This window comes from Indicator indicator, chromosome 13 (assembly GCF_027791375.1).
Source record: "Indicator indicator isolate 239-I01 chromosome 13, UM_Iind_1.1, whole genome shotgun sequence".
Taxonomy (NCBI): Eukaryota; Metazoa; Chordata; class Aves; order Piciformes; family Indicatoridae; genus Indicator; species Indicator indicator.
In genome coordinates this window covers 24,870,487-24,992,382 of record NC_072022.1, presented here as the reverse complement: position 1 = coordinate 24,992,382, position 121,896 = coordinate 24,870,487, and the positions used below count along the sequence as shown (strand labels likewise).

General features: G+C 47.0%; 1 protein-coding gene across 7 annotated transcripts; it reads right to left on the bottom strand.

Moving 5' to 3' along the window:
* Positions 1-21,210: 21,210 nt before the first annotated feature.
* On the bottom strand, positions 21,211-77,644 carry PLD1 (phospholipase D1). Of its 7 annotated transcripts, XM_054386360.1 has the most exons (27): positions 77,476-77,629; positions 77,298-77,300; positions 75,517-75,644; positions 73,320-73,465; positions 72,010-72,118; positions 70,249-70,314; positions 63,227-63,285; positions 62,481-62,573; positions 59,760-59,912; positions 58,477-58,626; positions 55,720-55,803; positions 53,925-54,006; positions 50,528-50,638; positions 47,829-48,039; positions 45,624-45,833; positions 44,593-44,706; positions 42,209-42,337; positions 40,167-40,285; positions 38,819-38,932; positions 33,426-33,536; positions 31,750-31,838; positions 28,202-28,315; positions 26,768-26,817; positions 25,467-25,601; positions 23,315-23,468; positions 22,532-22,646; positions 21,211-21,439 (listed from the first exon to the last, which is right to left on the bottom strand). In XM_054386360.1, the coding sequence occupies exons 1-27, from the start codon at positions 77,627-77,629 to the stop codon at positions 21,215-21,217; spliced, it is 3,228 nt and encodes a 1,075-aa protein (XP_054242335.1). In that variant the 3' UTR covers positions 21,211-21,214. The 7 variants fall into 7 exon arrangements, with proteins under 7 accessions (XP_054242335.1, XP_054242340.1, XP_054242338.1 ...); XM_054386365.1 differs by lacking the exon at positions 77,298-77,300 and having other exon boundaries at positions 45,624-45,840; positions 47,833-48,039; positions 77,476-77,644; XM_054386363.1 differs by lacking the exon at positions 44,593-44,706.
* Between the last annotated feature and the right edge of the window lie 44,252 nt (positions 77,645-121,896).

Below are 121,896 nucleotides of genomic sequence, written 5' to 3'. Positions count from 1 at the left end.
TTCCCTCTTTCGGATGTGGTTCCTGCCAAACCAGGTGCCATATATAAATATATATGTATAAAAAAATCTGTTGCCTTTGAGAGAACCGTATGGAAGCTGTACTTTACAACATCAACTTGTGTCAGGAGCTTACAATATGCAGATCTGGGAAGCGGAAACCCTACACATGAGTCAACTGGCAGGCGGATGGGATTTTCTTACACGTTCTGGTTGGAGATGTGCTTTAAAAAAAAATAATAAATTGTGCTACAAACAACCCTGCAGTTGTGGGGAGGCTGTGTGCTGCAGCTGGTGCTGGAGGTGCAGCCTCCCTGGGCTGGGCTGGCAGGGACAGACAAATGGACAAAAGGCCAGAAGGAGCTGCCGAACCTTCCCCAGGAGTGGTAAGATCCACCGAGGTGGTGGCAGAATCGGTGCCGCCAGTGCCTCCGCCCTCTGCTCGCCGGGTAGCCTGCAGCGAAGGGACTGCATCAGCGGCTTATTAGCCTTATTAGTCCTGATCCCAGCAGGGCTGAGGGTGGGAGCAGCAGCGTTTCGGCTTGCGGGGCTGCGAGGGTGCAGCAGAATGTGATTTTTTTTTTTTTTTTTCTGGTAATGAAGTGCTGAAGTGTAAGGTAGCGGAAGTCGCCTGCCGTGGGTGAGGCGTGCAGGGCTGCGCAGAGCCCGCAGCGACAGCAGCCTGCCTGGATTTATCCCCCTTTTTCCAAGCCACAAATCATCACTCCTCGATGCCGTCTTGCACAGTCATTTGTCCTCACTCACTCGCATTTAAAGAGGTAAATTTGATCAAAATGCTAAACTCGATAAAATAAACACCAGGGACTGTCTGAGCACTCTCCTGAATCTTTCATGGGCTGTTTTTTTAAACCAGATGTCACCCGTGTCTGTTCAAACCTGGGTATTGCAATGTTTTGCTCGCAGTTGTGAAGCTGGAAGCAAAACTGCCTGGAAACTGGTAACAAACCAATGCGAGACTTCCTCCTGCGTTCATTGTTCTCAGGGAGAGAAGGGAAGAACAAACAGGATGAGAGAGGATGCTGGCTTGTTCTAATGTGCTTTCCATATAAGAAAAGGTTGAATTATTTGTGAAATGCTTAAGGATTAGGGAAAAAAAAAAAAAAGAAAAAAGAAGGGGAAAAAATATATATGCCCAGCTCAGAAAATAAGACAGAATGACTTGATCCTCAACATGAATGCCCAGTCCCAGGCTAAACTGTGATTTAATTATAATCTATCTATTGTCTGTCAAAATGGTAAAAATGAAGAGGACCCTTCTGTTGTCACTGACATAAGGAGTCCACAACATGCTAGTGGGAAGTGGAAAGAAAATCCCAGTAAGGGCTGCTGTTTCCATGCTGCTTAGGCGACAGGATCAGCCTCAGCAGGGAAGTGTGTGCCCAGTCATCTCCTGAGATGCCAGGACTGCTGCATGGCATGTACTGATACCCAGTTAGGCTGCAGGAAGAGCTACAGCTGGGCAGTCATTTTCTGCAGGAAGCTTTTTCTACAGAAAATGAAGTTTCCAAGCTGTTCCTTTTGTGGAGTTTGTTTGGTTTGCTGTTGGTTTTTATTTTTTTCCCAAGGAGGTGTATATCTGTGTCTCTCTGTGTACTGTTTTTCTGCCAGAAGCATCTAAACAAAATCTCGCAGTTGCAGTCATTGTGACTCAAAATAGAGTACTCAGTTGAACTGGCCCCAAATATTTTGCTGTGAGTCAGTTCAGCATGAAATTGTGTTTCCACCTGGTGGGTGTCCCCTGGGAATGCAGCTGGACCCCATTGTGTCTCACCACAGTCCCTCTGGCCATGTGGTACCCTGTGCTCCAGCCAGCCTGGCTGTGTCACAGGGCTGACATGGCTATACATGAGCTGCAGCATGGGCAGGCAGCTGCTGAGCCAAATGATGGCATTCAGCTGCCACATCCCATCCTCCATGAGCCAAGAGCCGTGGAAGAAGAGTACAGCCCCTCCTAGCTCAGCTCCCTGCATCTCTCATCAGCTCCATACCTAACATTTCTACTTCCACAGAAGTTGGGACAGTTTTATGGTGTTGTTTTTGCTGTTTCATCCCCATTCATAGAATCATAGAATTGTCAGGGTTGGAAGGGACCTCAAGGATCAGCCAGTTCCAACCCCTCTGCCATGGGCAGGGATACCTCACACTACAGCAGGTTGCTCACAGCCACATCCAGCCTGGCTGCAAAAACCTCCAGGGATGAGGCTTCCACCACCTCCCTGGGCAACCTGTGCCAGTGTCTCACCACCCTCATGGGGAAGAACTTCTTCCTAACATCCAATCTGAATCTACCCATTTCTAGTTTTGTTCCATTCCCCCTAGTCCTATCATTACCTGACACCCTAAAAAGTCCCTCCCCAGCTTTCTTGTAGCCCCCTTCAGATACCCGAAGGCCACAATAAGGTCTCCTCGGAGCCTTCCAAGGGGGCCTACAAGAAAGCTGCAGAGGGTCAGAAAGTGGAGAGGTGTCAAAATGTCAGTTTTTCCTGCAGAGTGGCAGTCCCCCACCTTGGTCAGCCCTGGTGAGCAATGAGAACCTTAATGAACCAAAGCTCTGCTGTTGGCAGATGTCAGGGGCTAATGCTAGGGTCAGTATTTTTGATTTATTCCTTGAAGAGCATCACCTCACATATGAACTATCCAGGTCATTTGACCTCTACATAAAACTAAATTTAATTATCTAACAGTGCCACCACCATTAATTATCTCATAGGGGGTCTATGTAGAATGAGTAAATCTAAATGACATGTAATGCCTTGTCTGATTAGCAAGAGCTTCAGGTGTCTTGGAGTTTGGATCACTCTCCAAAAGATTAGCAAGGAAAGGAATGAAGCAAACAAGAAAGCAGGTATGGGCCCTGACACATCATTTATTCCACCAGCACACCTGAGTCACCTGTTTCTGACAGTTCTGTGACCATCAGACCCATAGCTGGTGTCAGCATGATTTTTAAGGTTCCTTAAGTCCAAGCTGGTTTACCCCAGAATTTGTCCAAGTGATGTAGTAGTTAAAGGGCTCTGTCCAAACGGAATGGAGGATGCTGAGCAATTAATACCCTGTTAAATGCATAATAATGGGGGTTTAGGCTAACATGACAACCTGCAGCTCTGTTAAAAGATAGACACTCCAAAATGAACGGCTACATGTGTCCTAACCTGCTTCTATTGATCTCCTCAAATGCACTTTAACTGATTCATTATCACTTACTGATTGCTCGTCCTTGTGCTGCTGTGGGCTCCTCTCCAGGGAGAGAAGTGTTTTTCCATTGCATCCTAGAAGCTGAGCAGGACTTCATGTGTGAACCCTGCTGCCAAGATTTTTCCTGAAGCTATACACACACACACACACACACACACACACACACACACACACACACACACACAAAGCCTCTGTAAATAGTTAATCGCTCCCTCACTTAAGTATTGTTCAACTACAAAACCCTGTGATCACTGCAATGGGGGAGTAAATGGAAAATCAGCAAGGGCTCTCTGAAAAAAAACCCTACCTCCACAGATTCATACCCAAGGAACAGCACAGTGCCTGTAACTAGCAAAGTTACTGGGGCACTGCAAAGAAGGAGAGGGTAGATGGTATGCTTCCAGGAGCTTAACTCGCCCACAGCACCCCTCCAAGCTGCTGTTCTTCTCCAGAATATTTGGCACTTAGCACCAGCACAGAGTTTCCTTCGTGCCCCTTCCATTGAAGCTGTATTTCCCTTTTCTGGAGGGTGGTCGCCATGGGCCAAAGTCACCAAGGAGACAACAGCCCAGAAGTCTTTCCACACAGCAAGGCCAGCAAGGTGCTGGAAGAAGCTTCCCATGTGCTTCCCCTGGTTCATGTAGATCAGACTCACCATCTGCCTTGCATGACTTCAAGGAGGTTTTTCCAGGGTAGCAAGCACTTCCACCCTTTGAAGTGCCACTGTATTATTTACCAGAACACTAAAATTTAAATGTAAAGTTGCAATTTTTAGGTACAACAGAACTGTACATAATAAGGTAGAGGCCTTCCTAGCAGATGCAAGCAGGTACTGATGCCTTTGTTGGTCTCCCATCAGGCTGGCTACAGCACCAGAGACCTAACACGTTGTTGATTTGGCATTTCCATGTCACTATTTGGGAACCTGCCACACTAGCATTGTTTTGTCAATTAACCTCTTTCCTTTGTGCCTTTTTCTGCAGAGAAGAAAAAAATCCATCAAAGGGCAACCCTGCTCTTCATGAGGGTGTCAGGTCTTTTACAGTCATTTAAAAATGTGCCAATTGTGACTGGTTAGAAACCAATCCAAATCCCATTTTTGCACTGCTTGCAGAAAACCTAAGGCAGCCTTGCCCCCAGCAAACCATCTTCCCACAGTCCCACAGAGGAATACTAATTTCTCCTTTCTTTGCTGAGATCTCGAGGATAACATCAATATGCATAAGGTCCAGAACGTGGGAGCTGCTGGATCAGGGATATTTTCCAGAACCCACCTGCCACAGCAGGAAGGTCTTCCTGGGGAGTCTCCCCATAAATACCTGCTTTAAAGCCCTGTCCATGGGGTGGAACAGCTGCTCCATTTTCCAAGTGTCTTTTATATTTTTTTTTTTTTAATGCTGATCGGTCTGGAGCTGAGCTACCCTAAGACAAGCAATGTTTATAGTCTCTCCTTCCCCTCTTCTTTCTTGGTTTGCCTTGCAGACCAAAGGCAGCCCCAGGCCTGAGAAACACCTGACCTGAAGCCACCCCCACCTGGCATTAAGCACAGATCAGTAGAACAAGAGAAACTGGCTCTATCTTTTGTCAGATGCAAATTGCTGGGAGTTAATTAAGACACATTTCAGGAACAGTGAGGCTGGTTTGGTGGTTGTTGGGTTGTTTTTTTTTTTAATGATAATCTGTCCTGAGGTGTGGGTAGGGTTCTCTCCTCAGCAAAGGGTTACCGTGCATTGCAGTTAGCAAAGGTGCTGACAACAAAGGTCCCATGGGGTTTGGTGCTGGCCAATATATAAAGTGTTCAGAGACCTGTGAGATTGGAGGCAATCCAGGTGCAAAACCTCCTTGGCATATAGATATCTTTCCAGATTTCATTTCATCTCAGTATTGTCACCATGGTCAGTGAGATGTGTTGCTCTTCAAAGAAGGTAGATCCACAAAGGCACTTCACCTCTGCCTTCTTGAAAGCATGTTGGATGCTCATCATCTCACCCTGAAAAAAGGCAAAAGTCTTTTACTTGCACAAAAGAAAAAAAAATGAGAAAAGGTTAAACCAGATAACAAACTTTCCAGCTCTAATATTTCAGGCTTTCCACTCACAGTCAATGTCCAGAGCAGAAGCAAGTCAGAAAACAACTGGAGGTACTTAAAGCAACTTAAAGTAATAGTCTGAGTGGTGCTTCAACTGTTGGTGTCTGAGTGGGAAGATAAGAGTTTGAGCCAACTATTGTTGCCTTTCTGTGGAGGCTTTCACTCAGAGGTGTTTACTTCCTCATGCCTTCATGGAGATGTGGCAGCCTATAAAAGCACTCCTCCTGGAATTAGATGAAAATGGTTTAAAAAAAAAAAAGAAAGAAAGAAAGGAAAGAAAAAAAAAAAAGAAAAAAGGGTTTCTGGGTTCTGTCATAACAGGGAAAAAAAAAAAAGCTAAAAAAGCTAAAAAAAAAAAAGCTAAAAATCTTTAAAAAGCTAACCCAAACGTTCCCTGAAAACAAGACATGCTGTGGCTCTTGTGTGTGGTGGGAGAATTTCAAAGGCATGGGACTTTCTGACTTGCTGAAAGACAAAACCATCATCAAAGCACCCAAAAATACCACTTCACCTTCTCAGAAAGGAGCTGCTTGGGTCTGGATTTTATGTATGGAAGGTCTTCTGCAGCATGCTGCTGCATGGCAGGGATGTGGATATAGGCTGGCTCCAGGCCCAGGAGTTCCTGTGGAGTTTGGATACTTTGATTTAGAGATCATATCAGAAAACTGCAAAAACAGCAGACTTCTGTCAACATCACATTTCTGACACTCAAAAGGCATTTTTCAGCCTGCAGTATGGAACAGCCTTCACTCCTACAAACCCCAGCTGAAGTCACTAATGTCACCTACAGATGGAAAAGTCTCCAAGAGGGTGCAGAGTGAGACAGTATGGCCATGTCCTGGCCACTGCCATTTGGCCTAAGGACTAATGCTGTTCATGCAAACACCAATGTAGCACAAAAGGATGGCTAACCCCTCAAGGGCCATGAAGATTACACGACACCACCAAGAACACCTCCATAAACCCACAAAGACAGACAAGCAGGACTCTGAATAATTGTAGCAGGGAAAAAGTCCTTGAAACATGAGTGTCAGGTGGTGCTAGGAGGCAAACCCACGAAGAGGGAAGAATCATAGAATTGTCAGGGCTGGAAGGGACCTCAAGAATCATCCAGTTCCAACCCCCCTGCCATGGGCAGGGACACCTCACACTAGATCAGGTTGCCCAGAGCAACATCCAGCCTGGCCTTAAAAACCTCCAGGGATGAGGCTTCCACCACCTCCCTGGGCAACCTGTGCCAGTGTCTCACCACCCTTATGGGGAAGGACTTCTTCCTAACATCCAATCTGAATCTCCCCACTTCTAGTTTTGCTCCATTCCCCCCAGTCCTATCACTACCTGACACCCTCAAAAGTGCCTCCCCAGCTATCTTGTGGGTCCCCTTAAGATACTGAAAAGCCACAATAAGGTCTCCTTGGAGCCTTATCCTCTCCAGACTGAACAGCCCCAGCTCTCAGTCTGTCTCCACAGGAGAGGTGCTTCAGCCCTCTGATCTGGCCTTTCTTTGGTTTCACCTAGCTGCACAACATCCCACTGCTCAGTAAAGTCCTGGAAATCAAATGGCATCCAGAATAGGAACAAAATTATATAGAACAAAAGAACGTGAGTATATCTAATATATATAGAACAAAATAATATATATAGAACAAAAGAACGTGAGTATATCTAAACCAATTGATAATTTGGGTGTCAACACCTGATTCTGAGAAACTACCACAACAGCAGGCAGGAAATTAGATGGCTTTGAAAATCTCTCTGAAGGGTGTGTTGCATGTTCAGTGGAATGACTCCATCTTCAGTTAAGAATGCAGAGAAGAAATCCTCAGAGCAGGTGGAAACCCTGCCCACATCTGAGCCCCCAGTCTGGGCTCTCACCAGTGGGTTACAAGGAAGAGATCAGCTGAGAACTATAGAGGACAGCCAGGAAAACCTCGCCAAGAAAAGCAGATCAATCCCAAATGACAAAGGCATGACCAAATCCTGTTTCCCCTATGCACCAGTGCAGAGTGGGAAGGATGAAGTGGAGAATTTCCTTTGAAATTGTGGCCCCTACAGGCTCAGAGCAGCCAGTGTGTTAAAGCAGAGGCTTTTGGCAGGGGTTTTCTAGTTCATTCTTCTCTAGCTTTCAGAATCTATGATTCTCAGTTTGTGCCTCCTGGCACCAGCACTGAGGAGTGCCCTGCACTGAGGTTACCAAGGGCTTTGACCCTGCTCAAAAGTTTCAAGGTCAAGCCCTTGAAAGCATGTGGTGATGAGTGGGAAGAGAGACACCACAGATGATGGGCACTGAAGAGAGACTTTTTTTGTCCATTGCCACTGTGTGACACTGTCAAAGCAGTGCTGCAGCCATGTCCAGGGCAAGGCTCTGGAGAGCTGAGACACCAACGCACTGGGAGCTTTTCTCATTGCTCTCTTCACAGGAAACATTGCAGAACATCACCTCAAGTTTGATGTGCATCAGTGAGATGTCTGGTTTATAGTTTAGTGTGGGGGCAGGACCACTCCTTTGACACTGCTGTGGTGACCTGACGTTTGTGCATGCGCTGCACTCTTTCTGGTGCTTTTCTGAAGCAGCCTCTGCTGAGAAGCCAGCTGAAAGACTTGGGTCAGTGGCAAAGGCAGGAGATCTTTTTGTGCCCCCATCTACTGGACTGAGCTCAAACCTGTTCTGACAGCAAGTGCCCTACTCCCTGGTGCTCATCATGGGGAGGTATAAAAATGAGCTGGTGGCTCAGTCTGCTTCCAAGTCCTGTTTGACTGAAGTGAATTGCACTGAGTTGTGTCCTGTTGTCCCCTTCCACTGTGGACATGTTCCTGGACAGCAGGGAGGTGCAGCTGGGCTTTGAGATGGGCTCTACAATGCCACCAGAGTGGGAAGCCTGTCCTGCTGCTGCATGGGGTGAGCTGGGACCTGCACTGGACACTTCACCTACTGGCATTGTCCCATGTGCTGCCCTGGCTGTCTTCTGCACATCTCAATGAGAGTCATCCCTGGTTATGTGGCATGAAAGAAAGGATGGTGAGAAGGCTGCAGCAGCAGCTTGAGGGAACCTGAGGGTACTGCCCAAACTGATTAGTTTTTTGTCATCCATGCTAGGCCACTTTACTTTTAAAAGCATGGACACCATGCACTGAGAATGGGGAAATAGCACCTGGATGAGAAAAGAGTCCTGAGTGCTGAGAATGTGCAATTTCCCTTACCTGGGACAACTGACAGCCCAGTAATGGCATGAAGCAAAGCCAGAAGGTGTTTCTGTAGAATAGCCAATACATCATTAAAACAAAGAGGAACCAATCTGCATGTGTGCCTTGACTGATGGAGGAGGGAATGGACTGAGTCTGCTCTGAACAAGTACAGGGTGACTGTCAAGGGCACAGACTCAGGCTGTCACAGCAGTGGGAGGGAAACAGGAAACACAGACATGGCTGAAGCACTCAGAGAAGCTGGATGGGGATGATAAACCAGTGATGTGCAGTGGAGATATATAGAAGATACTGAGATGGATTGTCTGGGGAGGAGCATCATCTGAAGGTCACTTGATGCAGCACCCTACCAGTGCTGCCCACCCTGGTCCCATTGCAGCCCCTCCTGCTCTGGCACATCCATCCCCTGCCCCTCATCTCACTCCTCCATCCTACAAGCCCTGCTCCCCCCTCCAGTGCTTCCAGATCCCCAATGGGAGAGAATAAAGAGATACTCATCTGGAGCTTTCCACTTAGAGAGACGTTGGTAGGAGCTGATTGTCCATCAGAAAGGAAGTCTCAGGATTAACCACTGAAGCTCATTGCCTGACTTCAAGGGGTCATCTGTGGCAGGACCTAACCAAAGACACTCATTGCTACAACTCCTTAGTGAAATCCTCAGGCCTTAAGAGAACAGCAAGCTGCAGACACATCTCCAGAGGGATAAAATCCCCTCCACACTGCAGCATGGCACCAAGCTGCACGGAGAGGAGGTGCCGACGGCCCCACGAGCGACATCTGCAGAATTTCTCTGGATTATTTAGTCGTTAAAGAAGATTTCAGTGCCTTACACAATATCCTAAGAAGCAAGTTAGACATATCTGAACAGAAAATCCACTGTTCTCTGTACAGGCAGGTGGTGGATTTAGCACTTCATGAGCAATCAGAAGCACCCAACGACACGTACAGCAAAGTACGCGTTTTGCAAGTGCCGTAGCTGACACAGGCTGTTTGCTGAAAGGGAATTAGCTTTTTCCTCTGCAAAACTGAGCATTAAGAGCTAGTCTGACTGCTAGTCAATGGCAATTAGGCTGCTAAAAGCCCAGGTTGCTGCTGGAAAATGGAACTGTAGCTTCTAAAACATGCAGGCCCTCTGTCAGCTTTGTTTTCCCTTTCTTTTGTGTCTCTACAATGAGCTAGGGTAAGAGCTGAGAAGTGCAGAACCTGAAATTACCCGTTAAAAGTCATGAAAAAAACCCTGTAAGACAACTGCACAACAGCAGTTTCTTCCAGGCATGCAAAACAGCTGTGTTTGCCCTTCCCAGTGTTGCCTGTGTTTTGTTTCAGGTTCTGACATTGCAGATTAAGCAATTTGGGAGCACAAGTGTGTCAGCCTAATGCTGAGGTCAGATTAAAGACAGTAAAGGCACCACTAGGAGAAGTTGTTGAATCAGAAAGAAAGAAGCATGTGGGGTCAAAACGACATTACCTGGTGGAGCATTGGAAAATGCCCACTTCCATGCACCTGCTGAAAACACACACAAACAGTGACACCAGAATGCCAGTAGATCCCATACTAACTTCTTTTTGTGGAAGTTAATATGAACACAAGGTAGCAGAAGCTATGATGAAGAGAAAGAGAATGCACAACCTTCTCCAGAAAGGACAGTTCTTCCAAGCAGCATATCTGGTTGTTACCATGGGAAGGAGATGAGGTCCAATAAGGCAAAGTGCAAGGCCTTGCACTTAGGTCTGGGCAACCCTATATATCAATACAGGCTGGGAGATGATGAAACTGAGAGCAGCCCTGCAGAAAAGGACTTTGGGGGTACTGGTGGATGAAAACCTGGATGGGAGCAGCAATATGCACTTGCAGCCCAGGAAGGCCAACTCCATCCTAGGCTGCAGCAAAAGAAGTGTGGCCAGCAGGTCAAGAGAGGTGATTCTGCCACTCTGCTCTGGTGAGACCTCACCTGTGTCCAGCTAGGGAGGCCACCAACAGAAGAAAGACATCCACCTGCTGGAGTGGGTCCAGTGAAGGTCCACTAAGATGATCAGAGGGCTGGAGCACCTCTTCTGTGAAGGCAGGCTGAAAGAATTGGGGCTGTTCAGCCTGGAGAAGAAAAGGCTCTGGGGAGACCTTATAGCTACATTTCATAATCTGAAGGGGACCTACAGGAAGGCTGGGGGGGGACTGTTTAGAAGGGCTTGAAGTGATAGAATGAGGGGGAAATGGTTTGAAACTGGAGCAGGGTGGATTGAGGTTAGAATAAAGGAGGAAGTTCTTTGCAATGGGAGTAGTAAAATACTGGAACAGTTTGCCCAGGGATGTGGCTGAGGGCTCATCCCTGGAGGCATTCAAGATCAGACTTGATGTGGCCCTGGGCAGCCTGATCTAGTTGGGTGTGTCCCTGCTCACTGCAGGGGGCTTGGACAAGATGACCTTTGAGGGTCCCTTCCAACCCAATGCAATCTGTGACTCTGTGAGATGGGGCCAGTTGATTTGGTTCTTGTTTCAGCTCTCACTATATTCAGCACTTTTGCAGATCCTAGAACCAGACGTCTATACTTGAAAAAGAAATACACAACTGAAAATCATGAGAAAGCTACAGAATATGATCCTTTAGAGGGCTGAGGAAGCTACAGGTGAGTTCAGATGACCTGAGAGTGGAAGTGGTGTGATCTGTGAGGTCCCAGGTCACAGCAACCTTTCCATCTTGTGTGAAGAGGGCTTCCCAGCACCTTGCCTCTGTTCCAGCCATGCTGTAGCCTTATCAGAAGTTAAATATTGGAAATGGGGGTGACAGCTTAGGTTACACAGCATTAGAGATGGCCAGGATAATGTGCCACCAGCTCCTTCAAAGGAGATGTTTAGCTAACAGCTGTGCTCCAGCTCTTTGAGCTGGCAGATAACAGTGGAACAGTGACTCAAGCACATCTGGGTTTCAGGGAAGCAGTTTATAACGTGGTGCCATGCAGGGGACTGCTTCCCCAGGCCAGAGCTAGCAGTGCAGCACAGGAAAGCTGCCTCTGGGGTGACTCGACCAAGAAGAGGAAGGTTTGGTTTTGTGGGGTGTTGTAACGCTCCAGACTGCAGCCCCAGCACCGCAGCCACACCATCACCCTGCCATTGCCCTGCTCTCAGGGACAGTCTGATGGACTTTGTGCTCCTCACCAGGGTGGGTTCATCATGTCCATGCATCATCTCCACGTCTTTCCCATGACACTACCACCCATGGTTTTGCTAGAGGGACTCAGCAGTGGGTAAAGAAGAATTGCCTGCTTATTGTTTATAGAAAAAAAACATGCATGTGACCATCTCTACCCATCATGAGGACAAGCAGTAGCTCCATGTTTCCTAACCCCTTTGTCCTATCTAAGGTTGTCAGATCACCAGGGTAAGGAAATGCTGTGGGTTTAGGTCTCTTAGCATCACAGGATGTTGGAAAGGTGCACCATGGTGCTGCAATGCACATGCACAATACTGCACATGCACATAGTGCTGCTGCTACCAGTAACACAAGACAAGTGATAATGGTCTGAGTTTGTTCTGAGGCCAGGAACCTTACAGACATGAACAAATGGACTTTTTTCCTGCTGAGGAAGACTCTGAAGCAGCCCAGCTCAGCTCAGGGAGACTTCTCCTGCTGAGACATTTTGAATGACTTCCACCTCTACCTTTCTGATATGGTAAAAGCCATAATAATGAACAGGCAGGACAAAGAAAGAGTAGCAGACATAGTGGAAACCTAATTTGGAATCATCTAAATGATTCAGGCTTTGGGTTGTTTGTTTTTTTTTTTTTTTTTTAGGGCAACAATCAGCTAGTGCAGCTCACCATACACTTGCACAGCCTGAGAGCTTGAAGTCAGCAAAGAGGTTTGAATGAATGATTCGTTATTCCACGCACGCCTCACCTTCTCTGCCACTCCTGACTGTACCCAGCTGGATCTCAGGAGAAATTCCTAGAGTGTGTAATTGTGTATAATGTGATCATCCTGCAGCAGGAAGCAGGTTTGTGAGCATTCTTACCCAGCAAAATTGATGTCATCCAGATATGGTCTGGAAGGAAACAAAGTGGAGGTACATCTTTGCAGCCAGTCATCTGAGAGCAAATGCAGCCTCCTGGGAGGAGGGTTTGAGGCAGGAGAGGTATTTAAGGCCAATCAAGCAAGGTACACAGAGTATTTCATCTGAAAATAGCTTGGCGTGACCATCTTCAGAGGAACGGGGAAGGACTGGGAAACCTGCGAGCCCGCAGAGCAGCCTGGCTTTGGTGCAGCCAGCAAAGCTGAATTCGGGGATGCACCCAGGAGCTTTGCACCTCTGTGAGAGAGCCTTCCCTGGGGATTCAAGGCACTGTGAAGGAAGGAGTCTGATAGGGTTACGTGCTGCATCCTCCTCACCACAGCTGTGGCCGCGTGGTCCTGCGGGCACAGCAGGACCCAGCACCGCGGGTGGGGGCTGGCAGGACCGGCACCCGTTCCCGCTGGGTGAGGTGCCTGAGCACGCAGCACCCTCTAGAGGCTCTCAGCCACCCAGCCCTCCTGTCTGAGAGGGCTCGGATGCGCTGAAAAGCATGTCTCTAAGCAATGATTTCTCAGGCAGCTTTAACCCATCGCTGTGCACCAGCTCGTCTTGGGGACTCATCTCTGCCAAGCGGCATCAGGCCTTCAGCTTGTCCCTCCTGGTGCTGGAGGGAATGGAGATGGGCAGTGCTGCAGGAAAGGGCTGGGATGGAGTGGGTGAGGAGAAGCAGAGCATCACCACCAAGCCAGGGAGCAGCACCCAGGGAAAAGTCCTCTGAGCTTCTGCCTTGCAAGGCTCCAGGTCCTCAGTGCATCCTCACCTGCAGTCAACATCATCTTGATGGCAGGTTTAAGTCAAACTGGAACAGAAACTGTTTTCTCTGAGTCCTGGCAGGTGCAGAGATCACAGAATCACAGAAAACAGTTGAGGCTGGAATAGACCTCTGAGATCATGAAGTCCAGCCTACAACCTAACACCACCACATTGACTAGACCGTGTCACTAAGTGCCACACACAGTCTTCCCTTAAACACCTCCAGGGAGCAGGACAGAGCTCCAAAGCTGTAGTCAGGAGGGAGCAGGGAAGGTTGGTGTCTCTGGGTGACAGCCCAGCCTGCCTGTCCTCTCTCTGCCAGCTGCTACCAGCAGTCCTGTCCTGGGAATGTCGTGGGGCAGTCCTCTGTCTGGAGACCCCAGAGTATCTGTGTGACACCCCTGCTTTAAGCTGTGCCTTTTACAGGAATGTAAGGGAGCATACAGGGACCTGGCAAGGACAAGAGGAGCTGAAGACCAAGGTGGTGGAATGGCATCTGCTTGTCCAGCATGGTGCACTCAGGGGTGTCAAAGGCCCACTACAGCCACCACACAGCTTGGCCCTGGTGGTTTCTCCAGCTAAAAAGGTGGAATGAGCTCTTACCTGAACTTCTCCTTGCACCCACACCAACTTCAGCATCCCTCAGCTTCCCTCTCTGATAGGTGACTTCCAGCACATCTGCTCCAGCAGGACTCCAGCACTCCTTTGCCTCATTAAATACCAACCCTTGGCCCAGGGCAGGTTTCCTGGTGGGGATATACCATGTGGACAGGCCACCAGCAGAGCACTATAAAGCTCCTGAGTAGCATGCAGACAGCTCCCCCACTTCTACTGGGCACCAGTAATCTCTAGATAATGGAAACCTGTGAAGCTGTGAAACCACTATCTCCCTGGCCTCCTCTCCTTTGTCCTCAAGTGGGAACTCACAGCATGTTTAATTATCAAGATCAGGCTGAATATAGAGATTACTGGGTATAAACATTTTTCTTTGCAGAATAATCTCTTTTTAAGAACTCCCCCACCCCCTTCCTCCCAACTAATTTCCATCCCGGCCATGAGCCTTGGTAGAAAACCTTGCCGTAATAATTTGGAGGTAAATATTCTGAGCAATCAATCAAAGGAGTGGAAAGCAATTTCGAAACTGTCACTTTTAATTTTTCCAATAAAAAAAGAGGAAAAAAAAAAAAGAATTGAGCATTTCACTCACAGTGCTGCTGTGATTCAAAAGCTCTTAAAACCTTCGCTCCACTGCATCGGAGATGTACTTGAAAACCTGAAGAGCTGACAGAATTGCAGAGTAACTAAAACAGGATTGATTTTTAGCAGTGAGAAGAAACCTGTGTTTGGGGGTTTTCTTAAATTTATTTTAGTTTATTGTGCCTTTAGACCTATCTCACAAACCCTTTTGTTTCTTTCTTCCCTACTTTCTTCCTCCTCCACAAAAATAACGATGGAGTATTGGTGATTTTGTACATGCCAAAGGCTGAGATGTTACTGAGAGCAGGAATGTGTCCAGAGAAGGGCCATGAGGATGAGCAGAGGGCTGGAGCACCTCTCCTATGAGGATAGACTGAGAGAGTTAGGGCTGTTCAGTCTGAAGAAGAGAAAGCTCCCAAGAGACCTTATTGTGGCCTTCCAGTATCTGAAGGGGACTACAAGAAAGCTGGGGAGGGACTTTTTAGGATGTCAGGTAGCGATAGGACTAGGGGGAATGGGAAAAAAATAGAAGAGGGTAGATTCAGATTGGATGTTAGGAAGAAATTCTTCCCCATGAGGGTGGTGACATACTGGCACAGGTTGCCCAGGGAGGTGGATGGGCTCTGAGCAACCTGATCTAGTGTGAGGTGTCCCTGCCCATGGCAGAGGGCTTGAAACTAGATGATCCTTGAGGTCGTTTCCAGTCCTAACAATTCTATGCTCACAGGTGGAGCAGTGATGGAGAAGCTTACCCATAAGAAGAGGCAGGAATGACCTGGGTGGCAAAGCAGCCAGAAGAATCCACACCAGGGAGAGGAGGTCTGTTAAAGACACTGCTGATTGCACCACGTTCAGGGCAGGCAGGGGCTGTGTTTCTGCTCAGCGGAGCCATCAACTTAGAGGCTTTGCAAATACCTGATCAGCTGAACACTCTGGCCGTAGGAACATCATAGGGAGTTTTGGCAGTGTGTTCCTGCCTCCCCTACACAGCTGGTGCCAGCTACAGACCATAAGCTGGTGTTCATTTGGGGCATTAATGGGCTGATGAATGTGGGCCAAGGTGTGCCCAGCAAAAGCATTGTGTGTCTGCATGGAAGAGAGGGAAAAGAGCAAAAGCAGCAGTGCCCCCGAGTTGAGATCCTACATTATGTAGGAGAGGAAAAGGATCCTTCTCACAAATTGAAACCTAAACTCTCTAGGTTCTGAGCCACTTCTAGTTTCAAATGAATTTCACATTAACATGAGCTTACACTGAGATCCTGTGGCTCTCCTGCACTGCTAGCATAGAGGAGCCAGCAGCAGCTGCCAACCTGAGCTGTAGCCACACTCCATGACCCCCACACCTCCCAGCCAGCACCTCTCTGCATCGCTCCTGCTTGTCATTATCTCTGCTTGCAAGACCCTGGAAAGTGGGATGCAGCAAGCATGTAATTAGCTGCAAGATGTTGGAGTGGCAGCAGAAGCTGATGGTGTCAGTCAGCAGCTGTCTGCCTTTTACCAACACATACACCCACACCCCAAAGCTCTTGGTTTATTGTGTTTATGAAGGGCACAGATTGGATCTGGAAGTTTTGAAGATGTGGGGAGCCCTCTGGCATTTGAGAAAGGAGATGAAACTTAAGAAAGAGAGAAGTTAATATGTTTTCAGTTTGCAAGAGTGCTTGGAAATGCCACTTACTTGATTCATCTCCTCTCCCCTGGAGGACAACAGTCATCTACTTTCTCCACTCTCTATGCTGAATTTCCTTTATTGAAAGTTAAAAGAGACAGTGGAAAGTTAATTCCATTTCAGAGACAGAGGTGGGTTTTTTTCCCTGTGCCTTTCATAATGCCTTTGGATTATTAAGTTTTAAATTTAAGAAGTCAAATTTTCTTTCTATGCTGTTTCACCTCAATTTCTCTCTCCCAGGAAAGACTAAATGACTCAAATCTACCCATTTTTGTTGTGATTCAGGGCCTCTTCCATCATGCCTCAGCTGCTGAAGGGAATGGGGAGGGCAGAACTCAGCCCACAAGAGGGATCAGCCACAGTCCCCCAAACCAAACAGAAACAAGACCCAAGCCAAACGTTTTGACATGATGATCAGTTGTATTTTCAGTCCATTAATACACATTCATTTACCAGGTACAAATGGAGTGCAAAGGAAAGCAGTCGTTAGCAGAAACAAGGATACAAAACTCAATTCCAGCAGCCTTCACAGAAGGGATAGTCAGTGTTCACAACTGCACCGTCAGAAGGTAGACACACAGAGACTGGCACTCACATCCCAAGTGGAAGCTCTCCTTTTGTTGGTTAGTTTGGCTAGAGACATGATACAGAAAAAAAAAAGAATTCCCAAAAGTGTGACTTTCAACACTTTTTCTTGTTTCCTGAGAGTCAGGAAAGAGGTAAGTTGGAATTAACTTACACAGAGGAGATTTTATGAGGACACTATGAGATTAAAAATAGAATAAGCACAAATATTGGCATACACAACAAGAAAGCAGGCAGGGAAATGGAGAAAAAGAGAGACCTCAAGAGGATCACTGCATTCAGTGGTCAGTGTAGTTTGTGGGGCTGCTCCACTTTGAGACACCTTAGCTTTGCACCCTGACCTTGATTCGTTGCCATGGAGTTCCGCTCCTGGTTTACAGCTCAGTTCTGCAGAGCTCCTGGTTCCAGCAGGATCTCAGCTGTGCAGAAGGGATTGCTTGTTTGAAACAATTTGCAGAACAAGTGTCACAAAATGTGAGAGTGGATTCACATCTTGTGGGCCACCCAAGAGGTGCCAGCCTCTACCTATATACCTGGCCCACAGGCTTTCTTCACCTTGGTCAGACCAAGTCCTTTCTGCCAGGTAAACCAGGGTAGTGCTGTCGGTTTAGACCAGCGAGGATTTGGGTCTCTACACTTGGCAGGAGGAGAAGGAAATGAGCCTGAAGGACCATTCATTTAAATGTCCCCACAAATGCAGCCTCTGTGTACAGATGACAAACCTCTGACCAGCCTAACTACAAAGTGCACAGGCAATTTGTTACACTGAAATAACAACAGCAAACCACATCTGAGCTTGATTGTACACGGATGCTTCCCTGGAAGGAATAAAGATATGGTAAATTATTCATGTCAGGGTCCCAGCTAGGCAAAACCTGCACTGAGGTCTCCCACAGGGACACAACCAGGATTGCAAAAATCATGTTGTGAAACCTGATCAAAAGAAAGGAAAAGAGAGTGTTTGGGGTTTCATCTAGCAAAAGGTCACATCAAGTCAGGCGACAAACTGAGACTGAGGGACCAGAAACTGAGCCAAGCACTTTGCATCTGCCATGGAACACTAAAATAGCTCTCCTATAAATTACCTGTCAGTAAGGTTCTTACACATGACAACATTTTTATCCCTCATTTTTTAACCCATGCATTCACTTCACAGTGAAACATTTATCCAGCCTGACAGCTACACAACAAAACACATATTTTAAAATTCCAGAGTATTAAAAAGATACAGCAATGAGTGAGAGTTCTCAAAGTGGAACATGTTAAGGAACAAATTAAAGGAAAAAAAAATAATAAAGTGTTCTGCTCACTACTGCCAAATAAAGTCTGAGGCTGGAAGTAGTTCTAATAAATAAATGCCACAAGAAACAGTTGATGTTTCTGGGTTTGCCAGTGCTGAATCCACGCTGCTTGTTCTGTACATCTGAGAGTGATTCTCTCCAGTTGGAAGGGATGAAAAGTAAACCCAGGCTGGTGTTACAGACTAAGTAGTGGTGATTGTTTAGGTGCAGAAATTAACTCTCTCAAGCTGTTCAACCTCACAGGCTTCTTAATGTAAGAAATAAACCTCTCACTGCTACGACCCCAAGAGGCAGCTCTGAACAGCACTGCCCATCCTGCAAGCAAGTTCTGCCTTCACTGGCCATGGCTCCAGCCCCATCACCTGTTCAGGTGAGCAACACTGCATCCATGGGGACAGTTTGGTGGGCCCACAACCCTTTTGGGATGCAGGAGACTCTGTACTATGCCAAAGCTGCATTGCCCTTTTCAAGATTACTAAATTCCTGGTATCAGGAATTTAGCATCAACACAGGGAAGGGAAGTTCAGTGTGGCTCCTCCATTCCCACCAAGAACCACCCCCCCCCCAACAGACTGCCAAGATTAAGCCCATCTACTACACTAATAATGATAGACCTTTTTAATTAGCACCTTTTCATACAGAATCAGTCAATTACATTTCTTCTCCATGGCTCTGCTGTGTCACTTGGCATCAGCAGCCATCACAAAGTGGGTTGAGTGGTGCAGAACCTGGGTGGTTTTTCCCCCCAAGCAGCCTGGCAGAGAGGGACTTAACATCACTGGAGTTATAAAGCTTCAACAATTAGCTTCCTACTATCTTAAAAGACAATATAAAGATAATTTAACAATTACAAGAATCTTTGCTAACATGAGGACAAGGACAATAAGAGCACTTAGAAGATGACGGTCTCCTGGAGAACTTCAAGGTTCATGCGTATGGGTGGCAGGGCTGAATGCTTCCTTTTCAACTATGAACACAGATCTGTGTGACTTGCAATGATTCTCTGACAGGCTGTAATTGTTCAAAGTTAGCAGCTTTGTTCAAACTAGAACAGCTAAAAACATACCAGGAGAGAAAAGCTTTCACCTACCACTGACATGAAATAACAAGACACCTTTGATCCTTCTTGATTGCAAACTGTCAGGGGCACACATTGCTCTGGCTCTGCAAGGGGTGACCCCAGGACACTTTTTTTAAAGGGGGGAAAAAAAAAAATAACCAACAAACAAATCAAGGGAACAAATTTATCTGCTTGCAGCATGCCAGCTAAAAGCATCAACCCTCTGGACCAAAGATCATTGCATAAAATGCTGCACATGCACTTCCAACAGGCAAACCAGAGCACAGAGGCACCAACCAGAGGAGTGTAATAAGTAATTGGATCTGCATCAAGCAGAGGAACCTGGAGGAAGGGGCTGAGCCTCAGGCTGCCCTGGAAGAATGTCTGGGGTTGTCACTTACACAGGTGATGCAGCAGGTACAGCTGGTGCCCATGGTCTGGAGACACAGAAGGCAATCAGCTGAAATGTGGTGCCAGCTACGTTCTGGGGATAGCTGTGTAATTCTTTTACAGTTAAAAACAAGGGAGGTTGTTGGAAGAGCCAGGAAAGGAAAAAAAACTTGCTTGTGAACTGAAGTAAATATCAGTTCATGTGGTCTTTTGAGTAGGGAGAGCTGGGCAGAGGGTTAAACCCAGCTAGGGAAGGAATCCCCCTGGACGCAAGAGGCAGCAGAGGAGCTCAGCCTCCAGATCCAGCTCTAGTTCTGCATTTCTAATGGTCAGGTCTCTTAGTGTTCAACTCAACACTGCAGACTGCTGATGAGAATGTCTCCTGGGTCTGCAGTTGGAGCCGGACATGAAAGCAGAAGACGTGGTTCACTGCAGGATCACAGATGGAGTGAAGAAGCAGGACGGCACCCATCGTGTGAGGTCCTGACCCAGGAGTGGTAGTGTTCTGCCCAGGGATGCTGAAAAGAACTGCTGCTTGGCTGCACAGTCAGACACCACAGAGCTTTGGAAAGTGACTTGCAGAAATGGAAAACAGGACTAGGCACACTGAGTTTCATCTGTGCTATGGAAGACATGCCCTGCATGACTCAGCTCAAGATTGTGGCTGGTCTAATACCAAAGTAGATCAAAGAAGGCTTTGAGAGCTGCTCCTGGCCCCCCTTGCATTCACCCAACCTACAAAGCAATACATCAGCTCAGTTGGAGCATGGCATCAGCTCCCTTCTTTTAAACAGGGAGGAAAGAGATGGAAAGCAAAGTGCCTAATAACTGCAGTGGAAATGCACGAACAGAGGACCTAGAACACAGAGCTTAGTTTGGCCTATGCTGGATTTTGGGTTTGTCCTATTAGATGCAGAGTGTCTCCAAAGGCCAACAAACTCTGGGGATTTCCAGCACCTCCAGCTCCATTGAGGCTGCCCTTTGCCAAGACCCTGGCATCACCATGCTGCATGAGGACTGCTGATTGCTCTAGCTGGGGTAGAAACAGGGGTTTGCCCCTCCCCAGAGGGCAGAAGTGACTGAAATGTTGATTCTGATACAAGATTGTTAGTCTTCCATTCAAGAAGTGAAACACCTGCACTTGGCAAGCTGTAGGACAACCCAAAGCAGCACCACGCAGCACTTCCCAACAGTGCCAGAGCTGCATGACATGCTCTGATGGTGTACAAGGAGCTGAGATGCAGGCGACTTGGGCAAACCAAGACATGCCTATCTGAAAGCCTTGTAAGTACATGCAGCCCACGACTCCTGAGCAGCCACAGCAGGATCACAGCACGTATGCAGCCACAATGTACAGCTGGCAGTAGTAACAACATCAACTGGCATTTCTTTCCTGTCCTGGGAAGTGGTCTGCATCCTTTAGGTGCTCAGAACGTGTCTCAAGAATTAACTCTTCTAGAGATTAAACTTCCCGTTTGTCATAATTTCCAAGTCTTTCTGCTCCTCTCCTTTGCTAGTGTCGTTTTGCTTCAGGTTCCTTCACCAAAATCCTTATGAAAGGCACAGTAGCTTGGTGGAGACCTTCTTCACCTCCCTCAGCAATAAGAAACTTTCTGCAATCCCATATGGTTCGTCAGCTTGTCTCTGGAGAAGTAGACTTTACAACATAAAGCAGTCTGCACCTTCTTAAGTCCAAACCTCCATGGGTACCATGGACTCCTTTGTTCCAACGGAGGGAAGCAAGTACTCCTCCTCCAGAAAACGAAAGGGGAATTGTACTAAAAAGCCTCGAATCTTTTTCAGTTCCTCTGCTGCTTTCGCAGGATCATCGTTTGCTAGCTTGGGCTTGTTGATGAAATCTCTCAGCTGGGTTAAATTATTCACCTGGTCACTGGGAAGGCAGCGAAAAACCTGATCGAAACAGGAAAGTGACACGTCAGCCTGGGGCAGAAACTGCAGCAGAGATCCAGAGAAAGACCAAAACATCTACTACAAACTCCCTGGGATGGGAGTGACTTAACTAACAGCCTGAAGAATGGGGAGGGGAGAGGTATGTGTGTAGATCTCAAGTAGATGCCTGTCCCTCTTGAACTGGGGAGCCCCAAACTGGACATAGGGTAGTTCAGGAGGGACAGAGATCTACTTGTGAGGGTCCAACAGAGGGCTACAAGGATGATGAAGGGACTGGAGCACTGCCTGATGAGGAGAGGTTGAGAGACCTGAGGCTATTTAGTCTGGAGAAGAGAAGACTGAGAGGGGATTTAATAAGTGTTTATAAATATCTGAGGGCTGGGTGTCAAGAGGGAGGGGACAGGTTCTGCTCAGCTGCACCCTGGGATAGGACAAGGGGTAATGGATATAAACTACAGCACAGGAGGTTCCACCTCAACATGAGGAGGAACTTCTTCACTGTGAGGGTCACAGAGCACTGGAACAGGCTCCCCAGAGAGGTTGTGGAGTCTCCTTCTCTGGAGACTGTCAAGACCCATCTGGGATGTGTTCCTGTGTGACCTGTGCTAGATTCTATGGTCCTGCTCTGGCAGAGGGGTTGGGCTTGATCTCCAGAGGTCCTTTCCAACCCCTAATATCCTGTGATCCTGTGTACCTGTGGTACAGCTGGAGTGGGCAGAGGGGAAGCCCCAAGGCCTTTTCTGATCACTGTAAAAGCACGTTAAAAACTAGAAGTGAAATTGGCTTCTATACTGTGGCCAACTAGAAGTAGTATATACACCACAGCCATTTGCTGGAGCTGCAGCTGACAACTAGAAGGAGAAATCACAACTGCTGCCTTCTTAGGCTGCTGTCACACCTTGAGGATGCACAGACTCTGAGGGTTTTTTCACAGCTCTTGCATCCAACACTACTTTTTCCATCAAAGCATCTCTGAAGGTCCACCCCTAGGACCTGGACCTGGTGCTCTCAACCTGCCTTGTGCTGCTTCTCTTGTTGGCACCTGCCAGCACCAGGCAGGAAGGAGGGAGGGAAGGGCACCACATTTCTCACCTTGTCAAAGATGGTGGCATTGCGAGCTGCTGTGGAAATCCACACCTCCTTGAAGAATTTGTCACAGACAGGATCCTGGTGTTCTGGATTGAGATCAGGCCCACCAAGGACAACCCTGAGAAGACAATGGGATTAATACTCAGGGAGACTGAAGCACCAGATGCTCCCTTCTCTTGAGAAATACCAGAAGAAGAAAGGTTTCCTTGGGACTTGCAAAATCCTGCATGCACCCCATATGCCCTCCTGCTCCCATCCCCTGCAGTAGTTTGTTAGCATCTTTAATGCTGCTGGATTTTCTCCTTTTATTCTGTGCAGTATCTGTCCAGATGGGAAACAGGGTGGGGAAAGAGGAAGGGGGGGAAAAAAAGAAAAGGGGGAAGATAAAAGGTCACAATGAAAAAAAGGGCCATGTTGTGGGCCAGATGGCTGCTCTGAGCGAAGAAACTCCCATTAGAAAGAGACATCACCACCCAAAATTGAGGGAGTGTGAAAACAGGATCTGGAGGCCAAGTATCACTGCCTTGTTTAAGAACTCTCCCAGAGAAATCCTGGGGCGAGATGATTTGTAAGCGAAGCTGCCAAGCTGAGGACAGGAGTGGTGTGAGAAAGGCCAACGCCAGAGGAACAGCAGCGCAGCTCTGGGCTAAATCCAGGCCAGGCGAGGTGAAACCCGAACGGGCAGCAGCAGCAGCCCCGTGGGTTTGAACGGCTGCAGGCAGACACAGACCTCACCAAGCCCTGCCCGCCTGGCTGCCCAGGCTCAGGCAGCCCTGCACAGCCCACCTGAAGCAGCGCAGCCGGAGGGAGAGGGCAAACTTCCCGGCGCTGTACTCCTCGCCGTCCATCAGGGAGCGCACGGTCTCGGTGTCCTGCATGATGACGGCGATCTCGCTGTCCCTCTTCCCCAGCATGCTGCGGTCGTTGATGTTGGCAGAGCCTGCCCAGGGGCAAAAAGCACCAGCAATGCACCACTGCTGTGAGAGAGGCTCCTGCATGCCCTCCATCACCACCCACCCACCAGCCCCTCCCTGGGGCTCTCCACGTTCTGCATCTCAATGGGGACCATCTATGGCTTCACTAGGTAAGACCTGCCCAGGGAGGTAGTGGAGTCACTGTCGTGTTCAAAAAGAGTGGATATGGCACTTGGAGCCATGGTTTAGTTGTCAGGTTCTGTTAGATATTAGGTAATAGGTTGGACTTGATGATCCAACTTGGCTGATTCTGTGATTCTGTGACCTCAACCAGAGAGCTTCCTTACGGAAACACAGACTCAGAGCCAGGAACCAGGGGATGAGAAAAAAAAAAAGAACCAAAATCCCAACTTTGTTTTTGCAGGCTTCAGAAGCTCCAGGCTTGAAAGAAGGATCAATCATAGCCAAAGCCAGGGCAGCTCTTTCAGAAGTTCTCACTCTAACTTCCCAGATGCTTTTGCTGAAGGATGCCACAGCTTTCCAAGGTCTTAACTGTGTTTGGCTGGGGTATCAGGTTATGGATGCAAGCTTGGCTTCATGGGTAAATCTGCTCTTCTCCTTAGTAAAGAGGGGCAGCTTTTCATTTGCATTGGGGAGGTTCTTCAGGAGGGATATCTAGGAAGGAGAACATTATCTCCAGATTGGATGGGGCTTTGAGTAATCCAGTCAAGTGAAAGGAGTCCTTGCCCATGGCAGAGGGGTTGGCACTAGATGATATTTAAGGTATCTTTCAACCCAAACCATTTTATATTCCTATATGAGTATCTCCAGACCCAGCCCTCAGCTCTGCAGGTGACCCCCAGGCACTAGTTGGCCATTTAGCCTATCCAGTGACTGAATTAACTCAAGGGGGTCCTAACACCTCCAGAGAAAGAACAAGCTTCTCCACTCTTTCACCTCCCTCTCATGCATGATGATCCCATTAACATTTTATTTCATGCACTGTCTCTCTGTTGGGAAGAAAAGTGATGATGCTGTCTCCCCATTACTTCATCAGCCAGCAGAGATGGACATGCTGCATAAAATCCCATCCTCAGATTTATACATACAGAAAACAGAAATGGAGTGGTCTTAGGTCCCTAGACCTGGTATCACAGCTGCAACAGCACTGATCCTGCTATAATGGTAAAGCCACCTCTGGGCTGTTCTGCATACTGGAGACAGGATCTGACCCCTGAGAGGGTGACAGAGAAGCAAACTTAACCACAGGTCATCCCAGGCTCCAGGCAGAACTGCTGCCTTGAAGGAAGGGAGTGTCTTGAGTTTTGCAAATCTGGCATGAAGCTATTCTTTGGCAGAGTTTTTGTTGCTGATACAACACATCAGAAAGGGCTTCTTTAAAGAAAGAGGCTAAAGCTCTGCTTCTCAGCTGTGCTGCAGAACTCTGAGCCTGAAGTGACTTCTCTTTGCTTTGCCATCTCATGACAAATACCACAAGAGAAATGGATGAAATGCTGCCTCTTCCTCCTTTTAACATATTTCCCCATTCTAAGGAAACAGAGCTGATAAATGACACATGTTGTCCAAGCCTTCCAAATTTTACAGCACATTCTGTTCTTTAAGGAACAGATGACAAGTCTCACAAGTCTTCCTGCTAGAGCGGGGTCTGATACAAGACAGATGGACACTATTCCCTGCGCTGGGATTCTCTTCACTGTTACACAAAAGATTTCAAACCATTTTAGGAAAACAAACCGAACAACAGCACTTCAAACCCCCTCCTCCTTCCTACCTACCCCTCCTGGTGAAATTGAGTTTAGGGGTTTGTGGATTTTTTTTTTGTTGTTGTTGTTAATTTTTTCCTTTTTATTTTTTTTAAACAGCAAAATATTTTGCAAGGAAGAAATCACAGAATAAAAAAGGCACCTGGCACCAAAAGCCATGCACCAAGTACAGGGCAGGGAAGCAAAGGGACTAATGCAGAGCTGAGCAGTCCAAACCCCTCCCGCAAGCCCCCTGCTCACCGATGATAACTGTGTTGTCATCAGCAATAAGCAGTTTGCTGTGCACATAGATGAGCTCTGTGACTAGTTTTCCTTCCAGCTCTGCATATGTTCGGAGTCCACAGAATGAGATGTAGTTTATCCACTTATCTCCAACTGAAAATTAACAGAGAACAAAACCGACGGCGTGAGGGAGATGGGAGAGAGAAGAGAGAGATAAGAGCCTCTTTATGTAAGCCCCCATATGAATAACAGTTCACTTTTGATCTTCCTTTTTTCTTTTAAATAAACAGATAATGGAATAATTTTCTTTAAAAATAGACTTTAAAAGCTGCCTGTGTGCTTTCTCTGCTGCTGTGATCTGTTGCCTGCTCAGATACTCCCACTCTGGTGAGAAATGACCCCAATCTCTCTTGCACAGAAGAAGAGTGCTCATAATGGATCCAAACATCTTAGCAAACAGCTGAACTGAAGAACTATTCTGCAGATGCTGCAGAAAGGGGGCTGGAAGCAGGTGTTTTGTCCATGCACAGCACAGAAAACATGTCCTAATGTACTTGTCTGCAGTTCAGATTTACACAGAGACCTAGAACGAATGAGGCATTATGCATGCCCCTAGGAGCTGTGGGTGTTCATGGTGCTCCCGCTGCCAGCAGAGCAAATTCAAGCAGGCACCTTCATGATGAGGAAGCAGCTCAGAAACAGTGTTCTGCTTAGGCAGGTTTTTCCTTTCCATGCTCAACAACTGCCAAAAACAAATCCAGGCTGGGATTCATGGGGGAGGCTGAGGGCTTGTTGGTCCCAGAAGCGTGACCCTGCTCAGGCCATTTTCCAAATAACACAATCCTGAGCAGCTGCAACCATGCTGTGCTCCTCCCTGGGGTCCTCCCCTCCTCCAGATCTGGGCTGCATTCAAGCGCAAAGTCTGACACTGCTTGTGTGACCTGACAGACCTTGCCATAGGATAATGGCAGGAGAAGGAGGAGGCCTCATACATCTGTAACACACATTGTTGTGAGATGCCCCAGTCCATACCTGAACTCCTCTGCTACAATCAATAAGAAGCTGGAGAATCTGATTCACAGTCTCACAGTATATCAGAGGTGGGAACGGACCTCAAGAGATCATCAGCTCCAACCCCCCTGCAAGAGCAGGATCACTTAGGGTAGTCCACACAGGAATGCATCCAGGTGGGCTTTGAAAGTCTCCAGAGGAGACTCCCTGTTTGAGTGCTCTGTCACCTGATTCGTGTTAGACATGTGTCCATCAAACTGCAGCATCTCCAGACTGAGCAACACAGATGAGAGGAACAAAGCTCTTACCCTCGTTCTTTAGCTGGCCCAAGATTGAGTTTTCTCCTCGGCACATGGTCCTGGAAAGAAGGTAGGCAGCCATCAGCACCACCACGACTCAAAGCAGTGGCATATGCTGAAGCAGAAGCAGGCGAGGCACATTGCAAACACAGATACCTTTAAAACCCCCCAAGCAAGCAGGAGAAGCAGGGTGCTCCCAGAGCACACATTCTGTCCAAATGAGTGTTGGTACACCAAGGACTGCTCATTTCCTAGAGGAGCTCCAACCAAGCGGCGTAGGAGCTGGGGAGCACTTTTGCCTCCTCGAGCATACAGCAGCGATGATAAACATGTTACAAACAGGGCTGCTACCGGCTGCGCCACAGCTCTGAATGTGAAATCACATCAAGAAAAGAAAATAAAAAATGTCAACATGTGCGAAACACCAGCTCAGGGAGTTTGTGTGATTATGGCTGGGCTGGAAAAGCCACAGTTGGCATCTCATGCAAAAGGCCCCAACCCACAGGCAATCGCTCAAGACCAATGGTTGCCCTTGCAGAAGAAAGCTCAAGCAGAAGGGCCTGGTTAGGGAGATATGCTTCTGTCTCCCGCCCCACTCATCCTTCTGGAAGTGCAGTGGGATGCCTGCAGACCAGCAGACAAGGGAGACTCTCACTCCCAAGACAGACTGTGCCTCAGCCATATAAAACAGCAGCTTTCCAGTGAAATCACTTTGTCTTGGGCCACTCTGTCTTCCTCCACAGCCTGTTCCAAACACAGGGCTACCTGGCACCACCACATTGCTGTCCTTCCTGTGACAACTGGTGGCTTGGAAAGGCCTTCAGAAACATCCTGGAGCAGGGGAACAACAATGTGGAAGGCAGTGCTGCTTTCAGGGGGCCACTGGGTAGAGTCATGTAAAGTATTGGCCAAAAAGGCAGATTTGGAGACAAAGTCCAGGAGCTGAGCAGTGACAAGAATGCTGCTGGGAGGAACTGCAGTGAAAGTCACAGTAAGTGCCTAAAGGAGAGCACAGCCATCAAGTGGGAGAGTAGAGACCTTAGGAGTAAGTCCTGATGCGATGAGCTAAGAGGAAAGCGAATGCGCTTGGCAGCATCACACAGCATGCAGGGAGCAGCTGAGGAACTGGGGGGCTTGTGTAAGAGACTGGGGGACCTGCTGTGCCAGGGCAGAGGCAGGGATTCCACCAGAGAGCACCAGGCTTTACCCCACCATGCTTCACCAGCATCACCTCCCCTCCTAAGGCTAGCAAAGAACTGAGCTGAAGCTCAAAGTGAAAGCTACAGACACAGCTTTCCTCTCCTTCTCCAAACCCTGCATCCTTGCTGTGGACAGCACCTAGCGAGACACCACGCTGGCAGCAGCTGGAGCCTTGGGGACCACCTGCAGCAGGTGGAGGAGGCTGGGGAGGTCTTCTGCTGCAGGTAGGGCTGCCCACAGTACCTGTAGTTGAAGTGCATGATGGCCTGCAGCGCGTTCCCACCGCCCGTCGAAATGTCTCCTTCAAAGCCAGGCAGCAGCGGGATCACCACGTACACCCGGAACCGCTTGTTTTCCCTGCAACCGCACATCAGAGCAAGGTTGGCCTGAAAATGGCACAGCTTCCTACAAGGTGAGTCCCCTAGAGTTCACTTGCCCTATGCTGATCAAGCTGATTCCCATCCAAGGTTGCTACATCAATTTTTAGGGAAGCGTATTTCAGGTCACAGAATTAACCAGGTTGGAAAAGACCTTCGAGATCATCGAGTCCAACCTATCACCCAACACCATCTAATAACTAAACCATGGCACTGAGTGCCTCATCCAGTCTCTTTTTAAACACTTCCAGGGATGATGACTCCACCATCTCCCCAGGCAGCCCATTCCAATAGCCAATCACTCTGTGAACAATTTCTTCCTAAGAAAGAAGATCATTGAGTCCAAACATTAACCCAGCATTGCCAAGTACTGCTGCAGAAGGGATGTTAGACTCAGTTTGAAGACACGTGCTGCTGCAAGGCTACACCAACTGCACAACAGACAGCCCTGCAAAGGATCTGATGGAGAGGACCATGCTGAAGTTCTGTTGGTGCCTAGCAAAGTGGAGACAGAGCTTAATTAAACCCCACCAGGGAGAACAGGACCACCCCAGAGACCTGCCAATGGACTTTAAGATAAAGTCCTGCGTGATAAAAGCCACCTCCAGCACTGCTCCACGCAGCACAGTTCTCCAGTGAGTGCTCAGACCTTCAGGAGAAGGAATAATTTAATCTCAGCAGACAACAAAAGAAGCTAAAGGAACACACTTTTGGTAATGTTCAAGGGGAAGTTAACTATCTTGCAGGTTGTGTCTGCCATTGTAAAAGTTGGTTGGAGCACCCTCCCAGCCTAGTCACACTGATACTGGTGCAGACTGGTGAGTATTGCCTGCCTGGCAGAGCACAGCAAAGATTACAGAGCTATCACAGCCACAAACCCAGAACCTAACCTGATGTTCCCACTACATCCTGGCTTTTAGAAGTCAGAAATGTCACAAAAGGTGGTAAAAGCTCAGAGCACAAGCAAAACAGTGATCATTCAAGGAAGGCAAGTATTTCACAGGCACATCACAACCCACCAAAACTCAGTTCCATTGTTCCCCTAAATAAACTCTGCCTGAACCCTGACCACATCCAGAAGAATAGCTACAAGTGTGGCACCACTCGAGGCTTTTCTTAAAGCCCACTTTTGGTTTTTCTTCGCTGACAAAAGCCAGATGCATCTCTTCTGCCAGCACCTTCCAGGCACCCCTGGGCGTTGGCAATCCCCTGCCCTGTGCCCAGGAGGAGGAGGAAGATGCTCCATTGAAGGCTGCTGCCACTAGATGGCAAACACAGTTTAATCAGAGCAAAACCATTTCAGGAGCAGTCTGAAGATGAGCTGAGCTAAGCACAGCTCCTGTTGTCTTCCCAGCACAGAGACCCCAATGCTGCACAATTCCTGTGTCTTTTAACTCACAGGAACAGTTTGAATCAAAACTGCAGTCTGTGCTTTAGTTTCAACCAGTGCTTCCTCGTGGCTGTTGCTATGCACTGTAAACTACCTTTAGTTTGTCACCAGGCCTTAGAAAGAGTTAATGAGATCTTACCCATATATGCCAAGAGACTTTTTATCATGAAAAAGATCTACCAACAAAAGCAGCTTGTTTGGCTAAGCCCAGTGTTTATTCAACTAGTTAGAGAGCCACCCATGGAAAAGAAAAAGAAAAAGAGAGGAAACCATGAAAAGAACATTGTTAGTGACATCAGTAGAAAATATTTAGTCTAGAAGAGTGAGAAGTGTACAAACTTAACTAAAGACCTTTATTTACAATTAAACATCAGCCTGTCATCTATGCTGTGTTCTCAGGACAGTTTGCAACATGAGCCTTTGATACAAACCATTTTGGTCTGAACTTTCTTTTAATCTCAGGCAATGCCAAGCACTCTGGAGTGTGGAGAAATTGAAACTTCTATTCAGTCAGGAATCACCCACAATAAGCTGGCACAACACTAGCATAAAATTGGAGTAATACACAAGTGAGCATCACATCTGAAAATGGGTCACTGAAGAATTTATGTCAACTCCCTGCCAGGTTAGACTTCTCGGTGTCTGGGCAGAAACAGTTACATAAACTTTATATAACAGGAAAATCTTAGCAAATTCTCCAGGTCATCTGCTAAGAGCACACAAGCAATGCAATCAACTCCCAAAAGCAGGAAAGACAATCCAGAGTGACTTTCCAGCACAGAAATGCCACCTCTGGCTGCCTGTGAGCCTCAAGGTTGCCTTACAAAGAGCAGCAAGACCATTTCCAGCAGCACTGGCACCAGTCCTCATTTACCCCATCTCTTTCATCCTTAGCTAATTTCAATTATTTGGGCTATGTGTTGCAGAACACAGGATACCAGCAGCTCCACCCTGTTACTCTGCCCTGTAGACATCTGCATAGCAGATAAGACCCACGTCCTCCCAGTTGGAATTGTGCTTCTCCTTCCACAGTGCTTCTGAACAAAACTTTTCTCATGGCAGCTCAAGTGGCCTGGCAGATACTGCCTGTACCCCAGTGTCTGCCTGCCTGTCTTGAGTTCACTGCCTTTACCCAGATGTGAATTTCCAAGCTCAGGTGCTAAGAGGAGAGAAATTTCTATGACCTCTAGGAAAGCAACCCCTGCATAGCTCTGTACAGCTACAGTGTGGAAAAAACAGGTCACTGCAAGGAGCTTCTCCATGGGTGGTGAAAAAACCACACAAGAGATGAAGGGACAAAGTTTAGAAAGTTTTCTATACATCAGCCCAGCAAGACCAGGATACAGTTTGAGTCTATGACATACACATGCCTCAAAGAGACTCTAGGGGAGCAACCTTAAGCAAGGCTGCTCAGGATCAAAGTGAAGGCAAGCCAGTACCTGTGGTATTAACCTTAATGTGGGGCATGCTGAAGTAAAAGGAGTGTCTAAACCATGGCTGGATGTGATCCATCCAGAAACAAACTATGGTCTCCTTGCAATGGCTGTAGGCTGTGAATACCCTTCCCTCCAGCACTTAACAGAAAGTTCAAACAGTAGCTGAACCCTGCAGTCAAATCCTCGAAATCTGTTTGCTTCCCCTACTTGAAGCCAATCCTCTCTGTAGATAATTTAAACCACAGATCCTGGTTCAACCTCCTCACCCATTAACTTGCCTGATCACACAGTTCAAGACTGCCTGAGGTGTCACTGAGCTACAATACCAAGGACTTGCTTTTAAGCAAGTTCCATAGTTAATAATACATTTGCATCAGGGTAAGCCCAGGAAAAAAAAAAAAAAATCACTTTCTGGCTGCTAAGAAACCCCTAAAGAGTCTCACTGCTGCAAACGCAAGCAGATGCCTGAATACCTGGTTCTGCATTGGAAAAAGCTATTGCACAGCTGTGGCCATTAAGATATTATTTTACACCACACCACATAAATGCACCTGGAAGACTTTCATTGCCTTGTTAAGAACAGGTTACCTGTGAGCTTTAAGAATCCTCTGAGCAATCGCATCGCCGATCTTGTTCCAGACAACTTTGTCATCAGCACAGCTAATGAAAAACTGGTTCTGCAGGAAAAGCAAAGCTGCTGTCAGGCACTGCCAGGCCAGCCAGAAAATATTTGCATGGTTTATTTCAGACCAAGAGCAACTCAAGATAGCTGGGGTTGTGTGCTGCTTTGAGTTGACACTTTGGGGTTTTTGTTATTAAGTGATGTGTGCCTGTGCTCACTTTAGGAACAAAGCAGTTCTTTGTTAAACACTCTTTAGGAAATTCACATAAAGAACATCCTGACAAGAGGATGAAGAAAAAGCCAACCAAAGAAAAAATAAACACAAACAAAACACAAAGAAAAGAGAAGAATAAGTGTCTCCACTCAGCCAGCACTGAGAATCACAGCACAGGACATTGCTGTAGCTCCAGGCTGTATGGATGTAAGACCAACCTTCCAAGCAGGAGGTTCAAGTATACACAGGGGACACTGCAAAGCCATGGAAGGGACAGGAAAATTATTGCACAGGCCACAAAAGCTGCTAACAGTTTTGCAACAAGGCTCATGAAGGAGAGGTCTGCTTCTATGGTCAGAAGGCTGTCAGCCTGGAGTCAATGAAAACAGCTCCAGGAATTCAGGGCAGATTTCATATTTATCGGGACTTTTAAAGGTTATCTAGTCCAACCTCCCTGCAGGGAGAGCAGGGACATCTTCAACCAGGTCAGGTTGCTCAGAGCCCCACACAACCTGACTGGGGTTGGGTTCCAGGGATGGGGCATCTATCACTTGTCTGGGCAACCTGGGCCACTGTTTCAACATCCTCAGCACAAAAAATGTCTTCCTTCTATCTAGCCTAAACCTCTTTTAGTTTAAAAACATCATCCCTTGCTCTGTCACAACAAACCCTGCTAAAAAGTCTGTCCCCATCTCTCTTACAGGTCCCATTAAGTACTGCAAGGCAGCTATAGAGTCGCCTTTCCTTAACAACTCCAACTCTCTCAGCCTTTCTTCATAGGCACCCCTCTGGACATCATATGATGATCCTTTTGAGTCCCTTCCAACTGAACACATTCTATGGTATGTATCTAAATGCCATGAAAAAATTCAGACCAAGCCACAAGAAGAGCTACCCTCTTGACAGCTGCAAGCCATGCTGTGGCAGTTGTGGGCTGTGCCTAGAAAATTTTCCACAGATCTTGAACAGAAAGTGGTGGAATGTAAATACATTACCATTAGACGTAAAAAGGAAAATAATGGTAAGTTCTAAGTAGTCCCATTGGACTTTCTCACTCTAGCAGATACTAACTTCTGGCTTCTGCTGGCTTTACTGACCTTGAATGCATTCTTCTTGTGGTTAAGTAACTAACAGCAACTCTCTCTTGTCCTTTGTCTACAGGGGAGTAGAGAAGGGAGCAGGAAATGGGAAGCTATTAGTAGCCCCCTGGTTTGTCCAGGGGTGTTGTTCAGCTGTTTATAAATTGTACACATATGTAAATATTGTATATTTTGTACACATTCATTGCATCTCATTTTAGGTTGTAGTTTGGTTTGTAAATACAGCTTCATTTGCCTTCTAATTGAGCAGGTCTGGCAATGATATGTTGGGGGGAATTTTCAACCCACCACACATGCCCAGAGCATCAGGACCCTCCTGGCCACTCACTTCTATGTAGATGTAGTGCTTGCTGTTCTCTATCACGCTGACGTAGGCGTTGTGGATGGACTCCTCGTGGTGTTTAATGCCAGCCGACCAGTCAGCAGCAGAACGGATCACCTGGAAAGCCAGACATGAGCACCTTCAGCACTCTCCCATCCAGGATGACAGTGCTGAAATTGAATTACAGTATCACAATATATCACAGTATATCAGAGGCTGGAAGGGACCTCAAGAGATCATCAGGTCCAACCCCCCTGCCACAGCAGGATCACTCAGGGTAGTCTGCACAGGAATGCATCCAGGTGGGTTTTGAAAGTCTCCAGAGAAGGAGACTCCACAACCCCCTGGGCAGCCTGTTCCAGTGCTCTGTCATCCTCACTGGAAAGAAGTTTCTCCTCATGTTGAGGTGAAATCTTCTGCGTTCAAGTTTGAACCCATTGTTCCTTGTCTCATCACTGTGAGCCACCCAAAAAGAGCCTGACCCCCTCCACTTGACACCCACCCCTCAGATATTTGTAGACATTGATCAGATCCCATCTCAGTCTTCTCCAGACTAAACAGCCTCAGGGCTCTCAGTCTCTCTTCACAGGGGAGATGCTCAAGTCCCCTAAGCATCCTCGTGGCTCTCTGTTGGATTCTCTCCAGCAGGTCTCTGTCTTTCTTGACCTGGGGAGCCCAAAACTGGATGCAGTATTCCAGGCATGGTCTCACCAGGGCAGAGCAGAATTATTTAAGAGGCAGTTCTCTTCCTCAGCACTGTTTACCTGTCAGGATTTCACCAAATATGGTAGCACGTGCAACATTCAGCAGTTACTCTGCACTGGCCATAAGGAGAAAAGATGCTCAAAAATAGTGTTGATGCTTAACAGTGTTTTGATTAAAACCAGAAGTGCCCTGTCCCCTTGCTTTGGTACTGCCCTCTCCCACCTCAGCAGTTCTGCATGGAAGCAGCACAGAAGCTGTGGTCTTGCTTCAGGTCCTATGCTTTGAAAATAACCTCAATTTCCAAAGCTTTCAGTGTGCACATCCAGTTGGTGATCTCCCCTCTAGCAGTCTCTAGAGCTGGTCTCCAGCTGGGGCCATGCCTTTTCCCCCACAAACAGGCAGTAGATAATTACAGTCAGTCTGATAATGCAGGCCAGGTCTTTGCCCTGAGCACTGAAGGTCATGGCTGTCTTCTGCCAGATCCTTGCACAAGCCACCCAGTTTGTGATGATACAACTTTCAAAATCCATAGGGGTTCAGCTGCCCACACTTAGTTATTAATCTTTACTGGAAATTCACATTTAGAGCAGACACTGTGAGATCCCTGGAGCACATTCTCTGCCTGCCTCCTGCAGCTCTTACGCAAGAGAGCCAAACCAAGATGAGAAACAACCTTTGCTCACGCTCTCAGCCAGGCTGAGCAAGACCCACAGCAGACAGCTTCCCATCTATGACCGCCAGAGCTGCTGCAGCATCTCCCCACTCCTGTGCCTTGAGTCAAGAAGCAGCCATGCTAGGCTCGAAGTGTCACTGTCCCAGATGGAAATGTAGTTTTCAACCACGTGTTGGTAGAGTGTGTGCTTAGGGGAAATGATTACTTGTGAGCAGTCTGCAAACATTGTCAAGGCAAAACCATGGGAAAAATAGCCTTAAAACATCCCAGTACAGCCATGGGGTCAGTCACACACAGGAGAAGATCCAAATGCTGAGCATCATAGAATCACAGAATGGTAGGGGTTGGAAGGGACTGCCAGAGATCACTGAGTCCCACCCCCCTGCCAAAGCAGGATCACCTAGCGCAGGTCACACAAGAATGCATCCAGATGGGTTTTGAAAGCCTCCAGAAAAGGAGACTCAACAACCTCTCTGGGCAGTGTATTCCAGTGCTCTGCCACCCTCACAGTAAGAAAATTCTCCCTGTGGAAGTGGAACTTCTTGTGTTGCAGTTTGTGTCTGCTGACCCTCATCCTCTCACAAGGCACCACTGAAAAGAAACTGGCCCCTTCTCATTGACACTCACCCTTCAGATATTTGTAAACATGAATAAGATCCCCTCTCAGTCTGCTCTTCTCCAGACTAAACAGCCCCAGGTCTCTCAGCCTTTCCTCCTAAGACAGATGTTCCAGTCCCTTAATCAGCCTTCCGTTGGACTCTCTCTAGTTTATCCCTATCCTTCTTGAACTGTGGAGCCCAGAATTGGACACAAAGCTCCAGATGGGGCATCAGAAGGGCAGAATACATAGAGAGAAGAACCTCCCTTGACCTGCTGGCCAGTGCAGCCCCTACCAACCAGAGCTGCTGTCTCCACTCTCTTTCAAGCTCCTCAACAGCAGCACTGAGGGCTGGGCCAGGCTTGTCACTCCTTTAAGTTGTTTAACCCATACAACAGTAATAAATGAGATGTTTGCTGTGGGCTGGTGCACAAATCCTACACAATGCAAGCCCTCATGGAGACTTCAAAGAGGTAAGGGCATTAACCACTGCTAGAACTGGATATTGCTTCACCACATCCCATTGTTTGCTGTGCTGGCATTGGCTGATAACTGAACTCCAGAATGGAAACAGAGATGGAAAAACCCTGGCACTGCCTTTGGCAGATGGCTATTTGACTCTTGCAAAAATCAATGTGCAATCACACTGCTACTGCAAGCAGGGCCCAGAAGTTCAAAATTAAAGGGGCTGAGAAACCATGTCTGACTAACCCTTGGAGCTAACAGGCTTCTTTCCCTCACCCCATAGAGCTGACAGGCTCCTTTCCCCCATCCCAGCCTGTACCTCCACATCATTTCCCATGCATGCTGTGTTCACCCTCCCTTCCCTAGGGGAAAGTCATGTCAGTGCTGCTCCTGCTACCTCCATCATCCTGAAAACACTTTGCTGCTCCTCTCCTCTCACAAAGGAGAGCAAAACCAGATGGTACAATGAGGTCAAAATCTGTTGCTGACAGGTCAGTGGCTGAGGCTCGAAGCAGCACTGCAATCCCACAGATCCTTTGTGCTCTCCCTTCCTCTGATCTGCCCACAACTGAAGATGGATTTGCAAACAAGCTCAGAAACAAGAAAAGCAGCAGACAGACTTTCTTCAGTAACTCCACAGCCAAGGACAGCCACTAGATGCTGGATTTTACCTCAGGGCAGTGACTTCTGCCTGTGAAGTTCCTACATAGCAACAAAATGTGGCTAACATGGGTTTGGCTGTTGGTCAGCCTAAGGATTCAACACGAAGCACAATGTCAGTCTAGTTGTTCCGAACAAAAATAGCTGGTGAAAGATTTTTAGGGTATCTGCTTATTTATGTGCTGGACTGGACCAGTAAAAGGAGACAGGAGCACCTGCAATCCTCTGGTCCCAAACCAATATATAGGACAGGCAAGAGGTTCATGTGACTGCAGGAAAGAAGCCATACAGTGGCTGATGCACACCCTGGGAGCTCCAGGAAAAGGCAACAAGGAGGAAAGGGGGTATCAGATCCAAGCTGCATGTCCTACCCCCACCTGACCTCCTGCAGCAGCCAAACGTGAAACCTTCATTAGGAGGAGACCCTGAGCCATTCACTGACCTGCCACAGAAACTTAAAGGATGCCCAAGGCAGTTGTGTCATGCAGGGATCAGAGGAATCCAGGCCAGTGTGAGCATGATGGAGCAGAGAGCCAAAGTTACATTATGTGCATGCAAAACCACACCTTGGAGCTTGAGGAGATCATCCAGAGATCATAATCCAGCTCCAGGGAGCCTGGGGCCAATGGACCTGCACTCTGTTAATGGTCCACCAGCCTGGGTAGAGAAGCCACCCTCACTGCTTCCACTGTGCTTAGTGCTGCAACCTCCCTCATCCTGGGAAGGTTGGTCCACCTCTGGGCAACGAGTTTTCAGCCTACCACCATGTCATTTGATTTATCTGGCCATCTGCAGGGCTGGGTTACTCTGACAGGTCTCTAAAAGCTGCAATCTGACATAAATTAGAAATGAGCAAAGTAGCTTCACATGAATAATTCAGAAGACAAACCTGCTCTTTGTGCTGCTTGTGGCATCGCTGAGAGCAGTGCCTTGTTCCCTGGAACAGTTATTTGCAACATCCCAACAACGTCGTGCTGAGGCTGTTTGCAAACAGCTCACCCATCACTCAGCACTGCTGTAGCTGAGCCTCAGCCTCCTCTCCCATGGGCCTTCACTCAGCAGCACCACAGCACAGACTGAAGGAAAGTCAGACTCAATTCAGTTTCTGCTTTGGGAACTGCTCCCAGCTCTGCAATCAGCAGAGCTTAACTTTTTGCTACAGCAAAGCCTATGGAGTTGAGGCTCATCCTGCAGTTAGAGCATGCTCTGGGGACACAAACCCAGGACAGTAAAGCCTTCCCAAAAAAGCTGGTGTCATGGACAAAGCTGGGGAGGCATTTGCAGCCCCAGGGATGCATGATGGTGCCTGCAGTGAGACTATTTCTCAACAAGCTGCAGGCATTGTTTGGAGGCTGATGTAAAATGCCTGACGCCCATGAGAAGTCCCTGTCCTCGCCATCCCTCACACCACATGAGGAGGAGCAGACAATGCCCTGGCAAGCCACAAACCCAGGAAAATGCAAGACTAAGCTTCCCCCAGCACTGCTGTCATCTGGGTGGACCACTCCTTACAAAGAGCACAGGCATGCAGTTTTCCTGACTTTGCTCTAATTACCCTTATTTCGTACATCTTTCACCCAGAGACACACACAATTGTTTTGCTGCTTCAGCAGAACTGCTTTGCCTTTGTTCTGCAACAAGTCCACATTTCTACTGGCTTGAGTAGTACTCAATACATGCACTCAAGATAGCTAACTGGGTTTTAAATATAGGTATCTTGGCAATTCTGACTGTGAGGATGATTGTCACAAGCGAGACTGTGGGCTGACTGTGCAGAACTGCAGAGGACCCACAGGGCTGAGTGGCTGCATAATAAAAAGCAGATGAAGTTTAGTACAGAAAACGACAGCCCTGAGACTCCACTTAACACTGGGCTCTACCTGACCATTGCAAATCTGAGCAAGGCATCAAAGGCCTGGGGTAGGCTGCTCTAAGATAAATATTCAGTGGGCAAACTCGACCCATCAAGCTTTCCCCAAACATAAACCCCAAGTGTTAGGCATTAGAGGAAGAGCAGCAGAAAACAAACCAGAAAATGACACAGTTACACAAAGTTGTGGTGTTCCTACAGCCTGGGGTACAGCTTGGTCCTCTTACCTCAAAGATGGAGACAAATTAATGCCACTCAGGAGAGATGCAGGATTTCATTGGAACTGAGGACCTGACCACCAGTGCTGAGAGCTAAATTAAGAGGTTTTTCATTTTACAGTTTCAAGTTCTGCCAGGCATCAACACTTCCTACTGAAAAGATCCAAACCAAGCTCTCTTGAGAGGTGATCAGGAGACATCAACACCCACCTGGACAGTGGCATGGACAGCCTCAGGCACCTGATACTTCAACTCGTTGGCAGTCTGTTGAGATTTTGGCAACAGGAACGGGTAGGACAGGGATCGGTATTTGGGCTTCATAATCTGCCCAGTGAAGAAAAGAAAGAAACAAAAAATTCTTGAGGAGATTGCAACACAGGCCTAGGGGGTTTGGGTGTACCCCAGGTGGGGAGAAGGGAAGCAGTAGGCTTTCGGGTGTGGTGTAAGGGAACTTTCACAGACTCACAGAATCGACCAGGTTGGAAAAGACCTCAGAGATCATCAAGTCCAACCTATTACCTAATACCTTACACCTCCTGACAACTAAACCATGGCTCCAAGTGCCACATCCAGTCATTATTTGAACCCCTCCAGGGATGGTGACTCCACCACCTCCCTGGGCAGCACATTCCATGGCCAATTACTCTTTCCGTGAAGAACTTTCTCCTCACCTCCAGCCTAAACTTCCCCTGGCACAGCTTGAAACTGTGTCCTCTTGTTCTGGCGCTGCTTGCCTGGGAGAAGAGACCAACCCCCACCTGGCTACAACCTCCCTTCAGGTAGTCATAGACAGCAATAAAGTCTCCCCTGAGCCTCCTCTTCTCCAGGCTAAACAACCCCAGCTTCCTCAACCTCTTCTCACAGGGCTGTGCTCCAGACCTCACCCCAACCTTGTTGACCTTCTCTGGACATGTTCAAGTATCTCAATGTCCTTCATTAAATTGAGGAGCCCAGAACTGGACACAGTACTCAAGGCGTGGCTTAACCAGTGCTGTGTACAGGGGTACAATGACCTCCCTGCTCCTGCTGGCCACACTATTCCTGATCCAGGCCAGGATGCCATTGGCCTTCTTGGCCACCTGGGCACACTGCTGGCTCATGTTCAGCTGTCAACCAGCACCCCCAGGTCCCTTTCCACCTGGCTGCTCTCCAGCCACTCTGTCCCCAGTCTGTAGCTCTGAATGGGGTTGTTGCGGCCAAAGTGCAGAACCCAGCACCTGGACTTGTTGAATGCCATCCTGTTGGACTCTGCTCATCTATCCAGCCTGTCAAGGTCCCTCCTACCCTCTAACAGATCAACTCCTGCCGCCAACTTGGTGTCATCTGCAAACTTGCTAATGGTGGACTCTATCTCCTGACACTTTGTATGCTTTGGGACATGCTTACCGCTATGCTTTGTACTTTTGTACATTAGTTGCTTTTCCATTTAAACTTTCCATCGCTACCCAGTCCATTTGTGGAAGCCTCATCCTTTTGCCCCCCTCGGGGCCACAGAGCATCTGTCCTGTTCTAAACCAGCGCAGATCTCCCTCCCCCAGCAGCAATGGCCACCCCTCACCTTGGTGAAGTTCCAGCGCTGGATGAAGTGCCGGGCGACGTCGCGCGCCGCTCTGCCATGCACGGCGGAGGAGATGTCGTGCCAGGGCATCCTGGGCATGGTGTACCTGTCAATGAAGTCTATGGGACAGGAAAGCACCTTCAGATCTCCTCAGGCAGAGGACACAATGTGGAGAAGCACAGCATCCCATTGAGTGCACCCTCAGCAAGTTTGCTGATGACACCAAGTTGTGTGGTGCAGCAGAGTCTCACAGTATATCAGAGGTTGGAAGGGAACTCAAGAGATCATCAGGTCCAACACCCCTGCCAGAGCAGGATCACTTAAGGTAGTCCACACAGGAATGCATCCAGGTGGGTTTGGAAAATCTCCAGAGAAGGAGACTCCACAACCCCCCTGGGCAACCTGTTCCAGTGCTCTGTTATCCTCACTGGAAAGAAGTTTCTCCTCATGTTGAGGTGAAATCTTCTATGTTCAAGTTTGAATCCATTGTTCCTTGTCCTATCACTGTGAACCACCAAAAAGAGCCTGGTCCCCTCCACTTGACACCCACCCCTCAGATATTTATAGACATTGATCAGATCCCCTCTCAGTCTTCTCTTCTCCAGACTAAACAGCCCCAGGGCTCTCAGTCTCTCTTCATAGGGGAGATGTTCAAGTCCCCTAATCATCCTCGTGGCTCTCCGTTGGATCCTCCAGACGTGCTGGAGGGAAGGGATCCATCCAGAGGGACCTTGACAGGCTGGAGAGCTGGGCCCAAGCCAACCTCATGAGGTTCCCCTGGCCAAGTGCAAGGTTCTACATCTGGGTCAGGGCAATCCCAAGCACTGATATAGGCTGGGCAGTGACAGGCTTGAGAGCAGCCCTGAAGAAAAGGACTTGGGGGTGCTGGTGGATGAGAAGCTCGACATGAGCTACCAGTGTGCACTTGCAGCCCAGAAAGCCAACCAGAGCCTGGGCTGCATCAAGAGAAGTGTGGCCAGCAGGACGAAGGAGGTGATTCTCCCCCTCTGCTCTGCTGATACCTCACCCGGCGTCCTGTGTCCAGTTCTGGATCCTCCATTACAAGAAAGATCTGGAATGTTTCCAGAGAAGGGCCATGAGGATGATCAGAGGGCTGGAGCTCCTCTGCTATGGAGACAGACTTAGAGAGTCCTGGTTGTTCAGTCTGGTGAAGAGAAGGCTCTGAGGAGACCTTATTGTGGCCTTCCAGTATCTGAAGGGGGCTACAAGAAAGCTGGGGAGGGACTTTTTAGGTGTCAGGCAGTGATAAGAAAAAAAAAATAGAAATGGGTAGACTCAGATTGGATGTTCGGAAGAAGTTTTTCACCATAAGGGTGGTGAGACACTGGAACAGGTTGCCCAGGGAGGTGGTGGAAGCTCCATCTCTGGAGGTTTTTAAGGCCAGGCTGAATGTGGCTCTGAGCAACCTGATCTAGTGGGAGGTGTCCCTGCCCATGGCAGGGGGCTTGGAACTAGATGATCCTTGAGGTCCTTTCCAACCCTAACAATTCTATGATTCTATGATCCCCCTCCTCAAACTGAAGTTACGTCATGGCAGACGAATTTAGATACACGCAACTGCCCACAGTCCAAGTCACAGGATCACAGGATGTTAGGGTTGGAAGGGACCTCTGGAGATCACTGAGTCCAACCTCCCTGCCAGAGCAGGACCATAGAATCTAGTGCAGGTCACGTTAAAATGAATGCATTATCAATATTATAACTGAAGCACATCAGGCTCACAACAGTGCAGGCTCACTGTTGTCCTTTCGACTCATCATTTACATAAACCTGCACTGCCATTGTGTGATGCTTACTCCAGACATCCTGGTTTCCCCTGTAGTGCTGTAGTCCATGGGCTCTAAGAGCATAAGTGGCCCTAGAAGCACTCAAAGGGAGTTTTGCTGCTTCTTCCTAGCAGCCAAACCGAGATAACCTCATTACCTCTGGCCCAGAAGCAGCAGTAATGTGCTTTGAGAGTCAATAGCTGCAGAAGTGGGCTTGGGGCACTGTAGTGACTTCCAGGGTGTGAAAGCACTTACCAGCAAAAGGTTTGTCAAGCTGAACCCAGTCTTTGAAGACAAAGTTGCAGTAGTCTTTGCCATGCCAGAACCTGGTTTCCCCATACAGCTCACCAACGCCTGTCTTCAGGCTACGGATGGATCCTTTATCTGTCACAGGCAAACAAGGTAACAAAAAACACACTCCAAAGTCACAGGTGTCCATCACACACCACTGGTGAGAGACTCACCACCACAGGAAAACTCTGCTGGCACTTGCCCATCCTGGTTGGCTGAAGCTGTTTTCATAGAATGGTTTGGGTTGGAAGGGATCATCCAGCTCCAACCCCACTGCCATGGGCAGGGACACCTTCCACTAGACCAGGTTGCTCAATGTCCCATCCTACCTGGCCTAGGTCTTCTCCCTAGTCTTCCTATTGCTTTCACAGGATGCATATTAATATTATTTTTATTCCCTACTGCAATTTAAGTGTTATGGAAACAAAAAGCAGATGCTGAGTTCTCCATACATCAGACTAAACTGAAACACTCATTAAAAAAAATATTCACCCCATGATCTTTCTACAGTCTTATGACATCTAAGTATTACCCTGTGGCAGTCCACTTCCCACTGCAGCTGAGCACAGTGGATATCTGTACAGGAAAATCACATTTAAAGCGTGCACATTATGGGATGTACAGCAACACTGACTTCATAAATTTTACAGCGCTAATGAACTGATTCCAAGCTCTTTGCCAGGGGATTTATTATTTTGCCTCTACAGCAGGGTGGATCTCTAACAAAAGCCAGTCTTTATTTAAGTACAATGAGATAATAGAAAAGCTCATGCCCCCTCATTAAGGGTTGTTGGGGATTTTTTTTTGTTTGATCTTTTTTTTTTCCAACTAATAATAATGTCATGGCACCTTTTGATCCCATTTTATACCTTGAACAAATGGATTCCCAATTCCAAGTTGATGGTGATGTAAAATGACTAAAATATTGTGGATAAGGATATTCCCTCCTAACAGGATCCCTCTTCTAGAGCACACATTTTTGAGTGCAAGGTGAAGTCTCTTCCCTCTCTCTTAAGGAAACCAAAAATGTCTGCCTGGACCACAGACATTTAATTCACATTAATTCCTGACCCTGAGAGCAGCCTTCATCTGTTGTTCCAAATAGCAGTGCAGTAACAACACAGTAACATGCCAACAGCAGAAGCCTTCTCCTAGCCCAACCACATCACCAACCCTTCTCCTAACCCAACCACATCACCAGGTAACATGCATAAAAAGACCTCTTTCAGCAGTCAACTAAACACACAACAGTGCAATAAGCTCACAGGAAGCAAGAGCTGCCAGCCTGCTGTAACCCCACCGAGCCAAGCCAAGCTGAGCCATGCCAAGAACACCATGCAGCAGATATGCACCACAGCTGCCTTGGGAAGCTTGAGTTCCTAGTGAGAGTCCAGGTGGAGCTGGGGAATCATCAACTCAGCATGGTTGAACAGGAATGGGTGGGCCATGATCTCCAGCCAAAAGATGTGTCACACACTGAGCTTCAATGACTGCACACCGACTCATGGGTGAGCACGAGGTGATCACAGGGCAGACCGCACTCCACAGCCATGAAGCAAATGCATCTCTTCCTCATCACCCACCACTGCTTTGTAACCAGCATTTTAGAGCTGGCACTTAATGCCCTAGAGGAAGGTGCTGAATAACTGCTCCTCACTCAGTACCACAACTCCAAGACATCTTGATGAGCTACCATACTCCCTTTCAACATCAATCCAGATTTCAGCTCAGTGCTCATCACCACACCCAACTCCTTTCAGCTGAGTATGCTTTCATTGGCATTAATAAGGGGCAAAAGGGAGCCCACTCCCACCCCCAAGTCTTAATCCAAACATATCAGCCACTTTGTTGTTTCCTCTCTCTGTTTGCATTTGTCTTTCTGCATCAAGCTTATTTTAAAATATCCAGTGCAGATATTCCACTACCTAATCCCAGAAGCAAGCCTTGACAGGAAGGGCACTGCTCAAATAACCAAACACCAGAATCAGAGATGTTTCCTCAACTGTTCCCTGCTGTTATTATTGCAAGTGTTTATTTGGGTTTTGTTTGGTATTTTTTTTCTTTAGTTTGTTGTTGTTGGGTGTGGTTTTGGTTTGTGTGGGGTTTTTTTTATTTTTTTTTATTTGGTTAAGTTTTTCATTATTTTATTTCTTTATGCTGCAGTTCTTGAAGCTTCCAGAAAAGGCTCTTCTGCCTGGGTGTCCTCAGAAGACTACTAAGGATGCTGGAAGAACAACAAGCAGCAAAGGCTGATTCTGGCACCCAACCTAACTCTCACCATCATTACAATGCAAAAACAAAGCTAAAGCCTGAAGGGATGTGCACCTCTGCCTTCCTTCTCCACTTACCCTCCCGAGGCTCAGCAAGCCCCTGTTTGGATTCAGTATGGTGATGAAACATTTTCAGATGGGGCTTTAAACTCTGGATTATATTCGGTTGACTTCTAGTGGAGTTACAGTAACCTGCAGAAAGTCAAGATGCTCTATTCATGCCAAAAACACATGTCCAGCTCTGCTGCACTGCTGCCTGATCCTGTCTGGAGACACCTTGCAGGACAGGAGCTCAAGAGAGACACCAATATGCTGAAACTACAAGTGATCAACAGGCAAAGGATCAAATTCAAGACCTGTCAGATTTTAAACCAAACAGATGTATTGATGCAGCAAAGCTATGGCTATGCCCTGAGCTGATTACAACCAAGGCAGATGATCCAGTGAGGCAGGAGTAAGATCTGCAGAGACTGAAACACAAATAAGTCCCCACAGTGAGCAAGATACAGCTTCAGGAAGTGAGGACTTCAGGAAGGACTCCATGCTAGGACAAATGTCAAGCCATTCATTGCAATTTTAGCTTTGAAGCTGTTTTTCATGTGGGGAAATAAAAGCTGCATCTGAATATCCATCTGTTGAAGAGTCTCTCCTCTCTAGTGAGTGGGAAAATTGGGAATATTTCCATTTAAGTGAACTGATTTAAACCAAGGTAACACAAGCCTGTGAGAGGGAACTCTCACATCCAGAAACTCTTCTGCTTGTTATAATAAATACAAGTTGAAAAATGAATGATTCAATTCTCCCTTGCAGGAACACAATTTTCCCCAAAATATAAGCATCAGGTATCCCACACACCACATCCCATCATCTGATGGCTCATAACAATTCCTGCTTAACCAAATGCAAGTCCGCTTCAAACTTCCTGTGTACCTTCTGCCAATTTCCATACCAACTGCACAGTTTGTTATCCTGATAGTTAAGAAATACACCAATATTCCTTCCTTACACGGAACACATTACCCTAGAAATCATGTGAATCTGCACACCCACCCACCCACCTCCAGACACACTTGATGCATGTGGTGTGGCTGAAAAAAAATGTTACTTACTTGAGTCACTGTCTATGCTGCTGACGCTGTCGACATGGTGCATGCCGTGCCTATGGAGATGCTTGTAAATACTGAACCTTGAAAACTTTTTGGATTTTCCTATTCCTTTCATTTTGGAGCTGTCTGGGGCATCATCAGCATTTCTTGGGAGCAAGTGGCTTTCCGGGGACAGGGCTGGTGGCTGCAGTGGGACATGTTCAGACGATTCTGCTGCTGACTTAAAAGATAAAGGATGCTGCTGGAAGTGAGGTACAAACAGGTTGCCCTTTAATTACAGGTTATCATGCTTGTCAGTGCTCAGAAACAGACAAGAGCCAAACTCTGCTCCATGGCAAAGACATGTCAGTGCTCAGAAACAGACAAGAGCCAAACCGTGCCCCATGGCAAAGACATGTCAGTGCTCAGAAACAGACAAGAGCCAAACCGTGCCCCATGGCAAAGATATGTCAGTGCTCAGAAACAGACAAGAGCCAAACCGTGCCCCATGGCAAAGACATGTCAGTGCTCAGAAACAGACAAGAGCCAAACCGTGCCCCATGGCAAAGACATGTCAGTGCTCAGAAACAGACAAGAGCCAAACTGTGCCCCATGGCAAAGACATGTCAGTGCTCAGAAACGGACAAGAGCCAAACTCTGCTCCATGGCAAAGACATGTCAGTGCTCAGAAACGGACAAGAGCCAAACCGTGCTCCATGGCAAAGACATGTCAGTGCTCAGAAACGGACAAGAGCCAAACCGTGCTCCATGGCAAAGACATGTCAGTGCTCAGAAACGGACAAGAGCCAAACCGTGCTCCATGGCAAAGACATGTCAGTGCTCAGAAACGGACAAGAGCCAAACCGTGCTCCATGGCAAAGACATGTCAGTGCTCAGAAACGGACAAGAGCCAAACCGTGCTCCATGGCAAAGACATGTCAGTGCTCAGAAACGGACAAGAGCCAAACTCTGCTCCATGGCAAAGACATGTCAGTGCTCAGAAACGGACAAGAGCCAAACCGTGCTCCATGGCAAAGACATGTCAGTGCTCAGAAACGGACAAGAGCCAAACCGTGCTCCATGGCAAAGACATGTCAGTGCTCAGAAACAGACAAGAGCCAAACTCTGCTCCATGGCAAAGACATGTCAGTGCTCAGAAACAGACAAGAGCCAAACCGTGCTCCATGGCAAAGACATGTCAGTGCTCAGAAACAGACAAGAGCCAAACCGTGCTCCATGGCAAAGACATGTCAGTGCTCAGAAACAGACAAGAGCCAAACTCTGCTCCATGGCAAAGACATGTCAGTGCTCAGAAACAGACAAGAGCCAAACTCTGCTCCATGGCAAAGACATGTCAGTGCTCAGAAACGGACAAGAGCCAAACTCTGCTCCATGGCAAAGACATGTCAGTGCTCAGAAACGGACAAGAGCCAAACTGTGCCCCATGGCAAAGACATGTCAGTGCTCAGAAACGGACAAGAGCCAAACTGTGCCCCATGGCAAAGACATGTCAGTGCTCAGAAACGGACAAGAGCCAAACTCTGCTCATGCAAAGACATGTCAGTGCTCAGAAACGGACAAGAGCCAAACTCTGCTCTATGGCAAAGACATGTCAGTGCTCAGAAACAGACAAGAGCCAAACTCTGCTCCATGGCAAAGACATTTCAGTGGCAGCCAGGAATAGTTTTGAGGGAGAGAGTCTGTACTGAAGAGGTACTCAGTAGAAAAAACCAAAACAAAACAAACAACACATTAATACTAACAGTACAGTCTTCAGTCCCACTAATTTACTCTGAATTATCACTCCTCTTGAAATGTGCCCAAATTCAGATGTCTCTAGATTGTTTAGATATCTCTGGATGCATACAGATCCAGGTTGGCAGAAAGCTCAGCCAGCAGAGCTTGAGCTGAGGGCTCAAGTATCCAGAATTTCAGAACACTGCAAATTTGTGCTGTGCACACCTAGCAAAGTTTTATTAAGAATGTAGCCTCCAAATTGTGACTGCTGGAGAAACCCAGCTCTCTATCTCCATGCCCTAGTGAGGGCTGACCATGACCTAGCCCTAAAGAGTCGTTGGATGCTTAGCTATTTCTTCCTTCCCATTACCATCCCTCTTTAAGCTTCCTAAACCCAGCCCCATGCTTAGAACTTGACACAACTTGTTCAACCCCAGCACAGATGTGACACACAGATGTTGGAAGGTGGTCACCAGCTGGAGCAAGCTCAACTTACTGCCAGGTTGGTTGTGGACACTGACTTGACCGCCGTCATCCGCTTCACACTGCCCACGTCGGTCAGGCGATGCTCATCGTCATCCCACCTGCCATAAGCCAAGTCAATGCCACCCACAAATGCCACAGACTGGTCAACAATGACCAGCTTCTCGTGGTGGGCCCAGAGGTACACCGAGGAGGACACGTGGTCTGGGTGTCTCATCACCTGGGGGCAAAAACCAGCACTCAAGCTTAGCACCACTGTCCAGTTTACACTTCTGCTAGAGAGCTGTCCAGCTGTGGTAGCTTTTAGGCTATGCCTTTAAATTTTTTTTGAGCAGAAAGTAGTAAAAATGTAAATAAATCACTATTGGGTGATTAGGAAAAAATAGGAAAATAATAAATAATGATTAATATAGATACAAAATAATATATAATAATAAAAATAGGAAAAAAAGGAAAATAATGATTATTCTAAACAATCCCATTGGAAAGATAGCTACCATAATTGGGTTTCCAAAACAATCTCTTATCTTTTCTTCACTTCTTCACTCTGGGAGAGACTAACTTACTTCTGCTTGACCTTGACTGCATAACTGTTTTGACTGGTATTAAATTCTCTGCTTCTGTCTCTCTTCCCTTGTGTACAGGGTGGTAAGGGGGAGGCAGGAAGAGAGAAGCTATTGCAGCTCCCCTGATCTTTGGCCAGGGGGATCCTTGTGCTGTTTGTTAATTGTAAATACCTGCAAATATTCTAAGTTCTGTATATTTTGTACACATTCATTGCATTTCATTGTAGATTTCAGTTTTGCTTGAAAATACAGCTTCCAACTGAGCTGGTCTGGCAAAGTTAATGTTGGGGTGATACGGGGAGGAATTTTCCACCCACCACACTAGCTTTTTCTTGGCTGCTCAGGATGATGGGCAAACATTGGAGTTCCTAGAAGATGCCTACACACAGACACTTGTAATTACTGAAGCTACATGCTTCCTCCTGAGCTGGGCTCACCCTTACTGGCAGGCAGGTGCTTCCCCATGATGCAGGTATTCCCAGGCAGCAGCAGTTACTGCTGTTGGCATAGGTCACCCTTGCAATGACAACATTCATAAGAGGACCATAGTCAAAGCAACTGTTCCAACAAATACACTGATGCTTTCAGAGGAGCTACAATAGCTGAGCTTTCAAACAGAGCCAGCTTGGAAAGAAAACAACATATTGGTGGTCTGACTCACTTCTTCAGTTGTTGCTGCTACAGAAGTGAAATGAGAAATTTTTTCTCCCCATTTAAAACCAGCGAGTTGTTTGATGCTTGCTTATGAGATTCTTTTTGACATGTGTTTATGGCAAAGTCATTTCAATATCTAAGCATACAGTACACAGGTTGTTGTTTGTTTGGTTTTTTGTTGTTTTTTTTTTTTTTTCAATTTCAGAAGAAAGTCAGCCAGTTTCCTGGGGAAAAAGTGACAGTTTCACCTGGCTGATCCCAAACCTGTTACAGAGCCAGCGTGTATCTGGAGAAACCTGATCTCCTTTGGGATTCACAGATCTGGCCAGCCTGATCTAGTGTGAGGTGTCCCTGCCCATGGCAGGGGGGTTGGAACTAGATGATCCTTGTGGTCCCTTCCAACCCTGACTGATTCTATGATTCTGTGATTGCACTGGGTTGGAAGGGACCCTCAAAAGTCATCACGTCTTAACCTGCCTGCATGCAGTAGGGACACCTCCAACTGGATTAGGCTGCCTACGACCACATCAAGTCTGATCTTGAATGTTTCCAGGACAGGGCCTCAACCACATCCTGGGCAACCTGTTCCAGTATTTCACCACTCTCATTGTAAAGAACTTCCACCTTTTGTCTAACCTAAATCTCCTCTGCTCCAGTTTCAAACCATTGCCCCTCGTCCTGTCACAACAAGCCCTTCTAAACAGTCCTTCCCCAGCCATCCTGTAGGTCCCCTTCAAATATTGGAATGTGGTAATAAGGTCTTCCTGGAGCCTGCTTACTGCAGGGGAGTTGGACTAGAAGACCTCTAAAGGTCCCTTCCAACCCAGTGCATTCTATGATTTTGTCTTCTCCAGTTCACTTCCCAGTCTTGCTGCAAAGATGATGGTGAATGGATGCTTCCCTTTGCCATCACAACTGACCGAGTGACAGTAAATCTATTATCCTAACAGTCTGTCAGCCATCCCCCTGCATAACATACATCTTACTCCTCATTAAAATATGTTTGACTCCAATTTAAAAAGCCTAATGGAGCTTTATTTACTGGTTCATGTGCCACAACCCATTTTCTGGTAGAGCAGTGGCATAACAGCGCAGGACAGCAGAATGCTGTTCATTTATGATGGGAAATAACCTCCTGTGTTGACTCCTGTCCTCTGCATACCAACAGAAATGCTGAAAGGAGACAATGTTCTCAAATGATAATCTTCCACTTGTCATAGGAAACATGTTTCTTGTGAATTAGATGAACAGTTGCTTTGGCAAGTCTGAACCAGGCATCTTTGTGCTCAATTATAACTCAAAGAAATGATGCTGCCAGATGTGGCAATCACTGCATGAGTGATTCACACATTCTCAGACTATTCCTGCTGCAGTGGCTGGGAATTGCTGCTCTTGCAGTTCACACCTAAATACACTGAGGGTCAGTACAAGCTATGAAGAACAAATAAATGTTCATGTCCTCCATCCAACTGCCTGATGCATACTTACCTTAATGTTTGGATGGAGACGCATGAGCGTCCTCTTGCTATATTCACTGTTGATCCCAAGGGCAAGCTCCACCTCTTTGTACAGCATAACAAAAATTCTCACTCCTTGTTGCTGTCAGGAACAAAAAGAAACACGTGGGATTCAGGTGTGTCAGTGGGTACAGGCCATTTCCAAAGCAAGGAGAAGCTAAGAGGCAGTAAGCATGTTGTGCTTGCAGACAAATGCAGGCTGAGGTTACTTCTTGACTATGCTCTTCCAGATCCACAGTGGTGACCCCACAGCACGGAAGGATCTGCACTACTCAAAGCTCTTCAGCTTCCAGAGAAGGGCTCAGTACCTGGATTTGTGTGTGAAGAGCTGAGCTGATGACAAACACCCTCACCAGAGCATTAGAATCATAGAATCAGTCAGGGTTGGAAGGGACCACAAAGATCATCTAGTTCCAACCCCCCTGCCATGGGTAGGGACACCTCACATTCTTAGAGGAAGAGGAGCCCCTTTTGAACACCCTTTGAGGTAAGATTGCTTTGCAAACGTGATTCAGTCCGCATGTAATCGTGTGGAATCCACTGAAGTTCAGTTTTCTCCTGCTTCATGTTGCCCTGAGGTTTGCCTAGAGTTAAAAGCCTCTGGCAGGACAATACTACCAGTGTGGTGATATGGACATCCCTCTCCTAAAGGGGATGCAACCAACTCCACACCAGCAAACAAGTTGGTTTTTTTCCCTCATAGTAAAACTAAACAAGCTCCTGGAATACAAGCAGCAGCTCTCCAAGCATGGTGCTTTTTTTCTGACACAGGACAGTTTCCAAGAACACTTGCAAAAAGCACTTTCAAAACTGCCAAACAATTCCCAAACCTTGACTGATGCTGGTCACACACTGGGACACCTTCAGTTGCCATGAATCAGAATGCTTTAAAATCTTGCAGTTGAGTTTGCCAGCTTAAACTTGAGACTTGAACTTTCCACAACCTTTTAACTTCCTATTCCCATAAAGCTGCTACTGAGAGCTTCAGCATTCTCCAAATTGTAGATGATATTCTGCTCTCCAGAGAAATCCAAGGCAGCACTGGTCACACAAAGGACAGCCTTACCCCTATACCTAGACATCAGCTTGCTCACTGCTCTCTTGAGTCAAAGAAATGCTGCAAGTGAAAGAGCAGGTAAATATTTCCAGGAACTAACCTCAACACACTCCTCACTCTTACAAGGTATTTATAGCCTGAGGAAAATCCATGTCAACATGACAAAACCTAATTCTTCCATCCAGTGAGCACACCCAATGGCCAGGTTTCACTTGCCAGAAAGCAAGGCTACTTCCAAATCAACAACAGCCAGACACAAATCCACCTATTTTATCCTGGGCATACACAGGGATGAGGACTGAGACAACAACTGGTTTGGAAGGAGAGGGAGTCAAAGACTATTTCAGCATGTTCACCTGGACTCCTGCCCTTCTACCATACCAAGAGTTCAAAAGACTTCCCCAGCTGTGCTTCCCTTCCTTGCCACAGGACAATTTTAGCATTTCTAGCAGAGTTATCACAGGTTGGATGCACAACTGAAGCACAGCCCACATGCAGAAACACCTCACACCCAACTTCTTGGTCTGCCTCATGTGGCTCCACATTCTCTACACAGAACACATTCTCTATTATCTGGATCTAGATGTGTTATTGCAAAGCAAAGTACAACCAGCAGAAAAACAATCTGTTTTCTGAGATGAAAATGCTTAAAGGAAAGTCAAACAGAGATGGCTGTTGCAGTTGCTTGCTCATCTCAAAATGCTGCAGGAGAAAGGAGGACAAAGGTGAGTGCCAGGAAAGGCACCAGGTCAACAGCAGGTCTGAGCTTTTCTGTTCAGAGGAAACTGCAGAAGGAAACATTGAAACAGAAGGGAAAATAGCCTTATCAAGCTTATACAGACAGTTGCTTGCTGAACATGAGCATTCATTAACTCAGATAACAAGGCAATGCAAACAGGAGGCCAAGTGTCTGAGCCATGTTATCACCTCCTTGTAAACAAGTTGAACACCACAGACCAGCTCTGGGGAATGTGATGCTGCATGTATCCTTAGGTTTTTTTTTCACACCTTACTGAAGCCCTTTCCTCACATCCCTCCTTCACAGCAATAACCATCATGATCAGAAATTCCACTGAGGAGACAGGCAGAGAGGACACAGATGATATGCTTCGTTTTAATGGCCACAAAAGCCCTAAGAACACAAAGAGAGGAACAGGTAATAAAAGCCAACTATCAAAAAAATAAAGCCTTCTCTGATCCTCTAAGTTGTCTTTAGAAAGAAAAATAATAATAAAAGGAACACAAACATCTTTCTTAGATGTTCCACTAAGACTTATTGTAACTGATGGCAGCAGCTGTGGAAGAGCTATGGCACGAAGAGATTTGGGCATGGCTGGGCAGCACAAAAGCAAGATGGACTTCACCAGGGTAACAGGGCTGGGAGACACTGGTATGATGTTCAATGTCAACAGGCACTCCTTTACTACAGCAAGGAATGGTGGGTGAACAGCAAGAACAGAGCTCCTTGATGCTCAGTTGCAGTAAGGAGCTTTGCAATATCTCAAGTCTGGAAAACCCCAGAGAGGGCAATCATGAGAGAGCATAAACCTCTGCATGACACCACGTGGCTTTTTGATCATGACATCCTGATTTTCTTGGCAGACTGATGGTATCTTTCACAGCTTCAGCTCAGCTGCAGTACAGAGACACAACACATGGTAATGACAGACAGGACCTGCAGAGCACACTAACGTACAAACCATCTACCAAGAGCCACCACAGAGGGCTCGGTCTTTCCCATACCTCCATATGCCTATTACAGAAGGAAAGCACCAGACAGCAACAATTCTTTGACCCCCACAAGGGCATACAGTACTCATAATGCAAAGCTGAAGTGACCCAAATCTGAGGACTGGATGGGGCAATCAGAGGATCATAGAATCACAGAATGGTCTGGGTTGGAAGGGACCTCCAAAGGTCATCCAGTCTGACCTCCCTGCAGTCAGCAGGGACATTCCCAACTAGATCAGGCTGCCCAGGGCCTCATTGAGCCTCACCTCGAATATCTCTAGGGAAGGGGCCTCAACCACTTCCCTGGGCAACCTGTTCCAGTGTTCCACCACCCTCATAGTAAAGAACTTGTTCCTAAGTGATCTACCCTTCTGCCTTCAATCTCTCCCAAAACCAAACAGCAGAGGAATAAATCAAAACACAGTTTTCCAAGGTCATCTGAAGTTAGGCTTGGCCAGATTTGCTTCTCATCCCTACTAAAATAATTGGTGCAAACACTCCAGTCCCAGTCTGACCCTGTACCAGGGTGGGTGGCAGAGGGTTTTCTGTAGGGTGAAGGTTGCAGCTGGCGCTCACTTACTGCTTTCCGCTTGAGGATGCAGTCCAGCCGCCAGCGATTGCCTTCCACCACAGGTCGTTTCATGAAGATCTCTGGGCTCAGCCTAAGAAAACAAAAGGGTGGAAAAAACACAGCATTTGGATCCTGCAAACAAAGCACTGGTCTAAATCATCATCTTGGGAAGCAAAACCATTAGAGTTTATAGAAATTGGATGTGAAGGCTCATATCCTAGAATGATGCATTCTCCAATGCAGCATTCTCTCCAAGAACCATGTCATGCTCTCTGTGTTTTTAATAACAGAGCATTACAGGGGGCAAGGGAGGTGTCCAGCACATTCATTTCAGAGTTCAGCAACCCAGGAGACCAAGTTTAACAGTGATGTATGAACAGGGAAACTTGGACTCCATCTGTGGAAGAAAAGAAACACAAAAGAAAACCCCAAGGTAGATTTGAAAGCAATATGTGGATATAAAAAAAAAAAAAAATCAGAGCAGGATTTCACTCTCCTGGGTCCTTAGGCTGAGCAGCAGAGACTTGTGTTAAATTGTCCTTGATGCCTAAAGACAAAGCAATATGACCTCTCCACAGGACATTTTGTTGATTAGTTTTAAGGATTAGGAGGAATAATTAATCATCTCATTAAACTCCTTTACTTGTTCCGAGGGTCAAAACTTGTGCTTGGATAAAGCATATTGCTACATCCTAAGAACCATGCTTCTGACAACTTTTTTTATGTCAGTCTCCAAGTTTCAGCTAAGTTGGAATTCTAAGACACATCACCAGTTGTTTGAATAAACCATTAACAGATAACAGGTCTGAAATGTGATGTTTTTGCATTGCTACCTGGTGTTGCACATGGGGACCCTGGAGCACTGCATTTATCTGTGGTCATGGTAGGAATCAGATTTGCCCAAGTAAATACTAACATCACATTTAATATTCTCATAAGAACTAATCCTCCCAGTTCCTATGGACAGGGGATCAGTAGTAAGAGGTTCATTATATATATGGAGAAAGAGGAGCACAGAGACACTGCCCAAGGTTAAAGAGGATGTCCAAGCTGTGGCTTGGGAGCCTGTCCTACCATCCCAACCCTAAGGTCCAGGCTGGCTCAGCCAGATTAGCTCCCACAGAAGGAAGACACAGACAGCTGCAACTGGCACCCAGGCAAAAACCTCTGCCCCCAGCCTGTGAGAGCATCCTTCTGCCTCAAACAGAAACCAGAGCACTGCATAAACATACTGAATGACAAATTAAGAAGGTGGCAGAGACAGATCCTCCAGCAGGTACACAGCTCAGAAGGGACAAGCCTCCCTCTCCACTGCCTGGCCCATTTAAGAGCACAGTAAAACTACACTCATTCCAAGATGCTCTCATCACTGGCATGAGACTCCCCAAGACAGTGAGGAGGAGAACCTGAAGCAGGACCACGTGGGAAGAGCACCATTGGAGGTGTTTGAGCATCCACATTCCTTTATGCACTGAAAGGCATCCCTGCCCCTTGGGTTTGCAGGGAGTGACTCCCCTGAGGAGCACCTCCAACTACCACCTTTGCAAGGCAGGTGGTGCTTTCATGCAATTTCAGGCCTTTCCTTGGAAGGAGACAACCAAGCTGTTGATTTCAAGCAGGCACTTTTGCTGCCAAGCCTCCTGAAAAGGCCTTTGAACGCAACACAGGGAGATGTTTGGGTGTGCTGCCAAACCATCTGGCTGCACGGCTAGCTGCCATACTGTAGGGCCTCTGAACAGTGCCACATTGTCAGGCACGTCCCAAGGGAGACAGTTGGTCAACATCCAAATCTGTAAGTACAAACCACCAATCTGTGATGAAAATTTCTTCCTTAGCTGCTTCCATGGCATTCGCAACATCTTCAAAGTACCACTTGGCGTTCACATACCTGTGAAAGCAAACAGAGCACAGGTTCAGGTTTCCATCCCCTGTGTTAAACAAAGTCCACAGCTGAAGCCTGGTGGGGTCCTGTGTTAACATCATTTACATTCTCTTCTCAAAAGCAAACACAAACCTGACTTCAAGAATTAAGACGACAGAGTTTAACGCTGCTATTAGCTTAATGAAACAGCACAGTAAGAGATTATTAAGTGCCACTTGGCACTTCTGCCAACCACATGCAATATTCTTGGGTTCTGCTTGACATGAGATCTAGGTTTGGCTCTTAGGAAAGTAACAGAATCACAGAATTAACCAGGTTGGAAGAGACCTCCAAGATCATCAAGTCCAACCAGTCACCCAACCCCAACTAGACCATGGCACAAAGTGCTTCATCCAGGCTTTTCTTAAACACCTCCAGGGACATCCACCCCACCACCTCCCTGGGCAGCCCATCCCAATGGCCAATCTCTCTTCCTGTGAAGAATTTCTTCCTAACATCCAACCTAAACCTCCCCTGGCACAGCTTGAGACTGTGTCCTCTTGTTCTGTCACTGGTTGCCTGGGAGAAGAGACCAACCCTCACCTGGCTACAACCTCCCTTCAGGTAGTTGTAGACAGCCATAAGGTCTCCCCTGAGCCTCCTCTTCTCCAAACAAGCAACAGGACAAGAGGAAATGGCCTCAAGTTGCAGCAGGGGAGGCTTAGATGAGATATTAGGAAATTTTCCTTTACTGAACAAGTGGTCAAAGCATTGAACCAGGCTGTCCAGGGAGGTGGTGATGTCACCATCCCTAGAGGTATTCAAGAAATGTGTAAACATGGCACTTTGGGATATGGTTTAGTGGGCATGGTGGTGCAGGGTTGATGGTTGGACTCTATGACCTTGGAGGTATTTTGCAACCTTGATGACTCTATGACTGTAGAGAGGTGTTTGCTTTGGTTATTTGGCAGCAGTTGCTGCGAGGTAGGAGCTGCAGTGGTAGTGCTGCATGGTAGGAGCTGCAGTGAAAGCACCACAAGGCTCTGCCTCCAGCTAGAATAATTTTTTTTTTGTGTATGTGTGCTTCTGGGAATGGCTTAATGCAATCAGGTTATGCTCTGGACAGAGGATTTCTCCTGGGACTGCTGTGTGCACAAAGCCCAGCCACACAAATTGGCATTTGCTGATTCCCTTTCATTGCAAAGCCAATCTCAGTCTGATGCTGCTCTTCAACCCAATGAGTGACACTTGCACCTGAACACATCTGTGTGGTGCCTGGAAGGGCAATGCTGCCTTTTACAATGAGAATTGGCCTTGCAAATAGAGTGAGAACACATCTGGCATTTTAGAGCATGAAGGATGTGACTAAACTATTGGTGGCAAAAAAGCATGGCAGGACAGGCTGCAGCATAGCTGCTTTTGGAGGGAGCTATGGAGAAGGAGTAGCCAAAGCAGCAGACATTTTCAATATCACCTGTGTTACTGTGAGTTTATAACCCAGAGACCAAAGACCTAAACCCCTGGGAAACAGCTCTTCCAGAATCAGAGACTGGGATAAAAATTGAAGCCAGGAACATCTTAATGAAAATGCAGTTCTGATTTTAACTCATAAGCACCCTGGCAATTATATGTGCATAGAACCATAGAATCATTTTGGTTGGAAAAAGACCTTTAAGATCAAGTCCAATCATTTCCTAACTCTACCGAGTCTGGCACTAAACCATGCCCCTCAGCACCACATCTCTGCAGCTTTTAAATGCTCTAAACATCTCCATGGATGGGGATTCAACCACTTGCCCGGGGAGCCTGTTCCAGTGTTTGAGAACCTTTGCAGTGAAGAAGTTTCTTTTATAACATCCAATCTAAACCTCCCCTGGTGCAACCTGAGGTCATTTCATCTTGTCCTATCACTTGTCACTAGGGGAGAAAAGACTTCACTACAATTACCTGAAAGGAGGTACTTCAGGTACTTCTGCCTTCTGAAAGCTGGATAGAACGAGATGGTCTTCCCTCAGCCTCCTTTTTTCCAGGCTAAACTACTCTATTTTTATCCTTATGATACTAAATACTCAGCATGCTCACACTCAGACAAATCCATGCTTTCCCAGTGTCATTAGCTGTGCCATAAAACTGTAGCAGGACCACAGCAGTCCCATCACCAACACTGCTATTCCACTCCTGGTGAAATAAGCCTCATTTTTTCACACACAGAATCACAGAATGCTAGGGGCTGGAAGGGACCTTCAGAGATCATCCAGTCCAATCCCCCTGCCAGAGCAGGATCACCTATACCAAGTCACACAGGAACTCATCCAGGCAGGTCTTGAATAACTGCAGAGAGAGAGAGACTTCACAACCCCCATGGGCAGCCTATTCCAGTGTTCTGTCACCCTCAGAGTGAAATAATTCTTCCTCTTGTTTCCATGGAACTCCCTATGCCTCACCTTCCACCCATTGCCCCTTGTCCTGTCAGTGTGCATTGCCGAGCAGAGCCTGGCTCCGTCCTCACCCTTTATCAACATGAATGAGGTCTCCCCTTAGGCTCCTGCTATCCAAGCTGAAGAGCCCCAGCTCCCTCTTTAATTATCACCAGTCCCTACAGACACCAAATGCTGCCAGCTCTCTCCGTAAGGGCCAGAGTAACACAGGCGTGAGCTGAGGCTGCTGCAGGCAGCAGCTCCCCGGCAGCGCGGTGCTCACCACTTGGCCAATGTGTTCTCCTGCACGGCGGCGTAGGAGCCGAAGCGGTGCTCGGTGAGGAAGTCCTTGCCGTGTTTCCGAATGAACTCGTCTATGCCCTGCCTCCACCACTGGGCATGTCTGTAGCTGTTGCACTTCAAAATCAGCGACCTGCAAAACAGACCACACGTGGGGCAGGGTGCTGAAGCCACGAACGTTCAGTTGGGCTGCTCTGTGGGCAGCTGCTTCATTGATAAATACATCTCTGTCACTCTTAGAGTCATAGAATCGTCAGGGTTGGAAGGGACCAACAAGGATCATCCAAGTTCCAACTCCCCTGCCATGGGCAGGGACACCTCACACCAGATCAGGTTGCCCAGAGCCACATCCAGCCTGGCTGCAAAAACCTCCAGAGATGGAGCTTCCACCACCTCCCTGGGCAACTTGTTCCAGCATCTCACCACCCTCATGGTGTAAAACTTCTTCCTAACATCCAATCTGAATCTACCCACTTCTAGTTTTGCTCTGTTCCCCCTGGAGTCCTATCGCTACCTGACATCCCAAAAAGTCCCTCCCCAGCTTTCTTGTAGGCCCCCTTCAGATACTGCAAGGCCACAATAAGTTCTCTTTGGAGCCTTCTCTTCTCCAAACTGAACCATCCCAACTCTCTCAGTCTGTCCTCATGGGAGAGGAGCTCCAGCCCTGTCACTCTTGTTTTATATAAGTGAAAAATAAAGGATTTGCTTTGATGTTTTGTTTGCAAAAGAACATACCAGCCCTGAGCTGCTCGAAGCAGCGTTAAAAAAAAACAACCCAGATTGAAACCAATGGCAGCAGCTAAACTTGGAGGAGAGTTGGACCTGGCTAAGGTTGTCCTTTTTTAAAGGATTCATTTATACTGTATGCTACTACAAAAGCATTAAGTATCTCTTTACCCCGACCAGCATGTCTTTTGGGTAATGCCCTGGTTGGGATGAAGAACACGTCCCTGCTTGCAGCATGGAGGAACAAAGAGCCTAGGACATTACCACAAGCAACTGCTGCAAGACCAGAGTCTGCAGCTCAACGTGCTCCAACACCCCCAGGCCTGAGCAATAACCACAAGGATGGACTGAGGCTACAAAGGCCTAATTAAGGCACAGGAAACGATCAGCATAATGGGCCAAACCCCCAGCAGGGACAAAGGCAGCAGCAGCTGAGCCCTGCGGGAAGCTGAGCTGCACCACTTAGCCCAGCACACCTTGTTAACCCCTCCCAGAGAGCAGCACTGAGTCCCTCTCTGGAGCAAAGCTTGGATTTCTTACCTACAGAGATTGTCGATCTGCAACCCGTATTTCGTTTCTGTTTCTTTCTGCCCTATCTTAATGTTGAATTCTTTATCCACCAGCAGGACAAAGCTGATGGCCCCCGAGTCTGGCTTCATGTACAGCAGGAAAGAGTCCTTCACCACCAGCCACCTGTATGGGCACAACAAAAAGGCAACTTGTATCTCACCTTGCTCTGTACATCATGAGGCATGAAAAAAAGCCAATAAAATGGAAAAGTGCAAATCTTTTATCAGGGCCAGGAAAGCTTTCAACTACATGGATTTTTTTTTTTTTCAGGGGCTAGTCCAGGGTATGGTCTTAGGCAGGAAAGTGCTTGTTTTATAAACTTGGGTAATGAGGTGGAATTCAATACAAGACTTTCAGAGCTATTTGCATAACTCCTTTTTACAGAAGTCTTTGCAAACACAGATTTCCTTCTCTAACAAAAACCAATGAGAACCTCCCTGCCCATAAATCTCCCAGCCAGGTGTCCCAGCACTGGGCAAGATGCAACAAGGACTCCTCCACCCCAGATTTTTATTCAGCTTGTATGCTACATGAGGGTGACTTGACATTTCTAATATTAATTATGATGCTGGAATCACTTTCACTCCCATCAAAATGAAGTGTACAAGGCATTTTGGAAAGCTTTTATTGCCAAGCAACGGGGACCCTGTTAGAAACACATGATAGGAGATGACCAGCAGGTTTTACAGAAATAACGTCGCCTGAAGGCAACTCAGGGAAAAAAAAAAAAAAACAACAAAACAAAATACAAAATTCAACACATTTTTTGCTCTGAATGGCATTTCTAATTTTTCCTGCTCCCCTCCGCAGCGTATCTGGGGTAACCAACCCCCTCTGTCCCACACAGGTCTCCACCACCAGACCTCTGCTTCATTCTTCTGCACACCCAGAAACACACAAAGCAACAGAAAACATTGCAAAAATCTGTTCATTCTCCTATCTTTAGTAACAGCCTCTGCTTCTCACCTACTTCCAGATCCCATTCTTTTTTATTTTTTTTCAGAGCCCTGAAAGAGTTCTCACAATCACTTCTTGTCTGGTGCCAAAATACCCACTCCCTCTCTAGCTGGCTCATCATTTCACTCCCAAGAATCCCATGGGATATATTCCCAAGAATTTGCCTTTCTGTTGTTCCAAGACAGTTCTTCATGCCCATGAAATCCTGCCTGTTCACATTCACACCACCACCCCACTCTCCTCCTTCTCATCCCTTTCCACAGCCCCTGTGGCCACAAAACAACCAACCTGCTCTAAGAAGTAAAATGAATTTAAAGTGCAGAAAACCCAACACCTTGTGGGGAAAATGCTGTCCAGTCTGCCCCACACTCGAGGTGAGTTCTGGCCCCAGCTTGACCTGTCCTCAAAACCTTCGCTGAAGTAACTGCCTCTGGGAAATATTTCTGTTAGTTGATTATTTATAGATACTGTCAGGCCCAGCAGGCTTTGATGGACAACTGGTGCCCCTCTTGTGCTGCTCTGCACACAATCCCCACTCAAACACTTCTCCCATCCTTTTTTCAGGCTCTAAAGGAAAAAAAAGATCCATCAGAGCTGAATGTGCTTCTGTCCCCACCAAAGCTTGAGCTCTGAGAGTAGAGTTAACTGAGTGGTATCAAGAAGAAAAGGCTTTCCCCTTGTCCCCCCTACATAAGAGAGAAAAAGAACTGGAGACAATTTAATGATTCCATCTGAAAGAAGGTCACCTTCATCTCCTTGTGCACTCATGAGAGCTCTTCTGCAAGATCACCTTAAGAAGTGCTGAAAAGACTATAAAGGAATAGGACCTTTCCTTCAGAAAAGATTTTGTGGGAAACCACAATTTCAGATAAAATTAAGGACAGCCCATTGGCAAGACTAAAAGCCAAAGGTGGATAATGCTTGGGGAAGCTCTTGTAGACCAAGAAACTGCTGCTCCAAGGCAGAGATGTGCTCCTTGGATTTTTCACAAGGAATTATTTGCCTGGAAAAAAGAAAACTGAAAACTCTAGGCAGCACCCCCTGCTTTTTCTTGTGCACACATATCCCTCCACAGCACACATCTCCCTGTCCTGCAGCCCCAGGACACACTGAGATTTAACACACAAGGTAAAGGGACAGGGACAATAAATGACATCTGTCCACAGCACGTGGGGACAGGGTGGCTTGTGAAAACTCCTCTGAGAACACTAGCATTTAAGCACCTGCAGTAATAAGGAAGAGGCAATGCATTTAATCCCAAGGTTTATTGCACCAAATATCTCGTTTAATCCAGCTCCAAAGCAGCCCAGATAGCATTTCAATTAATTTATTTTCTTTTTGTAAATTGAGGAAAGGAAGCTCAGAAAGCCAGGCTGAAATGTGGCTGGGACAGTGTCACCAGCCGCATCCCCTCCTGATGGCATAGAGCCTTCAGGCTGCTCCCACAGCAGGGAAAACTGGGCACAGACTAAGGGATAACTGCCCTTTCTGCCAGCTCAGGGCTGTAGGAAATCCCAGTTTTCCTCTGGAGCAACGTTATATGAATCCAAAGCAGAAGGAAAAAGCACATCAGAGATGAGTGGAATAACAGCCTACGGACCCTGTGACCTGACAAAACATAGCCAAAACCAGAACCTCTCTCAGACCTTTTGAGAGAAAAAGACAAAAGACGATTTGTGTGTGTGTGTCTGAGGAGCACAGAGCCTTGCCACCTCCCTCCTGTCCCAGCAGTACCTTTTGGACCATCTGTAGCACATCCTTCCTTGGCCGCAGCAGTTCAGGCCGGGAATGCGGTGGCCCCCGGAGCGCTTCATGATGAATCCTTCTCTGCAAGGACAGAAGCACGGACAGGATGGGTGTCATGGCTTGGTTGGAGGTGCAGGAGCAGAGGATACTTGATGGACCTCCCAGCCCCTGTGCCTAGGGATGGCTCCTACCACCTCTAGCCACACCCAAGCAGGCTCTGCACCATGCCCTGCAAGCTGGAAGAAAGGAAAAACCACCTGCCCAGAAGGCAACCCCACAGAAATGCAGGGCCCTTTTCCATAGCACAAACAGAACAAGTGGGTCTATAGGTTGCTGGAAGGGAGGAGGAGAAAACCTGCAAGCCAGACCATGTGCTGCAGACCATGTCTCACAAAGCAACCCACTCCCCAAACTATTTCCCAAAGCTGGGGCATTTCTAGCTGAACAGCAGTCATTTTTTTTTCATTTGGGATGGCAAAGTATTCCCCAGTCAGTTAATGGCAAGAAAGGAAAGCTGTCAATCAGAACAGTAGTCATTTATAAAGCCATGCTCTTGGGGAATGATAGAATGGCTTGGGTTGGAAGGGACCTTTAGAAGTCACCTAGTCCAACACCTATGCAGCCAGGAGGGACACCTTAGACTAGATCAGGTTGCTCAGAGCCCCCTGCAACCTGGCCTGTAAAGTTTTCAGGGATGGAATCATAACTCAACAAAGACACAGCTCACAACTCACATGCCCTTTGGTCCCAGGTCGTGGATGAATGACAGCTGGTTTACCCCAATGAACTCCATCTGGAGAAAGAGAAAAAGATTCCCCCATCTTTCATACCCTGAAATCCACAAAACTTGATTTGTTGAAATGATTTGTCAGAGACAGAACCTGCAGAAAATCCTGAGCAGTCACCCACCATCACTTCAACATCTTCAAAAAGACCAAGAAAAGTATTTTAGTTTGGGGTTTTGTTTGATTATTTTAAATGTGCTTTGGAAAACACATTGCAGGCAACCAGGATAATCAAGATCAAACGCATCACAGGACCAGACCCACCTGTATCCTCCCCTCCTGGATCACTGGCTGAAACAAGGACTCAAAGCTTGACACTGTCTGGGGGTCTGTGTGAACTTGTCTGGCTGCTCTCCTTCCTGCAGTGACTCTCACAGAAAGGCTGGAAAAGCTCCCAGAGCTGGGAGCACCTTATTCCCTTTGAATTCCCCATCACATGGACACAAACCACCTGAGGGTTCAGCACCTCAGCCCAGGAGCATCCTCCAAAACCATGGCAGCAGGCCATGTACACTCCACTGCCTTGCCTGTCCACAGGACAGTCTCCAGACTTCTGCTGGATTGGATGTGGCACTTGGTGACATGGTTTAGTAGTCATGAGTTCTTGGGTGACAGGTTGGACTTTGATGATCCTTGAGGTCTTTTCCAACCTTATTGATTCTGTGATTCTGCACACACCTCCACAGCAGACAGCCTGGAGAAGCCATGTGCCACACTATTGTATTTGGCAGCAAAGCTCAAGTTCTAGTGATCTATCACCTCACAGCTTCTCTGCTTCAGCAGAGGCTGCAGAGGAATGTTAATGACAAACAAAGCTGGTGAGAAAGCACAACACAATTACATTCACCTCTAAAAATAGGGCACCAGGCAGTTTTGGCCAGCAGGCTTCTCTTGGCACAGCAGGACATTCCTGACAGTCTGCTGGTTATTAGCCCTGGGCTCTGTGAGCAGGGAAAAACACCTGCCCCAGGCACCCCAGGGCTTGGGCAGGAGCAGCCCTGTGAAGGAGCTGCCTCACATGGCAGAGGTTTGCTGCAGCCAGGCACTTTTAATTAATTATTACATAGAATTGTCTCAGTGCAGGAGGGTGCTCAGGGCAGGAGCTGCCCTCCCTTTTGGGCAGGCAGTAAGCTGAAGGGAACCCTCTGACCACATGCTTTGCCAAACAAGCCTGCTGGGACAGAAGCCCAGGACTCAACCCACACTTCTGACCACAGTCGAGACATAAGACAGCTTTGAGGCTAGCTTCAGGCCATGCCCATCCATGCCCCACAGCAACTCAGGTGGCAGCACCCAAGGAAGGTGGCCATTGTCACCTGCTGTTTGGAAAAATCAACCTCATGGGCCTCATTAGCAAAATCCCATTTTGCACAGGAATTAGAAGGGTGGACCCATATACCTCAGAGGTATTTCCAAACACCAAGTGTAACCAAGAGTATCAGTAAATTTGGGGCAAAAATCTACTTTAAAGCTGAATCTGCCTTATGGTGAGGCCAGCACAGGCTCCCTTTCCAATATCATTTTCCACCCCTCCTAAGATGTGGCAGTAGGACAGAAGATCCTTCTCCTCATGCTCATGGGGCACTCCCAAACTTCTCATGTCAGTAAGGCCAACAAAGGATCTCTTGTTCTCCTCTGAGTAGCTCAAGGACATAAAGTGACCTCTATTTAGTAGAAGCCAACTTAATGCCCTTGGTTTTGGGTGGTTTCAGCTGTTTTCAGAAAGTGGCTAGAAGAATACATTCCATGATTTTACTAACAATCTTGCTATTTCTGCTCTTATCATGCACTCTGGAAACCCACCAGGACTGACCTACCAGTGTCTGAGCTGCTTCTTCATCCCTGGAGGTGTTTAAGGCCAGGCTGGATGAGGCTCTGGCCAGCCTGATCTAGTGTGAGGTGTCCCTGTCCATGGCAGGGGGATTGGAACTAGATGATCCTTGCGGTCTCTTCCAACCCTGACTGACTCTATGATTCTATGACATTGAGTGGAATGGGGAGCATCCACAAACTCAGCATATTTACCAAAGATTCCAGATGAAGTCTTATGCCAGCTCTTTGCCCTGGAGCTCATTTTAATTTCTTCAGAAAATGGCTGGCACTCCCCATCAGACAAATCAGAAACTCAGACACCACTCTCACAAGCAGACACACAAAACCCAACCCCACACAAATGTCAAAAGCCTTTGAAAACGTTGGCTGCAACCAGAAAGCTGGCAGCAATCTGAGGAGCACTGCAAGCAGAGAAAGAATTGTCCTCAAAGAAGCAAAAGGAAAAAACAGGAGGGAAAAAGAAAAAAAAAAACCAAACAACCCCCTCACTTGCAGAATCAGAACTATTACTCCATAGAAATGAGAGGTTGTTTGGCAAGCACAGCAACCTGCTCGTCAGCCAACAAGGCTTTGAAACGGCAACGAGGGTGACAGAAGCCCATCCATCCAACACATCCATCAAGCTGTGCCAATTAGAAGTCACAGAATTACTTGGAGACCTCCAAGATCACCAAGTCCAACTGCTTACACAGCACTGCCAGGTCACCACCGAAACCACATCCCTCAGCACCGCATCGCCGAGCGCTGGGTCGTAAAAAGCCGCTGATAAATTCCACCAGGCGGAAGGACAATTCCTCAGCGCAGTGGAAAAATATCTGATGGGCTGAGTTATTATCATTGTTGCTGCATTAGCTGTTTTTCCTGTTACAGTGCCTTCCAGCATGTGGCACTCACAGCAAAGCTGAGAGGGGAGGCAGAGCAGCGAGGCCCTTTCATCTCCTTCACGTCGGGATTCCTGCGCTGCCCAGCTGCCTCCCCAGGGAGCCACCAAACCCGCTCTGGTTTCAGAGCCTTCTGCAGCAGAATATTTTCAGGATGAGATCCAGGCCTAGGGAATGCAGTTTCAATGACATTGTAGTGGCAATAAAAAGAGAAAACTCAAACCAGATGGGAGCAAGGAGCTGCAGAGAGACAGGCTATGGAAGGTGGAGAACCAGCTGCAAGGTGCACGAGCAGCGCTTTGAGAAGCCAGCAACGCTGAGCACCTGTGATTTATGGAAGCCAACGTTTCACAGGGCAGCTGCATTTCAGAAAGACTTCAGCAGCTCTACACTGTGCTTTCATTTCCAGTCTCGTTCCATTTAGTTGGTTAAAAACCCCAGAAAGAGTTGATTAGCAGCTGTGGCTAGCAGTAAAATGGAATTATGTCACTCTGCAGAATAATGTTGTTCAGCAAAAGATGATTGCTGTACCCTGCACAAAAAAAAAAAAAGGCTTGGATCCACCCCCAATTTAAAGAAACACTGAACAGGTTAAAAAACTAAAAAACACTGAAGGGTTGGGTGGAGACCTTTGCCATGGTCTGCAGATCCCAAGTGCCATATCAGAGGCAAACCAGCAGCCACTCTCACATATCTGAGCTGTTTTTACTGCAGATGAGATTCTTACACTCTAAAACTCACACAAAATGTTAGACACAGACACGTTGGTTCAACCAAATCTTATTTTTTTTTGTTTTGCTTAGGTATCTTTCAACTGTTGCAGCTCATACAAAAGAAAAAAAAATCCAAACCCAAACAACCAAAAAAGCCCAATTAATAACATTTTTATGAAGTCCATGGGCTCCATTTCTTAATGTTTTGGGACTCTCTTCCCCCAAATTCCATTTCCCAGAAAACAGTGTGGACAATTAGCACTTTGAGATGCCCACAACATTCATTTTAACAATAATTGCCTTGAAACACTTCAGCCCAGAAGTACTAAAAGAAGGTTTTGGGAAGGACTAGAAGACCTGAGATTTAATCATAAGTCACACAGCCAAAAGGAAAATAAAGCAACATAATGAGAGGCTGTGAAGCCTGGGGTCTGATCACAAAACAATCATCTACCAACCTACTTGTGAACTCCACACTAAACACCCCATTGCAGTGAGTGCTGAGAAAAAGAGAGATGTGAGAAGGCTGTAAATGTTATCAGAGCTTCCCAGTCACAGTGAGGGACACACAACAGATCTCCAAACAATGATGCTTTAGTAGGTTTTATTTCCACAGCCTGCAGGACTGTCACCTGGAAAGGCTAGAGGAGGCATAACCCCTCTCATGTCATGTGGTCACTGTGAACCTGACTCTCAACCCACCAGGGACTTCAGGACTGCAAAACTGCTGCAAGCTCGACTTGAAGGCTCAGCTCTCCCAGTGCATGGCATCTCCCCCAGGATAGTGTATCAAGTGATGAGCTTCTCACTGGCAAATAATGAAATAACCACCAATACAAAATAAAGGAAGTAAAAAAGCAAATCAATTACATTGCGCAGGTCAGATGGAAAAACATCTCTGAGGAGATGTGGTTGACCCAAGCAGGTTCTTCACAAGGACCAAGGGTCACACCTCAGGCAGGTCACAGCTTGTCATTGTAACTCCATGTCTGACTTAAAAAGAATTTTGGATTTTAAAAATACACCTTTGGGCATGGAGGAACACACACGAGTCAAAATGTGCTCCAGGATCAAGACGGTTACAGCATTTGTCAGCATCCAGGCAAAAAGACTTCTCAACCACAAGAAGAGCAAAGCCCTCATTTTGTTCTAAAGGAGGACAAATGCATTTCCAAGAAAAATGCCAGAAATTTCCACTTTAGTCTCCAGTCTGAGAATGGTTGTGGGGGTTGTTTTGGTGTTGGAGGTTTTTTTTTTCCTAAGGAAAGCATTTTTGTCCCTGTGTTTTCTGCCTGCAGGACCCGCTACCCTTAGCAGAGCCACCACCATCAGCAGCAAAGTCCTCACTGAAGGCTTTGCTGCAGCCAAATCTAGCAAAAGCCAACAATTAACTGAGAATTTATGTGCAAAGTGACATCTGGCTCTGAGGGCTGGGGACAGAAGGGTGATTCAGTGCAGAAGGAGGGGAGCACCCCACAGCTGCCTCGGCAAGGCAGAACTGCTCGTCTCCTCGCCCAGCCTCCACCCATGGCAGCCCGCCTCAAACCACAGCCTGGTCAAAGGTTCACCCACGTTCTTACACGAGCAGAAAGCCTCCAAAACACTGGAAAGGAAAGCAATGCCTGCCTAAGAGTGACAAGTTGGATCTGCAGTGTAAAATAGCTCTCCCCCGCTGTGCATATGCTACTGATCAAAATTGCCAAGTTATCCTAGCGTTGCCTTTAGAACAAAAGATGACTATTTGCCACACGCAGATTAACACACATCTCGACTGCATGGGACTCCAGGCTCCACAGCCTGTCCCAGAGCAGCACTCTGTAAGGAACACAGTTCTCTCAGCCTGAGTCTGAAGATGTCTTGCAGCCCAAAGCAGGATGGCCCAGCCTGGGTGAGAGCTTTCCCCACGTAACATGGGTGCTCAACACACGGAGGTCTGCAATAAGGACACACACAGCTCTTGGGTATGACATCCACCTGACATCAGCTGTAAGCTGCCCAACATCTCTACACAACTGAAATCATAGAACTGTTTTGGTGGGAAGAGGCCCTTAAGATCATGAAGTCCAACTATAAACCTAACACTACCAAGTCCACCACTAAACCATGTCCCTCAGCACTACACCTACATGCTTTTAAATACCTCCAGGGATCTGGACTCCACCAATTCCCTGGGCAGTCTGTTCCAGGGCTTGACAACCTGTGAAAAAATCTTTCCTGATGTCCAACCTAGACCTCTCTCCAGCCGCATCTTGAGGCCATTTCCTCTTGTCCTGTCACTTGTTACTTGGGAGAAGTGACCAACCCCCAACTGGCTCCAACCTCCTTTCAGGAAGGTGTAGAGAGCAAGAAGTTCTCTTTTCCAGGCTAAATAAATTTCCCTCAGCCATTCCTCATAAAACTCATTCTCCAGAACCTTCATCACCTTTGTTGCTCTTCTTTGGACATGCTCCAGCACCTCAACATCCATCTTGGAGTGGGGGGCCCAAAACTAAACCCAGTATTTGGGGCACAGCCTCACCAGTGCCAAGTACAGGGGGAGAATCACTTCCTTAGTCCTGCTGACTACACTATTGCTGATACAAGCCAGGACACTGGTGGCCTTGGCCCCCTGGGCACACACTGGCTCATATTCATGCAGCTATCAACCAGCACCCCAGGTCCTTTTCTGTTGGGCAGCTTTCCAGCCACACTTTCCCAAAGGTGAAGAGCAGAATAACCTGCACACCAACAACAGCTCAGTCTACATTTCCTGCTTGTTTGAAAACCAAGTGTTCCCACTTATCCCTCCTTGCTCAGAAATGTCACTGAGCTCTGCAGCTACTCCACACATGCATGATAATACAAAAGACAGAGCCATTATGCAACCAAAAAGAGGGAAATAAGTTACCATCCCAGGGAGATGTTACAGCTGCAGCTGACAGGTGAGGACTACTGAAGAAACATTTGAAGATGGCTTTCAAAGGAAATATTTTTGCTTTAATAGGTCTGAGGTTGGATTTGACATCTCTTCTCATGTCAAAAAGACTATTGACTTGGGGAAAGAAGCCAATACCATCTCCCTTTGGAAGTGCCAAAATATCCAGAGATGAACAGGTATCACTCAAACTCAACATCACTGATGTCCAGTGAAACTGCACCAAATAGGAAACTGAGATAATTCTGCACCCAGGACCACACACAAAGCCCAAACTGAAGGAGTGATTACAAATATGGTTTGGACTCCAGTTGCTTGAACATGCAAGACTTAAACTTATCATAGTTAAGACCCTCCAGAATTCAACAGAAACCTACTACATCATACACAGACAATGGAGCAGCTTGCCCGGAGGAGGTCACTGTGTTGTAACAGCAACATCCAAGACTGAGACAAACTTCCTTTGGTTTTCATCATATTATATCCATGTTGGAGAACTTGGCTAAGCCAAAATGTTTGCAAAATGGTTGTAAGACTTTTCTCCTATAAGCTGCATGTCCTCCTCTGATCAGTTCAACACATGTGAAGCTGATACTCTTTAGGTGTTTAAGCCAACTAATTTCTACTTACTGTTCCATGGTAATTCCTGTACATTGGCATCTTTAGGATCTTTGTCAAGTAGTCTTCCAGCTGTTTCTACAATTAAAACATTAAAACTTCAGGTAAGATGGAGAAACTTAAGGAAAAAAAAAAACCACAATCCAACTGTCTGACATTAGGAGACAAGGGATCAGACAGTTCTCAGTTTGAAAGGGTGAATAAACACATTATTTATGTGCCCCTGGAAGATGATAGCTCAGCAGCAAAAACAGTTTGGTCACAGGTTGTTTACTGTTCACAGATCTGTGTTTGTACTTTCCACCAGCAGACCTCTTCTTTGACACAGTCGCTTTAGAGGTCAACTTCTTTGTCTGCACCCAAGTTTCAGAAAAATTTTAAATACAAAACCCAATTCCTACCATTTCTGACCCTGACAAAATCAGATTCATGGGAAATCACAGCTTCAGATGCACCTGAGAAAGCCTGTATCAGCAAAACACCTTCATGGGGCAAGGAGCTGAAAGCCATGGAGAGGGCAGAGGCCAGGCCAAGGAGGGTCCCGGCCCAGCCAAGGAGGGTCCCGGCCCAGCCGAAAAGAATAAACTGTGACAGGAGAGAATTTGTTCTCATCTACATGGTAACTGGGCAAAGAAGAGATGAAGCTGTTTGGGCATGGGAAACCAGGCAGAGTTCCACAGGACACAAACCAAACCAAGAAGCAGCAAATGCCATCAGGATCTTTGTCCTTCTCAAGACTAGCATCACAGCACTGAGCCATCCAGATGGACACTGGAGGTAGATGTTCCTGTGGTGAAAGCTGTGGGATTCCCACAATGAAACCAAGGGAGAAAAAGGGGGGAAAAAAAGTCTAAAAAGATCTAGAAAACATTTTGTTGGTTTTTTTTGCTTTTTTTTTTCCCCCTCCTCTTTTAAACCAACATCTCTCTCCTGGACCTTCCTGCACAGCAGTGAAGCCATGCACAACAGGGAGGGTTATCTGCACTGTGCCTTGAGGCACAACATTATGGGACTTGAGGATTCAGTGGCAGAAAAACCAGGGAGTGAACAGCAGAAAGAGAATAAGCACATGAACAAACATGAGGTTTTACAGCCTTTTTTTTTTTTTTCCAACCAGCAAAGCTGTAATGAAGAGGTAGGAAGACATCCATCCACCCTCTTCTCAGGGGAGCCCATCTGTTAACATCTGATGAAGTTACACAGGACACGTGTGGCTCAGCTAAAATTATCCACTTCAGCATCAAGAGCCTGACTGTCATCTCCTCTTTCAGAGGGGGACAGGACTGAAATCTCTCAGATTTTGATGGTCACAGGGCTGCCTCCATCACACAACTTAACTCAGTGAACTGCTTCTTCTATCTTGAACCCAGAGCAGGTGGGAGGAGGGGAATCACCGCTCTTGGCATCATGGTTTTCCTCACCTGCAGAGGAAGGCTTTGCCCATATGAACCCCAGGTGCAGCATCCTCCTCTTTGCACAGAGGAGAATTTGGTGTTAAAGCTGGACTTGTCAATGCCTAAATTTGTCAAGCAAATGACTTCAATGGTAATAAAAATCATAGAATGGTTTGTGTTGGAAGGGACCTTTAAGATCACATAGTTCAAACTCCCCTGCCATGGGCAGGGACAAACTTCCAGCAGACCAGCTTGAAGGGCTTTGCAACAAGGGCTCCAACAGCACCTGGCTTTGCAAGCAACCTGCCTGGCCCCTCTGCACCTGCAATGCTGCCTCCCAAGCATCCCTCTGGCCCCACACAGCAAGCTGGGCACTTACCCTCCTGCTGGAGAAGTGCTCCTCTCGCACCGTGCTCTCCGCGGTGTGCGGCAGGCTCGGCATCTGCCTCGGCTCTCCCCTTTTGATGGATTGTCTTCTCACAGTGTGACTGGAAGGAAAACCAAACCTCAATGTCAAGTCAAGGTGCTGCAAGCGTGCACACGTGCCTTGATACATAACCCTTCTTCTGCAGTGGCTTCATTTTTCCTATCCAAGCTCTTATAAACCGAGCTGGGTGGGCAGGAAAGCATAAAAAAAAAAAAAACCCAAACCCAAGCATGGATTCATGCGAGAAACCAGTGTGCTCCACCTGGCTTACAAACAACACAGCACAAGTATTGGAGCTTGAGTTTTGAGTATCCCCTTTTGCCCTTAGAATCACAGAATGGTTTGGAAGGGATCTTTACACATCATCTAATCCAAACCTGCAGTGGCAGTGAGCAGGGACATCTTCCAGTAGAGCAGGCTGCTCAGAACCCCATACAACCTGACCTGGAATGTTTCCAGGAATGAGGCATCTACCACCTCTCTGGGCTAGTGCTTCACCACCCTCACTGCACAAAATTTCTTCCTTATATCTAGTCTAAAACTCCCCTCTTAATTTTAAACCATCACCCCTTGTCCTGTTGCAACAGTCTCTGGTAATATCTCCATCTTTCTTACAGGCTCCTTTAAGTACTGGAAGGCTGCAATAAGATCTCCTCAGAGTCTTCTCTTCTCCCAGCTGAACCACCCCAATAATCCCCTTACAAGCCTAAACCCTGTTTTCAGGGCAGTATGTTTCCTAACCCTGAATCTCTTATAATTTCACCTTTCCCCATATCACCTCCCATAATTTCTCCACATGAGGAGGCTCTTGCTGACCTTCACCACTTCTCTTCCCCCTTATGCTTCAAGCCACCTTCAGTGCCAAGGTCAGCCTGGGCAGGGCTGACCACCCACACCAGGAACCCCTGCACCTCCCACATCTAGCCCACACTGACAGAAAGCCACGGCCCACCAACACTTTTCATTAATATAAACCTTGCCCACATTCAAGGCAAACTCGGCTCTAAAGCTGATGGCCTGGGAGCCAATATGCTTTCTGCACCAGCAGAGAGATGCTTCCATCACTTAGATTATAATAGCTGCTAAACACACAGAGACTAAAGATTTCTGTTATAGCTGCTCAGTATTTGCAGAAATTAAACTCTTCTGCCTCTCCTACTTCCAGCAAAGTAAATGAGATGGGTGATACCACACAGGTATGTTATTAAAAAAAAAGTCACATCTCCCCAAAGCCCACCATGTCCACAGAGCTCCACACTCACCTCCTGGTAGGGATAGGGATGCGCACGAAGGCTTTGTACCTCAGCAGCTCCCTGTGAAATTCCTGGAAGTGCTTGAACTTCCTTTTCACCTGCCAGGTGAACTCTCCATGGGTCAGCTCGATGGTGTAAACATTGGGGCTTGGTACCTGCAGAGAGAACACCACCACAAGGGGGGAAGCTTTGAAACAAGCCATTTTTCTGCAGTTGCTCATGGAAGAGCCTTCATTTGACTTTACTTCAGGATCATTCTGCCTCACAACTGCTTGTTCTGCTTTAGGAGGCTTTATAAGCAAGAATAGGAATAGAAATAAGACTAGACAAAGACTAGACAAAGACTAGACAAAGACTAGACAAAGACTAGACTAAGACTAGACTAAGACTAGACTAAGACTAGACTAAGACTAGACTAAGACTAGACTAAGACTAGACTAAGACTAGACTAAGACTAGACTAAGACTAGACTAAGACTAGACTAAGACTAGACTAAGACTAGACTAGGACTAGACTAGGACTAGACTAGGACTAGACTAGGACTAGACTAGGACTAGACGTCAGGGTCAGAAGGGACCTCAAGGATCATCTAGTTCCAACCCCCCTGTCATGGGCAGGGACACCTCACACTAGATCAGGCTGGCCAGAGCCTCATCCAGCCTGGCCTTAAATACCTCCAGGGATGGGACCTCAATCACCTCACCTTCTCTGAAGCGTTTTCTGAGACAAGACACATCGAAAAATTCAGGTTGGAAAAGACCCTGTGGTAGTTTAAGGCTGTGCCTAGGATAAATTTTCCACAGATTGAGTAGAAAAATAGTAGAATGTAAATCAATTACCATTGGATGTACAAGGGAAAATAATGATAAGGTCTAAACAACCCCATTGGTCTGAAATCTCACATGAAGTTAAGATTTGTAAACTAACTCTCAGGATCAGAATAATGATAAGGTCTAGACAACCCCACTGGCCTGAAACCTAACATGAAGTTAGATTTCTGTGGTAGTTTTAGGCTATGCCTTTAAATTTTTTTCACAAATCTTGAACAGAAAGTATTAAAATGTAAATAAATCACGATTGGGTGTAAAAAGGAAAATAATGATTATTCTAAATAATCCTATTGGAGAGATATCTACCATAAGATTTGGTTCCCAAAACAATTTCTTCTCCTCTTCTTGCTTCTTGCTCTGGGAGAGATTAACTTGCTTCTGCTTGACCTTGGCTGCATTGTTTTGACTGGTATTAACTTCTCTGCTTCTGGCTCTTGTCCCTTGTGTACAGGGAGGAAGCAGGGAAGGGAGAAGCTGTTGCAGCTCCCCATGTCTTTTGGCCAGAGGCGTTCTTGTGCTGTTTATTAATTGTAAATATCTGTAAATATTGTGTATTTTGTACATATTCATTGCATTCCACTGTAGATTGTAGTTTTGCTTGTAAATACAGCTTTCATTTGCTTCCAGCTGAGCTGGACTGGCAAAGTTCATGTTGGTGGGGGGCAATTTTCAACCTACCACAATTTCTAAACTAACTCTCAGGATCAAAACAATGAGAAGATCTAAATAACCCCACTGGTCTGAAATCTATCATGAAGTTAGATTTGTAAACTAACTGTCAGGATCCCCAAGTCACACAGTCTCACAGTATATCAGAGGTTGGAAGGGACCTCCAGAGATCATCAGGTCCAACCCCCCTGCCAGAGCAGGATCACTTAGGGTAGTCCACACAGGAATGCATCCAGGTGGGTTTTGAAAGTCTCCAGAGAAGGAGACTCCACAACCCCCCTGGGCAGCCTGTTCCAGTGCTCTGTCATCCTCACTGGAAAGAAGTTTCTCCTCCTGTTGAGGTGAAATCTTCTATGTTCTAGTTTGAACCCATTGTTCCTTGTCCTATCACTGCATACCACCAAAAGGAGCCTGGCCCCCTCCACTTGACACCCACCCCTCAGATATTTATAGACATTGATAAGATTCCCTCTCAGTCTTCTCTTCTCCAGACTAAACAGCCCCAGGGCTCTCAGTCTCTCTTCATAGGGGAGATGCTCAAGTCCCCTAATCATCCTCATGGCTCTGGGGGGTTTTGAAAGCCTCTAGTCCAACCCACATTCCTGCTCCCTCAGCCCACGAACAAGCACATGCAAAATTTAACCGCCAGACAGCATTTTAATAGAGTTTCTATGGAGATGAAGCAAAATTCCTGGGGAAGCTCTCACCTTCTTTGTGGAAGTAAAGCGTTCAACTTCCAGCACACGCACTCGGACAGGACATCCCGCGAGGTACGTCTGCGCCCCCGGCTCCTTGAACCCATGGGTGTGATAGATGGCAGAGAAGGGAATGCATGCTGCAAGGACCACAAACCCCATTAGAGACCAGCAGCCTTGTAAGCATCAGCAAGGGCATGAAAGCCAGGAGATAGCTGCAATACCTTAACGTGGGAGCATGGGGGAGTTTTAGGCCGTGCCTAGAAAATTTCCCACAGATCTTGAACAGAAAGTATCACAGCATCACAGAGTATTAGAGGCTGGAAGGGACCTCAGAGATCAGCAGGACCAACCCCCCTGCCAGAGCAGGATCACTTAGGGTAGTCCACACAGGAATGCATCCAGGTGGGTTTTGAAAGTCTCCAGAGAAGGAGACTCCACAACCCACCTGGGCAGCCTGTTCCAGTGCTCTGTCACCCTCACTGGAAAGAAGTTTCTCCTCATGTTGAGTTGAAATCTTCTCTGTTCAAGTTTCAGAGAATCATAGAATCCAGAAGGTTGGAAGAGACCTCAAAGATCGAGTCCAACCTGTCACCCCAAACCTCATGACTATCTAAACCATGGCACCAAGTGCCACATCCAATCCCCTCTTGAACACCTCCAGGGATGGTGACTCCACCACCTCCCTGGGCAGCCCATTCCAATGGCCAACCACTCTTTCTGGGAAGAACTTTCTCCTCACCTCCAGCCTAAACCTCCCCTGGCGCAGCTTGAGACTGTGTCCTCTTGTTCTGGTGCTGGGTGCCTGGTTTGAACCCATTGTTCCTTGTCTTATCACTGTGAGCCACCGAAAAGGGAACCACTGGTCCCCTCCTCCTGACACCCACCCCTCAGATATTTATACATGTTGATGAGATCCCCTCCCAGCCTTCTCTTCTCAAGACTAAATAGCTCTAGGGCTCTCAGTCTCTCTTCATAAGGGAGATGCTCAAGTCCCTTAATCATCCTTGTGACTCTCTGTTGGACTCTCCGTTGGATTACTCCATTGGGTAATTCCAACCCACCACAGGAGGGCTTAGAAGGGACCTCTGGAGATCTAGTACTAATGCAGCCACACCTAGATCAGGTTGTACAGGAGTATGTCCAGGTGGCATTTTGAGGTGAAATCTTCCCTGTTCAAGTTTGAACCTGTTGTTCCTTGTCTTATCACTGTGCACCACCGAAAAGAGCCTGGCCCCCTCCACTTGACACCCACTCCTCAGGAGTGGAATGTAAATAAATTACCCTTGGACGTAAAAAGGAAAACAATGATAAGGTCTAAATAATCCCATTGGTCTGATTACCAACATAAAGCTGATTGTGTACAGTAACTTTCTCTCTTTTTGACTCCTTCACTCTGGCAGATGCTAGCTTCAGGCTTCTGCTGGCTTTGCTGACCTTGGCTGGCTTTGCTTTGTTGTGGCTAAGTACTAACAGCCTACTCTCTGCTCTTCTCTCTTTCACCTTATACTGCAGAGAGGGAAAAGCTGTTGGTAACCCCCTGGTTTTGTCCAGGGGAGTTCTTGTGCTGTTTATAAATTGTACATATATGTAAATATTGTATATTTTGTACATATTCATTGCATTTAATATTTTAGGTTGTAGTTTTGCTTGCAAATACAGCTTAATTTGCTTTCAGCTGAGCTGATTTGACAATTTTCTGTTGGGGGGAATTTCAACCCACCACAGAGCACTTACACAGCACTAATGCCACTAAGAGAGATCAGCTTTTGTTTAAGGGTGTAAAGACAAACTTTCTGGGAGGAGATGTGACTTAGAGAGCTCAAGTGCTAAGAACCATGCCTCCCAGTCCTAAAACAGGGCCAGTGGCTGGGCTGGGCTTGATAACACCACTGAGGTTGTACTTTATCTGTCAGCAGATTATCAGTCATTCAATCCAGGAAGGAACATGGGGTGAGAACATCAACATACCTGTGCCTTTCGGGTCATTTAGCACCTCTGAGTCAACCTCCTCCCCATCAAAGTGGAGCTCCCTGGTGTCCAGGCTCTCGATGATGTTGCTCATGTCTGCAGCAATCTTCTTCAGCGTCGACGTAGCTGCATGGCTCTCACCTCTCAGTGACATCTCAGGGATTTACTCTCTGGAGCCACAGGGCACTAGGAAGAGGAAGGAGCAGGGCTGTCATCACCTCTTCCACCACACCTTAGCACAGCAGAGTTGACAGAACCCCTTAGCTGCATGTAGACCAAACTTCCCTCCAGCCTCCTATCCACATTCATTTTCAACTCTCCTCATGCTACACAAATCACCCAGTGCTGCAGCTACAGAAAACCACTGCCCAGAGCACAGCACAGGCAGCTTCAGGCGACAAGAGGAAATGTCTCCCAATGCTGGTGAACACAGGACTTCTACTCTGCTTGTATCTTAAAATGGAAAACACCTAAGGTTTCCCTTTCCAGCTAAAAAACAACCCAGCAGGTGGCTGGCTGTGGCTTAGGAGTCCCTTCACATATTTATTTTCAGGGAGAGCAAGAAAGCTTCTGCCTGATCATCTCAGCTAGCTCTGTAATAAGGATCATGCACCAGAACAAGCACAAACTGCATTAATGCCTGGTCAAATCCTGGACTTAATTCACAGGATGCTGCACTTCCCAGGTTGGGCTGGCCCAAGGAAAAGTTCACTGAGAAGATGAGCAGGTGTTTAAGTGTTACTCCTTTGAGTGAGCCAGTGATATAAAATCCTGGCATTACTAACATTGCCTCTATTTCTTACACAACTCCCTATAGCATCTGCATGTCTTGTGCTCTCTCACAGCTCCATCATCTCAGCAGGCTGGAAAAGTTACAGCCACAAAGGCTCCTATCCCAGGGGCAAAGCAGGGTTGGGGGCACCCCAAAGCCCAGGGAAAGCCTGGGAGCAACATGGATGGGTGCTACAGCTCATCGTTGTGCTCACCCCTCCAACAGCCCCCTCCCCCCAGGCAGCTCACACCCCTTATGCAGCCCATGTGGCAGCAGGGGACCAGCTCAGGGTGCCTTCAGGATGGGTGCAGTGGTGGTGGGAAGGCTGTTGCCTGCTCTGGGCATTGAGCCAGCAGCACTTGGAGACGTTTGGGCACTGATGACTACAAAACTTCCCACCTTCATCTCCACCCATGCTAGGAGCCTGAGTCAGACAAAAACGGGGAAGGAAGCAGCACAAAAAAAAAAAAAAAGGAAAACAAACAGCCAATAAACCAAACCCAACCAACAAAAACCCCAGAACACCAAGGACCAACCAAGCAAAAAAAAACTCGAGACATGAGCACAAGCTTTCAGTACTCAGGAATAATTCCAACTTCTTCCTCCTCCAAGCTCTGCAACTCACCCTAGGGCCACAGACCCAGCTGCTCGTCCCTACACAGAGCCAAGATGCAACTCCTGAGCATCTCCATGATTTAAAAAAAAAAAAAAAAAAAAAAAAAAAAAAAAAAAAAAAAGTCCCTTTAATTCTTGTTCTGCTCTGCAATACACCTCATAGCTTGATAGCTACACTTAAAAAAAATAAATATGGATGGGACAAAGAGGTCACATTTTACAGCACCCAATAGAAGGATACCCATTTATAGTCATGAAAGCTTTTACATTGCATGAAAGAATGATTGTTTGGGGGGTTTTGGTGCTTTTTTTTCCCCCTCACTTTTTTTTTTTAACTTTTTTTTTGGGGGAGGGGGATTTTTAAGAAAAAAGTGTGACATTTCTGATGTTAAATTCTGCAAGGAACACTGTGCAATTATTCTGTAGAGCTCACTGAAGAAAGCTGGCTATGTCAAAATTTGGAACTAATCTTTAACATCTTAATAATTCATCTGTTTGGCTTCTCTCGAGAGAACATTCTTTATCATTGTTTCCTCTTGAAGCAAGCACAGAATTTCATTACTACATAAGGCTGGTATCATGTAAGCCCCAAAACATGTCAAAATCAGCTCCCTTCAGGGGAAGAAAGAAATCTATTTGCACACAGACACAAATCAAGAAAAAATGGTTCGATCTCTTCTCTTATTCCAAAGTAAATGCAGGATCCACAGCTTCATCTTGGGTGTGAGGCCTCCCAGGGTCTTGCTGATGGCTCTGCCATCTTCCACCAGTGGCTTGGAATGCCACCACAGCACAGAAGGCTTTAGGAGCAGACTGGGGTTTACTAGGCTGGCATGAGATCTGAATGACTCCAACACAAACCCACGCTCATATACTCCTGGGTACCTCATTCCCCTTGTCTGGGAAGGGCAATTGGCATTCATCCTTGCAGATGGAGATATACTGAACCATGGGACAATGAAGTCACTGATGTCTCTCACAGCTCTACCCAGTTTGCACAGCCTCCCTGCAGCAGGAATTCAGCACTGCCCCACACCACCCTGAGTGGGGCTGAATGGAAAGCCAGACCCTGCTGGCAGAAGCTTTACGTTTACCTACTGCTAGTGACATACCACAGGAAACTTCACTCTGAGCATACCATAAGGTTTTGTTTCCTTCTAGCAATGAAGTCTCTCCACCACACCTAGCCTGGCTTCAGATGTTTGATTTCCTCCCTAGAAAGCAGCCATACACAGACAGCATTCCCTGGAGCCACACTACCAGGCTTTCCCCAGTAGCCCAGGGGCAGTTCAGAGCTGCCCCACTCTGCTCTGACACACACAAAATCCTTTTTTCTTTCCCACTCAGCATTCCAAGCAAAGTATTTTTCTGGCCACCTCTAGCTGGAAATAAGGCAGCATCTTGCTTTGTAATTCTGTCTGTATTCACATTGAGAAAGAAAACACAGGTTGGGGGGAGGGTGGAAGGGGGGTGGTGCTTGTTTGTTGGTTTTATTTTCAGGCTGAAGAGATGCTCCTGCTCTATGGAAACTTAATGCACTCTCCAAAGGAGGAGGTTTGCATGGTCAGAGAATACAAACCCGGAATCACTTTGTACATACTGTGCCAGCAATCACACTTGAAGCAAACCAGCAGACAAACACCACATTCCCAAGGGCTGTAGGAAGAGCCCAAGGACAGGAGCCAACATAGAAAGGATGTGCATCCTCCTCCTCCTCCCCTCCACGCCGTGCCAGGTACAGCCAGGCTCCTCTCATCACATTAATCAATGCAGTCAGTTAATGGATGAACAATTAACCAGTGTATGCAAAGACTTGCTGAGGAGCACAGCAGGGCTGCAGAACTCAGGATTGGTTTCATTCTTTTATTTCTTTTTAAAACTCAAGCTATTTTCACACAGCTGGCACAGACAAGCTGGACCCGAGTTGGCCTCAGCAGCAAGATTCCTCCATGTCAAAATTAGAGCCAGAGAATGAGCATGAGAGGGGAAAATGTGACTTGCCCTTAGCCCTACCACAAGCCCCATGAGCCCAGGCAGCAGCTGAGCATCCCATCAGAGCAGAGCCGAAGAGCACAGGGCAAAGCCAGTTCAGGCAGGGAGGGCAGCACCAGGGTCAGGTGGAAAGACATCTCATGTCCCTCTGAAAGCTTCTGCAGATTGCATTATCAAGCTCTGCTTCCTAAGAGCTACTTAACCTCTTGGCCAGAGTTTCCACACAGACACTCTGCATTCCCACAGGCAGGCTGAGGAATGCACCAGGGTTAATCTGCAACAGGCTGGGGGCAAACGTGTGCCAGGCACAGTTACCTGTGATTCAGCAGCCAAAAAAGGGCTGCATCAAGGAGGCCCTGTCTATCCAGTGCCACTTGCTGCTTGCACTAATGATGGACTAGAGAACAGGCTTTTAGATCTTGCTGCTAGTGTCAGCTTTGGAGGCTGCAATTATGTGAAAGGCAGAACTCAAACAATACTGGTAAACTGCAGGAGGGTGGAAAGAGGATGACATTTATTAGCAACAAACACTGCAGTACGGTTTTCAGCTGTTGCCATCCAGGACAGAAAGAAAACAGCAGTTTGTTAAAAAAGAAACAAAAACCAACCAAACAATAACAACAAAAAAACCCCCACCAAAACAAACCCAAACACACACAAACAAAACCCCAACCAAACAGAAAAAACCCAAACAAATGAAAGAACAACCAACCAAAACAAACCCCCCAAACAACAACAACAACAAAATCCAATAAAAGACAGACAGACTGAAGCTTCAGTCAGATCTAAAGCACTAAATCAGTTAACCCATGAGAACATAGTGCCAGCCAGTTAACCCATGAGAACATAGTGCCAGGACTGAGAGGAGGAAGAAATGGGAAGGAAACATGACAGCAGCCTGCAAGCCTGTAGAAAACTGCTGTGAGAAGAACTGATGAAATAATTGCTCTGACCTGCAGGCTTAAAGCAAAGGTTAGGGAGAAAAGCCCCATCTGATGACCAAGGACTGTCTGAGAAGGGGTTTGCAGTCCCCAAGGTTGGAGGTCCATAATGTCAGACTACCTATATTGACCTTCCAGAGGTGTGGGAAGAGGAACAGCTGCCCACAGATTCCTCCAGAGACCTCCAGCACTCATGTCCCCAAACCTGGAACAGTGGCTGGCAGTGACCTGTAGTATTAACAGAGGGAAGGTGCTGCTCTGGATTCATCCAGCTCAAAGTCTGCCTGGGAAAAGCAGCAAGGAGGAAAACCCAATGGAAAAAAAAAAAAAAGTCAGTGGCAAACTTTGGAAAGAATGAACAAAGGAAAAAGGAGACAGTAAACAACTGAAAGAAGAAAAAAAAGCCACTCCCAACACTCAAATCCTCCACAAACACCTATGCCCAGCCTGGCTTTCAGATTATTGCCTCTTACAAGCACAATTCAAGCTCTCTGCCTCCCTTTGCCAGACTGAGCCCAGAGCACACGGGCACCAGGACTCTTGAACTGGTGAAATATATTCATAGATTCACAGATTCATAGAATGGTTTGGGTTAGATGAGACCTTGAAGGGACACCTTCCACTAGAGCAGGTTGCTCAAGGCCTCATCCAATCTGGACCTGAACACCTCCAGGGAGAGAGCATCCATGGCCTCTTTGGGCAACCTCTTCCAGTGCCTCATCACCCTCACTGTAAAGAGTTTCTTCCTCATATCCAGTCTAAATCTTCTCAAGCTTCAATCCATCCCCTCTTGTCCTATCACTACAAGCCCCTGTAAAAAGTCCCTTCCCAGCTTTCTTATAGACTCCCTTCAGGCATTGCAAGGCTGCTCTAAAGTCTCCCTGGATCCTTCTCATCTCCAGGTTGAACTGTCCCAATTCTATCAGCCTGTTCCCATAGGAAGTGCTCCAGACCTCTGATCATCTTTGTGGCCTCCTCTGGACCTGCTCCAACAGCTCCATGTCCTTCTTACACTGGGAGCACCAGAACTGCATGCAGTGCTGCAGGTGGGGTCTGACAAGAGGGGAGCAGAGGAGGAGAATCACCTCCCTCATCCTGCTGGAAACAGTGACTGCACCCAAAATTAAAGTTCTGACTGCAGGCAAAACAACTACTGAAAAAAAGCAATGAAATTAAATATATTAATTCCTGAGCCCTTGTGAATGTACTGCAAACCCCCCTACCTCACTGCTATGACTCTGCAGGCCCACCATCTAACTCTGTAATTTGCCATTTTGGTTAAGCTTTAACCCCAAGTTATGACTCTGGGGATCATCTGACAACCTCAGCCTTTGCTAAAGAAACTCTGATTGCATAGGACAATAAAAGGACAGCTTTCAAGGCATGGAAACTGGAAAAATGCATACTTTAGTAAATATTCATGAACAGTTTTGGGTTGAAGACGTGCAGCTCCTATCTGAACACCTAAGCAGCTGGAACTAGCACAGACTACCTCAAGTATGGCCAGCCCACGTTTATTCCCTTGCATATATTGACAAGCTCAGATAATCACTGCTCCTTAATGAGGTTATGATGCTGCTGAGCACCACACAGAGTTAGGAAACCAAGAAAGCCTTCATTTGGGAAAGAAGGGAGGAGGGGAAAGAAAAATACATCCAATGAAAACATGCATTTCCTGCTGATGCCTCCCAGGGCTCGATGCTCTGCATGAACTCCCACCCCCACAGCAAGAAACACCATAACACTGACAATTACCCTCATTCCTGTTCTCATGACATCTCTCCCAGTACAGTGACCTTTTGACAAGGGCTCTGACAAGCGACCTCTGTTCCCATACTTGGATTTGTCCTGCAGGCAGAGCCTGTGGCAGGATCCCACATCAGCCTCGTGCTCACGTGAAGCAAAAGGGACAGGCTGGAGCTAAAACAGGGCAAGGAGATGGCACTTAAAACGAAAAAAAAAAACCACCAAAACAAACCCCAAACGACTTGAGCCATGAATTTTCTCTCTCCTCCTGCTGCTGCCAGGAGCCTGGGAACCATACAGACACCAAGAGCCCAGATGAGATGCCAAGGAAGTGCTACACATGATGCCCTCAACAGCTATTTGCCCTGCCTGGTGATGATCAATCTTTTCCACATAAATATTTCCTAATTCACTATATTTGAAACCTAAAATTAGTTTTGGATCACTCTTTCATGGAGAAATACCCTCAGCTGACAAGAACTCTTTTCTGAGGAGTTATTTGCATGCCCCAAGAGAAGCCAGGCTTGTCACCAGCCCCAGATTTACACCTTACTGGTACACCTTCCTTCCACAGGCCTTGGCAGGTGTCAGACCTCCATCAAGCAGCAGAGAAATGTCTCCCAGGCTTGAGGTCCCTGCCAGCACCAGCAAAGGGGGGGCCTGCTTTTCCAGCCCAGGAAAACCACACACCCCTAGAGAGCAAAACACACATCAACAATTTGACTTCTCAGTATTCTCTCCCCCACTGCTGAATCAAAACCCAAGGGCTCTTGGAGGTAGCACATTACATTTCCTAGGTGTGACATTAAAGGACTGCTGGGGGGCAGGGCAAAACTGCTCAGCAATGACCTATCCCTGCTCTTAAATTCAGGTCATGGAAGCCATTTGGCCAAATGAGCAGCACAGCACATGGAGAAAATTTGCCCTTCTGGATGCTCATTCTACAGGGACAGCTCAAGAAGATTAGGGTTTATGTTTTAAAACACACAAAACAACCCTTGAAGAAGAAGAACTAAAGCGTTACTCTCACCCTGGAAAGATCTGAGCTTGAAGAGACCCGATACATGACTCCAAATAAACATCATATTCAGTAAACATCCTGACCTAAATTTTTTATATTTGGCCCCATCCTGATAACAGCCAAACATTTTAACAGTTTCCAAACCAGTTACTGTCTCAAAGTTCCTACATTTAATGGTAAATACCTCCAAAAGCAGGAACCAATTAGTGCTTCCTACTTGAATAACTGCAGCACAAGGCTCCTTTATTGATTCCCATGGTCCTTTCCACGTGAGGCTTACTGCCACACCACGAGCCTGCCTGGAGGAAAAGCTAAGTCATGGGAATCCACATGCCCTGTTTGCAACAGGGACAAAGATGCTTCCATACTGGGATTGCCTGGAAACAACAGGTAGATCTATGGAAGTCCCTGCTGCACTGGGGCGGAGCCCCTTCTGCCCTCACACTGGCTTCTGCAGCATCCACCCCACAGCATTCATGCTGGAGAAAAGGCAACAGAAAGGCAGGTCGGGGGAAAGGATGAGGTAAGGCACTGGGCATGGCAGGCAGCACTGTCATTAGGTGGTGACTAAGCCACTGCTGCAGTCACAAAACCCCTCTGAGCTGTGTTTTTCCCCACACCCAGGACCAGCCTAAGCATCAGGAGCTTCCCAAGGACTCATTTCTTCTGCTTCACAGAAGAGGGTAAGGGAAACATCAGCATCCAGAGCTGGCAGTGGCTGCTGACCTCACACTGATGGGCTGGTTGTTCTGGCTCCTGCTCCCCCGTGGCCAGCAGCACCCCCAGAGCACAGCCCTGCTCCCCAGGCTGCTGCAGGAAGCTGATTGTTAGGTATTTATCAGTCATTAATACCAGCCCTTCTCATACTCATCCATGCTTTGCATTCCTCAGGCATGGATGGCAGTGTTTAAGTCCAGCACTCACCCCTCGTGCTGGCCATCTTCCAGGGAGCTGTGCTCAACCCCTGGAACACCATGCACCTTCCACTCATTTTAGGAGGGAAAGAAGTGACGGTTTTAAACTAAAAGAGGGAGATGTAGACTAGATAGAAGGAAGCCATTTCTTATGCTGAGGGTGGTGAAACACTGGCCCAGGTTGCCCATGGTAGAAGCTCCATCCCTGGAAGCATTCCAGGTCAGGTTGTTTGAGGGGCTGAGCAACCTGACCTAGTTGAAGATGTCCCTGCTGACAGTTGTTCCAGATGAAATTGAAAGTTCATTCCGACCCAAACCATTCTAAGACTCTCTGATGTCATCATGGCACACATTCTGTACCCCTAAACCCAGAAGCACTGCACATAAAAGCTTTGAAAGCCAGAAGAGATGTTCAGAGCCTCCAGCACTTGGTTATCCACCCCCAGAGGCTCACTAGCACCCTGTAGCTTCAAGCAGACAAAGGGAACCAAGTGACAACACCTTGGATCTCAGAACCCTCTCAGCATCCCAAAAACCTCACAACAGGGAGTGGCCACAGGAGCCCTGGGATGAGGGAAAGGAGAGCCTGGGGAAAGTTTGATTCGAAAAGCACAAACAGCAGGAAGGTCGAAGGATGCAGCACTCCAGAGCACTGACAGACACACAGAGCTTGGCACAAGGCAGAGACTAGGAAAGATTTAGGTAAAATCCCACAAGCAAAGAGCTTGCCAGGGCACAGCATGACACAAGGGACTCTTGCAGCAACCACCTCCACAAGATCAGAGGTGGCCACCACGGAGCTGGCAGGATGGTGAGCATCACTGCTGCTCATATCTAGGTGAATGAGTCTCTGGTAGTTTCAGGCTATGCCTTTAAAAATTTTCACAGATCTTGAGCAGAAGGTAGTAAAATGTAAATAAATCACCATGGGGTGTAGAAAGGAAAATGATGCTAGTTCTAAACAATCCCCTTGGAGAGGTATCTACCGTAAGATCTAGCTTGCAAAACAATCTCTCTTTCTGCTTCTTCACTCTGGGAGAGATGAACTTACTTCTGCTTGACCTTGGCTGAATCGTTTTGGCTAAGTCTAACAAAACACCTCTCTGCTCCTTTCTCTTGTCCCTTTCATGTACAAAGGAGAAGCTATTACCTTCCCCTAGTCACAGAATCACAGAATCAATAAGGTTGGAAAAGACCTCAAGGATCATCAAGTCCAATCTGTCACCCAAGACCTCATGACTTTGGCCAGGGGGGTCCTTGTGCTGTTTATTAATTGTAAATACCTGTAAATATTGTCAATATTGTCTATTTTGTACATAATCATTGCATTCCATTGTAGATTGTAGTTTGGCTTATAAATACAGCTTTCATTTGCTTCCAACTGAGCTGCTCTGGCAAATTTAATCTTGGAGAGGGGAAATTTTCAACCCACCACACAAGTCATACAAACACAGGACATATTGTCATGCTCTGAACATAGATGCCTACAGCCTGACACCCTGCACATCACTGTTATGCTGGCATCCCCTCACAGCACGTCTGCTCCAGTGACCACCACCTGCCAAGCTGCATTTCCCCAGGGAATTCTGGCCGGTCCAAGCAGGCATGCCAGAAGGCAACCCAGCACCTTTGACCCACAGCAGGGTTAGGTGGCAGCTGACAAATGCAAAGAGATCTTCATATACCTCACACCAACCAAGTTGAGCCAGGGGGAAGCTCTGCAGCCTGTGCTCCAGGAGGGATTTGGGATCTCTCAGCCGTGGCTCCCCAGCCCTGCTCCCTGCACAGGTGCTCAGGCTGCTCCACAGCAGGGCTGAGAGCACAAACAGCATAACAGAACGGGAGGTGTGGCAGTTTTTAGGCTGATGCCTAGGAAAACTTTCCACAGGTTGAGTAGAAAGTGGTAGAATGTAAATAAATTACCACTGGATGAAAAAGAAAAATAACATTAAGGTCTAAATAATCCCACTGGTCTGATAACTAACAAAGCTGGTTGTAGAACCTAGTGCTCTTTTTGGTTTCTTTGCTCTAGCAGATACTAGCTGCTGCTTTTTGCTTGGCTGTTGCTGACCTTAGCTGCTTCTTGCTTGGCTTCTTATTGTGGCTAAGTACTAACAAGCTACTCTCTGGCTCTTCTCTCTCTCTTTTCCCTTGTACAAAGAGGGGGGAAGGGAGTTGAGAGGGGGAAGCTCTTGACAAGGCTGGGCAGGGAATGGCTTGAGTGCAGCCCTGAAGAAAAGGACTTGGGGGTGCTGGTGGATGAGAAGTTCAACATGAGCTACCAGTGTGCACTTGCAGCTCAGAAAGCCAACCAGATCCTGGGCTGCACCAAGAGAAGCATGGCCAGAAGGGCAAGGGAGGTGATTCTCCCCCTCTGCTCTGCTCTGGTGAGACCACACCTGGAGTACTGCATCCAGTTCTGGAGCCCCTATTACAAGAAAGATCTGGAGGTGCTGGAATTGGTCCAGAGAAGGGCCATGAGGATGATCAGAGGGCTGGAGCACCCCTCCTATGAGGACAGACTGAGAGAGTTGGGATTGTTCAGTCTGGAGAAGAGAAGGCTCTGAGGAGACCTTATTGTGGCCTTCCAGTATCTGAAGGGGGCTACAAGACAGCTGGGGAGGGACTTTCTAGGGTGTCAGGGAGTGATAGGACTAGGGGGAATGGGAAAAAAAATAGAAATGGATAGATTCAGATTGGATGTTAGGAAAAAGGTTTTCACCATGAGGGTGGTGAGACACTGGAACAGGTTGCCCAAGGAGGAGGTGGAAGCCTCATCCCTGGAGGTTTTTAGGGCCAGGCTGGATGTGGCTGTGAGCAACCTGATGTAGAGTGAAGTGTCCTCATCCATGGCAGGGGGCTTGGGACTAGATGATCCTTGAGGTCTCTTCCAACCCTAACAATTCTGTGATTCTATAACCCCCCCTGGTTTTGTCCAGGGGTGTTCTTGTGTGGTTTATAAACTGTAAATATTGCATATTTGGTACATATTCATTGCATTTCGTATTTCTAGACTTCTCTATATTTCTAGTCGGTTTGCAAATACACCTTTGTTTGCTTTCAACTGAGCTGGTCTGGCAATGTCATTCTAGGGGGGGTATCACAGTCTCACAGTATATCAGAGGCTGGAAGGGATCTCAAGAGATCATCAGGTCCAACCCCCCTGCCAGAGCAGGATCACTTAGGGTAGTCTGCACAGGAATGCATCCAGGTGGGTTTTGAAAGGCTCCAGAGAAGGAGACTCCACAACCCCCCTGGGCAGCCTGTTCCAGTGCTCTGTCACCCTCACTGGAAAGAAGTTTCTCCTCATGTTGAGGTGAAATCTATGTTCTAGTTTGAACCCATTGTTCCTTGTCTTATCACTCTGAACCACCAAAAAGAGCCTGGTCCCCTCCACTTGACACCCACCCCTCAGATATTTATAGACATTGATCAGATCCCCTCTCAGTCTTCTCCAGACTAAATAGCTCCAGGGCTCTCAGTCTCTCTTCCCAGATGAGCTGCTCAAGTCCCTTAATCATCCTTGTGGCTCTCTGTTGGACTCTCCATTGGATTACTCCATTGGGTAATTTCAACCCACCACAGGAGGGGTTAGAAGGGACCTCTGGAGATCTAGTACTAATGCAGCCACACCTAGATCAAGTTGTACAGGAGTATGTCCAGGTGGCATTTTCAAAGTGTCCAGAGAAGGCATCTCCACAGCGTCTGGACAGGTACACCTCAGGAGGTCGCTGTCCCTGCTACAGCTGCAACCTTGCTGCTCATTGCCAAGTTTCTGTTAAATGGGAATATGATTTTTCTCCTCTCCTTCTGCTGTTAAAAACCACATGCAAAAGCACATAACAGTGCTAACTTTTTGTTGACCCTTCTCCAAGAAATGAAACATTCCCGTGGGTACCACAGCAACAAGGATTGAGGCCATGGATTTTTACTAACAGTTTATTGCTTTAACAATATGCCATTTCCATTGTCTTGCCTGTTTTGTTTTGTTGCTGTTTTAATGGAACTCCTCAAAAAAATTTTCATTGGGGAAAGAACTCAGGGGAAAAAACCTCAGCTGGCATAAGCAGAAGGCCAGGATGGAGCACTACAGTGAATGACTCTGAGCAGCCAAGGCACAGGCTCATCTCCAAGAGGGGCATCCCTAGGGTACCACCAGCCTCAAGAACAACTACTGCAGAGTGACCACCAAGGTTTTGCTGCTGTTTTTGATGCTCTTATTAAAAGTCCCAAGTGCAACACACACAGCTGGGACCCACATGCAGTACCAAGGGCCCCGCAGGTGTCTGCCTGATGTTGTCCCATACAGATGCTTCCTGGTGGCCTGAACCAACCTTGGCATTGTGCACACTGAACATCAACCTCTGCCATGCTGTTTGCTTACTGCATGTAACATGGCAGGGATGCAATTTAGTAAACCCAAACCACGGTATGAACATCAGGTTCATGGGAAAGGCAGGAGCACCTCCAGCAGGGTTATGACACAGCTCCTCTCTCTGCTCCTCAGCCAGCACCCTGCTGCTTCCCTGTCCCAATGGGATCCTACATCCCCTCAGGAGCACCCACAGCAACAGTGGCTGGAGCTACTGGTGCACAGTCCTATGACATGGTGCAGCCACTTGCACTGTCCTAAATGCTTCAGCACCCTTGCCTGCAAACCTGGATTTAGCACCTTTCCAAACTGAAGCTCCCTAATTACTGTTTCATGCTTTCTGGCTAATAAACTCCACAAGAATTTGATGTCTCCATCCTTGGCCAACTTCCATTCTTTAGTTACCCATAAAGTTACAGTGCTCCATGGCCTCAGCTCCCACCATTGAGCCAGGACACCCAACACCACACACCCATCATACAATAAAGCATCGTGCCCCAAAAGCCAGCACCTACATGTGCCAGAGGAGAGAACAGGCAGGTGCATGCCTGGTCCTGCTCTGCATTTCCAAAAGCAGCTGCTTATCCTCTGCCACAGCCAACAGCAAGCACTGACACGGGCAGACACCAGCCCTCAACCTCCCTTTCGCACCCAGAAACCTCCTACCAGTTCCCAAATAGCTTCATCTGAGAGGAGAACATGAAGGCTTCCCAAGAACTGCATTTTTCCTGCTCCCTGGCCAGCTAAAACAAATATTTGAGAACTTCTAGTTTACAAGAAGAAAACAGTTAGCTTGGGGAAGTCCCAGAGGTAGTTTTAAGAGAAGCTGTGAGCCAAGCCAAGAGAGCAAAGGCAACATTGTCCCCAAGACTTTACAGAGGGCTTCAGGTGGCTTTGTGAATCAGCCCCTCCTGAGGAGACCCCCATGAGATCTCCATATGACCCTCCATAGGATCATAACAGTATTCAGGATACAGGGTACTCGAGCTACTGACAAAGTAACTTTTCTATACTTTGAAGTGTTTGGTTAATTATCAAAATGAAGGCTCAGCAGGTAATTACAGAAGTTTGGTTCTGACTTCACAAATGACTCTAGAATGACATCAGAGGTTTCAGATCATTACTTGCTGAACTCAGAACAATCCCAGGCAAGTTCAAGAGAAAATTGCTTATTATTAAGAAGCAACTTGGAGAAACAGAATAGCTCCCCTAAGTTTCTTGCTTAAATACAACTGAACACCAGGACATCTATGCATTTACACACACTGACAATACTGACAGCTTCCTTAGAACAAAATCGACACCTCAGATACATTTTTTTCCCCTTCCATTCCCACAGGGTGAGGAAAAAAAAAAAAAAAAAAGAAAAGCATCCATCAAGCTGGCACAGGAGTACCCTGATGGCAGGCAGTGAAAGATGATGCTCATGTCTGAACTGAAATCAAGCCTCCACTGCCTCCTTGCTCCTTTCCCTTGCCCATGCACCCACACCTCCAGCACATGAAAAGCAGTGTGGGTAAGACAAAGCCAGGGACATCCTGCAGCTCCTGTACAGTATTCCTCCAAATGTTCCTAGAGGAAATCAAAGCATTAAGGTTGTGACTTCCAAACTTAACCCCTCCTGCCAGACCTCAGCTGGCAGCTACAAGCTAAACAACTCACATATTGTTTTCCCCTCGAGTGCCACGACCTTCTGCTGCTCAGAAAGGTGTCTGTGTCTGCAGAGAGTTTTCTACATCTACAAAAAGAGTTGTTTGGCAGAAAGAAAAGCAACAGTTTTGGGAAAGCAAAAAAAAACCCAACCCAACCCTGAATAGGCTCAGGCAGCAGTTCCCACCTTGCTGGTTCTTTCTCTCAGCCAACACAATGGCTCGTTTGCCAAAACTGATGCCAAAACTCAGCAGGATCAGCTCTAACCACAGACATTTCACCCTGAGTCATCTACTGTTCTTTCTTGGTAAGACTCAGTGCTGGGTGGGACATTTAGAAAGAAAGGAAAAAACCGTATTTTTTAAAAAGAAACTAAAAATAATAGATTTGATTTGCAGGAAACCTGTCATGGAAAAACATAGTTCAGAACATCTCATGGGAGCTACTTAAATAGACATTTGGGGGGGGGGGGGGGGGGGGAAGGGGGAAGGAATGAAGGACCCATGCATTTCTTTCTGTAAAGACTATGATGCTCTGCCTGCTCTCCAAATGGTTTCAGCAGCCCTTTAGCTGTGCCAGGGAGAGGACAGCTGAGCTTCCTGGGAGACCCCAATGCTCACCAGTGCTTCTCACCACATCCAAGAGAACACCAAGCAAGGCAGAGTTGTGTTCTACATGCCAAATAATAGTCAACTGCCTCATGTTAGCTGCATTTTGGTGAAAAAGAGAAAATGCAAACCCAACACACTCACTTGGTTTACCTCTTGGGTGTCACATTCAGAGTTTGTTGAGAGAGACAGAAATGTTATTTTCTTCTGACTAAAAAGCAAGGTTGCCTTTAGCCAGGAGCAGGGTGCAGGTGTAAGGTATTGACATAGCCACAAGACCTCAGGTTACTCAAAGTGTTGGAAATATGTAATTAATGACTCTTGCTGGTTTACTTTTACCCTGGGGATCCCAGGAAGCTGCAAGCAGGAATCAGCCCAAGCTGATGCTGAGAGAAGCTCATGCTGTGAGATGCATCTGACCTGAGAGCAATGCAGCTGGTAGCATGGGGTCCTGAGGGCTGTGTTCTGGGGCAGGGTGGGAACAGAGACCAGAAGGAAGAACAAGAAATGAGGATTTCTGATTTAAAAAAAAAAAATCTCCACAAAAGCCCAGCTGGTAGAATAGGTGAAGCTTCTGGGAAGCAACTCAGTGATATGTCAGTACTGGTGGCACAGAGGAGCCCCAGGACTTGCCACTGGCAGGACCCTGATGGGAGAAGAGCCAAGAAGCAAGTTCCTGCATGGCAAGACAGCCAGAAACACCAACTGGCTGTGAATCACTCACTTGCACAGAGGCTGTCAGAGCTCTGCTCTGTGGGACATTGTCTGCCTGATACTGGCTTTTGTCTCTGCATGCTGGAACGCTCAGCCTAGAGAAGAGCAGTCCCTCTGTGCCCAGACCACCTTCCCTGACCATGGGCAGAGAGCTGTAAACAGCCCCAGAGCTGAGGAGCAGCACTGGGATCCTCCCACCAGCCCCAGGGGAGCCCAAGAAAGCACCTGGGCTTATCAGGTGGTTTATCTTACTTGATTAAAAAAAAAAAGCCCTCATGTGATGGATGCACACTGGAAGAAATTAAAATCTAAGATAGGAATCAGGCTCTTTAATAGTTTGACCTGAAAAATACTTCCAGCAACAGAGGTGGAAAGCAGAAAACTAGCTCCCAACACAATGACTATTCTGAGTACTAGCTGCAGTCAGTATAGCCTAAACAGGACTCCACCACCAGGGAAAAAGACACTTGCTTTTGAGTATCTCTGCAAGTGGCAACGAGGTTTTTCACCTTCTCCAGCTCTCAGCTCTGCACCTCCTCTCTGAGGCTTCACTTAACCCAAACCCCAGCTTGCCCAGGTTGGGCAATCATAGAATCAAAGACATAGAATCAGTCAGGATTGGAAGGGACCACAAGGATCATCCACTTCCAACCCCCTTGCCATGGGCAGGGACACCTCACACTAGATCAGGCTGGCCAGAGCCACATCCAGCCTGGCCTTCAACACCTCCAGGGATGGAGCCTCAACCACCTCCCTGGACAACCCATTCCAGGCTCTCACCACTCTCATGGGGAAGAACTTCTTCCTCCTGTCCAGTCTGAATCTCCCCACTTCCAGCTTTATTCCATTCCCCCTAGTCCTGTCTCTACCTGATATCTCAAAAAGTCCCTCCCCAGCTTTCCTGTAGCCCCCTTCAGATACTGGAAGGCCACAAGAAGGTCACCTCAGAGCCTTCTCTTCTCTAGACTGAACAGCCCCAACTCTTTCAGTCTGTCCTCATAGGAGAGGTGCTCCAGCCCTCTGATCATCCTGGTGGCCCTTCTCTGGACACCTTCCAGCATGTCCATCTAAGACCACCAAGTCCAACCATCAACCCAACACCACCATGGCCATTAAACCACATCCTGTAGTGCCATGCCTGCACACTTCTGAACACCTCCAGGGATGGTGATTCATTTACCTCCCTGGGCAGCCTATTCCAACACTCCATCCAATGGAGGGATGCTCCTCTTCTGCAAAACATGCATCCCATCACCATCTACGCTGACTTATTACAACCTTTCTCCCCAGTACATCAGTTTGGGAAGAGGACCATTTCTTATTTTATCCATGTCCTCTCTGCCAGAAAAAAAAACAGGGATTCAGGGAGACATGGCATTATTGCACTAAGATCACAAATGCAAACTGGCTACTCTGCTGTCAAATCCTGCCAGAAGTGTGCTGGAGCTCAGGATGGTCAGCACCACATCCCCAGAGTACAAAGTCGAGGCGTTAGGGGGAAAAGGTTGCAGAAACCTGAAGAGCACAGAGGTGTGAACGCTGCATGCAGCTTCGGTGCCAACTCGGCAGGCGTGTGCCCAAGAGACGCTGCCAGGTTCATTCCCACCCAGCTCCACTCCTGGACACGTTTTCTGAGCAACAAAGCAAGCACAGTCTGCTAATCAACTCGAGAGAGCAATCTTATCTCAGCATTAAAATCCTCCATCCCTTTCTGGCAATAAACCCTGGCCACACGCTGCGTTGTCACCAAGCACACCACGCTCCCTGCCAGAGCAGCACCAAGTCCTCCTGGTAGTTGTTCTGTTCCTTTCTCTGACCCCTTTTTAGCAAGTTTTCCCTCACTGCTATCTATTTAGACTTGTACAAGCTGGAGCTGTGGTTTTTTTTTTTTAATTGCAAATTTTTTATTCTCAGAAGCAAAACTCCCCTCCCTGCCAGGGTGCGTGGCTTCCTCCCCTGGCAAGGAGGCAGCACATACCAGGTGGGGGAGGGGGGGGTGTCTGGCAGAGTCCCAGCTGCTTTTGGGGTCCCAGCTCTTCATCGTTGGAGCAGCAGCCACCAGACAGCTTTTCCCCCACTCCCCATGTTGGCAGATGGGTGCCTGGGGAACGTGGCACCCCAGCGCAGGCGAGCTGTCTGACAGACACCAGCCTCGCTCCCACTCCCTTACATAAAGCCCCAGGTTTGGGTGGGTTTCTGCTTTAAGGCTCTAGAAAGCACTAAAAGCACCAAATGCCACCACAGCACGTGGGCATGAGGGGCAGGGGACGTGCAAACCACACAGGGCAGTGGTAACGGCACGCAGTGGCTGACCCCAGGGACTGGACACCTCCCACTTTCATTGCATGGAAACAGAAGAAAAATCTGGATCCTGAAGGCAAATATATGCAGACATTTACATAGACATATAAATTAATGATCTGCAAATCCACAGTTCCCTCCTGTTGGCTCCCCCCAGGCACAGGGTCCAGGGTAAAGGTGCATGTTCCCTGTCCTAAAGGCCATGGCTGCCTCCTGTCACCCTGGACATTCTGTGCCAAGCAGGCTGGGGAGAAGCTTGGCAAATTTTGTAAAGAAAAGCTGGTAAATAGAGTTTTTCTTCCCTCTCCCTCCCTCTACCACCCTCTTCTTTCCACAACATCTGCAAATGCAGAGCTGCTATGTGGCAGATGCTCATGGGTCCATGAAAGTAAATGGCAGGGCTGGGGGAACCTGGCTAAATATACATACATTTATATTTTAAAAACAGATAACAAATTTAAATTGCTAATGTAATACAGTGTATAACTCCATCCTGCAGCTCAACAGGGCCAAGGTCTGGCTGCAACAGCCACGTATGAAGAAGCTCAGGCTGTGTGCCAGCTGCTCACACATCCCACATTTGAGTGTAGAAAAAGCATGGCAAGCATCACCTGAACAAGAACCAAAAAAACTTGGGGTAGGGAAAAAAAAAAAAAAAAAAAAAAGAGCTGGCCAAGGTTTTGTGAAGGGAAAGAAATGAACCCAGCCACAACTTCCATCAGACACACGGTCATGACCGAATCTCTCCCAGTCCCTGCAGGAGTGGTTGCAGGATACAGGGCATGTGAAAGCAAGTTAAAAACACCTCACCAATTGTGAGCCAGACAATAGGAGGAAAAGGCATGAAGTGTTGGCTCACACCCTCCTCAGCCTCAGCCAAGGCCAGGTGCTTACTGACATTAGACACTCCAGCAACTTAACACCCAGAAGAAAAATCAAAAGGCTTCCTCCGCTCTGTTACACAGAGATTCAGGGCCACCACACAATGCTCATTTCTATTCAAATGTTTAAATTATTATTGTTTTAAATAATGTGTTAATGTTTAATTAAGGAACCACCTGTTTGCAGCACCAGCAACAGAAGGGCACAAAGGCTTGCTGCAGTACTGAAGAGCTTCGGTTATTGCAGAGGCCAAGTTTGACCTTTGGAGTGTTAGTTAGGCAAACAGAGAGCAGATAAATCTAGAAGCCTGTATCATCATGAATAACAGATAACTTCTTTATGATTTCAAGGGAATAAAATCTGTGGCAACACCAGCAGTTAAAAGTGCATTCCCCCGAAGCTTCCTTCCCTGAAGAGCTGCCCACTCGCTTTAAATCAATTATCAGAGCAGGCATTACTGTACAAACCCAAGTTCAGTTCACAACTAAGACAACACAACTGCACTTCTCTGCGTGGTTTATCAAGGAAGAGATTTCTCTTCTTCCTGCTGGAGTGCTGACCCACTGTAAAACGTGGGATCTTTGCTGCAGACACACCTGCAGTCTAAAGAGCACTTGGTAAATTACAGGGGATAACAATGCCAAGCTAACACCAGCCTTTACATTTTGCTACTAATAAGCAGAGGAGTAAAAACTTCTAGGTGAGGCATGACATTTCAGCCTGCTTCATGAAGGAATTATTTCACCAGCAAAGATTACCTACCTAGCACTTAGAATTTTATACGTGTATATATGCAAAACAGTATCTTCAGCAGCTTAAAGGAGCTGCAGTTCTGATCCCAGTGATCCCTTCCTCAGCTGCAAGAGCTCTGGAGACACCTGCCAGCACCAGGATTATTTGTGGTAGGAGTTCAAGCCTTTCAAAATAAAAAGAGCATCACAACCCCCAGCAGAAGTCCTTGTGTTAGTCTTTTCTCAGGAAGTCCAGATCCTCAACACCAATTTTCAATAACCCTAAACTCCCTCCCCCCCTACCCCCCCAAATTAGGATTTTATGTATCTGGACAAAATTAAATGCTCAAATTGGTATCTAACTGAGACCCTTTGATCATCTCCAGGTAGGAAAGTTAAATCTTGACCCCCCAAAAAAATTAAAAGAAAACAGATATACCTCTCCATAAACTTTCCTTTAATTGCCTGAACCACAGCCTGCAGGATGTCTGCAAAATTCAACTGGTAATTTCAGATGGATCTGGAGTTTTCCTCAGCCTGTTTTGATAAACCTCAACTCTCATGTCAAAGAAGCTCTGACCAAGCTGTGGCTCAGCACCAGCAGCCAGCCAAACCCTGCACAGAGATGTGTGATGGGGGTGTTGTGACAGTGCTGGCACCACAAATCACCCACATGCTGAACCCACAGCTCTGGGGAAGGCCAAACACTTTTTCACTGCCAAAAAAATTTTAAAAGCCCTGATTTTACACGTTTGGTAACATCGCACAGCAAAAAGGACAGGAGAAATGATACCTTTCAGCCACAGGCGAGCTCAGTGCAGGGCAGTTGTACAAAGGGGGCTGATGGCTGCCACCCCACACCAGTGCTCAGCACCTGTCCCCTGATCAGGGGTGAGGAATTGCAGCATCCTTGGGCAGCACTCAGCATCACATGCTAACACTCCCCCCTGAGGGAAGGGTCTGAGTATTCACAGCAAATACAAGCTGAAGGAAGGGTATCCCAGGGCTTAAGGGCTTAAATTTAGAGCTTCCCAACTTCTGGCAAAGCTGGGCAGGATTTGGCCACGAGACCCAAGCCACACAGCCAACACTCTTACAAGCATCACGAGAAAAGGTGGTCAGAAACTTAAGTTCCCCAGTTACCTGCAAGCCTATGGTATGAGCTCACACTGCTACTCAATGCCAGAAACAGCACAGAAAGGAAAATACAAATTCTTCAGTGATTAAAGACACTTGAAAGAGAGTTCCCACACCCCGAGCTGCAAACATAGGCAGCCACGAAACACAGCTCTTCGCAAACAGAGGCCATTTGTCCCAGAAGCCAAGGACACACCAGCCCCACCGTGACCTCCCATTACTTACGATCTTCAGCTGAACGTCAGACTACCAGAGCTTCACCCACCCAGTTAAACTACGTTTGTCCCCAAAACAGCCATATAACTCTACTGACTTCAGAGGCACCGTGAAGATTTACTTAAAGGAGGGAATTGGAGATCGCATAGAACTGGACACATAATAGGCATTGTCCTGCTGTGTACAGAGCGCCGGTGTCAGCCCTGCCCGTGCGGGTGAAACGCTCCCAAAGTCAACGTTAGCTGCACCAGCTTGAACCACGGCCCAGGCCCAACCAGGGCCATTTGGGGGCTGAAGATTTCCAGACAGCAGCCTTCTATACCGGGAAAGATCATCATACCAAATCAAGGAAAACAGCACCAAGCAGAAAAGGCTTTAATCGCAACAAATCGAGCCGGCAGCTCGGCAAAAGTGGTTGTGTCAGCCAGCTGCCAGCGTGTTAAGAAACTCTCAGGTTTTTCTCACGTCCCTAAACAGCAGCTGCTAAAAGGAACAGGACGGAGATACAGTTTCACGAGCTCCGGACACACACCAGCCCGAGACATCCCACAAACACTGAAGTTCCCAGCAAACACAACACTAGCGTCTCCGAACTCCCCTCTGCATAGCTCTCATGGCTGACCCTGCCCAGTGCAGGGCTCGCTGGATCCCAGCCTCCCCAGTTCAAAGCAGGAAAAAAATCAGTAAATCATCCCAAGTACGTCCTTGAGGACTGACAAACCCCTCCCGCTGCCAAAGTTCGCTGCCCAGCCTCAGCAAAGAGCCAGAGGATTAACTTCAAAATAAGCGTCCCGTGCCTAAATAATTGCCTTTTTTCCTCCCCACCCCCCCAAGCCCCGAAACCAGGCTCCCAACCCCACAGCAGACCAGGACACAGTGGGAAGCTCATCCCACAGCCCCCCTCCGCCTGCAGCAGGGAGCAGACGCGCCGCAAACACCCCGCACACTCCGGCTCTTTCCCCACCAACCTGCAGCCCCCATGGCAGAAGGTGTCCCATGGCGCTGGCCGCCACAAACCAGGCAGGTTTTGCCCCAAGGAAGCGCTGGTCCCGCACCTAGGGCAGCCACAGACAGGAGCCACCCTGCAGCCCGGCCCCGCCCGGCCACGGCCCCTCGGCTCCAGCATCCAGCGCAGCTCCCTCCCTACGAGCAAAGCAAGCAACAAGCCAGCCCACCCGCTTCCCCAGCCTATGAGCACTTGCTAATTAGGGGGAAACCACTCCCCACCAGTTAAGGAAAAGACTTGGAGACGGGCAGGAAGGGTGGAGGGAAAGGGTAGAGTGGTTTCACGGGTTCTGTACCTCGTCTATGGTGGGCACTTCTCGTTAGAAGGAAAAAAAAGTAACAAAGCCAAACAACCATGCAATTGTTTCTGTCAGAAAAGACCTTTAAGGTCATTATCAAGAAGCGAACTGTTAGCGGTAAGGACAAAGTCTGCTTTTGTAGCTATTTCAACTTAGCAGCCCTACAAGTGCAGGCACTCGAATGATTCGCTCCGCGCTCGGGAGCGCAGCTTTCCTCCCTTCTCTCTTCCTCATCCAGAAGCCCAGTCCCTTCACCGAGAAGTCAGCTGACCACCACCACAGCCAAGAAATTGCACTTGGCGAAGGGAACCAGATGAAAAAAAAAAAAAAAGTCAGTGCAAATTAACAACTAATTAAGTGCACATGTAATGGTATTCTTAGCACCAGACAGGCTAATAATTATGGCCACGTATTGTTTGTATCTGAGCAGTACTTGTCTGCCTTTTCCACGTTACTTCCCATATGCCCTTTTTAAAATGCAAAGGAGGAGATTTTTTAGCAAGAGGGAGAGAACATTTTTGTGCTTACAGAAGCACTGGCAAGCAGAGAAGCAGGAATCCTCCATACATCGAGCAGCTCCAACACAGCCTTGCTTCTTGGCACGCTGGTAAAATGCCTGGAACCTGTCTGCAGAGCTACAGCTCTCATGCCCACAGCTATCAGTTATGCAGGGGACATCTTGGTGACATTCCCAGGGTATTCAGTGTTCCTGCTTCTGTCTTTTCAGCAGGATTTCAATATGGGTGTTATGATATTTTCCTTCCTTAAAAGATTTTTTTTGTTTTGTTTTTAACAGTGAGCAAATGAACTGTGGTCCTCAAATCTACATGAGATTAAATAACCCAATTTTGGGCAGTGCTAACACAGAGACAGACCCTACCATGTTCTGGCAGTGCAATGTTGAAGCATCTCCATGCTCTCCACCAAACAGAACCTGCTTTGGTTGTGAGCTCACCTGCAGCACATCACCCCAGCCCATTTACACTGAGTTTACTATGACTTGGCTTACTAAAGACAGCATGACTGATGTGCTTCACGTTGGAAATCAAACTGAGAAATCTGAGGTGTGTTCCCAGGAGCATTGCACCACATCTTCCTTCAACTCAGTGTTGAGCCCAAAGACTGCTGCACTCAGCATCTACTGCAAGCTGTGAGTCAGGGTGGCTCACCAGTGCCGTCTCTATCAAGCAAGGAAAAAGACAGCACAGACATTTGTAACACTCAGTGTCACCAGAGAACAAAGCCAGGAAGAGAAGCAGGGTGGAGCTCTGCAGCAAAAAAACCATGGGTGATGGGAAATACAGAAAGTCACCCTGTGACACTTGGCATTACCTTTCCCTCCCAAAGAGAGGACCAGGCCATGCTCAAGGGGAACACATTGCCCCCCACTGCAGAGAGGTTCCGTGTGAACACCAGCATATGGCACAGCATTCACCACAAATACTGTGTTCACCACAAATACTGGGTTCTGGTTTGGGCCCCTCACTACTACAAGGACATTGAGGTGCTGCAGCATGTCCAAAGTAGCACAACAAAGCTGGTGAAGGGTCTAGAGCACACATGTTATGAGGTGCAGTGGAGGGAACTGGGGTTGTGTAGCCTGGAGAAAAGGAGGCTCAGGAGAGACCCTCTCACTCTCTACAACTGAGCAAAGTGAGGGTCAATCTTTTTTCCCAAGTAACAAGCAATAGGATAAGAGGAAACAGGCTGAAGCTGTGCCAGGGGAAGTTTAGATTGGATATTAGGAAAAACTTCACTGAAAGTGTTGTTAGGCATTGAAACAGGCTGCTCAGGGAAGTGTGGAGTCACCAGCCCTAGGGTATTGAAAAGAAATATAGCTGTGGTGCTGAGGGACATGACTTAGTGCTGGATTTGGCACCTCTGGGTTAATAGCTGGACTTGATGATTTTAAAGATCTTTTCCAACTTCAATGATTCTGTGGGATAGGAATAGGTGGACAGATAACAGGTGAAGCATCTTTCAGGGCTCTCACTTCCCCAGGATGCCCCATTTCTGCCATCCTCTCCAACGACACCTTTGCCAACCACACAGCTTCCTCAAGCAGGAGGACAGTGGGCAGCAGGGGACCTCTGCCATCTCCCATCTCTGCACACCTCTCCACGTGTGTTGGTGCAGAGAGGGGACATCTCAGACACAAGAAGAATTACTGTCCCCATAGACAAATGCCTGCCCACCCACCCAGCCCTCATCACTTCTGTAACCACCTGGCTGAATTCTGACAACTGTTTACAAATCCATAACCCTGAGCTCAGCTAATGCAGATTTCATTTCTCTGCTGCTAGGTTCATTGTAGCAGCCACTGTGCACAGGGTTAGACCAGGGCTTGAGCATTTTCACCTCCATGTAGCACAACTCCTCTCCTAAGCATCACAACAGAGCAGATTCTCCACTCACAGTTATCAGCTGTCCCCAGAGAAATGCTGTTGTGCTCATGTCCATTAGCGATTTGCTACACTTCCCATAAGCTTCCCTGTCCCAGAGGCAATTCATAAAGTAGACACTTGGCACATACCTTCAGAAATATCTTGAGCTCTGAGGAAACACAATATTGTCTGCTGGGGTTCTCTTTGGTTCTGTTCCCTCTTGCATTTCAATCTTCAGGAACTTCCATGAATCCCTCAGAGGACACTTCTGGCTTTAATGGGTGGTGCTGGTGCAAATAGTGTGTTGTGTGGTGGTCACACAGGGATTGAGGCTGCTGCAGTCTGTAACACCAAGGTGCTAATATTAGGAATCCTTTTTATCACTATTATTTAGTTGCATTTCACTCATGTATTTTAGAAGAGAATGGAATCATAGAATGGAAGGGACCATTGAAGGTCATCTTGTCCAATCCCTCCTGCAGTCATCAAGGACATCTTTAACTAGATGGGGTTGTTCAGGGCCTCATCAAGTTTGTCCTTGAATTCTCCACTACACCTCTGGGCAACCTGTTGCAGCATTTCACTACCCTCACTGTGAAGAACTTCCTCCTAATGTTCTACCTACATCTACCCCACTCTAGTTTAAAACCATTGCCCCTTGTCCTATCACTACATGTCCTTGTAAGCACTCCCTCCCCAGCCTTCCTGTAGGTCCCCTTCAGATACTGAAATGCCACTATAAGGTATCCCCAGAGCCTTCTCTTCTCCAGGCTGAGCAACCCAAACTCTCCCAGTCTGTCTTCATAGAAGAGATGCTCCAGCCCTGTGATCATCTTTGTGGCCCTCCTCTGGACCTGCTCCATCAGGTCCATCTCCTTTCTACGTTGAGGACTCCAGAGCTGGACACAGTAGTCCAGGTAAAGTCTCACCAGAGCAGAGTAGAGGGGCAGATCACCTCTCTGTTTGCTGGCCACACTTCTTTTGATGCAGCCCAGGATGTGGTTTGCCTTCTGGGCTGCACGTGAACACCTCTTATGTTTTTTTCCTTCTCTTTAAAAATATTTCATTGCCATGCCTAATGAGCTGGCTGAAGGTACAATACCCAAGGCATATAGAGACATCTGCAGAAGAGCTTTTGGAGAACCGTGAGCCTGTGCTGCTGCACACCAAACCAAATGCCCCAGCTCAAAGATAACACAGGAAAATAAAAAGATTGTGGGTTTTTTTGTTTGGTTTGGGGTTTTGTGTTGTTGTTTTTGTTTTGGGGGTTTTGGGGTTTGGTTTTTGGGTTTTATTTTAATATGGACCTCATCTCCAATCTTGGTCACCAGCTGGCATCACAAACACACAGAGAGGGGAGCAGAGGGGCAGCAGCTGCTAGAAACTATTAAAATGCCAACCTATGGCCTCAGAGCAGACAGGAGCATGTGACAGCACTAAGAGGCCATCAACTTCTCCAAGGCTCTCAGACTATTTTCTTGCACCCAGAAAACCACTCTCCCCATTTGCTCTGTGCAAAAAGCAGTTTTGCCCAGGAGGGCCCCTGGGTTTCAGCAGAGCCATGGCAGGAATCCCTCTGTATTTGCTGAGCACAGAAGTCATCTAAACACAAGGGTTTACCTAAAGAGGTTTTCTCACCAGGTTGCTTTCCCCTTGTTAAATGAGCACAGCTGGTACAAACTCCAGTGCTGTGCTGTTCCCAGCATTAGAAATCACAGACTGTTCCCCAGCCTGGTGCTGCTGAGCTGCTGTGCCTCAGCTCACACCATTCACAGCAACTGACACATTCCTGGTGAAGTATCAGAGCTGGCAAAACCAGCAAACCATCAGCTGCTTGATTTGAGCATCCTTCTGCCTGTCCTTCATGTCTGCAGGACCTTTTCCCTCCTTATACCTCCTCTTTAGTCAACCACAAGAGGCTTCCTGGCCCCAGCATGGGAGATGCTGATGCCTCTGCAAAGCCCTGGGGACAAGAAGGGTCTTAGGGGAAAGTTTTCCCCGAATTGGGTCCCATTTGGGAAGGAGCCTGCAGAGCCCCAGGGGAGGGAGGAAGCAGCTGAACCACCTGGCAGTTAGGCAAGGGCTGGCTCTGGCATCACACAAGACTTGCAGGCTCCAGCATGGGACATGACCATGCCTCTTGCTCCTGTCCCCAACCTCTGCTGAAGCCATACAGTCTGTGGGGCTCAGAGTAGTGGTGGATCTACCACTCCTCTGCCAGATTTTCAAATGGTCATTACCTTGCCCCATAACACAGTGACCACAGCTCTTTTGGTCAGCAGGGCTGTTGTACCCTCTACAGCTGAGTGTCATCTGGGACTCGAGAGTTTTGCTGTAGCCATTTCACAGCAATGCAACAAGAAAGAGCCTCTCTCCTGAGGTGTACTAAGGGACAGGGCAGAACAGTGCCCAGCTCCTACTGCCAAGACCACAACACTCACCACAGGTGGATGAAGCCCCATGGGTGGATGTAGCAGGCATCCCAGCAAAAACTCCACAGGGTCCATGCTGGGGCAGCCACTGATGATGCTGCCAAGGAAGGAGCAGCTCAGGCACCACCTACCATGGGCAAGCTGGCACTAAGCCACATACATGCACAAATAGAGCAGTTTTTAGTGTTCTGCCGTGCCACCAAGGAAGGAGCAGCCCAAGCACCACCTATCATGTGAAAGCTGGCACTAAGCCACATACATATATAAAAAAAGGCAATTTTTACTGTTGCGCCCCATAAGATCAATATACCCAGAAGGAAATGGTGTGCATGTAAATTACATTGTCAAGTTATGGTTTAGATTTCCTTCCCCTTTCTAGGACTGCAATTGTCCTCCTGACTTTGGAAAAAGAGGCAGAGGAGGAAGTTTTGATGAAAGACACTTAAATATGACTGCCTGACTTGGCCATGGTGCCTCCTGGGAGCTGTAGGTCCTATCTTCTCCCACCCAGACTGCTTTTCCTGGCACAACTCAGTAATGTTCCCCATGGCACATCTGTAGCCCTGTCCCAGACTTCCCCATCTGCATAGCCAGTGGGCAGCAGAACCCCTGGACATCAGAGGTTACAAGACAGTACCAAGGCTGCTCAAGATCCAAATCTTAGGAGGTTTGGTCAGGATATTTCAGTTCTCTTTCACACTCTCCCCCTCCTGTAGAATTCCCATGGAAACAAAAACAAAGATTTTGCTGTTTGGGTTTGGTTGGGTTTTTTATTCCTCTTCATGAGGACAGGGTGAATGAAATTGGAAACTGAAAAGCTAAGACATATATATATATATATATATATATATAAATATAAAATGTATGCATAGGGAAAAAAAGAGATACGACTTCTAGCTTGATCTTCCCTGCAGTGGTTCTGCTGTCACCCATTAAGAGCCTCAGAGGGCAGAAATGGGCCTCAGAATTAAAAGAATAGATTATTTCTAGATCTGCCAACTTACTTTTGGGCAGGAAAAACCCCAAACCCAAACCCTCCCACCCATTTCCTCCCTGGCACATCATTCTGCAGCTACCTGGATGTCACCGTGTGGCAGCTGCTCCATGCTGTCACCCCATGCAGTGGTGGGAGGGCAGGGGCAGGGCTGCAGGGCAATGCACAGCTTTAAGGGGGGGAAAAAAAAAGTAAAAAAGGAGACAAGAAAGTAAAAAAGGAGACAGAAAGTGAAAAGGAGAAAAAATGAAAAAGGAGGGAGGTTTGCGGCAATTCACAAAAGTTAAAGGAATGCCAAGCACGTCGGTATATGAAGCACAGTATCTGGAGGAAGGAGAGAGTGCAAATCATCTCCTTATGGTGTTAAGCTTAGGCACACACTTGTCTTTCTATTTAAAGCCCTAGAAGAATGCCAGGTTTGAGTGAGCTCAACGAGTCCATCTGAAAACAATTTACATGGTCCTCTCTACCACAGGATCTGGCCACCTGGCAGCTTTCAATGCCTTACCATTCCCACACCGTGGGATGCCACCCACCTTCACCTGCTGAGGAAATGCAGCCCAGGTCTGGAAAGGCATTTGGTAAACTAGAGGCCAGGATGACCTCCCTGGGGTCCAAAGCAGCTACGGGGCAGGGACATTGGCCTGCAGGGTGTGCAGTGTTGCTGCCCTCCTCCCCTTTCCTTCCGCATGGCAACCAATGATGGGCACAGCCATGGCTGTGCTGAAGATGAGAGTTTTGCTGCCAACACTGGGTACCTGGGCACGTCCTGTCTGTCAAGGCCAAGTCATCCTTCCTTCTGACAGACCAAGGGCAGCCCTGCAGAAAAGGACTTGGAGGTGCTAGTTGATGAGAAGTTCAATATGACCCATCAGCGTGTGCTCATAGCCCAGAAAGCCACCTGGATCCTGGGCTGCATCAAAAAAAGCATGACCAGGGGGTGGAGGGAGCTGATTCTGCCCCTCTCGTCTGCTGCTGTGAGACCTCACCTGCACTACTGTGCCCAGCTCTAGGGCCCACGGCATAAGAAGGGAATGGACCTGTTGGAACAAGTCCAGAGAAGGGCATTGAAGGTGATCAGAGGGATGGAAGCTCCCTGCTGTGAGGACAGGTTGCGTTTGTTCAAGCCTGGAGAAGAGAAGGCTCAGAGCAGACCTTACTGCAGCCTTTCAGTACTTAAATACAGCCTATGGGAAAGCTGGGGACAGACTTTTTGCAAGGGTGTGCAGTGACAGGACAAGGGGTTATGGTTTTAAACTGAAAGAAGGTAGACATAGGTTAGATATAAGGAAGAAATTCTTCACTGAGGGTGGTGAGACACCAGAACACATTTCCCAGAGAAACCGTGGTTGCCCCATCCCTGGAAACATTCAAGGCCATTCAAGGTCAGATGGGGCTTTGAGCAACCTGATCTTAGGGTGTTGGAATTAAATGATCTTAAAGGCCCTTCCCAACTAAATCCATTCTATGGTTGCTCCCCTGCCAGCACCCCCAAACTGTCTCCTGCCAGCAGGGAGCAAGGAGAAAGCAAGATGCAGCCCAGGGCTGGGGTTTGGACTATGTCTCAGTTTTCTCTCATCTACCTCAACAGCACTGTATCCTGAGATGCAGCTCATTAAGTGTTGAATTGCACGTTTTCTCACTTGTCCATAACAGGTTGTCAAGTTGGCACGTTATTATTAGTAACAGGAAAGGCACTAACTAAAATATTCCTCAAGTATGTAATGAGCACTTGAGTAAGAGTTAAGTAATGAGCAGTTCCTCAGCGAGGAATCCAAGCAAGACACACTCCACCCAGTTCATTAGCAGACAAAGGATTATATAAGATGGATGTTACATAAAACACTAAAATAGGGAGCTGGAGAACTCCCCTACCTTTGGATGATAAGGTGACTGCAGCCCACCTGTACCTGAGCTGACACTGAGCTGGCTCAGAGCTGACACTGAACTGGCTCAGAGCTGACGTGCAGCTGATGGCCCAGCCTGCAGCTAGCAGCAGCAAGAAGCATAAGCAAGTCCTGTGTGTGCTCACAGCAGCCCAAAGCACGGCTTGGGCTGAGTCTGGATGTGACCTCCTCTGGAAACAGCCTGTACAGTAAGAGGCTCCAAGCAGCTTTGTCATTGTGGTGATCAAAGAACAGACCTCACTGCTCTTGTGGTGGGTTGAACATTCCACCCAATGTTAAATTGCCAGATCAGTTCAGTTGGAAGCAAATGAAGCTGTGTTTCATAGTCTCACAGTATAGCAGAGGTTGGAAGGGACCTCAAGAGATCATCAGGTCCCCTGCCAGAGAAGGATCACTTAGGGTAGTCTGCACAGGAATGCATCCAGGTGGGTTTTGAAAGCCTCCAGAGAAGGAGACTCCACAACCCCCCTGGGCAGCCTGTTCCAGTGCTCTGTCACCCTCACTGTAAAGTTTCTCCTCATGTTGAGGTGGAATCTTCTATGTTCTAGTTTGAACCCATTGTTCCTTGTCTTATCACTGTGAACCACCAAAAAGAGCCTGGCCCCCTCCTCCTGACACCCACCCCTCAGATATTTATACACATTGTTAAGATCCCCTCTGAGTCTTCTCTTCTCCAGACTAAACAGCCCCAGGGCTCTCAGTCTCTCTTCACAGGGAAGATGCTCAAGTCCCCTAATCATCCTCATGGCTCTCCATTGGATTCTCTCCAGCAGGTCTCTGTCTCTCTGGAACTGGGGAGCCCAAAACTGGACACAGTATTCCCCAGGGCAGAGCAGAGAGCAAGCAAAACTACAATCTGAAATGCAATGCAATGACTATGTACAAAATATGCAATATTTACAACATTTACAGGTGTTTACAATTCATAAACAGCACAAGAACACCCCTGGACAAACCAGGGGAGCCAGCAACAGCTTTCCCCTCCCTGCTCCCTACCCTCTTGTACACAACAGAGGAGAGAAAGTGCAGAGAGTTGTTTGTTAAGATACTCAGCCACAACAAAGAACACAGCCAAGCTCAGCAAAGCCAAGCAGAAGCATAAGTTAATGTCTCCCAGAGCAAGGAAGCCAAAAAGAGAGAAAGATAATTTACCTATCTAAGTTTTATGGAAGATTATCTGTCCAATGGAATTATTTGTAGATTATCATCATTTTTCTTTTTACATCCAATAGTAATTTATTTACATTCTACTACTTTCTGTTCAAAATCTGAAGGAAATTTTCTAGGCACAGCCTGAAACTCCCACAGCTCTCTGCTGAAAGGACATTGTAGAGAGATTGGTGCTGGTCTCTTTCTCCCAGGTAATTAGTGATAGAACAGGAGGGAATGGCCTCAAGCTGCTACTGGGTAGGTTTAGACTGGACATTAGGGAAAAAAAATTTCACAAGAAGAGTGGTCAGGTATTGGAATTGGCTGCCCAGGGAGGTGGTTGAGTCACCAACCCTGGATGTATTTAAAGGTGGTTTGGATGTGGTGCTTGGGGATATGGTTTAGGGGTGAACCTTGTGGAGTAGGGTTCTGGGTTGGACTTGGTGATCCTGAGGGTCTTTTCCAAACTGAATGTTTCTGTGATTCTGTGATCTGTTCCTGTCTTCCTTGGTGTGCCAGGGCAGGCTAAACACCCTCTGGTCCCAGGGTGCCATCCAAAGGGAATGATAACGGATCCTTAGAAGGGAGCATACAAATGGGACATGGCTATGGGGAAACTTCTCTGGGACTCTCCCTCTCTCCAGGGATTTGCAAACAAGGGACTTTCCAAGCCAGAAGTGCTCTCTTTGCACTTTTGCAATGCCTAGCAGGTATTTGTTTCGTTAAACTGGCTGGCTGCCTTTCCAGCTCACGTGAGCTTTCAACTTCTGTGATACTGTGCAACAAACCCACCAGGATTTGTCATAGATTATCTGTGGAGAAAAGGGTATCAGTGTCTCTCAAGATCAACTGCTAGAGCCAGGAAGGGCAGGCTGGCAGGGGCTGTAATCTCTTCGTCAGGACTCGTATGCCTGAAAGCTTGGCTGGAGACAGACAAATCATCTGCCTCAGTAAAGAAATACTTTTTGTTCCTAGACACCTTGCATCCCACCTTAAAATGCACTGCTCCAGCACTCACACAATAGAATCAGCCCACACCAGTGGCTACACCCTAGACACGAGGTCCAAAATAAAGTCTCAGAGAGGAGAATCTGTAATTTTCTTTACAACCCAGACACCCAATCCTCCTTCTAATGCAGATGTCAGATGCAGTTCCAGGAGAAGTCAGGGACACTTGTCTGGCTGGGGGAGAAACAGGGAGAGAAAGATCTTCAGGCACGTGATGGTTGGCCAGGCAGAGCAAACCATATCAGGAATGACTCTGAACTACAAGGGTGCTATTCACTACCAGAATCAGTTTGTTCTGTGGTACTTGCAGAAACATGCCAAGGCTGCTGTGTGATGCTGCCTGACTTGGCCTTTGAGATTTGCCTAACCTTTGCTCTACATAGAGGGGAGCTGCACCGAGGGAATTTCGATGCAACCTCCTCTGCTGCTAGAGCATCCTCCTTGGCTGCATCCCACAGGTTTCCCTGGAGTTTGCTTTAAGGGAGAGACAAGCACACCAAACAAACAAAGTCCCCCCAAACCCACCAAAACTAAAAAGATGAGAAAAAGAAATCAGGATAGCCTGGCTGTGGTTTCTACCATGGCATTTGTCTTAGTTCAGAATTAAATCCAGATGACTTAGATAAGACGGTGGTGACCCCTAGTGCCCTCTCCAGCTGCAGCTTCCACTGTTATTCTCTGTATTGATATTTGGGCATAAACAGAGGGAAGAAGCAACACTTTTCAGATTTGTTCTCAATTCCAAGCCTTCCAAGCTCTTCCCTTTCAAAACCAGGATCTAATTTCCTCTCCCTGCTCAAACTCTCTCTCTGCGAGGCACTGGCTGCAGCATTGCTGTTGTCTAGGAACAGAATTAAACAAATTTACTTGTGTAAGAACTTATTGTATTCTGTTGACCCTTTCTCATAGTACATTTATGTTTGTTATGCTTAGAGAAAAGAAAGAAGAGCCTTTTTTGCTAACTCCAAGCTTCTCAATAGCTAAGGACAGCCATTCAAACTCCTGAGAGAAGACCTTTGTCTTGGACAAAGTGTATTTTGCACCAAGTAGCTTCAGTAGCACCAAGCTGCTGAAAGGAGCAAGTCTTTCCTGTGACAGCCATTGGTATGCTCCATTATGGTTGTTTTTTTTTTTTTTTTCCTAGCAATGTCTCCATTCCAGTCACTCAACGCCCACCAGACCTACCCTGCTTGCTGAGCTTGCTCTTTGAGGGATTTTCCTGGTGTTATCATGGAGAGACAACACCTCTTTCAGAAAAATCTGATGGTGGCTCCTTGCAGATTACTTTGGGATTCAGAATTTTCCTTGAGGAAATAAATTATTTTAGCATAAGCCTGAAAGATCTTTATCTTCCTGATAGCAGAGGGCTTCTGTCTTGCACTGGCCTCCTGGCCTGTTGGGGTGGGGCTCTGTGCCCTGCTACCCCCCCAGATTCATGGTACCACCCTGATGCACCACTCTGGGGAACAGGGCTGTGCTTTTGATCTCAGAATTTCCCATATTTAATAGGATCTTGTCACCATCTCCTCAGCCAAAGAAACCACCTGCTGACGATCCCCACAGCCATGCCTCCATCCTCAAAAGAGTAGCAAACACCCCTCTGCAGCCTCATGGCCTGCCACAGCTTTGTCTGACACTTCTGCTGCTCTGTCTTTCTGTCCTGCCCGTGCAGACAGGCGTCAGCACCAGCAGCCACCACCTCAGCACACCTCTCATGCTCCATCACGCTGGCTGCACCCAGGCTCCTTCAAGAGCCCAGGTCCCCAGAGCTGCCACCAATTTGCACCTCAGCACTCCAGCCTGGTTTAGCACTGCCCAAATCAAGAATAGCACACCCCCACCCCCGAGCTCAGCACTGGGGAACCCTTCCTGGGGCTGCACTGAAAGCCCCAAGCTCTGCACAGAGCACATCACGGTTGTCCCACCCCCCACAGCCCAAGCTTGCTCCATCGGCCTCGCTCCCCTGGCAGATACTCACTGTGCCACCCCAGCTCATGGCGCCTCCACCACCACCACCACAGACCCAGCACCTCCTTCCCCTTTTGCCACCAGCCTCTTTCTTCACCAGAAACAACTTCCAGGTCTCAGCCAGCCCTTCCTCTTCAACAGCTCGCTTTCGCACTGATCCCCCGGTCACTTGTCCCCAGACTTCCTTCCCCCTAAAGCCTATGGGCTTCCTGCAACCCTCTCCACCCTCTCAACCAGGAAGGCACCACCACTCTCCTCCCCAAATAAGCTCTTTGCTGGTGCTTACTCCTGAGGATGGCTCAGCCAGGGTGAGGCTGGTTGGCACCTCTGCAACAAGTGTTTTACTCCCCACAAAGCTAGGTGGACATTCTGGAACTGAGGCAACACCATTTCCCTCAGTTTTCGTCCAAGCTCTTTATCTGTTCTGCTGATGTGTCTATTCTCTGAATCATTTCCCCCTGGTTTTTCTATCTCTAGGGGCACACAATCACTTGTTTAATGAAAAACAGACATTTCTGAGTTGAAGTTCCTCCTAATGTTTTATTTTTAAAGCAAGTTGCAAGGGGCAGGGGCAATAGGAAGCCACAGCCATTGCATGATTTTAAGATGGTTTTTGTCTGGTGTAAATCTCACTTTCTTTCCTTGTATAGCACTGAGATATTTTGTGTAACCCAGCATAGCACCAAGTCTGCGTCGCTGTTGTATCACAGTCTCACAGTAGATCAGAGGTTGGAAGGGACCTCAAGAGATCATCAGGTCCAACCCCCCTGCCAGAGCAGGATCACTTAGGATAGTCTGCACAGGAATGCAACCAGGTGGGATTTGAAAGGCTCCAGAGCAGGAGACTCCACAACCCCCCTGGGCAGCCTGTTCCAGTGCTCTGTCACCCTCACTGGAAAGAAGTTTCTCTCACCCTCACTGGAAAGAAGTTTCTCCTCCTGTTGAGGTGGAATCTTCTGTGTTCAAGTTTGAACCCATTGTTCCTTGGCTTATCACTGTGAATGACCAAAAAGAGCCTGGCCCCCTCCACTTGACACCCACCCCTCAGATATTTATAGACATTGATCAGATCCCCTCTCAGTCTTCTCTTCTCAAGACTAAATAGCTCCAGGGCTCTCAGTCTCTCTTCATAGGGGAGATGTGTGTGTGTGTGCCTCTGGATCCAGCACTGCTCCAATCTTCCCACTTGCCCTTCCCCCTCTGTTTTAATTAAGTACATGCAAAAATCTCATCCTCTGAGCCCCTGTTTGCTTCTTCCACAACATTCTATGCTCTTTCTCATGAATTTCTCTCCTTCTCCTTGCTAGCTTCGCACCATTTCCCCTTTATTGCTGTTCTGACTGCATATGATCCCACATGGAGAGGGCTCTACAAAACCTCTCCATAGTACTCATATCTTTGAGTGCATGTTTTAAACTAGTGTATTTTTCTCTGTGTTGTCATTTTTTCTTGGTGCTATCTCTGTGTGTCCCAGTTATCCTCTGCATCTAAAGCAAGCTTTCCCAGGCTTTCATGTGCCTATTAGCTCTGAATATTTTCATTGAAACTCTAGCTTCATTCACTCACAATACTAAAATGCTCAGAATTAGCTGATCACTGTAATTTTTTTATTATCGTGATGAATCAGCTTTTTTTTTTTTTATGCTTTTGCAATATGCTTCTTTCCTGGTTCCTCAGATCTGTGTTTATACTACTGGAAAGTCACTCTGGTGAAGGGAAAATGCTTTCTTGGATGTCACTTGAGTGTCAGAATAGGAACCAGGCAAAGCTGGATTTGACAGAGATCCAGCCAGTGAAGCAGCCCATTGTCAGGTGAAGTAGAAACATCATCATTATAAATATCTTTATTAAAGACTGGAGGGTTTTTCTCCTTCCAAAGCCTACACTTGTTCAAGGAAACCATAAATCCTGTGGTTCCCCTGCCACTCCAGGTCAGACCAGATGAGCAGAATGGTTTATTCTGGCACTCATGCTTAAAAACTTACACATATCTGGGCAAACTGGTAGGGAGATGGTCAGACAAGATAAGGGAATTGCTGCTGCTGAGCTTAAACGCTCTGGGTTTGTGTCCTAACCTGCTGAGACACCCACTTCTCCCACAGCAAAGTGTAATGCAGCTGCTTTTACTTGGCTGCCTTTTTAGATGAGGTCTGGTATCACTTTAAAAAAATTCCTGTTCAGAACTCTGCTGGAGAGGTGGCCTAGCATATCTTCCACCACTTCACCTCCATCTTCCCAGCAATGGTGAGCCAGTGTTTTCCCATCACCTTAAAAGGCTTTTCCAGCCAAAATGATTCTAGGGTTATTGTTGCATTAGTGTCTCCCCAGTTTCAGACTCATGTAAATGAGAAGATGACTCACTCAGAGGAGTTCCTTCAGTGCTCTGGAGCAGAGGACACAGTGCCAAGCCAGAGGCAGCTTACAGACTTTGCTCCTTAACATGCCCATAGTGGCTGCTGCCTCTCAAATCCCCATGAGCCCAGGGCAGCTTAACAGCCACGCTGGCTCTGTCCCCTCCTGCCACCACTCCAGCTCCTGTGTGATGCTGCACACACCATCCCACTGGTACCCCACACACAGGGTGGCCAGAGGAAAGGAGATTTTTATGTCATAGCCCATTGGATGGATCACAGTGGGAACAAAATGAGGTTGAGTGAATCATGGAAGCTTCAAGACACTGTGCGCTGGAACCCCCCCTGGCTGTGCAGGGGAGGCTGAAGGAGCAGCAGCTGGGCACATCCAAATGCAGTGGTCTGAGATGACCTGCAAGGTTCCCTAAGAAGGACCAGACACCCAGTGTCCTCCCCCTCCCATCTTCCATGGCACCAGACAGCAAAGGTGTTCAGACATGCCAGGGGAAAAAGCAGACTGGAGCAGATGGCATCCCTCAACAGAAGGTATACATAAAAGGGTCTCTTTTTCCTTCAGAAAATCCATCAGAAAGCACAAAGCTAGTCTGGACAGTTATTTTACTCTTTGACAAGCACACATGCAAAAAACCAATAAGAAGTGCTGTGAGCTGTCTTTCCAGGGTTTAGACTGAACTAGAAGCTGTCGTCAGTCCCAGTTCCCCAATACTCTGCTCCCAGTTTGCTCAAGCCCTCCACTAAAACCATTAGCATAATTCTCTATTCATCTTTATTTTATTTTATTTTATTTTATTTTATTTTATTTTATTTTATTTTATTTTATTTTATTTTATTTTATTTTATTTTATTTTATTTTATTTTGTTTTGTTTTGTTTTAATTTCATTTCATTTATTTATTAATTTAATTTTGATTTTGATTTATTTAATTTTATTTTATATTTTTTATTTATTTTATTTTATTATTTTTATTTTATTTTATATTATTTTAAAATATTATTTAATTTAATTTAATTTAATTTAATTTAATTTAATTTAATTTAATTTAATTTAATTTAATTTAATTTTATTTTATTTTATTTTATTTTATTTTATTTTATTTTCCCAGGCTCCCAGTCATTTTGCACAGCCTAAATCAAACTTGTAAAAACCAGGATTTGCCACAGGATGAAACGTGAAAAAGGAATTATAGAATTGCTTGAAGGGACTTAGAGGTCATCTCCTCCAACCTCCCCACCAAGGGCCAGGACACCTCTCAACTAGACTTGTCTTTCTCAAGGCCTCATCCAGCCTGGCCCTGAGCACCCCCAGGGAGAAGGCATCCACAGCCTCCCTGGGCAACCCATTCCAGAGTCTCACCACTCTCACACTGAAGAACTTCTTCCAAAGATCCAGTCTAAACCTAACTCTCCCTGAGCTTAAAACCATTCCCCCTTTTCCTATTGATAGTCACCATTATAAAAAGTCCCTCTGCAGCCTTCCTGTAGGATCCCTTCAGGTATTGGAAGGCAGCTCTGAGGTCCCCCCAGAGTATTCTCTAGGCAAAAGAACAAGTGGGTAAAACAAATAAATCTATCCATCCAATTAAAGAAAGACAAAACCTCACCCACAAAAGCCCAGCAGAGCCCATGTGATGGTTTCTCTTTATACTCACCAAGGCATGAGCTGCACAGACCTCAGAAGAGCACAGCTGGGGGGCTATGTTCTCACCTTCCTTCCATTCCACCCATAAATCTGGGAAGCCCAGAGTGTTCCAAATCACATCAGACAAAGATATCCAAGTGCAGAGCCCGGGATGAGCCTGACATGGCAGTCTTTCTGGACAGGAGGATTTATCTGAGGTTCAGGATCTGTGTGCTTAGCAGTTTGGTATTTACCTACGTGTCCAGCAACGCCCATTTGCCTGGCTAACCCCTCAGCTCCTCTTTCAGCAGAGGAAACTGTTGAAGGAAAAGCACTGAGAAGTTTTGCATTTCACCCAGCTTTATGCACTTTCTCAGCTGGCAATCAGTGTCCTGTTATAGATTTCTGAAAAAATATTAGCAAATGAATAAAGAAGACTCACAAAGAGAGCAGCCAGGGGCATGCAGCCTTCGAGGTGTCAGTCATTATTAAACCTTCAAATGAAAGTGACCATGAAGTGCCAAATTACCCCATTTTACCCTCTGTCACACTTACTGAGGGAATGTAAACCCAAACCAGAACTGGTTCTTCAGCAGTTCAGTTATGAGTATTACGTACAGCAGCCTGTAACACACACCCAGGGACTGGTCTCTTGGGGTTTAACTTTACTTAATTCTCTTCCAGTTCCTAATGGATACCTGGATACCCACTTAGCTCAGACAAGCCAGAGGAAGGTCATTGCTGGGAGTTTTCTGTCTCTTCTGCAAGTGGATGAATAACATGGATGCAAGGTGTTTGGCTAGCATCTGCTCCACAGTTTCCAGCTGAAGGTTTCTGTGCTCATACAAGAAGAGATGGTATTTATTTGGGGTCATGGCATCATTTCTGGCATCTCTCCAGGTAGGACCTTATGTAGATGGCAAGCATTTACTTGGAATTTGCATTACTGTGGAGATGAAAACCTGCTTCAGAAGACACTTGCTTCTGAAACTTTAGGTTTTCCCCATAAGCAGCCATCTCCAGGCTGGTTTACACCAGTGAAAGCTGCAGATGGGCGTGATTCAGAGCTGCCTGTCTGTGTTAACTATTGACTTAAGTAACTTGAGGTTTGCCATGAGCAAACTGCCCATCCCTGATCCAAACACCCTTATCTTCTGGCAGGGCCACTCCTTCTGGGTTTAAAGCAAACCCACGCTTTGGCGTCACGAACAGAACTAAGCTGACAAGGGAGAGGACAATTTCACACCAATTTCTCCTCTTGTTCATGGAATTCTCAACATTAAACCTTGTGCCAATGAGTTCTCTACTGAGCCAGCCCCAGCAAACTCCTGCTCCAGCCAGGATCTTAACTAAATTCATTGCAAACCGAATTAACTTACCTGGCTCTGAACTAAATTCACTGCAAAGTCCCCAGAAAAGATGTGGCATGCCGTGCTTGGGCATGAATCCGTGGGGGACAGGCAGTGGTGTGAAAACCCAGTACTGTATCATGAACACAGCTATCCCTGGAGCCCTTCTGGAGCCTGCAGAGAGACCCACAAGATGTGTGAAGTGGGTGAAGATAAGCCAGCAGCAGCATGGGATCTCCTGTCACTGCTCCAGCTCTGAGAAGCTTCCTCTTTCCAAATGTCACTTTGATATTGCACTGAAGGACCAGAAAGCAAACAGCTTATGGCTTTCAGCTATCTATCTATCATCTATCTATCTATCTATCTACCTATCTGTCTATCTGTCTATCTATCTATCTATCTATCTATCATCTAATCTATCATCTATCTATCTACCTATCTAATCTATCTATCTGTATATCTAATCTACCTATCTACCTATCATCTATCTATCTATCTATCTATCTATCTATCTATCTATCTATCTATCTATCATCTATCTAATCTATCTAATCTATCTATCTGTATATCTAATCTACCTATCTACCTATCATCTATCTATCTACCTATCATCTATCTATCTATCTATCTATCTATCTATCTATCTATCTATCTAATCTATCTATCTATCTATCTACCTATCTAATCTATCTATCTGTATATCTAATCTACCTATCTACCTATCATCTATCTATCTATCTATCTATCTATCTATCTATCTATCTATCTATCTATCTATCTATCTATCATCTATCTAATCTATCTAATCTATCTGTCTATCTAATCTACCTATCTACCTATCATCTATCTATCTATCTATCTATCTATCTATCTATCTATCTATCTATCTATCTATCTATCTATCTATCATCTATCTAATCTATCTAATCTATCTATCTGTCTATCTAATCTACCTATCTACCTATCATCTATCTATCTATCTATCTATCTATCTATCTATCTATCTATCTATCTATCTATCTATCTATCTACCTACCTATCTAATCTATCTCTCTGTATATCTAATCTACCTATCTACCTATCATCTATCTATCTATCTATCTATCTATCTATCTATCTATCTATCTATCTATCATCTATCTAATCTATCTAATCTATCTATCTGTATATCTAATCTACCTATCTACCTATCATCTATCTATCTATCTATCTATCTATCTATCTATCTATCTATCTATCTATCATCTAATCTATCTATCTATCTATCTACCTATCTAATCTATCTATCTGTATATCTAATCTACCTATCTACCTATCATCTATCTATCTATCTATCTATCTATCTATCTATCTATCTATCTATCTATCTATCTATCATCTAATCTATCTATCTATCTATCTATCTACCTATCTAATCTATCTATCTGTATATCTAATCTACCTATCAACCTATCATCTATCTATCTATCTATCTATCTATCTATCTATCTATCTATCTATCTATCTATCCATCTATCATCCATCTAATCTATCTAATCTATCTATCTGTATATCTAATCTACCTATCTACCTATCATCTATCTATCTATCTATCTATCTATCTATCTATCTATCTATCTATCTATCATCTATCTAATCTATCTAATCTATCTATCTGTATATCTAATCTACCTATCTACCTATCATCTATCTATCTATCTATCTATCTATCTATCTATCTATCTATCTATCTATCTATCTATCATCTATCTATCTATCTACCTATCTAATCTATCTATCTGTATATCTAATCTACCTATCTACCTATCATCTATCTATCTGTCTATCTATCTATCTATCTATCTATCTATCTATCTATCTATCTATCTATCATCTATCTAATCTAATCTATCTGTCTATCTAATCTACCTATCAACCTATCATCTACCTATCTATCTATCTATCTATCTATCTATCTATCTATCTAATCTATCTAATCTATCTAATCTATCTATCTAATCTACCTATCTACCTAATCTATCTATCTATCTATCTATCTATCTTTTAATCTTAATAATTAGTTCTGGTGTTTGCAGTCTCACAGTATATCAGAGGTTGGAAGGGACCTCAAGAGATCATCAGGTCCAACCCCCCTGCCAGAGCAGCATCACTTAGGGTAGTCTGCACAGGAATGCATCCAGGTGGGATTTGAAAGTCTCCAGAGAAGGAGACTCCACAACCCCCCTGGGCAGCCTGTTCCAGTGCTCTGTCACCCTCACTGGAAAGAAGTTTCTCCTCATGTTTGGGTGAAATTTTCTGTGTTCAAGTTTGTGTTATTGGTTTAAAGTCAGGAAGAAGTGATTTTTTTTATCTCAGAACAGTGGTGGTGGTGGGGAGGAAATTGTATGATATTCCTGCATCTAACCATCTTAATTGGGAAAGAAAAATGCTCTGCAGTTTCCAGAAAAGCAGGCAAAAGCAGAACTCTGGCCAGCTACTCTGTTTGTCATTTGTAACAGCTCTGTGCTGTGAGGGTATCCAAACGTCTTTAAAAATGGGTGAGCAGAGGTCAGGAGGTGAGTTGATGCATGGTGGAGGAAAAGGTGCTTCAGGTTTGCAAGTTCTGGCTCCAAAGACTCAGTGCCCAATGTAGCATGCTCAACCAGTATGGAACCACTTGCTTATTCCAAATTTGATAAAACATCTTGACAGGGTAGCTCTGCTTTTTGTTTTCTGCTGCTTCTGGTGTCCCCAGAGAGCGACGTGCATGCACCATCCTGGTTCCACAGGGACACAGCCAGCTCCAGGACACTTTCTAAGAACAGACTGGGAAGAGAGCACACTTCTTCCCTATGACTGACCAGCAGGATGGTCTAATTTAGATGTCCAAATAGTGATGTTCTTGCAAACAGAATCACAGAATGTCAGGGGCTAGAAGGGACCTTGAGAGATCATCTAGTCCAACCCCCTGCCAGAGCAGGATCACCTATACCACGTCACACAGGAACTCATCCAGGCAGGTTTTGAATATCTCCAGAGAGGGAAGACTCCACAACCCCCCTGGGCAGCCTGTTCCAGTGTTCTGTCACCCTCACAGTGAAATAATTCTTCCTTCTGTTTCCATGGAGCTTCCTATGTCTCACCTTCCACCCTTGCCCCTTGTCCTGTCATTGGGCATCACCAAGAAGAGCCTGGCTCCATCCACTTGGCACTCACCCTTTACTTATTTATAAACATTAATGTGGTCACCCCTCAGTCTCCTCCACTCCAAGCTGAAGAGTCTCTCAGCTCCCTCCCTCAGTGTCTTCTCATGAGGAAGATTTTCCACTCCTCTAATCATTTTTGTGGCTCTGTCCTGGACTCTTCCAAGCAGCTCCCTGTCCTTCTTGAACTGAGGGGCCCAGAACTGGAGACAATATTCCAGATGTGGCCTCACCAGTGCAGAATACAGGGGAAGGAGAACCTCTCTCAAACCCACTTACCACAGTCTTTCTAATACAACCCAGGATACCATTGGCCCTCTTGGCTACAAGAGCACATTGCTGGTTCATGGTCAACCTTCCATCCACTAGGACCCCCAGGTCCTTTTCCCCTTCACTGCTCTCCAGCTGGCAATTGCATGGCCTCTCTGGATGGGGGTCCCACTGCTCACCTCTGTTTCCCTGGGTGCATCTCACCCAGCCATCATATGCCACATGCACAGTGCCTTAGAGCCAGCTGGCTAATTATTTCCCATCAGTAGCCTCGTCTAGAGCATTCACTGAAATTACAGCCTGTCAGGGAAGAGGGAGCAAAAGCTTGTGCAGTGCTAGTGACTGAACTTCTACACCTCAAACTTGCTGCACTGAAATTGGAGCACCACAGGGCTTCCCTGCCAGCAGCAATTAGAAACAAGCATTATCTGATTGCTTTCTGCAGCAATAGCACTTGGCTGGTTTTCTCCTGTGAGGGACAGGGAAGTGTCATATGTGGTGGGGGTGCAACACCTCTCACAGACTGACTCTTGGCAAGGGGGATATTTCTTATAAATTCTTCAGAAGTGCTTGATTCGAGGTGTTTGAAAGGCTGTCTCATCTTTACTCTGAAGCACTTTTCCATCTGCTGGTTCCTGACACATCAGCTCATGTCAGGCTGGTGGGTCAGGCTGAACCTGAGGAGTGGAGCTCTCCTGAAGCTTCATTTAGAGATGAAAAGGGATGCTGAGATTCCTCAGGAGAGATCTAAGTGAAAAAGCTCTGGAAAGAGAGTGCATTTCAGTGGGAAAAAAAGTCAACCCAACCCAAACCAACCAGGCAAGGGCTAGGTCTGCTGTATTTCTGCTATGTTTTGGAATTCAGTATTTATCTCAGAAAACTGTTTGGAACTGTGAGCAGCTAAGTCCTCCTGCCCTGCTTAGATGGGGAAAAGCGTGTGATCCTTTAAACACCAGCCTGAACATCACATCTGCACCCCAACTGCATTTTTAAAGCACTGAAGGCACGGTGCTGCTCATCACCCAGCTCCTTTGGCTTGCTGGAAACCAAGCCTAACCTTTTCTGTAACTGCCAGCCTCTGACCTTGCAAGCTGCCGACGATTACTCCGCTATTTGATTGGCAGGAGGCTCCTCGTGACTCCAGAGTTGGTTGTGAGTGTTCAGCATTTTGAAAAGCAGACTTGAGGAAGATGTCATAAAAGAAACACCTTTGACTTGTGATTTCAGAAACCAGAGGTCACTTCAGGAAATTACAGCCCCACACAAACAGGCTTTTCAGGGTGATACCACTATGAATGACTTCACCGAGTGAGACGGCACTTGTGCAGAGAGAGCTTGAGCAAGGACTGGGTTTAATTAGGAGCACTAAGGTTTGCTAAGTGAGCAAGTATGGTACAGAGTCACATCACATGAAACAGTGAAGAGAATGCTTAGGGCCATGGAGTTAAGTCCTTCTCTTTAAATTCTTTCCTAAGACTGTTCCCAAAGGGGGAGGAAGCCAGTGAGGCATTTGGCATCACTGCATGCTGTGCAAGTGGGTACCACAAACATGTCTGATCAAGTTTTATAAACTCCTAAGAGTAGGCATGCTGAAATATCATTCAGTGGAGGCACGTGGCTGGGGAGAGCATTTCTTCCATTCTCATGGAGTCCCTAAAACACTTCACTTAACACCAACCAGTCCTTTACACACTGTGTTTTTGCTTGGGTTTTGTGGTTCTGTGGAAGTGGAAGCAGTGATCTGCTGGAGCTCCGAACAAGCAGAGGCTGTGCTGACGAGGATGTGGAATGGCAGTGGCAGAATCTGCCATGTTCTGTGCACTCTCCCTTCCTGCCCAGCCTGCTCTTGCTCCAGGAGGCCTCTTGTGTTCCT

What these genes read in the sequence shown, in the direction of transcription:
- PLD1 (XM_054386365.1), bottom strand. Translation starts at nt 77,629, where the DNA reads ATGTCACTGAGAGGTGAGAGCCATGCAGCTACGTCGACGCTGAAGAAG. An exon ending in ACAGGAATTACCATGGAACA is followed by an intron (nt 63,286 to 70,248) that starts GTAAGTAGAAAT and finishes CTCTTTCTCCAG; the next exon opens with ATGGAGTTCATTGGGGTAAA. An exon ending in GCTTGACAAACCTTTTGCTG is followed by an intron (nt 40,286 to 42,208) that starts GTAAGTGCTTTC and finishes CCTGTCCCATAG; the next exon opens with ACTTCATTGACAGGTACACC.